Raw genomic sequence first — 118,305 nt, forward strand, 5'->3', positions numbered from 1 at the left:
AAAATCCCAGGTAAAGCAATAACAATCCATCAGAAAAGTTACACCAGATGTAAATATGTGCTGGCCAGGCTACAATGTTCTCTGTCTGTTTTAGTACTTTACCTGTGCTTTTGTGGCCTATACTTCAAACCTTTTTACTTGAATAACTCCTTTTCCTTGTTTTTCTATCAAGCCCCTTGGTTGCAGTTTACTCCTATATACTTTCCTTGTATTTTCCATACCTCTCTGTTCCATCTCGACTCCTATATCTCCTTTAAATCAGCTCAAATGTCCGCTCTCTCCCCCAGTGCCTCGCCAGTGTTCGGAAAGCGAGTTTGCCTGCACCAATGGACGCTGTATCGCCGGCCGCTGGAAATGCGATGGAGATCACGACTGCTCAGACGGATCAGACGAAGTAATGCATCTCTTTTCTATTTTCCGCTTGGCTGGGCTTTCACTTTGGCTGTAGATTTGTGGAGCTAAAGGAGGTAGTGCTGTCACGATTTTAATAAAAGTTTGATACTAAGGAATAGACTTGATACTCAATACCGATTCCGATACAATAATGACAACAAAAAACTTTACTCAGTAGAATGATTTTCAACATTAAATCGCAGTACTTTCTTTTCTATTCCCATGTGGTCTGTGTAATCGTCAGTAGTCTAGGTAGGTTCCATAGTGGTCCATGGATGTATACTAGTCTATGTGCTCTTATACTTGTTCTTATATAGCTCAAGATCATTCTAAATTCAGGAAAGGTTAATTCTGTCATGTGAATTTGACATTTTTAATATCAATACCTGCTCAAATTAGTATCTGATTTTCAGTACTTTTGACAACTATAAAAGGAGTACCGTACCAGCCAAAAAAATGCCTAATGAAGAAGAAAAAAAACATATATAAGTCATACAGGACTATAAGTCACACTTTTTGGGGGAAATTTCAAGGCAAGTTCTAGTAATAACAATAGAGCAGAGAACATAAGACTGTCACATATGAACAGTTCTTCAGATAAACTATAACATAAACAACAGAACAGAACAAGTTTACCGAACTCTCCATCTCACTCCAAATCACTAAATTCTTCATCCTCGGTGTCACTTCTGAGCAACTCGGCCTCGACCTCCGGAGGTAAACAGAGCGCCGCTTCCTCTTCTGTGTAGCTGTCGTCAGACTCAGCATCAGTTCCAGTTAGAATTATTCGGGCCTTTCTGAATCCCAACAGGATGGTTTCGTTGTCACTGAAGTCCAGATTTTGTCCATTCATCCAGTGACTTCAGGAAAGTTTCATGGTGCATCCTCCCGGTGTCACAAGTTTCTCACTCACTCCAAACTTTCTTTCTGCTGCTCGATTACCGTTTTCAGCTAGAGATTTCACGACTTGCAGCTTCAGTTAATAAATTTGTTTAAATTTAGAATTTTCAGAAGTAATGGTGTGATCGACTGACATGATACAGACAGGACAGAGGCTCTTTCTGCAGGAGACATGTGCAGTAGAGTGAAGTGACAGTGGTACAGGAGGAACAGGAGCAGCAGATACTGACACACAAGACTAGACCCTCTCACCGCTTCAATGTGAAAATTGTAATATTTAAGTCCCACCGGAGTATAAGTTGCAGGAAACACCCAAACCATGAAAAAAAAGTGTGAGTTATAGTCCAAAAAATATTGTATTTCTTTATCTTTTTTTCTTTCTGCAGAACGGTTGTGATCTGAAGTGTGACAGTGATCAGTTCCAGTGTAAGAGTGGACACTGTATTCCCGTTCGCTGGAGATGTGACGCTGATCCGGACTGTCTGGACGGGAGCGACGAGCAGCAGTGTGACAGCGGAGGTCAGGAAAATTCTTTTGTTACTGATACTTTGTGGTTACATCATCATGCTGGGAGGCTATATATGTATGTCTACGGAGGACTGTTCAGCAGTTACCATGGTGTCACAATGCACATGTTAGCAAAAAAGCTCCAAAAAACACTTCATTAGAGTGCAGCTTCAGTTCAGCTTTATCTGGGTAAAATAAATAATAATAAAAAATATCATTTATAGGAGCTTTCATGCCTTAAACATTTAATGAATTCATCAAAACAAAAATTCATTGATCAGTAAAATAATTGTTAGTTACAGTCTAATCACAAAGTTTTATTTTAATGTGATCCAAAGTTATTCCTGTCTTACCTTCTGCATTTAGAGCATCCTTATTACTCAGCACAGTGAGACTTTCTGATTATTGGAGAGTAAGCAGACAGCTGCTTATACAATATATCTAAATAACTGCCTACTTGCAATGCAAAGAATAAAAACTCCAAAATACTGTGAAGACCACAGTAAGAAATGTGAAGATGATCACATAACAGCTCTTCTAAAATACTGCATAAGCCTCTCGACTTTCTCTTTCTGTCTGTAGTGGATCGACACTGCCCCCAGGATGAGTTCCAGTGCAACAACACCCTGTGCAAACCTCTGGGCTGGAGGTGTGACGGAGAGGACGACTGTGGAGACAACTCTGACGAGGACCCAGAGCAGTGTGGTAAGAGTCACTCTGTAATCATTATCATTTAGAAAATCTGCAGGTAATCTTATATCTTTATAATAAACACATGTTTATATCTACTGTTCTTTTGCCCCCTCAGTGAGGTTCCAGTGCCCGCCCACACGTCAGTTCCGTTGTCATAATGACCGTGTGTGTCTGCCTGTGTCCAAACGCTGTGATGGAGTCAACAACTGTGGAGACAACAGCGACGAACTCAACTGCTGTAAGTTACACACTCCAAATAAAGCTCCTACTTTTCTCCACATACACACAGATTCTCTTAAATAATACCACATCTCCTCTCTGCCCCCACTCTCCTCTGTTTGACCTTCTCCCTGCCCCTTCTCCTCTCTCTGCCCCTCTCTTCTCTCTGTCTGACCTCCTCTCTGCCCCCTCTCCTCTCTCTGCCCCCTCTCTTCTCTCTGTTTGATCTTCTCTCTGTCTCTGTCCTCTCTCTGCTCCTGCGCAGTGCCTCCCTCTCCTCCCGTCTGCCATAAGGATGAGTTCCAGTGCTCGACTGGCCGCTGCATCAGCGTGAACCTGCGCTGTAACTATTTCAACGACTGTGAGGACTACGGCTCAGACGAACTCAACTGTAACAAGAAAGGTCTGCTTATCTAAAAAGGGCATTCATATAATTCTAGTTATTTTTAAGAAATGCCAAACTGTGCTTCACTGTGCAGTTAAAACACATACATAATATTTTGATAGTGTACTATCAAAACACTGCTGTTCTTCTTTTTTTGAATTCATGATTCAAGTAACATAGATAACTCAACTTTTTGCAGTCTTTTATTTGTTGGCACTTTCATTGCACTTCTAAAGAGTTTAATAAAATCTCACATTATTAAAATATAAACCTGCCTCTAAGCCAATATATTACAGAAACAAAGTCATGATTTATTTGTATATGCAATATGAAAAATTAACAAAAGGTCATTCTTCTAATGTCATGTCATGTATGATTAAAACAACAAGTCACATGCCTTAGCGCAGTCTGTTACCTGCTTAAGCACAAACTACATTCATCTGCTGCTGTGAGCTGGCTCCACATCTTCTCATTGTTCTCTTTTACACACAAGTCCTAGAAGAACATATTTACTACAACACTGTCAGTTACTACGACACTCTGAGTCTAGAACAAGAACAAGGCTGATGGGACATACACATGGTACAAAAGGTGATTGAAGGCAGTGTGTGGTGCACATGTAGAAGCTGGTATGAAGGACTGACACAATGCACAAGGCCCTTACATGAAGAGTCCATGAGGAGCTCAGGTCCAGAGGCAGGCCCCAGGACACAGGCAGGGCTGCCGGGCATGTGCAGGTCTGATCACCAGGTCTCGGAGGACCTCCACAGTCCCAAACACAGGGAACACTCTCTCAGAGAAGTTGTGGCTGAATGTGTAGAGGTGCGAGCGCTTGTCAACGTCATAGAAGGACAGCTGGCCCTGGTCATAGTCCAGGAACAGACCCAAGGTGCGAGGGGCCAGGCTGCGGGGCAGAGCTGTGGGGGGCACAGTGAGAGCCTTCAGCTCAGAGCCCCTCTCCAGACGCAAAGTGAAGAACCCTGTATGTGTGTTCAGAGCTCGATAACCCCGCCTCACCGCAGACTCACAGGCCACGCCCACACGCCAGTCCCTGTCCCCCACCTCCACCTCCCAGTAGTGAGTGCCTGAGGTATAACCCTCCTGGGCCACAGCGCACCACCAACCTGTGAAGCGCTGTGGGCAGCAGGGCATATCCCTCTGCTGGGCCCCCCGCTCTGGGACACAGCGCATCTTCGTGTTTCCCTCTGACAGGAGCAGATCTGCGTGGGCTGAGTCTGGGTCCAGGAACACCTCCTCTGAGGGAAGGAGCAGTAACATCAGATATTACTCAACACAGCTCTTAATGTTTATCACTTTAATTACATACCTGCCCTCTCACACATCCAGTTCCACACTGTGCAAAAAGTAAGTAAGAGATGAGAGAAAATAGCACATTTCAGAAGGTCCAGTGTGACATGATGAATTTGTACAGCATAGAGACTTTCAGAGACTTACCGCCATGAGGGACATAGCGCAGTGCATCTGAAATACAGCAGTTACCAGAATGTCAACACACACTGCACTTTTATGAGCTGATGTGAGAAGTGCACTCACCCACAGAGCGCCTGCTCTGGGTCCTCTGCAGCCACAGCTTAGGCACGTCCCCCTGCACACACAGCCCTGTCACACACACTTGTACATTCACATTAACAGTACACATGAGCTGGAAAAGCAGACCTTGATGGGAGCGTGTCCATTGATCACAGCCAGGAGGACCAGCTCCATGGCGGGCAGTAGTGTGGGCAGACGTCCTCTCTTCCACTGGAACTCCAGGTCGTCCAACATCATCAGCACAGGCTCCCCAGGCCACACTGAGGGCTGGAGGAGCACAACAATCTATCACTAAACAACACAGTAGCAGCTTAGCAACACAGTCCTGAAAATCAGGCTGTTCATTGTTTCGTGGCCTCTTCAGTTCTGACTGGAAACTGGTGAGTCACTGCCTTAAATCTGTCTGAACGGGGAAGCTAACTACACCAAGACTATTGAGACTGAGACTAAACACAAACTGTAAACTACCAGGTGGGTTAGATTGAGTGAAATTAGCTCGTCTCTTCAGATAGGTATCGGTCTTGACCAGAACTGAACTTGGATGAGTGGAGAATCACTCTAAAACTTTTGTCTAGTTGACAGAATTGAATTTTGTTTTACTATGGAACCTACCTGGACAACTGGGGAATTACACAGACATTCTGAGAGTAATGTGTGTCATATCTAATCTCCTCATTAATGTAAGAACTGTGTCAGCCGTAAGAGTGACTGCTGGTCACTGGGTCACAGGCGTGTATACATAGAGCTTCACCTCAGGGCTGCTCCTGATCTGCCTGCTCCAGTCCAGGATGATTCTGCGGTGTGCCCCCATGTCCCCCTCTCCTCCAGACTCCAGCATGCACAGCAGCTGCTCCCTCCAGTCCCTCTTCTCTGGACGCTCACACTCAGACCTGCTCCTGGGCTGCACACACATATGCACACAGTATGAGAAACGCAAGGAGCCTATGTGTGACGTGTCCTACCGTAGAAGCTCTACCTGGACATGCTTCTCCAGCTCAGAGGACCACTCCACCATGATGAAGTCCCGACAGACAGTGGGCGCCCACAAGTCCTCGCCCGTCCAAATGTGACTCAGCACGTTCGATCTCTGCACCAAACACATGCAAACGTTACCCCACAACAATTGGCAGAATTAATACCATACCATTTCACAAAATACTATATCCTATTGTTTTGCTTTTTTTTTTTTTTTTTTTTTTTTTACATTTATAACATTTAGAATTTAGTTTGAGAGTATTTAAAACTATGTCACTTTTCTGGTGGATGTTCTGCCATGTGCTTGTCTCTATAGAAATGCTTTGCCTGTAATGTTCCGTAGTACACTATTAAATGTCTCCATAACAAACAAACAAACAAACACCTGTAACTGAATAAATGCAAGATAGATCAGTTTAGTGCCATACTGTGGAACATTCCAGGCAACATCTTTATGAAGACAAGCAGGCAGCGGACCCACTACTGACACAATACTAACATTTTAAACTTGATTTTCATACGAAGAATTAGGAATGTAACAATATGCAAATCTCATGGTACGATATTATCAGGATATGCATCTCACGGTACGATATTTACTGCAATATATTTGAGAAGCTAATATAATTGTAGATGGGACACTTTTTTGCTTTTTTTCCTCTTCATGTTGTCTGCACTGAAATGAATCATGGGATATGTAGTTCCCCATCTTCAAAAGCTGTTGCTATTAAAAAACCATGCATTTGAGCAAAGGCACTTGTAATTTGATATATTGTGACAGCCCACGATATTATTGTGAGACATTTGACGATACAATATCCCGATATTTCGGTTATTGTTACATCCCTACTAAGAATAGACTTGATACTCAGTAAAAGCACTCTTTATTTGGACAATAGAATGTGATTTTCAACATTAAATCATAGTATTTTCTTCTGTATACTCATGTGGCCTTATATCATGGGTGTATACTAGTCTATGTGCTCTTATACTGGTTCTGATAGAGCTTAAGATCATTCTAAAGACATTCAGAAAACGTTCATTTCTGTCCTATTTCTGTCCCGTGAATGTGACTTTTTTAGTATCGATACCAGCTCAAATGAGTATCTAGAATTGATACTAGTTTTAGTATCGATTAGTATCCAATTTCAGGTACTTTTGAAAAACCTAGGACCCACCAGATAGCTTTACATCTAAGACGAAATGGCAAAAAATAAGACCAGTACTTGTTCTTGGAGTAGTATTTTACTTTCTGGGAGCAATTTTCTATAGATGAGAAAATTTACCTGGCAAATTTTGTTGAGCTCTCGAGCCAACTCCATAATGAACAACTGACTTTCCAACAGCGGCTCCTTCTTATCAAGCTTCACTTTCTTGCGTGACTCCTGCAGCCAAAAAAATACAATCATCACTGACCAAAACCTGACCGGTCTCCATAGCAACCTTGATCCCATACTGATACCTTAAGTCGGATTTTCAGCTTTTTGGCCGGCTCTATTAGAAAATGCAGGCATTCCCTTATCATGTCGACTGCTGGAGGTTGAAACGAAAGCCTGTGGTGCAGAAAACAATCGCCTTAGCAACTTGGCACTAGTTCAGTCACAAGCTAGCACAAATTTTATGAGAAAGCTCTGCACTTTTAAGCACACCCAAGCATTCCCAAACCCAGGGGAGTCATTACGATCCACCTTGATAGCTTGGGGTTGTAGAAGCGATCTAGAGTGACAAGATGCGCAGTAAGTTTTCCTCTCCAAACATGTGTGGGTTGATGGGAATTAGACAGTATTCCGAGGAGATCTGAGGCAGCAGCAGTGGTGGGCTGCTCTAGTGTTGAATCAGCAGTGCTCGGTGCCAGTTAGATGCACTTGGAGAGATGTACGGATCTTTTTGAAAGCCGTGCCAAGTCTCTGCCTGCTACTGACACTGCTGTTGCAAGGGCTATTTGTTTAAAGGGCCTTGATCTATTTGATTTGAAGTTATTCTTGTCAAGATAAATGCTCTTTACATCTTGCACTGCATGATAAGATGAAAATAGACAAAATTATATTCTATTCATTCAACATAGCATTTGATATGGTATTAACTGATACAGAAACTGCACACAGGGCACTTTTTTGTCCAATCAGGTGCACAAGGAATCATGGGGAATTAACTGCCTGACACGATCCCACACAGTTGATTCTGGTACAGGCCCTTTAGTAGGCTATTTGAGTCTGTATCATGACACAGAAACAACCATCATGCAGTTGGTTTCTTACAGTTCTCCAATCTCTGCTACTATTTGTTTTTATGTACAGGGTGATCAGACATCCCTATTTACCCGGGACAGTCCCAGTTTTGAGCCCTGTGTCCCCTGTTCCAGTAGATTTGTCCAAAATTACAGATTTGTCAGAGTTTTATAAAAGAAATGTCCTAGGTGTCCCTATTCTTGACCAATATGATACCTGGCAACAGTAAAGAGAGGCATAAATTGTCACTTGTTTAGGTAAAATACAGAAAGACTGCTTAAAATGACCAAAACACAAAGAAAATGTGACAATACTGGCTCACGTTAGTCCTGAATGTCATGAATGGGCTGAGTGCAGAACAATTTTCCTTAATTACACACTCATTTTGCAGTTTTATTATTACGAGCCACTCCAAACTAAGGGTGTCCCAGTTTTTGATCTTGAAAATCTGCTCACCCCATTTCATGTCTTAAAATTGCACCATGACAAAAAATTGTGTCTAGGAACAATGTGCCTGATTTTAAGAAAATGCTGTGAATACATAAAAATCCAGTCTCTTTTTTCTTATTTAACAACTTTTACCATACAATGCATGATGTAAAGTTGACAAGAACACATCAAATTAAGTACAGGTCCCTTTGTTGGGGGAATTAAACTAGAAAAAAAAAAATACAGTGATATCTGAGTAACCCTTGTTTATGATTAGTGAGGGTGTGCATGACATGTGAAAAAGAGAAAGGGAACATACAGCTTTAGACTTAAACTTGTTAGATAATTAACTAGATACACTACCTTACTAGCAAGATCAGTAGCATCTTCATAGAAACTTCACTTTATTGGATGTGTTCATTGATAATGTCTTTATGCTGTGATTTTAAACTAGCTAGGCTGAATTTTTACTGATTTAACGCGTGGCAACAGAATAAAAAGACAAGAAGTCGTGTGTGCTTGTAAGATTAGACAGAAAATCCTAGATTAGCGTGGGCGCCATTGGTGGTAAACTGTTCCCAGGTAGGTGGTGACTATTTTGGGACTAGCAGACCAAGCAGCCATTTATGTCATCGTGAAAACAAACTGCAAGAACACAATGCAGGCTACACTTGTAATGGTTGACACTTTTAGGTTGAACAGGCTAAATACTGCAACAATTATTTTTGCTAAACTCGGAGAAGACTGGAAAAAAGACCGCCATTCCCCCCTGCACACGCACATTTATAGAATACCCTAATGACGTACAGGTGGATGACAACGTTTGATTGACGGTCTAGTAGTTTATGTCATGCAAAAAAAAATTAATAAATAGAAAATAGCATTACCTTGAAAAACGATGTTATTCGAGCAGAAATAACTCCAATCTTGATTTACTTAAAAAAAAATCTGTTATTATTTTTACAGCTTCGGTTTCGCGCCACGCTCTTCTTTGATGCGCCGCTCCTACAAACAAACTGCAGCACGAGAGGCAGGGCGCGCGCTCTTATCCACAGCCTCGCGCCTCATAAAGACACAACAACAGCGAGTTACCGCGAGAGGACGCCATAGCTCCTCTGGATTAAAGATGGAGCTGGTGTTTTATGGTGACAGGTTTTTGGACTGCTTTCTTAATGCAGCAAAGTGTAAACATCAGCCCTTATTTAGGCCTCCTTTTAAAAAATGCATTTCAACAGTACGTTATTAGTCTTTATCAATATCATTAGCCGGGTTTGGACTCCTGCAATGGACATCTAGTTTACAGAGAGAAGCAGGGTAAGGTTTTTTGACTATTTACCCAGGACAGTCCCAGGTTTGAGCCCTGTGTCCCCTATTCAAAACCAGTGATTTGTAACAGTTTTATACAAGAAAGCTCCCAGGTAACCCTATTTTGGACCAATTTGATCTAAACCAGGACTATATCAGGTCTATTTCAAGTCTAAACCAGGTCTGAACTAGGGCTATAATAGAACTATATCAGATTTATTTCAGGTGTAAACCTGGTTTAAACCAGGACTATATCAGTTCTATTTCAGGTCTAAACCAGGTCTGAACTAGAGCTATAATAGAACTATATCAGATCTATTTCAGGTGTAAACCTGGTTTAAACCAGGACTATATCAGGTCTATTTCAGGTCTAAACCAGGTCTGAACTAGAGCTATAATAGAACTATATCAGATCTATTTCAGGTGTAAACCTGGTTTAAACCAGGACTATATCAGGTCTATTTCAGGCCTAAACCAGGTCTGAACTAGAGCTATAATAGAACTATATCAGATCTATTTCAGGTGTAAACCTGGTTTAAACCAGGACTATATCAGTTCTATTTCAGGTCTAAACCAGGTGTAAACTAGGGCTAAACCAGGACTAAACAAGTTCTATTTCAGGTCTAAACCAGGATTAAACTTGGGCTAAAATAGGACCATTTCTAAACCAAAGGAGCATAAATTGCATTTGTTTAGCCAAAATACAGACTGTGCTTCTGTATTTTGTCTCAGATTATACACTGACCGACACACTTTTTCAAAAATGTTTTATAACCAACCCAAAATTCCCAGTTTTTAATTTTGAAAATCTAGTCACCCTAGTCAGGAGATGTTATTTGCATGAAAAAAATACATAATAAGCTAAAAGCTTATACATAGAATTACTTAGCCTAGCTGTATTCCTTCTTAGTGAGTGGAGACACCTGTCCCCTGAAAATCATTTTAGTTATGCGTTTACATTTTCTCCATGCCCCATAGTTCTACATTCAACGTGTCCCTCTTTTTTTTATTTTTTATTTTTTAGCTAAGGTGTTCACCCTAGATAACCTTTAAAATTTCAAGCGTTACCCACGTGACATCTTTGATTTTCAACCAGCGTGACGGGAACACTCCAAACTGAGTGAACTAATCCACGTAGATATTTAATGAAGACTAATTTTGAGTATCTTTTTTTTTTGTTAGTGTTTTAGTTGCTGTTGTTGTTGTTCTTTAAAGTTATTTTGTTGACAGTTTAATAACATCAAACTAAACGACTGAAAAAAAAAAAAGATTCAAAAACACAGCATTACATAACCTCCATGAACACACCCTGAGCCTGTTCCAACACCTGCCTTTAGAGGTCGCCCCCACTCATCTCGAGCCGCTCCTTGCATGCCCCTGTAGATTTCTATATTATCTGCTGCTGTCAGTGAGTCACCGGCACAGGGCAGACTCGCACCAATACATACTGTGCAAATTATAACGCCATCATGACGCTGTGGACAGTGCGCACGGCTGTTTGACCGTTCCGCTGCCGTAGTCCGTGCGTCCAGCTGCTGTGAGGGGAAACGTGCGTCGGTATGGTTGTGGGGGGAGGAAGCAGCTGATCCACCGTGTTCACCGCTGTGCACCGCTGTTCTATATGTCACCTGAACTGGGGCTTTTCTGAGGAACAACAACATGGCCCCCAAAGACCCTCTCCTTGGTACTCTGAAAGGTAACACTACATCATCTTTTCTATCACATACTTGCAGGTATTTCTGAAGTGCAGTGTCTTATTTGTTTGCATGTTCCAGTGTGTGTGTTGAACCTCCAGTCGAATGGGCAGACCGTGACAGACAGCAGCCCGCACCTGTCCTCCTGCTGTGAGCTGCTGGAGCTGGTCCTGAGGAAAGGGCTCCAACGTGAGTAGGCCTACTGAAGGGTGGATCTAGGCTAATCTAGGGAAATGGTGTAATGCATGCACCAGTGATAAGAATGAAAGGACAGTGCCACTGTATGAGCCAAAGTGTGTGTTCACTAATACCAGTAGCCCGAGAATATTTTTTCTAGACTTATGCTTTGTTAATTACACCTGCAACGTACATTTGTAAATAAAATACCACATTTAAATTCAAAGCTTGTTGTTAGTTATAATCAGGACTGTATTGTTCGTAACAGTAGGTAGGCTACAAGACCTAGGCCTGTCAAAATATCACATTTGAATATAGGAATATTGATACTTAAAATGCTGCAATAATTTTGAAACTACTGTGCTTAATTACCATCTGTAATGAGTTTTTGAAGTTACTTATTCAAACCCCTACATCTAAAATGTGATAGTATTAAACAGCAAAAATGTCCCTACCAGTCCAGAGGTAAGGTAAACATGGTAAATATTGAGCTGGTTAAAATATGGTTCGATCTATCATTTAGGCTATAGAATGATAAGTTGATAGTATTACTGTGACAGGTCTAACTAGACAAATTATAATTTTTGGCTGGATAATTAAATGTATAATTTAAGGCAAAATACAGAAGGCTAGAATTTGTAGTTATGAGCTGACTTCAGGATATTTACATATGACAAACAAAAAAACACTCTCCCCTGTAGATCTCAATCTGTTTGTTCGTTTTCAGAACCAGTTCTCAGTCTGGTCCAGCGGGACTACTGGCAGTGCCTGGAGCAGATCCCACTGCATGACACCTGTGGCAGGTGGGGTTCTGCACCCAGTATCAACCATGCTCTGAGCTAACCAGAGCATCAATGATCTCTCCTCATGTGTTTGTGTGTGTGTTTGTGTGTGCAGGTTGTCTGCTGTGTCCCTGGCTGTGGAGCAGACCAGAGCCTGTAAGAAGCTGCTGTCCGCTCAGGGCAGAGGGCGCTACCTCCTCAGGCTAGCACTGAGCCGCAAGATACTGCCACAGTTTATCAACCACCTGCTGCACACGCCCAGAATACTCGAGGTCAGACACTCTCCCTTTGTTATACTCTTTGTACTATACTCAGTCAGCTATGACTGGACAGTTCATCACATTTGAATGGCGTTCCACATTCAGTCATCTCTGGTCAATGATCAGCTTGCCTTTTTTTACTGGAGAGTTCCACAGCCAATCCTCTGTCAGTAAGAGCATGAGGTCTGGAGCAGATGCAAGATTCTGGCAAAAGAATATAGACTTAGTGAAAGACTATAATAAGAACTGCACACAAGGCCTATCATGATATACTGACTCATTCATTCATTCATTAAATGCCAGATAGAACAATACTCTTTGGGGGTCAATATTTATCATGGGCACATTTTCTTTGTACTAGTGGGATTTAAAAAAAATATATTATTTTTCTGTACTATGATACTGTAGAGGGTTGAAGAAATAACTTCTATGACTCATCACAGACACAATCTAACTACATTTAGAATAGATTTTTTAATATTATTGTTTAGCTTTTATATTTTCTTCAGCAACATTTAAAATGTGTTATCATGACAGATCTACTGCACACCTCATGATCTGAAACTTGTTTTGCTTTGCAGTGGTACTGTCCCACACTCTCTATTATCAGGAATGAGGAATTCTTAGGTGAGTGTTCTTATCTTAATGTATTGCCCTGCTCTGTAAAGACAATATAAGCCCATATACTCAGTGTCTTGCTCTCCTCCAGAACCATTCATGTCCCTGCTGTTGGTCCTTTCACACATGGACTACAAATTGGATATGGAGGTGGGTGCTAGTCACAGAACGGCATTAGTTTGAGTCCTTCCTTAAAGGCCCTATATTACACAAAATTGACTCTTGTGAGCTTTAATCCATGTTATAATGTTGTTTCATTCAGATGTGTTTGAGTAATCCTTGTTTATTAGTCTGTCTGCATCTCCAAACCTCAAAATGCTCTGTTCCTCCTGTGATGTCATGAAGCAGTAGTTAAGTTAACCACTTCTTTCTACCCTTTATTTTAGTAGAGACTGGCAACACCAGAGCTGGAATAATCATTCTTCTAGTGAAGGAAATGTAGTTTTAACACACAGTGGAGCACTTCCTGTATTATTACATGACATCACAAGGTGGAACAGCGTGATATCAGTTTGAACAAAGAACTCAGCCTGAATATGCAGATGAGGAAACAACATTATAACATAGATCAGAAAATAGCATAATATGGACCCTTCAAAGATAATGATAATAAGCACATTGTGTTATGTTTTCAATAACAGAATTGCAGTTTTCTGGATGAGAGCTGGCTCCTACCTGTAAGAAACACAATTATATTATTTTATCATACATCAACCTCCATTTACTAAAAATAAGCATATGTAGAATCCTTTCATCATTTTGATTTTGATATTTACTCACATCAAACACGTATAGTCTACATTTGCAAGTACATCAAAACATATTTCTATTACATGCAATTTAGACTTATTACATTTGATTTTGACATAGTAATTCACAAACTACAAGATAATGCTAGTCTCTAATAGCAAGTATCAAAAAATAGCAAAAATAAGGTTTACATTTACAAATTTTGTTAACCAATGTTTGTTTTGCAGGTGTCTGAAATATATGAGGTTGTTCCATGTCGAGAGCTTGGGCTGGTCTTAAGGTGTGTATGCTCTACACACTTACTACTTACTATTACTCAGTAACTCATGTGATTGTCCAATCCACATGAATTTCAAGTTACTGCCAAGGGGTGTACCAGTAAAACACTCTTGGAAAGCTATTACATAGACTGTAAAATATTTAGGAAAAAGAACAGATACAGCATTCACATTGGAATGTGCTCATTTCCTCTCAGTATTCCTGTATTTATCAGGAGTGGAAGGTAACGAAGTACAGATGATACAATACTATCACTCAATAATACAATAATTCTATATCTATCTACTTGTCACCATGGAAATGTAATTGCTTTGCCTAGAATGTTTTGTAGTGTAGATCAGACCTATCTATCATGAAAGAGACAAGCAGGCTACAACATGATAGCTCAGATCTGTGGAGAGTCGCAACAGAAACACCTGTAATGAATAAATGCTAGACAGATATATTTAATGTCATACCATGGAATATTCCAGGCAAAGCAAGAACATTTCGATGGAGGTAAGTAAGTAGCGTACCCTCCACCAGAAAAGTTGAGCAGTGCACCTTTAAGTAGAATGTTTAGGTACTGTACTTTACTTAAGTACATTTTACAGTGGAAACTTTTTACTTTTACTTCACTACATTTGAGAGCGAATATCTATACTTTATTTTAGACCAGATATATATACTTTATTTAAGAGCAGATATCTATATGTTTTTTGAGTTCAAGGTTCAGCTTTGAGCAAACAAAGATGAATGCACAAAATTCATGAGAAAAAATAAGAAATTGATTTGTATTGCTACTGTTAACCAAAGTCTGTATTTTTTATCAGTAAAACTACTTTTTAACAAATTAACAACACTTGAAATACATTAAATATTTTTACTTTTTACTCTTAAAGTACATAAACAGGTACTTAAACACTAAATACTTTTTTCATGTGATAGTTTTACCTTTATTTGAGTAACTTTTTACCTCTGTATCTGTATTTTTACTTAAGTAACAACATTGAGTACTTCATCCACCACTGGTATTCATTATGGCTTCCCAAACTTTTTGGGCCCCAAAATAATCATGCAACTGACCAAGGACTCCCACTACAAAATAAAATTGAAAAAAAAAGTTTAATTGAATGGGGTTTTTAGTATTTATCTGAAAAAATATTGTATTAAAGATATTAAAAATCTACCTAAAAATGAAAGACTCATTACAGTTTCATACATTATTCAATCATTAACAATCTGCTCCTTCGACCACCACTAGTGACTTGAACTGTGTCGGTGTCTTGCCGAAAGACACAGCAATCGACTACCCCCGTGTCAATAGATGAGAGGCCTGTAGACTTGTAGTATGTTTCTATCACAGTTGTAGAGCAGTTGTGTTGTGTGTGTGTGTGTCAGGTACCTGCACGGGCGCGTGTTTGTGCTGGAGCTGAGCCCGGGCAGTCAGGCCTATGTGGACAAATTCATCTGTCCAGGAGACATCATCGACGAGATCAACGGCACGTCACTGAGGAACTCCAAGAACGGACAGGTGCACATCTTGGAAATGCCAGTGTGTTAGCCTAGAGACACCACCTGCTTGTCTCCATGGGGTTACTGTTTAGCCTGAAATGTTCCAGGGTTTGGCATTAAACTCATGTACATTCATACATGAGGACAAACCAGTGGGCGAGTTTTTATTAGGCAAGGCAAGGCAAGTTTATTTGTATAGCACAATTCGTACACAAAGTAATTCAAAGTGCTTTACAGAATAAGAAATACATTAACATCATAATAAAAACAAATCAAAACATAAATAATCATGAAGATTAAAATTAAAAAAAGAGAGACATAAATTGGAGAGAAGAGTGCGGAATGAAAACCTTTTAGTTATATGCACAGTTAAACAGAAATGTTTTGAGTCTGGATTTAAACAGCGTCACAGAAGAGCCTGTCTCACATCTTCAGGAAGACTGTTCCAGGTTTTAGCTGCATGAACCTGAAACGCTGACTCCCCTTGTTTAGTCGTGACTCTGGGCACCAGCAGGAGGCCGGTCCCTGAGCTCCTCAGAGTGTGAGATGGTTCATATGACACTAACATGTCACAGATGTACTTTGGTGCTCGGCCATGGAGAGACTTGTACACAAGTAGAGCTGCTTTAAAGTCTATTCTCTGAGGCACAGGAAGCCAGTGCAGAGACCTGAGCACAGGACTTATGTGCTCGTACTTCCTAGTTCGAGTAAGGACCCGAGCTGCAGCGTTCTGGATGTTCTGCAGCGTCTCACAGCTCGTTTGGAGAGACCAGTGAGCAGACCATTACAGTATCTAACCTACTGGAGACAAATGCATGGATAAGTTTCTCCAAGTCTGATTTAGACAGTAAACCTTTGATTTTTGCTATGTTTTTTAGATGGTAAAAGGCTGCAGATGTTATTGATTTGATGTTATTATTACTCATTATAAGCTCATTAGTTATTACTTATTTGTGATTCTAAAGCAATAGTATGTAACAGGCTTGCATCTCCACAAATCCAACTCTAAGATGCTTCCATGAAAATGTTGTCATTTTGGCTATAATATTCACCAGTATAGTACAAACCGTATCTATCTCCATGAAGAATGTTCTGAAATATAGTTTTAACTTTCTGTTTTCATGAAATCATACAGGTGACATGCCACACCCCCTGAAAGTGAAAGTATTAGTGTATGTTGAAAATCTTCTATTGCTATTATTGAACTCTACTTTTATGGGAGGAAAATTTACAAAAAACTTATAATATTAAAGGGGCACTATGTAACTTTTTGGTTGAGGGTCTGTCACCTGCTCGTTTCTACGGATATGTCATTGCTTTGCCTTGAATGTTCCACAGTACACAACCTTACAATTATTCAGTCACAGGTGGTTTTACAGCTCAAAAATACTTTGAAATAAAGGGATACCGGCTGTGAGCAGGATCGCCTCTCCACAGATCTGACCTGTAACTGTCTGGTTTGGTCTCCATGAAGATATAACGGTTTAATGTCACACTGTGAAGCATTCCAGACAAAACAATAACAGCTCCATAGAAATAAGCATTTGACGGATCCTCCACCAGAAAAGTTACACAATGGACCTTTAAAACGTACTATACTGTACGCTAGTTACTAGGGATGTAACAATAACCGAAATGTCATGATATCATATTGTCAAAAGGCTCACAATAATATCATGGGCTGTCACAATATATCAAATTACAAGTTCCTTTGCTTAAATGCATGGTTTTATAGAAGCAACAGCTTATAAACATAGGGAACTACATATCCAATGATTCATTTCAGTGCAGACAACATGAAGAAATATGTTTTTTACTTGAATTCTTGGGATTATGATGGAAATAATTCACACCAAAATCTTCTGTTTTTAATTTTAAAAACGAAAAAGTTTCCTATCTACAATTATATTTGCCTCTTCAAAATATCGCAATATATATCGTACCGTGAGATGCATATCATGATAATGTCGGATCAAGAGATTTGGATATCGTATATTGTAAAACATTTTCCACATACCACATACTAATCAATTAATGACTGATTACTTTTCTTATCAAAAACAAATTAAAAGGACATTTTATATGTCCTAAACCTGAATCAGCCTTTTAATGATCACCTCTGAACATAAAACAGAGTCCAGTTTCTTCCACCAAAGTCTGAACCGCATGCTCTTACTGCAGTCACTGATGAGTGGAAATGACAGAACATTACAATCTGATTAATTGCGCAGGACTAATTAACACTATGCCCACTGTTTGGCGTGCAGGCCGGTGTGGTGCTGTCTCGTTTGAAAGGCGTCCCTCTGTCCATCCGGGTGGTGCGCTGGCAGCAGGAGGACGGGACAGTGTACCGACCTCTCATTAAACTCCTGAGGGCTCTGAGGACAGACAACCCTGGTCTACAGCTCACCCCGGCCCCCTCACACCTCTCAGCCCACAGCAAGGAGCAGAGAGCCTCCTCATCATCATCACAATGCTTCAAAGATGGAAGGTATAGAAAATGTCTACCTCACTATATACTTTGTGTATTATCAAAATATTTAGAGGGCAGGGGCAAATATTACTTTATAAGTGCAGACTGAGTGAAGACACCAAACTGGAAATCCGCAAATAATATTAGGGCTGGATGATAGTAACAAAATTAAAATGTAAATTAAAAAAATTTAAACTTTCAGTATTAATTTTCTGAACATGAACCTCAGAAACACAATATCAATTGCTGTTTAAAACCAGAAATAGACAGAAAATCTCATGAGACAAAAGATCACACTAGTAGAATGGAAACAAAACTATGAAATCAAATAAATAAAAAATTGTGAGGCCAAAATTGAGAACTGAATCGTGAAATGTATATATTAGAAACTATGTTAAAATCTCGTCTTGTTCTCGTGAACCCAGTCTTCTCGTCTTGTGTCTCGGCCCATTGCTATTGACCATTAGAAATGACTCAAACTTGATCTTGATTTAAATTGAATTAATTGTACAACAGCCCTGATTAAAATCTAATTTTTTTTTTAATTCTCCCAAAATCATAATAAATTTTTGTACTTTTGGTATAAAAAACTGTGCTAAAATGTCGCTTAAGTCTTGGTTGAGGTGTAAATGTCCTATAGAAAGTGAATAGGCTGTCAAATAATTTTTATTTATTTATTTGTTTGTTTCATTCATAAAGTATAAAAATACATTAACAGTGTCCTAACATTAAACATACAAGAAATGGATGAAAATGAGCAGAAAGAAGAGTCATCTTATGTCATCTGCCTCCCCTTCCCTTTTCCAGACAATACAGTCCCTGACAAAAGTCTTGTCGCTTATCCATTTTGTAGAAACAAAAGCTTATAACATGACTTTAAATTAATCGATTGGTTTTAGAAATGTCTCATATGAAAGCTAAAACCCTCCCAAATTATGCTCAATATACTAAAATAAATTAGCTTCACTGAAGAAAGATTGATCATTTAAAGAACACAGAAAGGTCAGATTTTGGCAAGACAAAAGTTTTGTCGCCTACAGAAAACTGAACAAATAATTTACTTCAAATACAAAAATATGTTGCATAACATCAGTGAATTAAGTAGTGGTGCTGTGAGATCCATATTTAATATCTTGTATGACTTCCATGAGCTTGAAGGACGCATCCATGCGGTTCGACAATGATTCATACAATTAGTTGATGAAGTCATCAGGAATAGCAAAGAAAGCGTCTTACATGCCTCCCAGAGTTCATCAAGATTCTTTGGTTTTGCCTTCCATGCTTCCTCTTTCATTCTACCCCAGACATGCTCAATGACGTTCATGTCTGGTGACTGGGCTGGCCAGTCCTTGAGCACCTTGATCTTCTTCACCTTGAGAAACTTTGATGTAGAGATAGAAGTATACGATGGAGCACCATCCTGCTGCAAAATTTGACCCCTTTTATGGTTGGGAATGTAAGAGGTAGCTAATACTTCTTGATATTTTAGGCTATTGATATTGCCTTCCACCCTGCAAATGTCTCACACACCCCCATACTGGATGTAACCCCAGGCCATGATTTTTCCACCACCAAACTTAACTGTTTTCTGGGTGAATCTTGGATCCATGCGGGCTCCAGTAGGTCTCCTGCAATATTTGCGGCGGCTGTGATGTAATTCAACCGAGGATTCATCTGAGAAATCCACCTTCTGCCACTTTTCCAGTGTCCATCCTTTTAGCAGGCTGTGGGCCTTGGCAAATGTCACATGGTTTTTTAATTGCCTTTTGTTTAGTGCTGGTTTCTGTGCACTGATTTGACCATGGAGGCCATCTCGAGACAGAATTCTACAAACTGTTCTGGTTGACACAGGGATTTGAGGTGACCAGGCCTGGTGGAGTCTGCTGCAGTGGAAAAGGGGCCTTGGATTTTTGAATCAACAAACGGTCCTCCCGAGCAGTTGTCTTGCGGGGTCTGCCGGACCTGGGCTTGTCAAAAACATCTCCAGTCATTTCAGATCTTTTTCTTATTCTTTGTACTTGACGCTGAGACACATTGAAGGTGTCAGCCACCTCAGCAGTGGATCTGGTCTTCAGCCTCTTGATAATTAACGCTTTGGTCTCAGGGTGGATCTTAGGCATGTTGTCAGAGGTCAAGTTGCAGTTGATGTGAAGGTCTGGTGTGCTGGGGTTCTTTTTATACACTCCCACTAATTGATTGATCAGTAACTGATCACAGGTGAAGCTGTAATCTAGGATTGGGTGCATCATATGACAAGGCGACAAGACTTTTGTCTTGCCAAAATCTGACCTTTCTGTGTTCATTAAATGATCAATCTTTCTTTAGTGAAGCAAATTTATTTTAGTATATTGAGCATAATTTGGGAGGGTTTTAGCTTTCATATGAGACATTTCTAAAACCAATCAATTAATTAAAAGTCAGGTTATAAGCTTTTGTTTCTACAAAATGGATAAGCGACAAGACTTTTGTCAGGGACTGTAGACTCTATTTACGCTTACATCACAAACCAGGACGTTTAGCAGCCGCAATGGAACTACAACATTTCAAATCAATAAATTTCATTTTAATTACAAATATTAATCAATTGCAAACAGAAATCTTCACTTTTATAAAACAAATTATAAAATTAACCACATAAATGCCCAGTTTTCTATTCTTAATCTTGTGGCTCAAATTCTTGTTAACTGGTATGACTGAATAATACAATATTTAGATCAGGGGTGCTCACACTTTTTCAGCATGTTACAAAATGACCAAGTCATAAAGATCTACCTAATACAAAGTCAAGCAAACTGTACTGAAACACTCTGTGCCCCTTTTTTGGACCCTCACCCACAGTCTGAGAACCCCTTCTTTAAGAGAACTTCCTCTGACACTTTACACAAAACTGTGAAAAAAGTGAAGGAAATAGGTAAGATTTTTAAACCTGTTCTTTAAAGTTCCAAACTGGAGTTGCATTCTTTTCTGGTTTTGCAGTGACATTTACCAGCCTCTGCACATTTACCAAACCAAACGCACATCGTGACAAACACAGATGCATTTGTGCACTTTTGTTAGGCAAACTTCAGCCAAATGTGGCAGTAGGTCTGTTCTGTAGATCTGCTCTATGCTGTAGACCTGCTTTGTGCCAACACTGGAACACAAATTTAGACTCGTTTTTGCTTTTCGTTTGGTCTTGTTCATCTAATCAGCCGCACTGTGGAAGGGGCTTGTGTTCGCTGTACGCAGGAAGGAGCGAGAGCATGAAAAGGCGAGGGGCGGCGTGCTGACGTGAGGCAGATGGACAGGTAGAATGTTTAGGAAGTTGAACCTGTTCTGTGGTGCACGCTGGTACACGAGGGCACACGCTGTTGCAGACGAGCCGTGCATAGGGAGCGTGTGTATTTGTGATGTGCCGTAGAGTCTCCGCGGGTTTCAAATGAGCGCACAGGCTGCACTGGGACGCCCCACATGCTCCTGCACCCTGCTACAAGTTTATTGCCAACAGCAGCGGCCGTAATGAAATATGATTGCACTTGTTGAGTGTCAGACCTCGAGTGAGAGACAAGACCGAGTCCAGACGCGAGTCCGAGACGAGACACGGCGATCTACCCACATGACCTTGGCGATCGACTGGTAGATCGCGATCGACGTATTGAGCACCCCTGATTTAGATGCTATAGAAGGGTGACCAGATTTAAAAAAAAAAAAAAAAAAAAAAAAAAACTGCTTTGGTGATTTTTAAGCAGGTTTTCTGTATTTTACCTAATCAAATAACAATGTATTTTTTTTGTATAAAACTGGGACAAATCACTGGTTTTGAATAAATCTGCTGGGACAGGGGACAAAGGGCCCAAAACATCTGGATGTCTGGTTACCCTATGCTATTGTGAAATATGTTTTGTGGCAGTGTATCTGTGACATACATTGAACATATCAGTAGTTTATGATTCATTCTGACCTTGATTTTAACTACATTCCAAAATGTTATTGCATCACATGAACCCATTTTGACCTGTAAAATTCTTCTTTAGGATTGTTTACATTGTGCAGTACCTGGGCAAAGCTAACATAGGAATGGTAAATATAATTAGGCTATAATTACAATACTTAGAATAACATATCCCTTTTTGAATTTAACTTTTTATTATTATTGCAATGTGATCTGTTTACATAGTTCGGAGGCAAAGAGGTGTTGCAGCACGCTATTCCGCAGGTTTTACACAAGAACCTGCCGAGCAAGGTAGTGAAAACAACAAATATTAGCTATTAGCAATTTCAAATGTATGGTAAAGCTAATTCTAATTAATATTTGCATACTACAGGAAGTGCTACTGGATCTGAAGGAAACGCATTTGACATGTACAGACAAAAACACTAAAACAGTAAGTATGGGTTGGGAACTGAGGGTTATCTTATGATGCTCTTGCAAACCTGGGTTATGTTTTTATCACATCCTATAGGAGGAGTTTGAGCATCACTATCCAGAGATTTCCTGTGTGGGGAGATACAGCAAACCAGATTACACGACTTTTGCCTTCTGTGTGGCGTAAGTATAAAAAATTGTCATGGTATTGCATGCTATAAAGGTCATATATTATAGAAAATAGATTCTTGTGAGCTTCATGTCATGTTAGAATGTTGTTACCTCATCAAAAACAGACCTAGAGTTGCCTTTTGTTTCATTCACATGTTTGAGTAACCCTTTATTATTAGTCTGTCTGCATATCCAAAGCTCTAAATGCTCTGTTCCACCTTGTGTTGTGAAGTTAACAGCTCCTTTTACCTTTTGTGCAGTAGAAATGTGCAATTCCAGGGCTGAAATAATTTTGCTTCCTGGTTTGAAATTGAGATCACACCATAGACTGTATACACAGGGTGTCCCAAAAGATTTGAAATAATTACCTCCGCCAAGGAGGTTATGTTTTTGCCGGCGTTTGTCTGCTTGTTTGTTTGTTTGTTTGTTTGTCTGTTAGCAACATAACTCAAAAAGTTATGGACCGATTTTGATGAAATTTTCAGGATTTTTTGGAAATGTGAAAAGGAAGAACTGATTTCATTTTGGGGGTGATCCGGAAGAAATCCTGGATTCTGGATCACTTTGAAATTTTAGTTAACATTGTGGTAAATGGGGCCAAAACTTTTGTTTCTCAATATCTCGGTTAATTATTGACCAAACCCCATGAAATTTGACTCAGGGATGGACAATGGGATCCTCTTTCATATTCCAAATTGAAAGATACGAGATATATATTTATGGAAAACACAATTAATATGAGGGGGACTGTAGTCCTTGGCGGAGGTCTGCGCTCTCTGAGTGCTTTTCTAAATTTAAAAGCAATCATCTTGAAAACCACCAAGTCTTATATTATATGATTATTATGGGACTTTGTTTGCCAGTTGTTGAAGTTTTTCCAAATGTTGCACTGAAGCTGCACAGTCTTGGGTGACTGTGTGCGAGCAGAATCCAAGACGCAAAATGACTTCTCTTTGGCAACAGCTCAACCTGAAAACAGAACAAAAATAAAACATTAAATATAAAATCTTGATCTGTTTCTATACATTGTGTTTTAGGTTATTTCAACAAGAATTGCCAAAATTATTGGCCTGCGAAATGGTGTCAAATTTTTTGGGACACCCTGCATATTAATAGACAGTAAACCCGCTAGCTGCCACATTTAAAATAGGATGTTCGCAGGCGGGCACTCCTGACCCGGGCTCTCATTGACTTACATTGGAATATTGTGCCCCCTCTCTATGTCACTGCTGCTGTGAGCCCCGTCATTTTGGCCTTAATATGCTTGTATTAAGCCGCTCATCCTGGTGTTTTTATTTTGCAGTTTTGTCTGAAACCGTTGGCATCACAAATTTCATTTGAGGGGCACCAAATACTTTGGGTGACATCACACTCATTTAGTCCACTTCTTTATACAGTCTATCCATCACACTATAGAATTCCATAACTGTTACCTAGCAAAACTCCTCTAATGTACAAGGAAATATTATCTGACAAAAACAAATATATGATAACACCTTTATTTTGTTGCAATCATGTTTAAAATATTAGAAGAAAAAAAAGTTCTTACATGTAAATTGTTTCGAACTTTTGGACACAGTTCTCCCCAGTGAGATGTCAACATATTTTTCCACTTTTCTTTGAATTCTGAATTCTTTCTTCAAATTGCTTCTTGATTGCTGTAAAACTATAATTTATATTCACAATAGTTTTAATCCCACCAAATTAAGTCAAAATTAGAGAATAATAAAAATATGTCATCTGCACTTTAAACTTTTGACAATGAAAAGACTCCTACCACCTTGCCTATGTGTGCATGTGTGTGTTCAGTTTTGTGTTGAATACTGAATATCTGATGTAATTTCTAACATACTGTTCAAGATCAAATCAGAGTACTGTATTCTGAATACTTAGAATACTTTCACATTAGTGCTGCAAGGATGAATTGATGCAATTAGCAAATCACAAAGGCTACAGTTTTTGATGTAGACCTACAATAATTTCCTCCATAAAGAACAAAATCTCCTGTTTTATAAAATATATATAAAAAAAGTGCTAACCTTGTAGTTTAGATCTGTACAAACATATTTAATCTTTTTGTCAAATTTTCTCATAAAAAGTACAATAGATGAGTCTTCTGAACGTGTTTAAAATGTGAACTTTGAACAGAATCCTATTATTAAAACATAAATTGCAACTGTAACCACAATCGCAGTAGACCTACTTGTCAAATAGAAACAACGCATTAAGATATTTTTCTCAAATCGTTCAGCCCTATTTCACATCGAGTTAGCTGCATTGTAACAGCTTAATGTTTGTTTCACTGTTTACTGAAGGAAAAAAAACACAAGAGCTGGATTTTCTGTTTTTCTTCCTAACACAGAGTGCATTTTGAAACCTAAATTGCGTGATATATTCCAGAAATTTTAGGAAAGTCATAGTATTCTGAAGAGTAACTATACTGGAAAACACTTGCTCAAAATGTATACTCTGAATAGGGTGGTCAAAAGTACTGAAAATTAGATAAACCTTCTAATCAATACTAAAACTAATATCAAAACTAGATATTTGAAGAAAATAATATATTGTGAATTGTGAAAAAACACATCAACAGAACAAAATTTGTATTTGTGTAGTATGAGTTTGAGCAGTAGCAATAATTATTAGCCCTCATGGTACTATGTTATGCTGAAAATTACATTATATTGCTAAAACACAGCATTTGTAATCTTCATTGAGATAAACATAATTTATATCAAGTCAGTTCCTTAGTGTTGAAATAGAATTTGAAATTTGAATGTCATGACCACATTAATTCTGAATACATTACAATTTTTCTTGTGCTTAAGTCTAATGCTTAAGTTAAGAGTTGTTGCACAGCTCTTAACTTTTTAAATCTTGTTTAACATTTGATCCAGAGCTCTCTATAGTGGATGCACAACCACAAGAGCTCATCTTCTAAGAGGTCCCTATAACAAGTTCATTATTAGAATTATACACACAGCGTGATCATGAACAGAACTATGTGGTGTAAACACAATGGAACAGTGAGCAGGGCTTTGGTCACTTTAACACCTCCAAGCATGTGTGATGTCAGAGTAGCTCTAGTACACGATTGGCTGAAGCAGGTGTCCTCTTAACGTGATTGGCTCTTTCCACAGAGACTCCCCAGAAACCCCTCACTCCACTGGGTTCTGCTGCGTGGTGCTCAAGGCAAGCTCCATCAAAGAGTGTGAAGACATAGTCTGCCGTATAGGTAGGTCACATTATGAAAATTAATATTAGCATCGCTCCAGTTGTGTGCTCATTTGTGTGTCTGTGTTACAGCTACTGGCTTTAAGCACACTGAATGGTTTGTATAACATTACTGTATTTTAAATGGTGTAAATAAATGTTATTAAAAAAAAAATAATAAATTAAAAAAAAAAAAATAAAATGCATTGAAGTTTAACAACACACAAAAGCTTTCTACTGAAGACCTTTAATAGAAAGACATGTGACAACATTTCATAAATAGTATTAAATGTAGCTGCCAAAATTTGTGTTGGAAACATGTAAAAAGCAGTCCAGAAAAGATCAGTAGGGGTCACTCATGCTCAGTCACTGAATGCAGGGCACCGCTTGAGAGCCTGTAACCCAGACAATGCAATGAGATCTTGTGAGAGGACATGCTGGCATCAGGAGACAGACCCCATGGAAGATGAGAATTTTGCTTCAATGTCTTAACAGCCATCAGCGCAAGGACAGGTAGCCCCTGGCTACTTTAAGTGGGAGGTGAAGTGATGGGATGACCCACGGTGAAATAGGTACAGAAATTCCTACTGCACAACACTTCCAACTAGCTTTTTTACTCAAACTTGTGGAATGGCTGATGTAGTATCAATCTAAAATTACATTACAAAAGTCAACTTATAAAAAAATACCCAAAAAAATAATGTCCACAAAAATGGTTAAGTACGATAAATATGGTAATTTGTGTGGGTGTTGTCACTAGCCCCTTAGGCCCTCTCGCCCCTTATCCTGCGGGCCAGCTGGATGTCTTTGGGCATGATGGTCACCCTCTTGGCGTGGATGGCGCACAGGTTGGTGTCCTCAAACAGACCCACCAGATAAGCCTCACTGGCCTCCTGTTGACATAAGAAAACATGTTTGATACAACTCCTCCATCTTAAAAAAAGTTACTAGTCTTCTATATGAACATTGACATACCTGAAGAGCACCAATGGCTGCGCTCTGGAAGCGCAGGTCGGTCTTGAAGTCCTGGGCGATCTCCCTGACCAGGCGCTGGAAGGGCAACTTGCGGATGAGCAGCTCAGTGGACTTCTGGTAACGACGGATTTCTCTCAGAGCCACAGTTCCTGGCCTGGAAAATATATACAAGACGCAGGCTTATTAAGCAAAAGTTTTAAAAACAAAAAAGAAAAGCCATGTGGCACATTAATGTAATGCAGCATGCAAACTCACCTGTAACGATGTGGCTTCTTCACTCCGCCAGTGGATGGCGCACTCTTCCTGGCTGCCTTGGTAGCGAGCTGCTTCCTTGGCGCCTTACCTCCAGTGGATTTACGGGCGGTCTGCTTGGTACGGGCCATTTTACACTTTCTGGAAAAGAGGGCAAAAATTAATATAACCAGTATAGAAAAGATCCGGGCTTGCACGCAGCGCCTTGGTAGAGTTCCATTGCGGCTGCTAAGTTAGCCCATAGGTTAGCCTAGTCTAGCCCGGTCCGTCTGACACGGCTCCCCTCCCCCAGCCCTGCGCGCTCTATGGGAGGCGTCTGGCTCGCTCCGGTGCGCCTTTTTTCCGTCGGAGTTGGAGCCAAACATACTTAAACACAAAGCGAAACCAGATCACAGGAGTTACGAGTCTTATGAGTAACAATATCACATGTGAGCAGCTCTCCGTAAGACCACTGCGCCGCCACAGCGCGTGATAACACGCACACCGTCGATATGGAGCAGGCGGTATTATTGTAGGCCACAACAAGCCTCTGCTGCTTCTCGCCTTCGCCATTTTTAATCGGTTCACCCCCAAGCGACATTGCCTCGACTCAAACACACGAGATTGTAAACAAAAACACACCCCACTACTCTAGATTTTTAAAAATTGAGTCTTTAGCGTAATCCGAAGTTAACGGATGTAAAAATATGTCAAAGTGGCTTTGTTTGAGTTTAATGAGCGAGAAACCTACAACGAAAAGATCTTCTATTGTCCAGTTTAGCCGGTTTAAAGCGACACCAATTCTGTCACATCGGGCAAAATGACCAACATGTAATCCTATAGAGTTAAAAGTAAGACTCAAAATGAAGATAAAACATTTGCGAGAATAAATTATTTACCTTTAGGACACAAGGTAGAGGAGAGAAAACGCGACGGCGGAAGGAGGACGAACGTATTGCGTGAGGAGAGCTATGGCTCCGTATTTATCCACTCCACTGACGTCATTCTCACCCCTCAATGGTCATTTTTCTTGAATGACATATGTTTTAGCCAATAGGATCTCGCAAACCAATTAAAGAAAAAATTTGAATGTTTGAAGACGTTGATTTTATGTGTAATACTTTAAAATACGTTATTTTAATAGATCTATGGTAATACGCTGTGGGATATGATATGTAGCATTGTAACAGTACCGCTTTTGGCACACGCAGTGTATTAATGAAGTACGAATGTTAAAATGTTGTAACAAACTCCACAGTTCCGTATGGTCCCATGCTCACTACGTCCTCATGTCTAAGCATAACATTGAATTTCAATTTTATATCTTTAAAATTAACGATGGGTTTTAATTTCATGTGCGTGTTATTTTGTGCGTATTATGTTTCTTCCTCAATAAAAAACAACTGATGCAACACAAATGCTTCAAAAATTCATTTTATTATTTTAATTTATTTACTTTATTTGTTGGTTTTATTTATTACAAATGCCTTAAACTATATTTGAAATTTGGAGAGAGAAAAAAAAAATCAAATCATCAAAAAATTAGTTTCTGTTAGAAATGAGTATGTGATATTTTTCCCATTTCCGTTATTTGTAGTATAGTAGTATTAGTAGTATTTAGGACTGTAATGTGAATTTTCCCCTGTCCGTTTGACCTACAATAAAATCGATGATAAATTCTACAATAAGCGTAGAACTATAATAAAACGTTTTTATTATAGATCCATGGTTTGAAGTTAAAGGAAAAAATAAAAAAGCACTTCCTCCCGTTCTGCGCATGCCCACATCGTAGTAGAATGCGGATTGCAAAGCTAACAAGAATAGCTAGCTACCAAGCTAAAAACAAGGTTATAGTGGTTCCACTTTAAACACAGAAAATGTCCAAAACACACACACAGCCCTCATCGTCTTCGGCAGCAACGACCACCGGAGGAGCGTCCACCTCCTCCTCGCCTTCGCCCGCCGGGGGCTCGACATCTCCCGCCACCGTGTTGAACGTACAGCCCGAGAAACCTCAACATTACACGTATGTAGCCTGTTAGCTGCCTAGGCTAGCGAAACGTACACAATCTCACGTGTGCTCCGATTTACCGTTTGATCGTTATCTTTGGGTCTCAAAATAGTGTGTGCGAATCTGAGATATTATCTACAAAGCGACTGAAGTGTGCTAATGTGGCTGGGGATGTAAACAATGCACTGATCGGGGATAAAGAGGCCTACGGTACCACTGCAAGACATTCCTTTATATCTACCTAAACAAAGGCATAGTTACTCTTTTATCTTGTTCATAATATTAATAAGTGCAAAGTTATGAATAAGTTTGCAGTGAAGTGGCTGCGTTTTGTGCTCTCTGTGTCTGTAAAAAAGCATGTAAAACACTACATAGCTGCACTGTTGTTTACTTTTGGCAGAGGTCGATAAAAGCACATAACAGAGCAGTAAACATTACAATATGAGTAGTATTTGTCAAGTTCGACATTCTTATTCATAGTTAAGTGACAAAACGAGCAGATATAATAGTAGGGTTGAACCATGATTTGCTATGTATGTTTTACTAACGTGATTCTGGTCAAAGTTTAGAATTAGACTTAGACTTAGACAAACTTTACTGTCCACAAGGGAAATTATTTGGATACAATAGTTCACATATCACAATATAATGTAATAACAAAGAGAAAAAATATAAATGGTAATAATAAATTCTAAATAAGTAGCAAAAAAGATAGCAAGAGACAGGTGTCAAAATAATTATAATAAATAAATAAACATAATTATATAAATATATATGTTAGGGCTGTGCAATTAATTGAATTTAGATCGCGATTTCAATTTGTGTGTCAAACGATCTCCAAACTGCTGAAAGCTGAAACTTTTTATTTTGGGAATTTTTTTATATGAATAAGTATATTTATTTTATTTTTTAAATATAGAGACTGTATAACAGTTGGATATATAGATACATTTATGTTTTTCTATGCTTTATTCCATATTCAAAGTATATTTTATTCATTTTATGTTTTATACTTCTCAAAACTGCTCTAAGGTACAGATTTGCAACCTATATATATTTTCAGTTTGAAAGTTTTGCGTAAATTATCAGTAACAAAGTGGGGGGGGGGTTTGAGCGAGATATGCTGAATAAATGCATTATGTAACTAAAAAATATATCGTTTGAATAATCATGATTTCAATATTGACCAAAATAATCATGATAATGTTTTTTTTTAGACTATAGAGCAACCTTAGTATATGTACATTTTAAAAGCGTTCAGAAGAACTAAATCCCATTACAGAACATGTTTGCACAGATTTAAACTACTGGGTTAGTTTTATATGCAGAATAACAAGTCATATTTTGTTTCTTCTGGAGGAAATTGTGGGACTTGAAAACTTGCAGCATTTGTGATTTGCCACTTCAAGTAATTCAAATCCATCGATGATTCCTGCTGCCCTGGATAATTGTATTGTTTTGTTTTGCAGATATCTAAAGGAGTTCCGGACGGAGCAGTGCCCTCTGTTTGTCCAACACAAGTGTACACAGCATAGGCCCTTCTCCTGTTTCCACTGGCACTTTCTGAACCAGAGGAGGAGAAGACCTATGAGGAGGAGAGATGGAACCTTCAACTACAGCCCAGATGTATACTGTACCAAATATGACGAGGGCTCCGGCACTTGTCCAGATGGAGATGAGTGAGTGGAGGAGTGCTGTTTTACCATCATTAATGTGCTGTCTTTTCTGATATACATATATATATACACTAACAGGAACACTAGGGTTGGGGAAAGGAGTCAAAGTAAAAGTAAGACCATATAGAACAATAACAAATTAGTAATGAATGTTTGCAATATTGACAAAAATCATTAGACCAATATTTTTTTTTCTCCCGGTGACAGTAATTGTAGTATACTAAAGCATGCAAATGTCGAATGGGCTATGAAATTTACCACACTTCAAGTTTGTTTTATTTTTAATCCCTCCTGCTGCCTTTAAAATGTATTGTTAGGACCGTATACAGAATATATTACTAATATATTCTAATTTTGCAGAGATCCAACACTGACTTCAATATGATCTGTTTTTTATATCGCTTCCACTTTTAGGTTGCAAAAGTCACATTACACCAATTAGTTTTAGTTATTGTCAGGGTTGCCATATTTTCAGAGAGCAGCAAACGATTAAGTGTTGAATCAAAGCCCAAAACAAGGAAGCCCAAGATACAGGACTAGTTCCTTTATCTTTATCTTGTATGTCGCTGCTGAGTGAAACGGAACTGAAAATAAAAAGCAAAATTTGCAAGTAACTTTCCAGAAAAAGAATCCCAAAGTTACTTCAAAGTATGCAGTTCAGTACTCCGTGCCCAGACTAGCTCATTTAAGTAGAATTAGAAACTTAATTTATATAAGTGTAAAATTGCCTCCATTTTCTGTCACAAGTTTCATTTTAGTAAAATAGTTAAACTAATATTTTAGCAGAAAATGCATACGTTTTCTTTAATTGTATAATACTGGGTAGCATAAAGAGTTGTGTTTTTACAGTGCTTTAGTTTATTTCCATTTTAACACATGTAGATCTAGAGAGAAGGATATTCATGATCGACTTAGAATGTGTCCACTGTGTGTGACCACTGTAGCAGACAGGACACACCTCTGCTAACGACTCTTAGAGTCCTGTGTGAATAGAGTGTGATGGCTCCTCTATGTGGACATTAGCACATGAACAAAGTGGGACTAGACTTTGCGGGACTTTTTGGAAAGAGCCATTTGAGATGTAAACAGTTCTTTTCCAGCATGTTAAAACTGAAGGGGCAGTCCTTCTGATCTACTGGTGTGTGCTAGTGAAGTAGAGATATTTAGCATATTAATGTCACTGGTACAGGGCTGCTTGAGATGTGATAACTTTAAGGAAACGTACAGTGTCATGTTAAAGTGGACATACTATAAAAAAAATTGTCCTGAATTTGAGGCTTGAGTGCTCCAAAAATGATTGTTTTCACCTATTCCCTATCCCTACCCACTCATCTCTACATTTTTCAACAGTACAAACAAGTAAATGTCGACAGCTTGCTACAGTGTAATGCCCTGAAGTAAATGTATTTGCTTCTGTTTTTCATCTTAGGTCAATATACATTTTTTTTAAACCGTGTCAATATTTCCTTTTAGTTCAATAGCACATGCAGACACACCAAGAGGACAAGTTTTATGAATGATGACTGAACTTAGGTAATATTCAAAACTAAGAATAAAATTAAGGATAAAATCTATGTAACATGTTTTTAAATGAATGATTTTAAGGTAAAATATTGTTAATTATTCACTGCATTTAGGACACCAGTCAAAGGTCCAGACACATCCTCTCATTCAAAATGTTTTTTACTGATTTTTACTTCTGTCTACATTTGATATGCACACAGAAGGCGTCAAATATATGAAGCAAGATATATGGAATTATGTAGCAAAGAATTCAACATTTTTTCTTCAAAGCAAGGGGTGGCTACGCTGAGGATCTGAATATAATTTTATTTTTTAAATAGTAATTAAATTAACTTTGTTCTTTTGCTACATAATTCCATACATCTCGTTTCATATATTTGATGTCTTCTGTATGTTTTGTATTGGTACATATCAGTAGTAGGTTCAATTATCATATTGCAAAGGCTGTAATTATAAAGGTCATTTTATGAGGAAAAATTTAAACTTTTAAGTCTAGGTCTTTCTCTGAAGTTTATGGAATTCCTGTGGTTAATTTCTCAATCTTCACCAACAGGTCAATGAAACATATTTTACAATGACTCCGTCTCTTACCATTTTCCTACATGTGAGTATTGCCTTCATATCTGTCTCTCTGTCAGATGCCCGTTCCTTCATCGGACAGCAGGAGACACAGAACGCCGGTACCACCTGCGCTATTACAAAACAGGCTCATGTATTCACGAGACGGACTCCAAGGGCCACTGCAGCAAGAACGGCTCCCACTGCGCCTTTGCCCACGGCTCACATGACCTACGCAGCCCTGTTTACGACATCAGGTACACACATGTATAACAGCCATCCAATCATGATGACATTCGAAAAGCTATGGGGATGTAGTGGTGGATCAAGTACACTATGTTGTTAAGTAAAAGTAAAGATACAGGAAGCTAAAAATACATACATTAAAGTATCACATGAAAAAATGTATAATACTAAAGTACTCATGTTTCACACACACAGAATTAAGCATCTTGATAAAGAATTCTAGATTTCTGCTTGTTTAGGGGATAAGTACAAGTCTGGTTTGGTCCTGGCCTTTTTCTAAAATAACTCCTTAGTAGTCCCAAACCGTAAAGAAACCTTCTTTTTACTTTTCAGTTCCATTAAAAAAAATATATTCTTAAATGTAATGTAGTCAAAGTAAAAAGTATGCACTTCAGAATGTACTTAAGTAAAGTATAACTACCTAAAAATATTAAATCCAGTACTTTCACTAAGTTGTTTGTGTTGTAGTTTTGAAGACCCAGCCCAGCTTGTGCAGTCCTTTGAACTCTCAATAAACTTTGAAAAAGAAGCTACTTTTTGTACTATTGACTGCTAGAGTATTTCCTGATGTTGGAAAGAAGAATATTAACTGTTTGCTGTTTCCTACCTTTACTGAAGAAAATAAGAATAATTCCTTGAAATACACTTAGACTTAGACAGACTTTATATGATTGGACACAGTAGTTGACATATCACAATATATTACAAAAACAAAGAAAACAACTTTTATTCACACAGATTTAAAGGTGCATTATGTAACTTTTCTGGTGGAGGGTCTGCTGCCTGCTCATCTCCATGGAGATGCTGTTGATTTTTCCTGGAATGTTATTTTCATACCTTGAAAAACGTGTATACTGTGGAGCAGCCTCTCCATAGATCTGACTTGTAATTTAGCCTACAAGTGTCCCCTGCTTGTCTCAACAGAGATAGATGTGTAAAAAAATGGGGGGAAATAGTCATTGTTATCAGGCCACTGTATATAACAGTTGTAACAGTCATTGTTGTGTATTCCATCAGGGAGCTGCAGGTGATCGAGTCTCAGGGGGGCTCCGGGACGACAGAGGGGGCAGGAGGAGGAGGAGGAGGAGGAGGAGGGGACGGCCAGTCAGGACAAGCAGCCAGCACAGCCCTTATAGAGAAGATACTGAGTGAAGAACCACGCTGGCAAGGTAACCGCTTAGAGGTCTGCAGCAGCAATCACGACTGCATTCAGTACAAAATGTCATATACTGTGTTGTATGATAGTTTGTCTATTATGTGACATTAGAATCAAAATGAAACTTTCTTGATGTTGCTATGGGATTGCTGAGTGATGATGTCACTTCCGGGTCCAACCAGCAACTTCACAGCTGACTTCTAGCTTTGCTTTTGTTTCTTATACATTAAACAAGAGACATTGACCATGTTTACATGATGTTTTTTAATTCCAAATTAAATGTTGTGACTTAAATAGTTTGAAATTAGAATATTCTCCTTGAGTTTACATGGAAATAATAATTCCAAATTGAGTTTTACATGGAAAACGCTTTAAATTGCCTAAATTGCCAGTTTAAAACTGCTCAACGTCTGGGGGTCGGGAAGGGTTCTGATTGGACAGGAGCGCACAAACATATTCATATTTACATCTACTGGAAGAAAACACACACTTCAGCTGCTACCGGCTTTTTGTCATCTTGGTTTGTCATTACGCCACGGACATGAACATGATACAAAGTTTTTTCGCAGCCTTTTCGATGATAATTAAGCAGTAGGTCGAGAATTCCATAATCACGCTATGGATCGCGTCAAAAGGATGACCCAACAAGTATGCGCTGAACGACCAGAGTTATTTTTAAGAGAATAAATGTTTACATGATCAAGGAAAAAAATGAATTCAACTTTAAAATCAGTATAAATCACCCACTTACTTCAAAATTAAGTTTAATTCCGAGTAATCATTTTATCATGAAAACGTGGCAAATTACCTTTCAAAGGTGTTAGTTTAAACATAAATTCTATGCATGTGCGTATGTTAATAATGTAATAATTATCTAGCATTTTCTTTCTGCCTTTTAAATTCTTAGTATTTGAATTTTTGGAACATTTTATGATATAAATGAATGGATGAGTATAATGAACAGCCTTAGCAGAACAATAAGCTACAGCAAGTTCTCTATTTCAGTTTATTGATTTATTTTTTAAACTATAGATTTTCTTATGCACTTTTGTACCATTTCTCATTACAGATAACAACTACGTCCTGTCCCACTACAAAACCGAACTGTGTAAGAAACCTCCTCGCCTCTGTCGCCAAGGTTACGCCTGCCCCTATTACCACAACAGCAAAGACCGAAGACGCAGCCCACACAAGCACAAATACAGGTGACTTATGAGGATGATAAGATGTTGACATGTTGACATATCATGTGTGTGTATGAAAAGTTACACATTATGGCTTTATTTTTGCTGCTCAGAGCACTGCCATGTCCGTCAGTGAAGCAGAGCGAGGAGTGGGGGGATCCCAGTAAATGTGAGGGGGCCGAGGGCTGTCAGTACTGCCACACCCGCACCGAGCAGCAGTTTCACCCAGAGGTTTGTCCAACTCCTCCTGACCACACAGGGCCAAACGAGCAGAAGACACAAGATACATTTAAAACTTCAATGAGAAGACTGCTGTGCAACCACTATATTTACATGCACTGATAATTCATATTATTTGAGTATATATTAGTATTTAGTCATATTAAGTCATTTGTATATCACTGATGGGAGGTATATAAAAAAAAAATTAAATAATCTAAATGGTTGGTTTGGAGTTATAGATCCTATATTAGCAATTCCAGGTTCAGTTGATCCAAATGATTCTGGTGTAGGTGTATGGAGTTTAAAAACACCTGCAACTCAGCTTAAATATGCAGGGTTTGTGTGTTAAACATGTGTGCGTGAAACAAAACACAACTCAAACAACATTATAACAGAGATCAGAAAATAGTATAATATGGGATATTTAAGCTAAATTACAACCTACATTATATTGTCTATAGTAAAAATTACTACGAGCAGCTACAAAAAGAGACAATTAAAAATAAAACAAGCTTGCAGTTAAGGGTGTAAGTGATATTGTTGTGTTTTTTCAGAACAACAGAAACACTATTTTTGTGTAATCATTGGACTTCAAACCAGACTACAAATGTTATTGAATTTGATAGATGATATTGAAGTTATTATTTTGGGGAAATATCAAGTTATATTGCCCGCTCCCATCGATGCTTGCAGCTGATGTCATCAACATTCCCTGGGGCATGACGCTAACTTGAAGCACAGCTGTATCTTAGGCTTGACTCTAATTTGAGCTTTATTTTAACACAATCTGACCTTCCCTAGACCTTAGTTAATAAACACTTAAATCTCGACCATGAACGTATGATCACTGACTCCTGAAAATTTACTGCTTAAATCCATTTTGTATTTTTCCTTGAGTTTTCAAATGATCTTAAAACTTATTTGGCTGTCTTTGCTAATGTGTGTATTCTGTCCCCATGGTTACTGGTTAACATTCCACCTAATACACATACATGAAGAACACCCCTGTGTGATATCACTTCAAAGTATCAGTTGTACATAAATACATATACATTCTTTGTAATAGTTAAGATACAGACAAGTTTTATGGAATAATTTGTAAGGTAAGGCAAAAATCCTATGTTATGTGTGTAATGACTGTAACCTATGTTCTTGTAGATCTACAAATCCACAAAGTGTAATGACATGCAGCAGTCTGGCAGCTGCCCCAGAGGACCCTTCTGTGCCTTTGCCCATGTAGAAAGTAAGTCAAAGTCCTCTGGAATTGTATAAGTAAGAAAAAGCCTCCTCTCACATGGTCGCAGATTTTCAGAGCGCAACAAGCCTTTGAGAAAAGCTCAATACAAGCGACCCGAGCCCTAGTTCAACGTTATGTGCATCTCATTTGCTGTAGTTTATCTGTGACACACATCGTATTAGCATATTTGGAAGAAGATAAATATCTAATTGCAATTAGTAATCTGCAAAATACTTGACAGACATAAATGCTTTGGAAACATGATTCAATTTGGAAATTTGTGAGCTTCAAGATTATTAACAATGTGCCTCCTCCATCACTCTAAAGGTTTGTCACATTATCACCTGAATATATGACCACAACTGCAAGGTCCACCTGCAGCGGCCAGTGCAGCACCTAAAAGAAAAACAGCTCTAGGCCAAACGGCATTCTCTTTCCAAACTAGAACAGAAAGGAACAAATTACCAGCACATATGAAACTATGTAAAGACTAAAAAAGTTTAGTGCTGAATTAAGAACATAATTTTTTAACAATGCAGAATTACCAACATTAACAACTCAATGATACCTGATTAAGGGCACACAGGGATCAGGGTGGGAATGGGATAGAGCAATTTAATGCTAGTGTTTTTTTTTTTTACTTTTTGTATATAGATTGTCTCAAGGACTGCAGATGGAAATTAGAGTCTCATACAATGCATCTCTTCAGTGTTTTTAGTTATTTTTTTGATTAATGTCTTGTACATGGTCCCTGTCAGATAAACTAAACAAAAAATAATAATCTGACAAGCATTGTGATTAAATTTGCAATTTATGTTTTAATAATAGGATTCTGTTCAAAGTTCACATTTTCTCTAACCCCTTCTGCCGTCCCTGCAGAGCCTTTGGGCCCGGAAGACTCTCCAGCCTCCTGCCCCACACCCGGCTCTCCCCCTGCGCCTCGACCCCCGGACCCCCTGCCCTCCCTGGAGCCACCGTCCAGCCCCGGGGGACTCAGCGCTGGGCTCGGGTCCGCAATGGACCACTTCTCCCCCGCCATGGGTTCCTTGCTCCCGGAGCAGGGGCTTCTGGGTAGCGTAGTGTCGCTGTGTGAGGAGGTGGGCGGGGCTGATGTGCTATCTCCGTGGGCAGGGGAAGGCGGCTACGGAAGGGCACCTGGGTTTGAGAGGGAAGATCAGGTGAGTGCTAGAAACAGAATGAGTGAATGTTTAAAGTGCATATGACAGGTTAGTATACCAATTTCACTACAACATAGTAATAATCATTGGATTTAAGATTGTACTCAAAAACTCACCTAGTTTTTTGTGACAGTTCAGTATTTTGGCATAGGGCCTAATTTCCTAGTGAGTCAGAGTGTTGGAGACGTGTGGAGACACTTTTTAAAATATTCCACCCAGTCCTTGTATTTGCAGAGTTCTCTGGTGCTAGACTAGTGCATATCAATGGTCATAGTTCTCCTGCCACTAAAAACAGTCTTACCCACTCCACAAAACACCCAAAACAAATCTATTATTACACCAGAGTGTCCATGTAAATGTCTGTGTTGATAAAATAATGTTTGAAATAAAACTAACTTTGCATTGCCTGACTCCTCACATGTTGAGGGACTATTTTCTCATATATCAGTCTGCCGCTGCTAAGTTTTCTGTCAGGAAGTATGACTTGCTGCATAAATGAACTCAGCACTACTTCCTGTTATTCTGTACTTCTTCTCAACAGTTTTTTTTTTTTTTCCACAAACTGTCACTTACCAGATGTAAAACTACACTAAATATTGAATACTATCCCACCAAACTTGAAAACTTGTCATATGCACTTTAAATGTACGTTGTGTAACTTTTCGGGTGGAGAGTCCATCAAATGCTTTTCACCATGGAGAAGTTATTGTGTCATCTGGAATGTTTCACAGTAGGGCCAAACCAGACCAACTCACAGGCAGAATTTCTAGGTATTTTTGAGGAAAAAAAAATCCCCTGTAATTGAATAAATGTAAGGTAGAGCTGTTTAATGTCATACTGTGGAACATTCCGGGCAGAGCAATGACATATCCATAGAAACAGCAGGTGATGGGCCTCCAACCAAAAAGTCCCATAGTGCACTTTTAACTGTGGTTGCACATTTGTGGTTCCAGGCCAAGCAGAGGGGCTTTGCTCTGGAGCGCAGCAGAGACATGGCCTCAGGGCAGAGCAAACAGGTGACTCCTATCGGTTTACCTTTATTAGAAGTTATTATTTTATGTACTTTGTTTATGAAGTTTACAACAAAACATCATCCAGTGCATACAATTAAATAAGCATGGCTGAAGTTGAGGAGCTTGAAAAGGATTAGACAACAAAAATAGTAACAGTTTCAACAATTTCAACGTAATTGGGTAAAATTTCTCTTGCCCCAGTAAAGATGTTACTGCAGGATCTCCGAGGGTCAAAATGAGATGCATCTGCCTACATCTAATTATAAACCGTTTTTTATCTTCTGTGAACCAAGAATTAAGGCAGATGTGCTGTTAGCATTGCCATGACGTCAAAACTCCGCTCTGATTTTGGAAAAAGCACTTTATAAACTCATCACAGTGAATAATTAGGATGCTGAGAATGCAATAGGAAAGTAGAAAATAACTTTAGACTACTGCAAACTGTTTGTGTCTTTTTCACCTCTTTAAAAATTGCTATTAAGTACTGCGCATTTAAGACACAAGTTTAAATAAATAAAAATGTACTCAGTTTTTATTCTACTTTTACTGTATAAAGACAAAATCCCCTTCAAGTTTTTTTGAAATCAATCAATTATATCTGTAAAGGTGTATCTGTACTTTACTTATGTACATTTAACCGTGGATACATTTTACTTTTACTTCATCCAACTGTACTTTCCACTCCACTACATTTTAAATCTGGACTGAAAAGTACTTTTTACTTTTCAGTCCAGTCCAATGGTTTGAGACTGGCTGAAATGGCTGAGACTTATTTGTAGCACATTTTATTTAAGTTAACTATATGATTTGGAGCAAATTAATCATTAAGAAATCAGTTGAATAACTTAAAATCAGCTGAATTCTTCAATGTTCAGAAATCTCTGCAAGATACTTTTACTTTTTACTCATAAAGTACATTTTTAAACAGGTACTTCAATCATTCAAAAGTATAAGGTAAAGTTGGATTATGAACACATGTGCTCATATTGTAACGTGTGGCCTGTTGTTCAGGACCTGTTGGTGTTTTTACCCGTTGGTAGCCCCCTCAGTCTCTCCTCCAGTATTCCATCCAGTCTGGCAGCCACACCGCCCAGCCCTGCTCCCCTGGGACCCCCTGGACCCTCCTTCTCCTCTGGGATGAATGCCAACGCCCTGCCCTTCTACCCCACCAGCGAGACTGTCGAGTCTGTAGTTGGTAAGGGCTGTCCTGTTTTCTAGCACCATTTTAAACATACACCACATGCTCGTCTCTATGAGGATGCTATTATTTTTGCCTGGTATGTTCCACAGTATGACGCATTAACTCTTTCCCCCATGAAGACGACATTTGACGACCCCCCCTGTTCCCTTAATGACGACTTTTGACACCTCTGTATCGCTGTATCACTAAAGACGTGATTTGATGACCTTTAGAAATGGCTCGGTTTTTCACATTTAAACAGAGACTGCGATAGGTAGGGGCCACTACAACCCACACTAGGCTGACCATTAGGATTCAAGGATATGTTTTCGCCGATTTTTTTCCGAAGTTAATCGAAATAGTGACGATTGTAGCTTCCGGAAAAAACACAACACGAAACACGTGCAATGGAAAGATCGCGGCGCTGCGGCGCACAGTTTTAGAAATAATGAGGAGCGGACGTATTTTATGGATAAGTTTAGAGAAAATGACTTTTATAGATTTCAAAGTGATGATGAGGGTGATTATAAAGTGGAAAACAGCGATAGTGACGGACTTACAGAGAGTGAATCTTACGAAGATGAGAATGCAGCTGATGCATCTGTATGGAGTCCTGCGATATCCAAACAAACTATCCGGGCTTTATACTCGATTATGAACCAAAATTGCCCTGAAATCACTCGTGGAAGTCTGTTTTCTTTTATGCAAGTATGCTCTATGTGAGCCCTAGTAACATATGTATGGGTTGTTCCTAGTAGGCGTCCAGGGGGGAAAGAGTTAAACATATCTGTCTCCATGGATACTAGCAGGCGGCATCTCAGGGACAACTTACAGGTCTCTTGTATGAGGAAGCGATCCCACTCACAGTAAAAAATGGTATTTCTGAGCCATAACAAAGGGGGTTTCAGAATGATCTCATAGGAACTCACTGTTTATGTCCATGGAGACAAGTGAGTGAATTTTCAGTACAAAGTTACACATCAGATCTGTGGAGAGGCGACCCCACTTACAGTAAGAATGCATGTTTATGAAGGTGATTTTGAGAAATAGAAAAAAATATTCTTGGGCTTCAGATTGATGGCAAATTAGGACTGTTCCAGTAGCAACTCACTATTTATGTCCATAGAGATGAGTGAGTTTCTTTTTAGTACAAAGTTACACTTTAGATCCGTGGAGAGGTGACCCCACTCACATTAATAAAATGCATATTTATCAAGGTATTTCTGAGCAATAAAAAAGGAGGTTTCACAATGATCCATAGGAACTCATTGTTTATGTCCATGGAGACGAGTGAGTGACTTTTCAGTGCAAAGTTACACGTAAGATCTGTGAACAGGTGACCTCACTTACAGTAAGAATACATGTTTATGAAGGTAATTTAATAGAAAAAGAAAAAAAAATTAAACAAAATATTATATCTTTTGAAAAAGTGGTTAAAAGTCCTCAAACTGTCAAATAGAACAATGTAAGAGAGATACATTTGATTTCATACTGTGGAACATTACTGACAAAGCAATAAGTTGTCTATGTGACGAGCAGGTGGCGTACTCTGCACCAGAAAAGTTACATAGTGCATCTTTAATAGCGTTTAAATGAAAGGTTAAATGGTTGTTATGTTGTGCAGAATCCGCCTTGGATGATTTAGACCTGAATGATTTTGGTGTATCAGCGCTGGAGAGGAGTTTAGAGAGCAGTGTGGGGGTCATGCTCGGTAATATTTTGTCATTTTTCTACACATTTTACAGTTCCACCTGTTCAATTCTGACATATTTGTTTTTATGTTTTGCTCCAGGAGGTAGCCAGCTCCAGAGTTCAGCTCCCGTCAATATTCCAGGCTCCTTTAGTAGCTCTGCCCCCTTTGGGTCGCCCTCACCTTCGCCACCAATCAGGGCACACGCTTCACCGTTCTTATCATCACATTTATCTAATCCTGGCCAATCTGATAGCCCGTTTCTAGGACCGTCTCATAGCTCTTTAGGTTTGTAAATTCATTTTCTAAAACTATTGTCTATAAACCATAGCTGTTCTGAATTATATCTGTGCTGTCTTTTGTAATTTAGTATTATTTGTGTACAAACTGAAGTAACTTGTCACTAAAATAACTAGCCAAAAAAGAAAACTTACTTTAATGGATGGTGGGAATTAGCAAATGGTAAAATCTGCAATTATGGCATACAATATTTATTTGGTGGGCTCTGATTGATGGTTCTGATTTGGTGGGCTCTGATCCTTTGCTTCTGCTCTCTGCAGGTTTGAATGGTATGAGTAGCAATATTTGGGAACATTTCCCGTCCGGGCAGGGCTCTCCTGGGACCCCTCCGACACTCCTGCCCTCGGCCCCGTGTCCTGAGACTGTGAGACTCAAACAGGAGCTGGACGAAGCCCACCGAGCGCTCAAGCAGTGGGGCCACAGCTGGAGGCACACGGCTCAGGTGTGTAAAGTGGATGAGAGTGTCACATGACACTAGAGGGAAGGTGACATCAAGTATATTAGAGTGGGGATGAAATGAGGAACAAACATCAGATCCACAAGAGCTAAAGCTTTCAGTGTTAGATCAGCAACGTGGTGTAAAGTTTAGATAGAGATTAATGTGGGTTAATGGGTTAATGGTTTGGGTTAGTTAGGTTAGGCAAGTAGTAATTATTTTAAAATGAAACCAAAGCATGTCAGTGTAATGCCCCCCAAAACATGGCACCCCAGCATGAGTGAATGTGTGTGTGAATGTTTGTTGTATAAGGGTTTAAATGTTTAAGCTAAATGATATGAATATGTATTAGAAAAGCAGCAGCTCTGGGTATAAAGAAAACAAACTGAATGTAGTAGCAGCGTGTGCCTGGTTGTGTTGATGGATGTATGAATCCCAAACAAAGTCTCTGTGAAAAGTAACCACGTTTCTGTGTGTGTGTTCTTAGTCGTGGGCAGCCATGAAGGCTGAGGCAGAGGAGTCCAGGGCCCATGCGGCACGGTTAGCCATGGAAGCAGAGAGAGCCAAACAGGCAGAGGAGGAGGCACAGAGACAGGCCTCTCTCCTCCAGGAGGCCCTGGAGAGCCTGCGCAGAGGAGAGAACCCTCATCTAGAGGTGCACCAGCTGCAGCTGCTGCACAGGCTGCCCCTGGAGTCTGTGCTGAGCCTGCAGGCCCAGCTCTGCAGCTGCCTACATGCTGTGGAACAGGTAAACACTCGCTCTGCTTACAAACTGGTCTCCACTAAACATGTAAAACTGCTCTTATGGGCCTTTAGTTCAGAGCCCATTTCAGTGGAAGAAAACAGTAAACACCAACATTTAATCAATAGCAATGAATAATTGTCAGTAAAAACAAAATGTTCATATTCTCATGGTTGTTAATTAGAGGACAGGTTTTCCTTATGTAATCTTCTCATGTGTCATCATCAGTTACTTGGTGTTTTCACTATGAACATGAGTAGCACGGCCATGTATCATCCTGATGATCACTCTGATCATTTGCCGTGAGACTGCAGGCATTAGTAGTTCTATCAGGTCATTGGAAGTGTTTAACCTGTCTCTATGTGTGCCCCTGTGTGTTGTGTGTGTGTCAGGTGGTGTACCGTAAGCAGCGTCAGTGCTGTGTGTCCTGTGGGGAGCCGGGCTCTCAGTCTCTGCCCTGTGGACATGGACTGCAGTGTGAGAGCTGTTCCTCCTCCACAGAGTGCCCCATGTGCCCCGAACACAACCAGGAGCAGAAGCAGCAGCAGCAGCCCCCTCAGCCCCTCTCCTGACCCCCCCATACACACCCCACCCGACCACCTCCACATGATCCACACCAGCCACGCAGCTCTTTTTATAACCACCTTTTTACTCACCACACTGGGCCGTGGCTGCCAGGTCAACTGCAAAGTCCAATGTACACTTTTACATCTTAGCTTCTTTCGAATTCCCAGTGTTACTCTTGGAACAGCACAACATTTGACTGTGCATTGTTCTTAACCAGCGACACTGTTTGTATCAACTTGTCATCATTTAAACAAATCTTAATATCTATTCCACTGATATTTCAACAGTGACTCTATCTAATCTTAAAGGGCCATTGCTACAGGATAATGTCTGCTTAGGTTTAGGTCATTCATAGTGAAGGTTATGAGTCCAATATAGTTCTCTACAGACTGCATTATGGGAGCATCTTGATAAAATAACATGATGGTATCAAAATGGTTTTGTCCATAAAAACGTTCATATATATTCTCCTGAATACAGACAATAGCTGTCCATAATGTGGTCTGTGTGTAATAACAAATAACCAAATAATACAACTAATTGCACTGATTTTGTAAAGAAACAATAATGCTTGTAGAGAATGGTTTTAGCATTAATAATGAGGTGAAAATAAGAACAGAAGGTTAAAGTTATGTGTGTGAATTCATGCAGACTATATTGTTCTAATGCTACAGCCAAAGGGGGCCCTCCTACCAGACACCTGGTAGCACTTTTGTGGACTTACATGTTTAATTTCATTTTTATATTACTTAGTTTAGTCTAAATGAAAAATAATGTGTTACAATAACATATTTAAATGTAGTATTTGTTTTGTAATACAACAGACGGCCTCTGTTAATACACTCAGGTTTTCTCAAGAAGAAAGCATGTTAACACAATCAAGGCAAATGTACTCAAACTTGTGTAGTCTTTGAAATTACCTTTTTTACTTTACAATTTTCATATACATTTAAAATACACTTTGTTTTTCTGGCTCTTGTTTTCAATGAATATGTGACAGTTTAATCTGCCAAATCTTGACATTTGTAGTAATCTTTGACATTTCACTTTGTGTCAAAAGTAGGCTAATATATATTATATATATATAACTCTCCATAGTCCCGTGCTGTCATACTTATCTGTTGCACTGAATAGAGAAGCATCAGTCAGGACACAGCGGCAGATGTCAAAGTGTTTCATGATCACTGTGATGTAACTTCAAACTGTCCACCACACTTCATCATCACCAGTGTTTGCCTCTGAGTGGAGTTCCTTTGTTTTTGGTACAGACCAGTCAAATAAATGGTATATTTTTGGAGGAACACGTGTTGGTTTTCTATCAGGGTTGGTTATTTTCTTGGGACTGTTTCTCTCTTAAACGGCGCTTCTTCACAAACATCTGGGCCTCACGTTCTCCTTTCCTGGTCTCCAGCAGCTTCAGAATGTTGTCCTCTAAATATCAATAACATATGTCTGCAGTCAGTCTGTGATTGAGAACTTGGTGTACCACAAAGGTCAGTGCTGGGATCAACACTTTCCTTAAAAATAATCCACCATTATATATTTCTTACAACCTCTATTAAACATGCTGATAAAAAATGTATTTTATATATATAATTATGTATCATATAATTATAATCTAAAATACAAAATGAAATGAGTTCGGAAATCATGACCCTTTACCAAAAGTCAATCATTTTAATACAATTTCTAAAGCAAAGTAATAAAGTTTCTATAGCAGCCTTGTCACTATTTAAATTGCATCAAAATTGGAACTACTGCAGATGGACAGAACAATATGTAACTGCAATCTACTGTGACCATTTGATGGCATTAAAACACAGCAAATTAAAGGTACTGTCCAATTAGTCTTTTTCACATTACAGTCCCTGACAAAAGTCTTGTCGCTTATCCATTTTGTAGAAACAAAAGCTTATAACCTGACTTTAAATTAATCGATTGGTTTTAGAAATGTCTCATATGAAAGCTAAAACCCTCCCAAATTATGCTCAATATACTAAAATAAATTTGCTTCACTGAAGAAAGATTGATCATTTAATGAACACAGAAAGGTCAGATTTTGGCAAGACAAAAGTTTTGTCGCCTACAGAAAATTTAACAAATAATTTACTTCAAATACAAAAATATGTTGCATAACGTCAGTGAATTAAGTAGTGGTGCTGTGAGATCCATATTTAATATTTTGTATGACTTCCATGAGCTTGAAGGACGCATCCATGCGGTTCGACAATGATTCATACAATTTGTTGATGAAGTCATCAGGAATAGCAAAGAAAGCGTCTTACAGCCTCCCAGAGTTCATCAAGATTCTTTGGTTTTGCCTTCCATGCTTCCTCTTTCATTCTACCCCAGACATGCTCAATGATGTTCATGTCTGGTGACTGGGCTGGCCAGTCCTGGAGCACCTTGATCTTCTTCGCCTTGAGAAACTTTGATGTAGAGATAGAAGTATGCGATGGAGCACCATCCTGCTGCAAAATTTGACCCCTTTTATGGTTGGGAATGTAAGAGGTAGCCAATACTTCTTGATATTTTAGGCTATTGATATTGCCTTCCACCCTGCAAATGTGTCGTGAACCCCAGACCAGGTGATGTAATTCAACCGAGGATTCATATGAGAAATCCACCTTCCGCCACTTTTCCAGTGTCCATCCTTTTAGCAGGCTGTGGGCCTTGGCAAATGCCACACGGTTTTTTAATTGCCTTTTGTTTAGTGCTGGTTTCTGTGCACTGATTCGACCATGGAGGCCATTTCGAGACAGAATTCTACAAACTGTTCAGGTTGACACAGGGACTTGAGGTGACCAGGCCTGGTGGAGCTCTGCTGCAGTGGAAAAGGGGCCTTGGATTTTCAAATCAACAAACGGTCCTCCCGAGCAGCTGTCTTGCGGGTTCTGCCGGACCTGGGCTTGTCAAAAACATCTCGAGTCATTTCAGATCTTTTTCTTATTCTTTGTACTTGACGCTGAGACACATTGAAGGTGTCACCACCTCAGCAGTGGATCTGGTCTTCAGCCTCTTGATAATTAACGCTTTGGTCTCAGGGTGGATCTTAGGCATGTTGTCAGAGGTCAAGTTGCAGTTGAGGTGAAGGTCTGGTGTGCTGGGGTTCTTTTTATACACGCCCACTAATTGATTGATCAGTAACTGATCACAGGTGAGGCTGTAATCTAGGATGGGTGCATCATATGACAAGGAGACAAGACTTTTGTCTTGCCAAAATCTGACCTTTCTGTGTTCATTAAATGATCAATCTTTCTTCAGTGAAGCAAATTTATTTTAGTATATTGAGCATAATTTGGGAGGTTTTTAGCTTTCATATGAGACATTTCTAAAACCAATCGATTCATTTAAAATCAGGTTATAACCTTTTGTTTCTACAAAATTGATAAGTGACAAGACTTTTGTCAGGGACTGTATAATGACTATCACAAGAGCTGGTGAATTGAAGTTGGACTATTCAGTTTTCTAATCATCTTACCATTAGGTTTAGGGTGCATCAGCGACAGTCGTATCTGCGCAGGCTCGGCATCTGGTTGAAAATTTTCACTATCCTCGTTGTCCTCTTTTGCCCTGGGCACGTTTGGGATATTCTTAAGACCCAGGAACGCCTCTCCTTCAAAGTCATCTGTCCTTAAAGTGTCATGGTCCAGAACCGTCACCACCAAACATGCTCCTGGAGATCTGCACTGCTCCAGAGAAATCATACTGGCAAAATACAGAGGTTCAAACACTATAGGAGGAAGTGACTAATGTGATTTAAATCTACAGGCTACTTACAAGTCAAACACTTCTTCAAACAAAGGGTTAAGGTCACAGCTCTTGATCTGTGTACAGCGAGGTTCAACTTCAGGGAAAATATGGTTGGGCTCCAGGCACAGCTGAACATATGGGTCGCTGAAACCTGTCAAATACAATGTTCAGGTTGTATCTTTTTTTTTGCTTTTTGCAAAATGGTTTTAAGATTTTGATTTTCCCCCCAAAGTATATAGGAAAACAATCTTGTTTAATCAGTCTGTTTATAGATCCTTTATAGATATTAAAGGGGACACACAAAAGGTGTGTAGTAATTCTGCATTTGAGGCTTGAGTGCTCAGAATAGTTCTTTGCACTTATCTCCTATCTCCGCCCACTGCTGTTTACCACTTATTCTTAAAAAAGAAATATACTGGGACATGCACTAAGGCTTAAAATATGATGAAAAGCCATTTATCAAAAATTAAAACACCCTAAATCTGTTGCTTATTACAATGAAGAGGTAGAAACAGCAAAGAATCTGTTGTGCAGTTTTGAGCAGGAAGTGAAACAAAATAAAAATCTACATATGTGATATGAAAATTATTTTTGTAGAATAAATTGAAGTAAGTACGTCGAGGCTAGACTCACAGAAGGTCAGAGGGGCCAATGGCACAGACTGGCAGCCTCTCTTCAGTCAGTCTGTCCCACAGACTTTATAAAGAAGTGGACTAAGTGAATGTGAGTAAGTGATGTCACCACAGTGTTCAGCGATGCTAGTGGTTACTGGAGTCAGGCGCTATATTATGAATGGGCAAAATAGCAAAATAAAAACCCCAGGATCATGTAGAGCAGGTTAATATGAACATTTTAAAACCAAAATGACGAGGTTCACAGCAGCAATTACAGAGAGAGGCCAAGAGAACGTTCTATTTGTAACACGGCGGCTAGCGCATTAGCTATGTCCATTTATAATAGTCCATGGTCTGTCCCAGGGCAGCTGTGGCTACAATAGTAACTTACCACCACCGAATGTGCAGTGAATGAATAATGCTGGGAATTATGAAGCGACTTAGAGCGTTATATAAAAACGCTATATAAGAGTAATGCATTATTATTAGTCTGGCTATGTTTCCATTGTAGGGAGTATTATAACATAGGCCAAGACAACAAGGACAGAGTGTGGAGAAGGAACAGATCAGAAATGCAATTCTCTATCAGAGCTACTTCCAGTCTGGAGTAGTTTCTTCACTGTTAGCTAGTCACAGTTTTGTATGAGAATCTTCTCTATCTATTACAGGACTACTGTCTTTGACCTTCTGAACGTTTTTCATTATACTGTGTGTGATCTCACCATTGGAGTCCATGGGTAACAGATTGACAGCATTCAACACCTCCACTCTAAGCTTCTGTTCTGATCTGTTGTAGGACACGCGGAGCGTGACAGCTCCGTACTTCTCTCCACGGAAAACATTCTGTCAAAAACAACCAGCACGATTAACAACATCACATGATGTTATCAAAGTACCACAGGGGGACACGGTACCTGATCTGTTAGCTTCTTGTCAAAGAATTTCTCTATGAGCTGGAAGCTGCTCAGAGAGTTGTGTGTTAGGTGAGCTTTGAGCATCTGTGGAGAGAGCAAAACATGTTAAGTAAAGACAAAAAAACTCAAGAAAAAAGTTAAGCAAGTAAGACTAAAATGGTTTGAAAATGGATACATATATATAATATAATGCTTTATTTTAACACTACGCTGCTCTCTTATCCAATTTGTAGTAAAACAGGGCTATGGATGAGTTTGTAATGAATTTAAAGTATGTAATTTGGTGAAAAAAAAATCTCCCCAAAATATAGGTTCACTTGTTTGGCCATTGGTTTTGCAGCATTCTAAACATTGCCATAGGTCACGAAAAAAACTGTATCAGTCAATCTCTACAGGAAACTCCATTTACCAAAATTATTGTTTAAGAACAGGGAAAACTAAATAGCATTTAAAATTCTTACTTTGTACTCGACAGAATGTAAGGTGCTGAGTGGGAGCCCATTTCCCTCGGCGTGAAAGCACTGCTCCAGACACTACACATGAGACAGAGTGGGGTCAGTCTGCTGTCTCAGTGGGTTTTAGAGGTTAGGGTTAGTTTAGGGTAAGGTGAGGCCAGTCCTGGTGAGTACCTGCAGTGTGTAGGAGAGCCTCTGGCAGTACACCATCAGACCCTCCTGGTGCTGCGTCTGAGTGGCCACTTGGTACAAGATCGTCACAGAGTTGTTCCACAGTGGGGTTAGAAGACTAAAGAGCAATACAGCTGTCAACACCTCAACAGGTTCTTTTCAAATATTATTTTAAAGCCGCACTATGTCACTATTCTTGTGGGAGGTTTGGCACCTGCTTGTCTCCATGGAGAAATTATGGCATTCTTACAGTGTGGGATATCTATATTCAGTTTACTTCATTACAAAAATACCTATAAAAACATCCACACAGATCTGACTTTTAACCTGGCGACATGAGGAGGGCTGAGGGCAGCTCAGCTTTCCAGTTATGTCTGCACACAACAGTATTCACTCCAGCAATGACTGGACTGGAGGAAATCCTGAGGTTGATGGGTGAATTCTTAACTCACTGTCTACTACCACAACAGTCCTCTGTTATAACACCATACACCCACATACCTTAATGTATAAACTCTATGGGTTTACCTGTTAAAGTTTTCTTGGACCAGGTTTTCATTCATATACTGCAGTTCTTTCTCCAGGTAGCGCATCAGTGGAGCAGCCACCTTCAAACACACAGTGGTTACTATCAGTTGTCCCATTATATGTGATATATATACTGTATATGTGATAGACATGAGACACAGTGTGCACCTACATCCTCTGTGGACTTGGAGGGGAACCTTTTCCTTGTGCTCATGCTCCGGACATGGGTCTCAATGTCTGTGTTCAACTGTCCAACCATAGCACAAGATTAAAGCACAGATGGCATAAAACAGACTTAACATTAGACTGGCCCATGAGTCATACCCTCTTGCCCAGCGTGTGCAGAGCAGAGCGGATCTCTTTGTTCAGGATGTCCTGTGCCTGCTGGAGCTGTGAGTGCAGAGTGTTATGGAACTGTCTCTCTCCGATCACGTGCTGAGTGCGCTCCTTTAGCCCCACCCAGTTGAGCTGAGAGGGCAGGCGCGTCAGGACCGAGCGCAGGTACTCCAGGTCGTTCACCACCACACACAGCTGACACACAGGGAGGACAGGAGACAAAATCAACTCACAAATCTGATACTCAGATATTTAGTGATACCAAGCTAGTAATGTATCAAACTGCCCGTATATCGCTCTGAATGTTTTGCTTCTTTTGTTGTTTTTAAACAAAATTCTAGCTGCACAACCATTTTCTTTCTTATTAGCAGAAAGGGAAGTTCCTCTGGCATCATATTCCACAATATGGAATAAAACGTATCTATCTTCAGAATGTTTTGAAGTATGTTTTTAACTTTCTATTTCCTTGGAATCATGCAGGTGACATGCTACAAAGTTAAATACTGTGCTTTTAAGTGCATATGACAAGTTCAACTGCACATTTCTTTAAAACATAGTTCACACTATTATATAAATATATAAAATCCTGCCTAGTTTTCCCTAGTTTGATCATTTTGGTGAAGTTTATAATTTTACCTCCTGACTGGACACAGGCAGCAGATATGACATATGTAGAGGTAATTTCATAACTGACAGGCAAAGCAAAGGCAAAGGCAAGGCAAAACTAAGAGGCAAAGCACAACATTTACACAAGAGATATGATTTCATGACTAAAATTAATGTCATTACTTTATTTTGATAAATTAATGTTTAAATTGTCATAAAAATGTGTTCCTTCTTTGCAAATTGTGTCTGAATTTTGGATGGAAGACAAGAAAAGTCTGTGTATTGAAGGCATAGGTAGAGGGATTCTGTTTTGGCCACCAAACATAAAAGGAAAAAACGAGCAGATGTTTGTGTGAATTCTCACCATGTTGATAGCACTGCCATACTCAGAGTTTTCTGTCAGCACTCTCACGCGTTCCTTCAGGATCTTGCAGTAGTTGACCACAATCTTACACACATCCTAAAAATGCAGAGTACATATCATCCTCCTGTAGACTTTATGATCTCTCTGTTTCTTGTACCTCAGTGAGTTTGACCATGAGCATGAAGGCCTCCTCTGGGTCAGGCCAGCTCAGCTGCTCCCACAGCTGACAGATGGGCTGGACACAGGACACCAGGTCCACTGCAGACGAGCTGTGTTTGATGGGCACCGCTCCAGACTGGAGGGGCTGCAGCTATAGGACCATAAATATGACCATTAGAAAAAAACAGAGAGTGACATTTGTGGAACAAATAAATTACTCAAAGAGCTATACATTCAGTCTTGACAGTCTTGAAGTAAAAGTGTAAAGCAGTTCAAATACTACACCATATTAAAGTATTTTACATTTTTTAATGGAGAGAGCGACTGTTTTGGCATTTGCAACATTTTCTTTCTTTTCATTTCTTTATTTTTTGGTATTATTAGGTGTATATGCACAAGTACAAATCAATACTGGTCACTTAAACTTATTTTGAGGGTTGTGTACTCATTTCTACCCAGTCTATACTCAGTCTATACTCAGTTTGTAAGAGTATTGTTACTTCAAAAGTATATTATTTTGGTAAAAAACATGGTTTAAGTAAATGTAACTGAACTAATTACAGTACAAATAAATGTGAATATAGAAATCAGAATAAGGCAAATGTGATAATGACCTGGTCGACCTGCACGGCCCTCTCCACTCTGTCCTGTGTGGTGCTGAAGGCCTGGTGCAGCCAGTAGGGCAGAGCCTCCCTGAACTCCTCATGGAAGTTTGTCAGCTCCAGAACACCCCTATAACACACCAACAACACATCACATGAAATGCTGTTCAAAACATTGCATTTAAAAGCTTCTATATTTCGCACAACTGACTTACATGAGCTGTAAGCTATGTTACAATACCTTCTCAAAAACACTGGAGCTGTGTTTTGTTGCTTTCTCACAAGTTTAAGTAATCCTGGATTGTGTCTGCATCCCCAACATTATGATGCCATGAAGTGGTATTTTAAAGTTAACGGCCATTTTTTTCTTAGTTGAACTTAATTGAACCCATTTACTCCTCAATACACTAAAATCGTCTAACGTTGTTGCTTTAATTTTTGAATATTTATGTTTTACTTTTTGTATGGTTGCGATTGTCAATGGAAAGCCTCTAAATCTGCTAGTTCACCAAGGAGTGAAGCTGTTCATGTACGTTTGGATGAGGAAACAACATTATCACATACAGTGGAGGAAATAAGCATTTGATGCCTAGTTTTCTCACTGACAAAGAAATGCCATTTTAATGGTAGGTTTATTTTAACAATGAGATATAGAATATCAAAAAGAAAATATATTAATTGATTTCTGTATAAAAGACACCTGTATACAGAATTAGTCAATCCATCAGACTCCAAACTGTCCAACATGGGAAAGACCAAAGAGCCGTCAAAGGACGTCAGGGACAAGGCTGTAGACCAGAACAAGGCTGGAACGGGCTACAAAACCATAAGCAAGAAGCTCGTGTTAAGGAGACAACTGTTGGTGCAATTGTTCGAAAATTTTAGAAATACAAAATTAGCATCAAATGACCTCAGTCTGGGGCTCCACACAAGATCTCACCTCGTGGGGTTTCAATGATCATGAGAACAGTGAGAAATCAGCCTAGAACTATACAGGAGGAGCTAGACAATGATCTCAAGGCAGCTGGGACTACAGTCACTAAGAAAACCATTGTTAACACATTATGCCACAATGGATTCAAATCCTGCAGCACTCGCAAGGTCGCCCTGCTTAAGATGGCACATATGCAGAAGTTTGCCAATGAACACCTGAATGATTTAGAGAGGGATTGGGAGAAGGTGCAAAATCCAACTACGAAACTTTAATGATTTAGAGATGATCTGCAAAGAAGATTGGACCAAAATTCCTGGTCATCAGCTACAAGAAAAGTATGACCTCTGTGCTGCAAACAAGGGTTTCGACATCAAGTCTTTTTTGGCTTGAGGGTTTAAATACTGTACTTATTTCACTCAATAAAATGCAAATCAGTTTAGATATTTTCTTTAAAGTTATTTTCTGGATTTCCTTTTTTGATGTTCTATCACTCAATGTTAAAATAAGCCTACCATTAAAGTGATACACTGTTTATTTCTTTGTCAGTGTGTGTGTCTACAAAATCAGCAAGGGATCAAATACAGACTTCTCCACTGTACATAAAAAATAATGCAATATAGACCGTGCACTATAGAAACTATTGTATGGCTAAGCAGGTTAATATTTGTTGTGTATGCTTCAGTGTGTGTACAGAGAAGATGGTCAAGCACATGAACATGAACATGAACATGAACATGAACAGCACGGGGGCTAGCATAGCACCACTCACCTTTTCTGTAGGAAGGCCTTGTCTTTGTGGATCTTCTGCAGGCTCAGGTACACTGGGAACAGGTTCTTGGCTAGAGGCTGCTCCATCTGACCTTCCATCACAGACATGGTCTCTCTCACCTCCTTGGCCAACTGCCACACAGAAAACAAGTGGAAGAAGAGACAAAGATGAGAAATAGGAATAGGATTAAAAACGCTCGGATGAGGTGTGTGTCAGCCTCTTCTGTGGAGTGAAACAGAATGAAATGATGACATAGCTACTACTGGTAGACAGATGCTTCATGCTGTCTGTGTGGAGACATGAAGAAGATAATGCTCATCTTTTTAAAGTGAAAATGAAGTTAGCAAAGACATAATTTACTGTGTATAATATATTTGTCTGAAATAATTTGTCCCAAACTACAGCACTTGTGTATACAAATGTACAACTAAAAGTGTGATTACAAAATACAAACTTTATTTAGATGTCAAAGCCTTTGAATTTTTCTTGGCAATCCAGAATGACCTAGTAGTTAAGTAGTTGAGTAGTGTAGTTAAGTACTGTACTGTACTGTAAATGTTATGTATCTGTACTTTATAAGTAAAGTAAATTCCATTGTTTCTCTTGAATAAAATTCAACAAAAATCTTTATCAAAATCACTACATTTGAAGCTTCATAAGACCTCAAAGTCTGCACAAAATGCTTTTACTTTAACTTTAATACTTTTACTTCACAGATTTTTTCATGTGATATTTTTACTTTTACTTGAGTATTTTTTTGCTCTGGTATCTGTTCTTTTACATTTTAAGTACATTTTTTGAGCCAGAACCAAACATGGTTGTTGAAAAAGATTTGTTTATTACAGTGACACATGTGAAAAGAAGGAGCTCACTGGTCACCATCATTTTGAAAAACCTCACCTCAGATGAACAGACTTTAGTGCTTGGCTCACTGATTCTGCAGTCTCCTGTATTAATTCTTCCTTTCTTTTTTCTTATAAGCATCCATATTTATTTTGATATATAGATAAACCATGTGCGTCCCTGACTGGCTAATATACCTGTCAGTCCCACTCATCTGAAGTCTAGGAGATTCATCAGTGACCAAACTCACTTCTTCATAAAGTATTGAAGAAATGTGTATTCTGGATCCCAGGCAACTTTTAATAGTTTGTTTTGCACAAATTTAAAGGAGCATTTTGTAACTTTTTCTGGTGGAGGGTGCATCAAATGCTTTTCTTCCTGGAGATGCTTTGTCTGAAATGTTTCACAGTATGGCATTAAACCTTTCTTTCTTCATGGACACCAAACCAGGCCAAGTTACTAGCCAAATTTGTGGAGAAGCAGCACCGCTCACAGTCAGAATGCCTGTTTCTGTAAGTATTTTTAATCAGTAAAACAACCTGTAATTGAATACATGTAAGGAAGATGTGTTTTACCTCACTGTATTGTGGAACACTCGAAGCAGAACAATGACATATCCAAAGAAACAAGAACATGATAAACCTCAACCAAAAAGTTACATAGTGAACCTTTAACACAAATGTAGGCTACATGAAAAGAACAGAAGAACATAGCTCCTCACCAGTGAATCAAACTTCCGGTAAACCACAGTGAACACGTCCACTTGTACAGCACTGCAATGATAAAAAAGGTCATATTCACAATAAACTTCAACATTTAGTGGTTTTGTGACTTCAAACGGACACACCAGCATTGAGGGTCAAACAGCCTGACCTGTTTTTACCTGGCAAAAACTCGATTGTACACATCTTTGTTGTGCTTTATGTCCTCCTGCACCTCATTGATCAGCCTGGAGAGGGCGCTCACGATCTCGGACAGTTCCTGGGAACGCACAATGCAAAGATCAGTGTTTGTCAGTTGTTCTTACAGTGAGCTAGCCTATAGCCGACCAATGATGATATTCATTTTTATGCGTGATGAAAATTCTGTTCTACCTTTTACCAAAGGAAAACATGTTTTCCAATTCTGGTAATGTTTTTACAAAGCCAATAGATTAAATAGCCTACAACATTTTTATTTAAATATTAAATTCCCTTTTTTCTGTGATAAATGAAAATGCTGTTCTACATTTAACATTTTTTCTCAATAGTGGCAATGTTTTTAAAAAGCCCAACAATGGATTACATAAGTTTTTTCAAAGATTAAATTTTTTCTGTGACAAAATTGTTGGGCATTTTTTTGAAGAAGGGGGTGGGTTTTCGAATGTGATTGGGCGGAAATCACTAAGCCCAGTCTGGCAACACTGGCAAAGATTAACAAAAAGACAGCAGCTGCAGATAAGATGTGGTTAACTTTACACGCTCAGAAAATTCTTTTGGACATAGTAATGATATTGCAACATATCTGGACAATAAGTAAAACTAATTCAGCCGTGAACAGTGTATAGTAAACTCCTCTGCTATCAACAGAAGGTGTAACTGTAAAGAGGGCTAAAAACAATAGCTGCTAGCGTCAATAGCATTTAGAGCTCTGAAGGAGAAGTTTTGACAAGGAAACTATAAAAAAAAATATATTACACAAACTTGACTCTTGTGAAATTTAAGCTGTTATAGTGTGGTTACGTCCTCAAAAACATACCTGGTTATGTTGTGTTTTGTTTCATTCACACAAGATTGAGTAATCCTTTATTATTAGTCTGTTAATATGGGCCCATATTACAGGATTCTTACCTTGGTCATTGGCTGGTGTAGACCCTTTTTAACCAAGAACCAGTCCTCTGTTCCACTCTGGTGGAAAAGAAAATAAATTGCTGGTTAATAAGCATTAAATGTAACATGTAAAAAAATATGTTATTACTGTGGTTACTGACCTGAACAGCATCAATCACTTCCTCTTGTAGCTCAAACTGTGCCGGGTTTAGCTTCTGGAATGCCTGAGTCTTACAGATTTGCACCAAGATTCTGAAAAATAAATAAAATAGTTGAAACAAATGAGGGGAAAAAATATATAGTTTCTCCATACATATAGAATAATCCTGTGTCTGAATATAATGGGTAGTCATTGATAGTAAAAGATTTTTTTTTGTAGTTTTCCTAGCAGTCTCCCATCACAGTAGTGACCAGGTCCAATCCTGTTTAGAGTTCAGGCACCCCCAGTGTCCATGTTTGAAAAAGTATTGGTAGGTTTCAAATGATATCACAACACTCACACACTCACACTTTTATACAAATGGGAGGCAGAAAAATAAAATGTTGTTAAAATATATATTTTGTTTAAATATAACAAGTTCTTGGTTGTATTCACCAGCTGAAATGATCAGGTTCATCATTTATATAGATTATTGTAAAATACAATGTAATGAACTGGGAAATCTGTGTCCTGTCCCCCATGTGATGGAGATGAGAAAATGACATAATGACACCACATTCTAGCCTCTGAAAACCACTAATATAAAATATTGGCAAAAAATGTGTGAAAGCAAAGTCAGTTAATTGTTTTTGGTATATGATGTCACATATGCCTACACCTTTATGACTCTAAACCCACACAATCCATTTACACTCATAGATGCTGTGGGTGCTGGGGGGCTACACCACCAACGCACCATGCGCCCAGGTCTCATAGTGATTCATTTTGCTCTGTGCATGCATACAATCAGACGTACTCTCACTCTGTCTCACTCCTCTCTTTCTCTCTCCCTCATTGCAGGCCTGTAAGTCATTTCAATCTTTAGTGCAACTAGTGGGAGAACAGAAAAGGTGTTGCCCACCCTCCAGGGTGCAATGATTAATGTAACAATACAGACAACTTCACACAGAGTAAACCAAAAGGTGAAAAAACAAACATCTCTTATTGACCCTCCCCATTGTATGTGACTGTGTGTACCTGAGCAGTGTGTGCAGTTTGGGGGTGGAGCTGGGTGTAGGGTGAAAGATGTCTCTGTACTTGGACACCAGACACAGGCCGTACTGGAGGAAGCCATGGAGGGAGTCCCCCAGCTCCTGTTTCTGAATGACACATAGACACATATAATACAGCCTTAAATCACAGGAGTGTAGAATTACAGACTGTTTGACAGGGTGTAGATAGGATGAATGAATATTACTCTTAATTTGGGTAATGTTAACAGTGCATGAAATGACATGCCAATGACAAGATAAACATTCTCACTCGAATAGTGAAATTTTGTAGCCAGGCTGATGACACCTAGTGCCTCCGCTAAATTTCATTTCTCTTCAGCAACTAGATCAGGAATCAAAATACAATAGACAGTTCGCAAAAACCCTGGAAGTGCAAGTCAGGGCACCAGCCAATCAGCGAAGGGCCATATATTCAGTTTGTCGACGACTCCCGAGATCGAGGATTTAAAGCCGGAATAAAGAGAATGTTTGGTGAATTTTATCAAGGGGAAAGACGTTATTACCCATCTTTTTAGGAGATTTGGGAAAAGCTTAATATGCCAGTTAGCCCCATTAGCAGCACATCATCTGGATGATTTCAGTCCTGAAATTGCTAATCGGTATTGATCAAAAGGTAAAAGGAGCTGTTTATTTGAAAACTACCATTTCCTGACATCACAAGGTGGAACAGAGCATTTTGAGCTGGAGACAGACTACTAATAAAGGATTACTCAAACATGTGTAAATGAAATAAAACACAACTCCAAGTCTGGTTTTGAGGAGGTAACAGCATTCTTCTGTGGCCTAAAGCTCACAAGAGTCAATTTTGTGTAATATAGGACCTTTAAATGTTCTCATTTGTCAGTAATTCTCTATAAGAGCTACATAAAGATAAAGAGTGTTGTTTAGCAGCAGACCTGTTGGTAGGGCAGCTCCTGCTGGTGCCAGTGGTACTCGATGCTGGTGAGCTGCTGCAATAGAACAGAGGAGTCCACCTCTAAACTCTGGTACAGTTTACTGTAGGCCACCCACTTCCTGTCACACACACACACACGTCCACTGTCACTAGTAACATTGAACATTGTGTCTGTAGAGAAATGATTTAACATATCATTCAACCAGTGCTGGGACAAACTGAGACCTTTCTTCAGATTTAGATTTTTGGATAAATTTTGGATGACTGGATGATGAGTACCTAGCTCATCTAACATGTTTAATTAGACTGACTTTTGATTGGGGATAAAGAGGAGTACAGGGAGCACTAGGGGTACACAAGAGCACTTGCCAGGAGTCACTTGGAAAGTAAAAGCACCACTGTTTAGTCAAAATAAATATGCAAACAAAGTTTTTACATGAAAAAACTTTGTTTAGTCTAAATACATTTGCAAACAGAGTTTTTACATGAACAGGTTTGGCCCTTGGCTCAGCTAATAGTATTCTATTTGGCCCATCAATTTAGGCAGCCCTGATCAACACACTGTACAATATATCAAAAGATATATTTTTTTTAATTATTTTGAGAATTTTATTGCCAGATCTGTATTTTTGTGTCATACATGTTTCAGTTGCCTTCCTCAGATTCATCGTGTGACACGTCTGAGGAAGTGCAGCCAAAACATGTCAAGGTATGACACAAATACAGGTCTATAAGTCAGAAAGAGTCTTCTTGTATTTATTAAAACATGAAGACCTAATGGAAGTAATCATATTATGTATTTGTATTTTTAACATAACTATCAAAAATTGTTAAAAGATCTGCTAGAATTAGAAAGAACAGAAACCTGCAGTGTAATCATCATTCATCATTTAAACTTTTGTGTTTAACTTTACATTCCATTGCTATTTTTTTGTGCCATTAAGACATTTACAGGGGAGGCGGTTCCTCATTTGGTAAACTGCTTGTCCTCTGATCTGAAGGTTACCAGTTCGAATCCCACTCAACATAAACATCACTGGGCAAGTGGTCATATCCACTCATCCATAGGTTGGCAGTGTGATTCCAGTTCTCACAGATAATGATGTGCCCTTGAGCAAAATACTTATCCCTCCTTGCCTCTAGTGTCTGTTTATACTATGGTGGACGATGGTGGAAAAGTGCTTCATAAAAATGTGATATGTGATGTAATGTAATGTAATGTGATAAATGCTAATCATTCCTGTCTAGTGCAATCATTGCCCACCTCAACTCATCACACATCCCAACAACACCTAATCCTGCTTTATTGCATAATTCTTCCTTTGCGAGCACCAGCAGTAGTATGTGTCTTACGCCAAATCTTGCAGAAAAGGTGACAGGTCATTCTGCGTGGCATACTGCTCCAGAAGAACCTGGGCCTCTCCGCACAGCTCTCCTTTCCACGGAGCAGAACTCTGATGGAGGCAAGAGACAATCACTATTCAAATATTTCATTCTCTCACAACCAACTCCAAACTTGCTAGCAGCAGTTAGTATGTAGAGTACCTGCTGCTTGGAGATGTAGGCCTGGACAAACTGCTGCAGTATCCCACAATAGTTAATGTAAGCGCTGCGCCCGGCACTCAGAGTCCCGTCTCTCTGCCACACAAAATAGGATGTGAAGGTGGATTCACACAAGTGCTAAATCCTCTTTTTGTTCTCATTACTGCCTATGATTTTAAAAACAAAAGTTAGGCTACATTTATAATTTGAAGATGTGAGCCAGGCCTCTACTCTGACAGTGTTTAACAGTCCTATATTATGCAAAATTGACTACTGTGAGCATTAAAGGTGCACAGTGTAACTTTTCTGGTGGTTGTCTTAGGAGATGTTGCTGCTTTGCTTGAATGTTTCACAGAAGGGCTTTAAACTGATCTAGCAAATCTGGCGATGTCACTATCTGTGGACAAGTGAACCAACTTACAGTAATAATACAAGTTTTTACTCTTTTTTTTTGGCAATAACAAGACCAGTAATCAAATAAATGCAAGATTTGTAAGTTTAATGTTGAAATGTGAAACATTCCAATCAACGCACACTCTCAGAAAAGTTACACAGTGTCCCTTCAAGCCATTATAATCTTCCTACCTCATCAAAAACATTGTTTGAGTTGTGTTTTGTTTCATTTACACATGTTTATTATTAGTCTGTCTACATCTCCAATACACTCAAAATGCTCTGTTCCACCTTGTGATGTCATGTAGTGGTAGTTTTCAAGTTAACAGCTCCTTTTACCTTTAATTCATTAGAGATTGGCAATTCCAGGGCTGAAATCATCCAAATGGTTTCATTGAAGGTGTACAGAGTTTAAAAACACAGTGGAGCACTTCCTGTATTACCACGTGACATCACAAGGTGAAACAGAGTGTTCTATGTTTGAGAAAAGAACTCCACATAAATATGCAGGGTTTGTGTGTTAAATGTGTGTGACTGAAACAAAACACAACTCCAGGTCTGCTTTTGATCAGTAAAGAGCGTAATATGAACCCTTTAAATCTATGCTCAAAACAGTTCTGTTTAGATGTGCATATGAAATCAATTTTATTCTGCACTTATTCTCTTTTAAAGGTTTAAATTTTACATTTTACATTGATTTCCTTTGTCTGTAGTGTGGCTTTAATGTAGTTCCCATTCTATAAAACACTTTGAATTTCTCTGTGTATAAATTGTGCTATACAAATAAACTTACCTTACTTTACCTTGCTTTGCCTATTCTTCTCACAGTGAATAATGGTGCATTCACATTTGCACATTCGCCACATTAAAACTGGGACTAAACTGGGACTAAACATGAAACTAACCCTGACCTGGACTAAATTCTGATTAGAACAGGATTAACCCAAGTCCACATCAGGACGTAAAGGAGCTTCATTTAGGACAAAATAACAAGTGACAAAAGCTTTATGTTGACAATAAGAAATTACTTGAACAACCGCTTCTTCAGGTATGATTTAGCTTGTCTCATTTGTGTTTGTCCTTTGAAAATACCTGATTTATTGCATCATTGAATGTTTTGTCCTTCAAATGACCTCAAATTAAAATTCAAATGTTATATCTAGTTTTACAGTTTCTTTAACTAATTTCTAAGACCACTATTTTGCACTTTATTACATTACCATTAAACATTATTTTAAAGTAACAGTAGTCTTACTCTTAATACTTTTTCACTTCTAAAGGCCCCATATTACAATATTTTCTGATGTATGTTATATTGTTGTTTCTTCATCACAAACAGACCAGGAGTTGTGTTTTGTTTCATCCACACATGTTTAATACACAAACCCTGCAAACTTAGGATGAGTTCTTCTCTCAAACAGAAAACACTCTGTCCCACCTTGTGATGTCATGTGGCAATACGTGAAGTGCTCCACTGTGTTTTTAAATTCCATACACCATCACTAGAAACACTTGGATAAGGACTGATAATGAGCCCTGGAATTGCCAGTCTCTACTGAACAAAGGTAAAAGATAGCTGTCAACTTTGAAACTACCACTTCATGACATCACAAGGTGCATCAGCACACTCTGAGCTTTGGAGCACAGACTAATAATAAAGGGTTTCTCAAACATGTGTGAATGAAACAAAACACAATTCCAGGTGTTTTCTGATGAGGTAACAATATTTTAACCAGGCTTAAAGCTCACAAGAGTCAATTTTGCAAAATATAGGACCTTCAAGTAATTTCTTGCACCATTACATTGTACCTGAGTAATTTTGAAGACAATTTTTACAGTTTCAGCTTCCCCTACTACCCCACTTCAGCCTTCTTTCTTACTGATTTGTGGATGAACTTCAGATTGAGGTGGCACTGTCCACGATCAGGGTATGTCTCAGTTCTGGGCTCCAAGTTGTACCAGCAGTCTTCTGTACAATGGAGATCCTACAAACACACAAAATATATTTGTTAGAGGAGGATTCTTGCTAAGGCTGGAGTAAGCTTAGAGATATGAAATGCTACCTGTAGCTTCAGACTAATTCTTCCCAAAAAGTCATCAGTTCCTTTCTCCTTTTTGGCATCCTTGATCATCCTTGAAGTAAATAAATCAGATATATATTAAGTGTTTTTTCTGTATTGAGTATCAAGTCTATTCTATATATTTGATTTATATATACAAAACTGGGGCTGTATTACCTTCTTAAGCTGTCAAGGGTTTTAATCTCTTCCAATTTTTGACTGAGTGACACCTCTTCGTCCTTATCCCTGGAATAGCATTTGAACACACTTAACAATTTTGACTAAACAAAAACAATTCATCCCAATTTATGCATATCTCCTGTTTTTAACTCCTTACCACATTTCTAGGTGGAAATTTGCACCGGCCATGTCAGCAAATTCCCTGAAATGAACAATAAAAAATACAGCTCATTTCATTAGAACAGTCTACATGTAACTTACAGGCCATTCAAAGTACTGGCAGCATAAGTACTAAGTAACTTCTTCTATTACTGCAACAACAACTGCTGTCTTTCATATCATACTTCCACTTCTACTACTACAGCTTCTAATATTGTCACTGCTAGTACTGCTCCTGTTATGCTATGTACAAACTGCTACTGCTATTACTATTTTTATAGATTTTTACTACAACTGCTTTAACTACTACTACTAGTATTAATATTACTTTTAATAGACTACTAGACTACTTCTCTGCACTGTTATTGTGCATACTACTACTACTACAACTACAAATGTTACTACAACTGCATAACTACTACCATATACTCTAACTACTACATTTAAAGATGGTGATGCGACTACTTCTCCAGCTACTACTACAATCTATTGCTTATCCTCCATTTACCGCTAATGCTGTTACTGTTAATGCTGTTACTGTTAAAACTTTTACTACTACTACTATTACTGTAGCTATTACTTCTCCATAAACTACTACTGCTACAACTACAGCAGCTATTAATATTCTCAGTACTACCACTCCTACTACTACTGCTGTTACTTCCACTATTTTTACTACAGCTTCTTTGCGACTATACTATATTTATACTATATTTAATGATGATAATATTACTACATCTACTGCCAATCCTCCCATCACTAACTATTGCAAATAATAACTGTTTTTACTACTACTTCTACTAGTACTACTTCTACTACTACTACTTCTCTGCAGAAACTACTACTGTGTATATTAGTAAACTACTGATACAATTACAGCTGCTGTTAACATTCTCACTCTCTACTCCCACTCCTACTACTACTGCTGTTACTGCCACTACTTTTACTACAATTTCATTGCTACTATACTATAACTAACTGTACAAGATGAGATTGCTTGTACTTCTCTGCTGCTGCTACTACTACTACTACTACTACTACTACTACATTTACTGCCAATCCTCACATCACTAACATACTAACTATATAATTATTATTCCTACTACTACTACTACTTCTGTTCTGGTAGATCTCACATGATGAAGGTCTGGTTCCAGATGGGGTTGAGGGTTTGCTTCTTGATGTCAGTCTGGTAGATACCGTCCAGATTTGCATTCTTCACCACAGATTTGCAGGGTTTGGACTTGGCCTGAGTACTGCGTCTCTGCTCCTCGTCCACCATGACGGTCAGCAGACAGTACGGGTCACTGAAACCTGGGTGGATTTTTCACAGTAATAGTTCAAATGTAAGTTATTTTTCACGCTACAAAAAAAAGTAAACTATTTATCACATTAAAGATCCTGTATAACGCAAAATTGACTTGTGTCTTGACTTTAATGCATACTATAATGTTGTTACCTCAACAAAAACATACCTGGAGTTGTGTTTTGTTTCATTCACACATGTTTGAGTAATCATTTATGTTAACCTCCTCTGTCTACATCTCCAAAGCTTAAAATGTGCTGTTCCACCTTGTGATGTCATGAAGCAGTAGTTTTATAGCTACCTTTTACAATTTTTTTCAGTAGAAATTGGCAATTCCAGAGCTGAAATTATCCAAATGATTCTAGTGAAGGTGCATGGAGTTTTAAAATACAAGCACTCCCTGTATTACCACATGACATCACAGGGTAGAACTAAGTGTTTTCTGTCTTAGAGAACTTAGCCTAAATATGCCTTAGCCTAAACTACTTTATAACATTGATTAGAAAATAACGTAAAATGAGCCCTTTACTACATTCTTTACGCTCAACTTGTCCCCACTCACTCCTCTTATAGGTCAGTCCTCTGAGTGACAGGTGGATTTAACCAATCACAGTGAACTCTCAACTCTTAGAAGCGAGTTTTAGAATCCTAATAATAATAATGCATTGGATTTATATAGAGGCTTTCAAGACACCTAAAACACTTTGCATTATTCATGACTGACAAAAGCGAGGCTGGTAACCTGCGCCATCACTCCTCTAACCTCAACCAACATCCACTCACACACCAGTACTAGCTAATGTCTTGCCTAAGGACACAACAGATTACATTAGAGCCACTATTGTCCCATTGTGTCTAGGAAAAACCTTTGATATATGTTTTTACCATGGTCTCACAAATCTCTACTGAAGTTTATTTCCTTGATGCTTTGCCCTTTATAATGGTTTATAATGGGGTGGGCCATATCGATTTGATCATGGTTGATGTACAGTAGTTAGTATGTTTAAATATGCCTTTAAGAGGTAATTGCAGCTCTTGAGATATTGTATTTCACTTTGATTGGTTAAATGTGCCTGTCAGTCACTCAAAACATAATAGTGAAGGATATAATGCTAAATGTATAATGCTAAATTAAACAAAAAAGTACTGAATCACAATGTGACAGCTATAACTAAGAAAGGACTTACCACTGACATCTTTACCCAGAATTCCTTTGGCTTCTTTAATAGTAGCCATCAGGCAGTAAACTGGAGACTGTGGAAATTCATATTCAAGAAACTAGATGAAGTCATACATCAACAAAAGCTGTCACCAATACAAACGCTGCTGGCTCTGTCACCTCAGTGTCCTGAACCTTCTGCAGGAGGCTGCTGTGCTCAGCATCTGTCATAGTGAAAGCCTGTGGAGGAGGGGTACATGAGCTGTGAGTGTACCCGTCAGAAGGGTGCCCTGTGGGGGAACTGTGAGGCGCGCTTTGCTCACCTCCTGGATATATTGCTGCAGCTGAGCCTGGGAGTACACCTCAGGACTGGACGCCTTCCCCAGTTGGTGAGCTATGGTGTACAGGAGCTCTTTGTACAGGGGCTTCAGCTGCAAAACAACTACAGAGTTTTATTAAAGGTGCACTATTATACTTTTCTGGTGAGGGGTCTATGAAATAAAGGGGCTCATTGGTCACTCATTATTTACAAACAAAGTTATATTACCACCTCAGATGAGCAGAGTTTAGGTTTAACTAATTGATTCTACAGAAATTTACGATGTTTTTGCCATATTTATTTTGTTATGGGCAGAGGATGCATGTCCCTGATTGCCTAATCCTACTGGTAGGCTCCCATCAGCTCAAATTTAAACCATGAGCAGTTTAAAAAGTATTGATGTCAGATGAATCTGCACCTCAAACTCTTTGTGCCTCCGGGCTTTCTCCTCTGGGTTCTCATCTTCTTTGATGTCCTACAAGACAAGTGAACGTGTTTACAATGTGGAAGCAGTCACAGGATTCAGATACACTGAACACATGTTAAGAGCAACTCACTCTTCTGTCCCGCTTCCTGGTCAAACCTAATTTGCGTACATGACCGGGGGAAGACTGGAAATACGAAAAAAGACATTTATATAATCGTCAATCATGAGTCTATAAAAAATGACAAAATATCAATATGTAAAATCTAATCAATGTATATGTCTGTATTGTAAAACTGTATTAAGTAACTATGTTGAATAATTATACAATTATTATTAGGATTTTCTTTAATTACTGATTGAAAACTAAAGTTAATATAGTCACAAAATCACAAGGACAAAAATGATAAGCTAATGACCAGAAGTTAAAATAAATAAGTGAAATAAATATTTTTTTTTAAATAAATGAAATAAATAAATAAGAAAAATAAATAAAAAAGAAATAAATAAGTGTTGCTTAAGGCTACATAGTAGAACATTCCAGGTAAAGCAATGACATCTCCATGGAGACACAGATGTGGCAAGCATTCAAGTAATTTCTAACAAAGAAATACTTTCTTTAATGTTATGTATCTGTGGTCTCATCAGTGTTGTGCAAGTTCACACTTTTCACGAACTAGTTCAAAGTTTAGTTCACACATGTTCAAAGTGAACAGTTCACGTTCATAGTTCACAATTTTAATTTAGAACTAGCTCAAAGTTCAGTTCATTATATTTTTAGGTGAGAAATGTAAATGAAAGGCTGCACTTATTTTAAGTTTACAACAACTTTACAAGATATTAACCATAAGCACTATAGAGCCACATTAGCCCGTTTGAGATTATAATGTGTTTAATTCATCTTTGCCACATTTGTTTACGTTTTATAGAAACTAAACTTAAAACCGCATGGCTAATTTGCATAAATTGTAAACACTGGAAAAAAGCAGCTTTTTCCTTGTGCCCTAATGCATCAGCTTCTGTTGGACTAAAGGACAAGACTATATGTGTTCTTTCTGTGACAGAGGGATGTCACTGCAACTTTTGGGCGTGTAATTTGAAGAATGCATGGAAAGTGAATGAGGGCGGCTTCACTGCAGGCACGAGATGCGCTAGGAGCAGCGCGTCCTGCACGCGTAGATTTCAGAAAACAGGATCCATCCATCCTTTTTTTTTTTTTTTGACGCTCTTCGTGAACATAGGCATGTATCCCCGTCAAAATACGTAGAGACCATGGATCTATTGTAGTATTTGTGCGTTTACCAATTTGAACAAATTCACATTCAAGTTCTTGATTTACAAATGTGTTACGTTCAGTTCAGAGTTCACTGAAAAATGAACGTGTTCAATGAATGCGTTCTTTTGAACTCGTTCATGCACAACACTGGGTCTCACACTAGTTGAGATGCAGATCAAGATCATTCTAAAACTATTCAGGAAATGTCCAATTTTGAATGGTTTCATATTGTTTCATATTACTATGTTTTCTAATTTATGTTATAATGCTGTTTCCTCATCACAAACATAACTCAAGTTGCGTTTTGTTTCATTAATACCTAAAACACACAAACCCTGCATTCTGTTCCACCTTATGATGATGGTGCAAGAAGTGCCCCACCATACACTTCAGTAGAATCATTTCAATAATTCAAGCCCTGGAATTTCCAATCTCTACTTAACTATAGGCTAAAAGTAGATGTTAACTTGAAAAATAATGCTTCATGACATCACAAGGCAGAACAGAGCATTTCAAGCTTTGGAGACATGGACAGAAACTAATAATAATAAAGAGTTACTCAAACATGTGTGAATGAAACAAAACACAACCCCAGGTCTGTGTTTGAGGAGGTAATAGAGACAATTTTGTGTAATATAGGACCTTTAAACTATGCACTATGTAACTTTTCTAGTGTCTGCCACCAGCTTGTCACCTTGGAAATCAATAGCCCACCCGCAGTAAGAAGCTATCCAACTATTTTTGAACAAAATCCAGGCAAAGCGACACGTCCATGGGAAAAATGAGGAACAGGACCCACCAACGTAAAAGTTAGATACAACACCTAGTTTGAGTGCTTTTTCGTATAGAATAGTATCTGTCTATTTATACTTTTGGCAACCCTAATGTGTGGTCACAACGAAATAAGAAAATACAAGTGATTAAAATAAACACACAGCACATGCAACATTCAGTGGTTAAAATATGCAGTTAGTTTCTATATCGTACCTGTCTATGTCGTCCAGCATTAGGGCCCTATTAAAATGAAAGCACAGTTATAAATATAAGAACCTTGCAGAGGTGGGTAGAGTAGCCAGAAACTATACTCAAGTAAAACTAGCACTAAAAAAGTACAAATCAGTGGTCTATGGAATTACCCAAGTAAGAGTAATTTAAAGAGTAACTGTCTGGACTAGGGATGCACAGATCCGATACTGGTATTGTATATCGGTGGTGATACTGAGAACAAATGCTGATTTGGATATCAGTTTACAAATATGGCTTCTGCTGATATCCTGATTGGGCAAATAAATTGATGTAATAAGACTATTTATTGGTCACAAATGTTTTAATAACACAAAGTTATTCTGTAGTGGTTTGAGAGATAAATACGATATCAACTGATACAAGTGCAGAGACTGAAAACAGCATTTATTTCCTTAAAACAAAAAGAAAAAAAAGACAGAAGTGATCCAAATCTTCTTTTCTTTTTTGTTTTTGGAAATAAATGCTCTCTCTGCACTTGTATCGGTAGACATTGGATTAGCGATAGTACTGGAATTGTTTACGGAAGAAACTCAAATGTTCAAATCATTTCATATTGTCAAAATAAAGCTTTTATCACTTGTACACTTACTCACAGTGGGAAGAGGAACCAAAACATTTACTAAAGCAAAAGTACTGTTAGAAAAGTACTTTGGAAAGTACCATTTCTTTAAAAAGTTACTCAAGTAACTGAACAACCCATCTCTGAAACCTCCTTTACATGGCTGAACCACAATAGCACAACTATTTATGATCCAACACATTTTTCCTTGTCATTCGATGTGTTTTAAGCCTTAACATTGTACATATCACATCATTTTGCTGGCTTATTAGAACTTAACACATAACTTATTAAAGCATATTAAAGAAACAACGTGTAACTTTCTGGAGATGTCATCTGCATGATTCCCTGGAAACAGTAAAACCCTATTTCAGAATTTTTTTCATTATGACAGATATGTTTTATGCTACACTGTGGAATATTATAGCTAATGAAACATTTCCATGGAAACATACAGGTGGAGGGGTCAGGTTTGTGGAGATGCAAGCCCACTCACAGTAAGGGTGCTGTTTTTCTATGTTTGCAGCCCAGTAAAACAAAACTGAAAATGGAAAAACATGATATTATTTGAGTCTATTTTTTGGCCTAAACAGTTACGTGGTTTGGCTTTAAGTATTACTGATACTGTTGATCACTGATAAGGCACACATCTTAGCAACTTCCTCTATTGCTGATAATGAAACATTTCTCACATTACTCCATCTCAAGTGGATAATAAATAAATAAAGTAAAATAAAATAAAAATAATGCAAAAACACAGGAAGCACTGTTCCCATATAGTAAAATTCTATTGAAATCCTCTCCATTGAAAACAGACTTACCAGAGACTCACAATATAAGCTCAGTCATACACCACATGCTACATCCAAAATAATTATGACTCAATGTCATGGCAACTAAAATAGTCTTTTTGAACATTGTCGGCCTATTTCCTCTACACATCTGTTGGGCAATTCTTAACATTTAAAAGCTTCCTTGTTTAAACAGAATTTCTAATGAATACTAGTAAGCTGGAAGCAGAGATGGGTATTCATTACGTGAGAACAATTGTACTCAAGTAATTTTATTTCAGACATTCAAGACAATACTCGAGACTAAAAAGTATTTGGGAAAACTACTACCTAAGTAACTTAAACTGATTTGATTTTAATATAATAGACTTACACAAAATCTAGTATTTTCAAAGGATAGGCACAAAAATTAGAAATACTAAATCATATCTGAAGGAGTGATGAAAGAAACACAAATGTTCAAACCATTTTATATTGTTCCTTCTATAAAAAATATTCCTCAAGTAAGAATAGAAGTATGCTGCTAGAAGAGTAAAATTTCTTTAAAAAGTTACTAAAGTACTGAGTAAATGTATGTAGTACTGTCTTGAAGTACAATATGCAGTTACAAAGAACAGTTTTGAATGTGGTTTGTAGATACCTGTTGTGGGGCTTGGAGTCTGGTGCGTCCCGGGTTTGGCGATGCTGCCATGAGAGCTTCCAGTGTGCAGTACACAGGGAAGCAGAGTGCAGTGTTTGAGTGTGACAGCAGCAGTACAAGCCGGAAGTGCTCATTTCCTGTACAAGGTGCCACCTCCAGCAACAGCAACTTCGAACTATTCTCGGTGCATCTGTACGTCCCATCACCCATTCTGGCTTCACTGTAAAATATAGCATCCATAATAAGTTAGGTTAACTCAAGATTACAAATGCACAGGTGAAGATGACAAGTTATAATGATACTGACTTAAAGTAGCAACATGATAACATAGGAAGTTTGACCAAATTGGCCAAGTTCCTTTCTAAATTGGGTAATAATGTAATATGTAAGATATATAAAATCTTAAGTTCACTTAAATCAATATTACAAATTGTTTTAAATAAAACTGCAGCCATAGTTATGCTAGCATTTACTGTTTGCATTATATTGAATTTAAAATAAAGAATGTATTATAATCAATGTTCAGTCAAAGGACTCTGTTGTGTAATATTGGCAACACAAGATTATGGGTAAATGAAGATTACAATGATACTGACTTAAAATGGCAACATGATAACGTAGGAAGTTAGATAAAACGGGATGATTTCATAGATGTTGCTAATTTGAGTTTAGGCTCAATATTTAAAATGGCTGTAGTTATATTAGCATTTACAAGTGAAATATTCAGTCAGTTACTTTCACTATTATACAGATTACTTTCAGAAGGTTGCATCACCTACTATAGACGAATTAAGAATTCAGGCTACACTATTTGTCACCACTTGAGGATAGTCAAAAATTTTTAGGTTAGTATTTATTTAGTCTCTATTGAATTACAAATTGGTTTTGATTTTAGGGCCTCAGAGGAAATCATAATGACTACATAATAAAATATTTAATAGTTACTTTTAAAACATAATGTCTTAATAATCATAATAATAATGTCACTAGAGCTAGGTTAGAAATCCTAATGCAAATGTGTAGTAGTATAATCAGCTTGTGTAAGAGTCAACAATGGCCACCTGTGTTTGCTGTAATGTATTTGTATTTACACTGTGTACCTATGATTATGAGCCCTGCCTTCAAATACATCCATAAAAAGGTATATTTACTTTGTATAAAGCACAGTACATACACTATACCTGGTAGTTTATGTTGGGCTAAAATACTTGTCTATAAAAGAATTTTTCAAGATAAATTATTTATTATAATAGATTATCTTGAGCCAAAAGTGGTGCAGTAGGTTCAGTGTTTTCCCACCAACCAGAGGGTAGACGTGACAGTGTCTGTATATAGAAGTGGACTAACAGAGTGTGACGTCACCCATAGCGTTCGGCTCCAGTCAAATGAAGTTCACTGATGCTAGCAGTTATGGGGCAAATTTGGAGCCGAGTTCCATATTAGGAATAGGAACTGATTAACAGAGAAAATAGCAAAATAGAAAAACAGGCTCACACAGATCAGGTTAATACAAACGTTTTAAAACCAAAATGAGGAGAATGACAGCAGCAGTTACGGAGAGAGGGGCGATGATTTTTCAATACAAAGTTAACTAGAGCCGGCAGAGTCGATGGAGCCGGAAGCGAGCCCATGCTCACTTTCTTTTTGGAACGCGGTGGTTAAAGTACAGCGCTAAAGTCACATATGGGTACTGAGCAGAACCCCAAAACTGCAGTAGTAGCAGCAGTAGTAGTAGTAGTACTGTGTGTGACTTCAAAATATCCAGAAGTGGTGAACCTGTGTGAAATGATAAAAACAGATGTTAGTATACTAGTAATTAAAACAGGAAACTGTGCTGTGCCTCTGTGGTCACATGTGGAGATATAGGTCTGCTGTTTTCGGGCAGGGCAAACAAATATGTGGAACAAGGACTGCCAAACAAAACACGATATTTGCATCACTTTGCATCATTCCCATATGGCTGTAACGTCACGTCGGTCAATATTACAACGAGGCTTATCAAATAAATAAAAATAAAAATAAAAAATACAAAATGTCAGAATAATAACATGGCAAGCCTAATTTGGCCATTTAAATAACTGTAATATAACAGTAACATACAGAAAACAAGTATTAAAACTGTATGCATTGGTATTTGGGACTACATTCTGACGACCCCTTACTTTCTGCGGAAGGGTGAAATTCAAGACGAAATTTACGGGCATTTAGAGTTATAATTTGACAGTAAAATTGCATTGTATCTGAACTAAAAGTCGTATCAACATGATGCACATTATTTCTAATTATCCCCTGTACAGTGCTGGTTAAGAAGGATTATTTTACCGAAAATATCCATCTGTCCCATTTCACGTAAGAAGTCTCCGCGAGTGATGATTTGTCGAGAGCGTCATTACGTAACATTGGAGGCGTGTGCGTGATACGGAAGAGCAGGTGCATTTCATTCACAGCGTAAACATTACAAGCATCGCATCGCTGCCCAATCTGTCACAGGCTGCGTTCGTGCTGATCGTACCTTTTCCAGCTGCGGAGAATTGTCAGATCATCTGCATTTGGACTGGTTTTAAGGCGGTGAAGGGCTGTCGACATGACTTTAAACCAGAACCACTCGGAATCTGGTGGTGTAATCATCAACAATAGCGAAAGGTACCGTTAGCTTGCTTCACTACTAGTAACGTTAGCCATGTTTGAGGGTGTTTAAACTACGACATTCAAGAAACAAACACAGATTAAACAGAATAATAGTAGCCATCATTGTACCGTATACAGACTATTTCATCTATTTAACCGGTTGGTTGGTTAGTTAGTTATTGCTGATAGACATTTAATATTGCTTTGATTATTTGTAGAATGGATTTATTTATTTATTTATTTATTTATTTATTTATTTGATTGGGACAGAGCATGTTAATGAACAAACATGACAACATGAATGTAAACACACCGGATTGTAGCCTAAGGCTAATTTCCATCCGTTGTCCCAAGGGCTGGGGTCACAGGGGGCCAGATTGCCTTATTGCCTTGAGCCTAGTTTGCCTATTTTGTAGCATTTTAAATGAAGATACCTAAAAAGATGTGAACAAAAGTTAAATCTAAAGTCTCTCCTTTCCATATTACATAAAGTTAGTTATTGTTACATTATATTTACAGAACTACAGTCGAATTTCTTTCCAAATGTAATGCCTTAATCTTTAATGTAATGCCAGTTATCTTCATTAGTCCACAATTATCCAGACAATTTCAAAATAAATCAAAAATTAATTACTAATTTGTGGTATTCTTAACATGCACTGTTGTCATTGAATAGCATCTTATCATTAGCCGACATACACCCAGTTGCAAACACATACATACATTTAACATTCAAAGCAGCTAACATTCTGCTTTTATTACGCAAACTTGGTCTAATGAAACTGAGAATTGCTGCCAGATCTTTCTAGAACCCACCGGATTGTTTGGGTAAAGCCATCAGAGCCTGTCGCTACATTTAATCCTGTTACTGCACTCATGTTTACTGTCAGCATGTGAAAGCTCATGTCTGGAAAAGGGGCAGTTGCACAAGTATGATGTCATCCTGTGGCTCAAGTTATGAAAGTAGAAACCCCCCTTTGGCCTAATCATGTGCATCAAAACTTCTGTTATTTTGAAAGGGTGTTCTGAACAAAATTACAAGAATGACAAGTTACTACAGGTACAATAAGTTATACCCATAGTCAAAACATAACAGCAATTTTAGTTGTTAAATTTCAGTTTCAATTTCTTTTTTGACAGATAAAGATTTATTTACCCCTGGAGATCTCAGTAAAACAAAATAAAAAAAAATTAAAAAACAACAACAATGGTAATATGAATATAAATAATTATAATTAAAGTAGTTGCTAAAGTTGTAAGTTATTCATTATCATTAAATAAATATATAAATCATGAAGATATTTCATTCATTACAATTCTGCTGTGACTTCAAATATGATAAAAGGGCATGGCTAACTACCAGTATTTACAACATTTTACTTCTTAGGTAATTGATTCTTAAGTAATATAATATCATAGTTTGTTTTGTTTTGCTTTGTTTTTTACCGTTTGAGCCTTTGATGTCTCATGAAATTATTATGGTGGGAAGATTCAGTTTATTGAAATATAACTAAATAACTACCATATACAATTTTGATAACAATATCAAATCTTATCAGTTTTTACAATAGCCATATAATAATAACTACAACCTTCTGATTTTGCCTGTTCCAGTGTGTTGATGAACCATGACAACGTGGAGCTGGCCTTCTCTGATGCCGACAGTTTGCCCGAAGCCTTCAAAAAAAGCAAGAAAGGCAGCATCTACCTGACCCCGTACAGGGTGAGATGCCTCATGCTTTATTCAGAGAGTCTAGTGTGCAGAGTGTAAAGCCCAGGGTATCACTGTCCACAGGCCCATATAAAGCACACTAATCTGAGTCATTATGAGAGGGAGAAAGTGAGTAGTGGAAAATGTGGAGAATAAAGAGGATTCTTGAATCTGCAAATTATGAATAATAATATTAATAAATAATAAGAAGAATATCTTTGTTAACGGTGATTACAAGAATAGGGAGATTTTGTTTGTTGTTTGATATTTCCATCATGGAAGACAGTATTAGTATGTATAATGACAAAAACATTGAACAGGATGGCCAAGCTGTTTATGTTACAATTTGATCTTTTGGTTCTCAAGACAATTAGCCAACCAGAAAGCAGAATGTGTCTCCATATAGTGAGAATGAGAAAAACATCAGCCTATGTAACAAAGCATGAGGGAATCCTGTAATTCCCAGTTCTCAACAAATCTTTACAGTGAACTTTATCGTCAACGCCCTGTTGCGCTTAATTCGTATTAATTGTACTCTCTTCTGTTACAGGTGATCTTTGTGGCTAAAGGCAAAGATGCACTGCGCTCCTTCATGATGCCCTTCTATCTGATGAAGGGCTGTGAGATTAAACAGCCCGTCCTGGGAGCCAATTACATTAAAGGCACTGTTAGTGCCGAGCCTGGAGGTGAGAGCATGTACTCACAACAGAACATTTACCAAAACTAAACCCACATACAGTATCCTGAATGTGATCATTATTTATATGGGATTATATACTTACATTTCCTGTATCTTAAATTCCTTTCAATTGACAGCTAAGAATTGGGTTAAAAAATACAATCAAGGTGTGAAGCTATGGTCAGCATTTCATTTTGGTTATATATGCTGACAGAGAAGATGTTGAACTTTGTGCCAGTTTTTATTTAATTTGCAAAGGTCCAGGCATTGCAGAGAAATAAACCAGGTCAACAAATCTGCAGTCTGACATTTCATCAGCAAATCCCACCACAGAATTCTGACCTGTCCTCCAGATATTTTTTTTTACTATGGAAATTCTAGAGTGTTGTAATGTCACATGAATGCAGCCTAGTACACATTACATGTCATCAACATTTCCTGGGAGGTGAAGCTAACTGGAGGCTCTGCTCTGTCTTAAAATCTGTTACTCAAGTTAGATTTTAATCTGACCTTTGTCACAATCTGACTCATTTAAAAACTGATTTAGCTGAAACTACAGCAGGAAAGCTGTTTTTAAGTTTGCTTCTCTCACCTTTCTTGTTGAAAATCAAACACCTAAACAGGACCATGAACATTTGTATTGATCACAGGCTCCTGAAAATGTGCTGCTGAAATCCATTTTAAATTTTTTCTTGAGTTTTCAGACAATCTAAAATTAGGCTGTTAATTGTGTCATTGTGTGTTGTGTCATCATGATAACTGCTGCAACATGAAAACTTCCGCCACAGACATACAAGGCAAGGGAAATTTATTTGTTCAGCACTATTCGTGCACTAAGTAATTCAAAGTACTACATGCAGTACCCCTCCAGTGTGATGTCAATGCAATGTTTGTACTGTACACTTTACATATGCATAAACTCTTCTGTTCTTTTGACAGGTGGATGGGAGGGCAGTGCTACGTTCAAGATGGTGTTTCTGGCTGGAGGGGCCATAGAGTTTGGACAGTACATGTTGCAGGTGGCCGCTCAAGGTAATACTAACTAGAACCAAACTAAAATAAATTATTAGACACAGTTTTGACTGAAATAGCATTTTAGTGAATGATGACCGTTTAAAACACCCAAAGTACCCTTGGGTAGTTCTAAGACCTTATACAATATTAAAAGGCACATTACTACAGCCACAACTAAAGTAAAATGACCTTTCAGACCTTCTTGTCCTCATTGCTGAACTAAACTGGATTGTAATTAATTTTTAAAGTTATTATTTATTTTATAATGCAGATGAGAAGTTAGACTACACACTAAAACACCATTAGCATTATGAAAAAACATTTTTTTTTCTACCATGTCAGCTAAACAAAACATGTCTGAAGAGATTTGGATTTCATCAATGTTCAGTATCTTGGTGATCTGTCCTGGGCCCTTTTAGAACCCTCTTTACAATTAGCTGTAAGATTCTGTGCAATGCTCCGCAAAAGGTCTTTGTCACCAATGCTACCACATTAACATGTGTTTCAGTGTAGGGGGTAGGGGTAATTCACCGCTACTTCCTGTATTTTTGTATTTTCTTCTCTATTTTTTTTTCCTCTATCTGCCACTTAACTGATGTAAAACTATACACATACTGGCCACACGAGTACTATCCCACCAAACCAAGTCATAAATAGAAAAACATTAAAACCTGTCATATGCCCTCATTATAATACCAGCTGCAGCATTTGTGAATAAAAGGATCATTTCCATGTTGTTGTATTTGTTCTTCTAGCCTCTATAGGTCAGCCTGTGACTGCTGGCTTTGGCGGCTGTCCCTACATGGCTAACGGGGCATACGCATACCCCCCACCTCCGACCAATGCCATGTATGCTGCAGCCGGAGCACCCCCGGGATACGCCTACCCCAACACACCCCAAGCTGGTAAGCATTGTATTATATCAAAATTACTGTTTTGAAGAAATACATAGTTAGAATAGCAAGTCTATCAGCTGTATGAAATAACAAACCTCAAAACTGGAAAAAAATCACAGACAATGTTCAGTTAAATAAACTTTTATTTTTTGTCATTTTGTCAAAATGTGATTCACTATTTCTCCATTTAATGCAGCTGTCTTCTTAAACACAGACAGTTTTTCCCCACCCATTTTCAAGTCAAGATGATGACTTAAATTACCTTAAAAGGCAATGGAAAAAGTCTATGAATAGTGATAACACTGAAATTGTGATCTTGCTCCAAGAAAATCATGATATACTGTACATTATTTTGCCAAATAAGTAAGTGATTTTTTTTGTTGGTTATTATGTTGTAAATTATCCCAACATATTTGCTATCTTATCAAACAGTTAGGCCATATTGGTTTATGCATAACATAATGATGCATACATTGTACTTTCAAATATTTGTGTTCTAGGAGGTTTCTACCCCAGTCCACCTGCGTTTGATGGAGCTGCTGGCTACATGCCCCCTCCCCCTCCATACTCTGCTCCTCTGGGTCAGCAGCCCCCCCACAACCCAGACCTGCCCATGTCCGCCGCAGGTCAGTCCCATACCCCCTCTGCCCCCCCGCCTCCTGTGCCCCCTCTGCCCCCAATACAATACCAATACAACCAGTACAATAAAGAAGAAATGAGAAGCAGTCTGTGTTTGCTTAGGGCAATGATTTTGTAATGTTTTATCTTTATGTAATAGTAAAATTTTATGGCAGTTTCTATAGGGCATTGTAACTCATAAACTTTCATAAATTGGCAGTGAACAATGCTCATCATAGGTTTTCATTTAAAGAAAAGGTATTATGCTGCAAAACGGACACCTTTATAATAAAAATAGGACCACTGACTTCCTGTAACAAACTGAAATTTGATTAGTTTCACCTTTTCACATTTGCGTTTTTACCAGCAGAGGATTTCAAACAAACTTCTTAATAGCTTCTTAATGGCGTATATACATTTATTTAATATGTGAATTAGTGCATCAATTGACTATAACTAAATCTTTCCCATTATGTTATTGGCTTTTGATGTTCCACCATACACAATTAGGATTATGCAACCTAAGACTAAACAAGATGACAACCAGAACTGGTTGTCTAACTAGTCTGAACTAGTAAGATATATCTGTCCACATTGGGAAGGTACACTTCCCAGTCTTGCTATAAGGAGGTAATTTGTTAGCTTTAAAATAATATTGAAATTGTTGTTTTGAAGAAGAATATATACAAAATTAGGATAATAGATAAACGGAAAAATCTGAAAAAAACACCCATATCCCATGTATAACCTTGAGCTGATAAGATTGTATGGTCATCTGTAGCTCTGAAGTGCATTTAGAGTGTAAGCACTGACTGGTCCCCTGTGTGTTTAAGCAGAGGCCAAAGCTGCAGAGGCTGCAGCTAGTGCCACCTACACTCTGCCCCCCACACATGTGTACCTGCCAGAGGTAAGATCACCCCCTTCTCACTCAAGGACTGAATGTGTCTGCACACTTTTTTTTAATATTTACTATTATGTAGCCAAACTATAGCATATTTTTAAAAAAAAATCATAAATACCTGTATTAAAGATATAGTATGTCACTTTTTTGGTCAAAATATAGACTAAAATAAAAGCATGTTTTTTCCATAATGAATGTGTTTAGTGCACTGACAAACATAGAAAAACATGTGTCCTAACTGTGAGTGTTGCATCTCAACAAACCTGACTCTAGAGTTTCCATGGAAATGTTGTTCATTTAACTATGATATTCCACAGTATAAAACTTATCTATTTCTGTGGAGAATTAAGTATGGTTTTAACTTACCATTTCCATGGGATCATGCAGATGATTTTCCACCTCCAGAAGGTTTCATACTATCAATTTAATTTATATTTGTTGTGGGCATGAATCATCTAACATCTTTTTTTTGGCACTTTCACTTTTGATTTGAACAAACAGTGGTTTGAACTGATTTCTCTGTATAATTAAATTTCTGACTGAGGTTCTATGCTTGCTAATTATTTTTTTAAATAAAGAAATAACTTAAGATTTAATACATTTCAGCAGAATGATAAATAAAAGTGCCATATTCTCTCTCTCCTAGGACAAACCACCTCCTTATTCTCCCCCAGAAGACAAGAAGAACCAGTAAATTTGCTCTTCCCTTCATCTCTTCTAGACTGAAGCATTCCTAATTAGTTTTTCTATAATTTATCACCACCCGAGATAAGTATTTTGATTTGGAATTTTTTTTTTCTTTTTTTTTTTTTCTTTTCTATTTTAATTCCATTCTTATTTCAACGTAACCAAACGCTATTCTTGCTTCCTTACAACCACAACTTATAAAAATGTGAACTTTGGTAGCTAAAAAATGAAGCATTGTTAGCCAAAGTAACTAAAAACTCAATAGTGTGGCTTGGACGGAAACGAGCTCACATGCTAGCTTTAGCTCTGCTTGGAAACTGCAAAATTTTCTAAACTTGGTTATGCTAACGCTGGCTAAAAGCAGTATTTTATTTTGTATTATTTGTGTATAGGCTACGCACTTGAAGATATGCTATATTTTGGAGAATTTTGAAGTACAATTTTGTAAAGAAACGTTTGTAAGATTAGTTAAGAGTATTTTGCCCTAATAAAGATTGAAAAGGAGGGAATGATGCTAGCACGGATTAGCTTTGTAACATAATGTCATTTTTTTTTCAGCTTTTGCATCAGTTAGAGTCTTCTAGAAATCACACAGTCAAACTAAATAAACTTTTTTTTTTTTCAAAATCACCCAATTTTGTTGTTGGTCTACTGTGAAATCTCAATCTATGGCTAATTCTCAGCAGTTGCTATGCATTGGAATTGCTCTGTTATGGCTCTGTGTAAAATAATAATAACTAATGTATTTTTTATTTATTTGAAAAGTCTATACAATTATTAGCATGGTTATTAAACTACTGTGATGTACTGTATGTGTGCAATGGATTTTAATAAACAGCCTAACTTCACTCTTTGCTTTTTTTGGCCCTATCTCACAATAGAGAAAATTTATATATTAAAAAAATCATAGTCCAGAATCCAAGTTTGTGTTTTATCATTTTAATGTCCCTCAAAAAATGTCTTTCATACAATTTGTGCAAAGTTTTTAAATAATACAAACTTGGCATTGCCCATTGGCCATATTTGCAAATAATAACATTGACAAAATACATTTAATACATACACAGCAGAGGTGACAAAATAAATTCTAGTAAGAGAGGTGTCCATTATTAAACAGTTTCAGATGTAACACTACAACAGTTTCACAACACTCAGGCTTTTCAGTAACACCATTAAAAAATTCAGTTCATAGCAAAAAAAAATTTAACAATTGTTTCTCAAAATTAGAAATATTTTTTACTGTTGAAATACATTTTTAAATGGGTAGCCTACTTCACTACTTAAGTGGACTTTTTATACTATACTTTTACTTGAATCATTTTTAACCCCTGCTGTATTTGTACTTTTGCTTAAGTAAAAAAAAAAAAAAGAGACTTGGTTTGGATCAAATTGGTCAAAAAATAGGGACACCTGGGGCATTTCTTATAAAACCGAGACAAATCACTGATTTTATATAAATCTGCTGGGACAGGGGACACAAGGCTCAAAACTGGGACTGTCCTGAGTCAACAGGGACATCTGGTCATCCTATGCTTATAGGGAATTGTAAGTACAGACTACCACTATACTTGTACAGCATCTGAGCACTGGGTAGTTATGTTTGGGGAAATGTGAAAATATGAAGTACTTTATCCAAAAACAACGATGAATGGTCTTGACTCTTGTACTCTGGGCTCAGTGTATCCGCTAAGGGCAGGAACAGAAGTCAAACAGTCAAAGACATAGCACCAGTTTTATGGACATTTCACTGATTCCAGAAATCAATCCTCCAAACGCGAGTGTCTTTTTCAAATGATAAGTGCAAAGAAAATTTAAAAAAGGCTATAATACAACATATTAAGATCTGCAAAGGCTGAGTTACATGAGTTAGGATGACTTGAATTCAGAATAGTCATGTGGATTTAAGTAGCCCAAGTAATTAACTTAATATTTATTGCAACAGAAATCAAGATTGTGACATTAGTAGATTGTGATTCACTGGTTACATTTGTACATCTGTTCTTCTATTGACTAAGTCCTGAGTGATTGACAGGTGGATGTAACCAACCATGCAGAGTGAAATGTGAACTCTCAGAAGCCGCTATTGTCTTAGTTACCTCCTCAGGGCAATATAAAATTGATAATGTACAGTAACTTGAATAAAAATTTAAATGGTAATACTTTCTGGTTATAATTTTATTTTTGTTATATTTCCAGCAAAATGATCTGCCCATGGAGTAAATTTTTTGGTTACACTGCACTTTAATTAGCCTTAATAAAGCAAAATTTGACTTCTAACCCTAGCCCCTTAATTAAGAAATTACTAAGACTGAATCTTTATTTATTAACTATTTGCTCATTATGAATTAAGTCTTTGCTCATGCTTTATTAAGACTGTAAATAGTGTAATTATTATGAAGTGTTACCATCGTGTCTCGAGCCAGAACCAAAAAGATCGTCCAATCAGATTTGTTTATTTTAGTGACGCATGTGAAATGAAGGAGATCATTGGTCACCTCACATTTACCAATAAAATTACATATCTCTCACTTAATTTCTACATGATATGGTATTTTATTTCACTGTTTTGCCCGTTAATAAATTCCTATTCCTAATATGGAACTCGGCTTCAAATTCATACCTATAACTGCTAGGCTTGTGAGCTTCATTTGACTGGAGACGAACATTATGGGTGACCTTGCACTAAAAGGAAAAAAATATCACAGGGGACCATAAACTGTATAAAGTCTATGGTCCCTTGTGATATTTTTAACTTTTTTTCCTCTTAAGCAGCCGTATTTTTTTTGTACATTATGCATTATGGACAGATGATGTGGCCTTATTGGCTAATCCACCTGTAAAATACATCCATCTAAGGTCAGGGAGATTAACCAATGACTCACATCTAAAGTATTGGAGAGGTGTGTATTCTGGATCCCAGGCAAGCTTGAACAAACAATATTGAAACAAAATATTCTTAAGTCAGTTCATGTTAACTCATGTCGATTTCCCATGTTTAAAAAAGCCAAGAGTCAGACATGTCCTCTGTGCTACTGCTCTGGCCTCATGTCCCGGGGGGGCAGAGGCTGACGCTGACTCCCTCCCCGATCCAGCAGGCGGGGTACAGCGGGTGTGTGAAGGCGCAGTGGAAGGCGTGCAGGCGGCTCTGGTCTGGCCCATAGAAGGTGAGGGTGCCCGCATCGCAGTCCAGGAGCACCCCGATGCGGCAGTGCGGGGGAGGGGGTCCACTCACGGGTTCCTGTCGCCCCCCGTGGCAGGCGCTCAGCTGCCTCTCGTCCAGCTGCAGGCTCCAGGACAGGTCGTTCATACCCACCATGCAGCGCTTACCTTTCTCTTTCCTTGGGATGGACTCGTACGTCACCTGGGGCAAAAAGCACAAGCACAAAGTTAAATTCAAATACTTCAAATACACCAATGCCAAATAATATTTGGGGGAATTTTACATCACTATATTATATATATATATATATGTATATGTATATATATATATATATATATATATATATATATATATATATATATATATATATATATATACCTAGAACTGTCAAAGTGGAGTAACAGAGGAGTAGAAGAGAAATCAAATATCTAAGAGAGCAGTTTATACATTCAACATAGAGGTCAACTGATTTTACTTGTGGGATCTGCCAACTGAAATGAGAGACTCATGATGCAGACTGATGAAAGAGAGGATGCCAACCTGCCCCATCAGCTTCTCCGACCACCACTAACACTCACACACACACCACTTTCATACTAGGCAATGTGGGTGAAGTGTGAAGACTAACAACAGTTTTGCCATTGCTGCCTCACTGTAGCACCTGGTATTCCCCACAGTCTCCCATTCAAGTACCAACCAGGCCCAGCCTTGCTTAGCTTCTGTGTTCTGATGAGATCAGGTTTTGACAGGTCAGTATGGCCAGAATTAATTATAGATATTGAACAGGTCTAGGTTAGAGCCCGACCGATATATCGGCTGGCCGATATTATCGGCCAACATGGGCACCTAGAGACATATCGGCTATCGGCCGATATGCTTGCTGATATGGGCCGATATTTCACGTGGGCATGTTATATCTCGTTATAAAGCTTAGACTCTCTACATTATGTTCATTTAATCCAATTTACAGACAGATAAATGTCCTAATATGTGGCTCCGCATCAGTATTTATCTACGGTGTAATTTGTCTGTGTCCGTACTGTCCCTGAACACACCACCAGAGTGACGTCACTTCACTCGCGTGTGTTTGTTTACACCCGCAGTGGTGCGCAACACTGAGATTATATTCTTTTTCGGACAATCGGTTTGAGTCTGGATTAAAAGGACATTTATTAGTGCAGATTTGTGATGTGAGGAGGAGCCTGTGTGAGCGGTGAGTGTTGGAAATACATCGACTTTGAAGCTAGTTTAGGTTTTGTTAGCGATTAGCTGCTGTAGCTCCCACACATAAACAGGCTGTTTTCTATTGGTCTATTGTAAAGTGACTATATTGGCCGTATATTTGTTACTGGACCAGTATTGATATGTAAATGAGCTGTGAATAGACGTGTGAATGATCCACATTTATGCATATAATTAATTACCGCGGTGCGCACGTTTTTACGGCTAAAGGCTAATAGCGATACTTTACTAGCTAGGAGTTATGGGTCGGTCGCGATCGAAGCGGCTCTTAGATCCGGCTCTTTGAAGCGAACAACGGGAGCATGTTTCTTATTGGGAGCCGTGTTTTCTCTTTTTCTCACTTTTTCTCTTCATGCCGCATGTAGACCCGTAGTTTGACAGCAGCAGCGTCTGAAAACGAAACTTTCAGAAATCTGCGTGTGCATAGGATAAAAAAAGTGCATATTTGGCTGCAGTTCAGCATAAAATGAATAAACCAGGACTAATCTTGGGCTCCAGTGCAGGAGAAAGATAGAAACCGAGTCTCGACACTCAGTCCTGGTTCAGTTCTGGTTTAGTCCTGCTTGCAACAAAACAATCTCAAGAGTCGCTTGGGAGCCGAAAGAGCCAGCTGCTTTAGTGAGCCGAGCCGGTTCTCCAAAAAACAAAACAAAACTGGAATACCCATCACTAGCAGTGACAGTAACAGTAGCTAGAATGTGATGCAAAAATGCCATTAGGCCAATCTACTGTATGTAAATATGATGTAAAGGGTCAAAATAACAATAAATGTTGCCTAAATAAACCCAATTTAGAATTCACTAGAGCCAAACCTAAGTTTTTTAATCAATTCAAGATTTACAGTGAATTTTTACATCACTAAATATATTGACGATTATATCGGCTATCGGCAGCCCCAACTCCCATTATATCGGTTTCATATCGGCCACAACAAAATCCATATCGGTCGGGCTCTAGTCTAGGTACAGCAGGGCTTCCAGGTTAAAGTAGTCAGTCACTTAGTGCTTTTTCACAATATCAGCGAGCGGAGATGCCGGACTTTTGCGCCAATTTTCTACAATTAAATTTCACATATTGTGTCTTGTTTTTACAAGTTGAGACCATAGACTGTCTGTGGTTGAGACTACAAATTCTACATGCTCTCCCTTTAAAGGTGGATTGTGTAACTTTTCTGGTTGAGGGTTCCTTCGTGGAGATGTTTTTGCTTTTTGTTTGGAATGTTTCACTGTATGGTATTATACATTTCTATCTTCATGGAGACCAAATCAGACCAAGTTACAGGTCAGATCTGTGCAGAGGCAACACCACTCATGGTTAGAATGCTTGTTCTACTTTGTATTTTTGAGCTATAAAACCATCAGTAATTTAATAAATGTAAGGTAGAGCTGTTTAAGGTCATACTGTGGAACATTCCAGGCAGAGCAATGACATATCCATAGAAACAAGCAGGTGACAGACCCCCAAACAAAAAGTTACACAGTGAACCTTTAAACTTGATGCTCTTAACTGTGTAACTAGCTACTAACTGACAAAGGCTCTAACATGTCTCACCCCGACATATGCCCAAGGTTTGGACACCTCCAATTCCCAGTAGTGCATTCCCTGGCTGAAGCCCTGGCAGCACAGGACCTGCCAGGTGTGATCGAAGCGCGCCTTGTCTTCCGGGACCTCCCGCGGGCCCGAGCTCAGGTGCTCTGCCCGGGTGTTCCCATGAGACAGGGACAGGTGACCGTTAGCTGTGCGGGGATCAAAGGTCAGGGAGCAGCGGTCTGAAAAAACAAGAAGGAGATTGTAATAAGTTGTGTGAAATGAGTTGCTCTTGGTTTCTATATGATATCACTTGTTTCTATATGACTACTATATCCAAGTATTTGAATGTATTAAAATGGTGTGGATGAAACATTATAGGTATTTTTGAACTATCAAAATATTCTTCATCTTATTATGAAGTGTTAAATACTAGTACACTACAACACTAGCCCCATTCCTGAGTTTCATCTTCCTGTTACATTACACGGCAACATTTTGAGGACCATTCAAAAGATAGGATATTTATATATTAATAAGTTTGAACAAGTCATTCATATAAATACTTTCCATAGTCACATGTTTCTAATGTACACAAAGACATTTGAAACAGCATGTGTTACTCACGGCTATCGAGTCCCTCCCTGAGCCCCGGAGCAAAGGGTGCTGCTGGACTAGGGACCACAGCCAGGACAGGCCTCTTGTCCTGCGGAGAGGCTGACACACACAGATGCACAGTTTTAGATTTCAGTGTGTTGAGGGACATTACATCCTTTTCCTTAGAATCAAGAGTTTCACTATGCGCCTGTTTAAATAACCCTGTAACTCACCTTGCTTGTCATGGCCCAGTGCCGTGCCCACAGCTCGCTCCAGATCCTCATGTAACAGTTTGGAGACCTTGGACAGCACTTCGGTCACTCCGCTCAGACGCTCCTGTAGACTGGGACTGACCTCTGTGCAGATGTGCTGGTACTCCGGCACTGTCACCAGCATGGATTTCTGTTAGAGCATCATAAGGGTTATGAGCTTTGGGGTGGAGCTGTGTTGTACTGTATATGACAGGGATATTTGACTGGGGATGAGAAGTATTGACAAAAATGTATATTGTGTAATTATTATTTTTCTAAACTGATAATGGATTAACAAAGAACGATTACAGTATGTGCCTACTAACCTATCCAAACAGCTTTTGGATTTTTTTTTTTTTTTTAAATAAAACTCATAATTCATAATTAGTGTAGTCAAAACAAACTGAAATACAGATACCAAAGCAGTACCAATAATGATCATACAAATATTCACACAAAAGCTCACCTTTTCTGAGTAGAACTCCATCGTAATATAAAAATACAATTACGTTGAACATTAAATATTAATTCTCTTGTCTAAAAAGTGTTTTTTATTATCAATATAGTATAAAAATTGGTGTCAAGCGTCAAGTCATCCTTTTACAGATGTATGTAGCACAAGTCACCTCCCATAGTAAGGATCTATACACAAAACAGCAACAGGGGGTCCACACCATACAGTTCAAGACTAAAGCCCAGAGCAGTGCACACCAGTCCACCTGTCACCCATATGAAGCCAGCGGAAGGCATGTCTCTGTTAGCAGTGTTTGTGTGTGTGAGCAGCATTGGCCCTCGAAGGACACAGCTCTATCTCACAGGAGAAGAAACAGAATGTCTTTGTCAGCGAAGCACTGCAGCACTACAGCACTATAGCCCATCATGGTGGAGGATAACACTATTCAATGGGAAAAATAATCCTCCCACTTTTACAGAATTTACTGTTGGCTGACTGGCTGCTCAGGTGTGTTTTGGATTTTGCTTCCAGCGGGATGCAATAGATGGTGGATGGAGGACTGGTGCATCTTGGATTTTAGCCATACTCTGCACCAAAAATTTGATAAAGGCTAACCTTGATTAGCTCCGTATCCGGCAGCTCTCTCAGCGCACTAACTTGCTCCTTATTTTCTTTGAGCTTTCGTGCACGTTCCTCCAGCTCAGACAGCCTCTCCTGGGCCTCTGTGATGGTGCTCTGCCTCTGCTCTTCCAGGAAGTGCTCCGTCACCTCTTGCTTCTCCGCCAGGCTCTTCAGAAGGCTCTGGAACTTGGCATTCACCCATTTGGACGTTTGCTGCAGGGTGACCTAAGAGCAGAGAGTGATGGTTTACTTTACAGGAGTGACAAATGGTTCTATCATATATTGAACAATAAGTTGATATAGTCATTCTTGTCACCTACATCTGCCTGGCTGATGTTCTCAGAAAGGTTCAGGAAGCTTCTCTCTGTTTCTTCGATGAGTCTCTCTATTTCTTTCTCTTTCCCCTGGAGAATCAGCTGAGACACAAACACAGAAGTATGAAGTTAGTAGGACGAGTAGCATACCAAGTGAGGTGACAGAAAAGCTGTTTTAAAGTAACTGAACTTGAACTGAGAGCACAAGTGACCTCACTGATCAATGACGTTGCATCCAATCCAGTAAACTGGTGGTTCTCCATCCATACCACCTAAGAAAATATTTGGATTTCCGAGTACACAGTCCAGATCTAAACCTGGATCATGTAGTTTTATAAATAATATCACCCAAAGGAAGACAAAAACATTAAATGATTTGTCTCTAAATAAAGCAATAAATAAATATATAAATATAAATAAATAAATACTTGCACTGCAGATGGCACTATGTACTGCCAAAGGTACATGTACCGATCCTGCTTTTTAGTGCCGATATCGTTATCAATACCTTGACTACCAGTATCTACTGATAACCGATATTATTAAACAATCCCAGTGTAGAGAGGGAAAAAGCACACTTATTTCCTTACAACATAGTTAACTTATTACACAAAAGATCCAGTTGTGTTATGTAACTGTTATTTATTTATCCTTTACATCACGAATGAATAGCTTTGTATGAATAAAAGCCCAACCATGAACCGATACCTGATTCAGCAAAGTATCAGGCACCGATATCTGACACCAGTATCAGTATCGGTGCGTCCCTAGAACGCGCACCAGTTTGAGAAGCAATAGGCCATGCATCAGTACAGATAATAGGATATGATAACTAAAGGTACTGAAAGGTGGGTCAGTGTTTTATATGTAAACTATACAGAAACCTCATAGAGAGTAAATGAATACCAGCAAATGCAGTCAAAAGAAGAGAAATGAGAAATAGAACTTGGATTGAATTGTACTTTGCACATGAAGGCTCTTACAGTGCTACACACTATCCATTATCCTTTCACTCTCCACACTTGATGGGTACACTGCTTGTACTGGCAGACACCACAGCTGCTCTAATGCCATCTTTATTCACCACCAACCACATAACATAAACTGTTTTTTACACTGTTATGATGGTGCAGTGCCAAGAACATGATAATTTTTATTCATTTATATCTATTTGAAATCTGTATGATTGCATTGCACATTACGAATTTGCTGTTGAATTGTAGTGTCACATACTTGTATATTGCTAACGTTTCTATATGTATCTGGTCTATACCTGGATTCAAAATGGTCCTTAAACTAAGTGACTGATGTAGAAACCCTTGCTTCCCAGTCCCATTACCTCTTGGTTGTGCCGCTCTTCGTCCAGCATACTCTTGTCGTGGCTGTCACACTGTTTCACCGCGCACTCATAACAAACGGTCATCTTCTCCTGGTTACAGAACAGCACCAGAGGCTTCCCGTGTCTATGGCACAGCTCCACATCTCCGCCCTCCTCTCCCCCCGCCGCCCGTCCTTCCACACCGGACCTCCCCGAGCTGCCCGCCCCCTCTATCAGCTCACATAAGTCCACATTTTTGCGCAGCGTGGGCTTGGTGTGGTACTCCTCTTTGCACATGGGGCAGTAGTAGCTGGTTCCGGAGTCCCAGTGAGATTTGATGCAGGAGTGGCAGAAGTTGTGTCCACAGGGGATGGTGCAGGGGTCTTTATAACGCTCCAAGCAGATGGCACAGATCATTTTATGGTTTTGGGACTCCATTTTGAAGAACGAGCTGAAAGAAGAATGAAAGAAAAAGACACGTGGTTATACTAAGTTTAGACAAACTTTAGTTCCATCAAAAAGATACAGTCAATTATAGCAATAACAAATGCTAGCTCAAAGAAGAAAGTCTTTAGGTTAGAGTTCCACTGGTATGGGTTTTTGGCCAATATGATTATTTAGAATCCAGAGAAACCAATCAACGATAAATTCTGCCAATATTTTTGCTGCTTAAAGAGCCTAATCAAGAGAAAAAATGCAAATATCGGCCTGGTATATCAGCCAACCGAAATATCACCCCATCTCTACTTCCAAGACCCATATTACGCTATTTCCGGATCTATGTGTCTAATAATATTGATTCCTCATCACAAACATACCTGGAGTTATGTTTTGTTTCATTGTTTCATTCACACATGTTTAATACACAAACCCTGCATACTGAGGCAGAGTTCTTCGCTCACACAGAAAGTACATTACATCATCTTGTGAAATACTGGATATATACATAAAAAGACAACTTCAAAAAGTTACAAAAAAAAGAAAAAAGAACAGAAACTTGCAAGGCATAAATGCATGATACTTCTGAGGTTAATTACAGTTCACTTACTTATTGTGCAACATCTGAACATCTGACTGCTGCCTCTACCATAATTTTTTATAATTTCTCCAAATTATGAAATTTACATTGATTAAAAACTCACCAACAGCCCTTTTTTTCTTTTTTTTTTATACCACAAATCAGTATGTGAGCTGTAGTTATCTTTTGTGCAGTTATCTTTTCGAATTGAAGTGTTCAGGGAAGTAAGTTGGTGATCTAAAAAAGTGTGTCAGTGATTAGTCAGTGATTACCATATATATATATATATATATATATATATATATATATATATTTTATTAGTCAGCTAGTAAAAAAATAATAATAATAATATATATTTTTATTTTTTATTGAGACTGATTAAAAGATTTTCAACCTAGCAAAAGAATATGGTGAGTGAAGACTTCAGGATAGAGAATATTTACAAATGTTAACCTTATGTAACAGATAATACTCCCTACATCTGTACAACAACTCACCCTGATGTAACAGATAATACACTCACCCTGATGTAACAGATAATACTCCCTACAACTGTACAACAACTCACCCTGATGTAACAGATAATACTCCCTACAACTGTACAACAACTCACCCTTATGTAACAGATAATACTCCCTACAACTGTACAACAGCTCACCCTTACGTAACAGATAATCCTATGTCATCATATCATATCATCATATCATTGTTGCACTGTTTTCCTATGACAGTGTTTCCCAAACTTTTTTTCTGAGGACCCATATTTTAAAAGTCCCAGACTTCGCGACCCAAGTCAATAAAAATTATTAGTAAATTACAAAACAAAAGTGGATCTGACCAATATTGAATATTAATAAGGATATTTTATTGTTGATTGAGTGATCGTGTCTCTGTGAACAATTAGTATTACTCAAGTTATAAATAATGAAAAACAGTCATTGAACCAGCAATAAAAGGTCTCCAGAAGTCGCCTATTTGGACATTAAATGTAGCCCTGCAATATACAAGGCTACATTAAATGTAGCCTTGTATATTGCAGACCAACATGCAGATCGTGACAAGGCAACCCAAAAAAAATCTCTTGCGACCCACCTGGGGGTCGTGACCCAGTTTTTGGGAAACACTGTCCTATGACCTCTTGTATATAACTGAGATTTAAAATTGTATTACTTATTTTCCTGTTTCATTTTGACTTGTACATATACATTTATATAATTATGTCTACCTGTCTCTTACTATCTTTTTGCTACTTATTTATTAATTTATTATTACCATTTATATTGTTTACTCTTTATTATATAATATTGTGATGTGTGAGCTATTGTGTCCAAGTAATTTCCCTTGTGGATCACTCAAGTTTGTCAAAATCTAAATCTAAGGGTGTTATTGATTTAAAAAAATGTGTTTATTGTCATGTATTTGATATTTGTTTTCTCAAAATTCTAGCAAGGGTAAAAAGGTGTGCCTCCTAGTAATATGTTTATTACAGGGCCTAATAATCATAAAATCAAATACATAATGATATTGTAATAAATGAATAATAGAATAGAATATTGGCAATCGTGCTCAAAATGGCACCAAATAATAGGAAACTAAAACCCATGAATAGTGAAAAGAAGAAGGATCGAAACTTAAAACCCAGTAACAAAGAGATCATTACATGAGCCACAATATAATAACAAAGCGATGACAGAGCTAGCAGTTAGCATGGCTGTCAGAGATACAATCGGCTCACGTTAGCAGGCACAGATCTGTCACTGCATTAGATTCTACTGGAGCCGTTTCCTGTATATTCGCACATACGGAAGATTTACAGTAAATAAATAGATTAAAACAATAGTTACCATTAGAATCGGGCGGTGCAGCACATTAAATCAGACTCAAACAGGAGGAGATTGAATTTCGGTATCGGAATCTAGCGTCTCACGTGACGTCACCAAAAAAAAATAAAATAATGACGCGTTCACGGACTCTCTTCGATAAATTATACTATTTTTTAACGTTCCCAGTTCAAAGTTAAAAACATATATAAGACAAAAAGAAACATAAAAACTAAAAAGTTTTTTTCTTTTTAACTTTCTTTTCATTTGGTATAATAAAAGCAATATTACGTGTGCTGCATCCGCTATTATTATTAAAAACAAACAAACAAACAAACAAAAATTTTACAGTTTTAAACTTGTAAATGTGCAAAAGCAAATGACGAAAAAAGGACAAGTGCAATGTAAAAAAAATCTGCAGCATTATGTTCCAAACAAAAGGAACTAATAAAATCAATAGATAAAAGAACAATAATCAAATCAATGAACAAAAATAATAACATCACTAAATAAAGGCAGTACTAAAAAAAAAAAAAAAAAAAAAAGAATGAATGAATAAATAAATAAAAAATAAATAAATGACTAACATCAAATCAGAACAGGCATAAAATATTTAGAATCGTTTATTATAACCAGAAGGGGTAATTTATTTCAGTAATTTCATTTGACAATAAAAATATACTTTTACCCTTTTTGGTCGTCCGTGCGACCCGTACTGCTCTATAGGAAAAGAGCAAGATGGCGGTGCGCAGGGTGTGCACGTCTGCCTGGAGGACCGGGACAGAAATAGGGCTCAATAATGCAAGAACACTGACCACAACCGGTAAATATGAATCATTTAAAGTGATTTCTTGTGCTCGTGTAAGAACACATAGTTTGTGTTGTTTGTTGTATTAATACTGGGGCGATTTTGAGTCACGCATGGGGAACATGTAGAGATATACTGTAAATAAGATGACATTAAAACTTGATTGGCATTTACAATCAGTTACAATGATTTTGAATGATTAAGCGTTCGTCTACTGAATATTACATTTATGTATGCAGTTTATGGTCTGTGGTTTAGATTCTAGAAAGATACACCCAGCAGCTTGCCCTTGAGACTTGAATGAGGTCCTCTCCTTAAGGTCGGGTCTATACTAATTATATGCGATGTCTAGTCTCTGTTCTGTTTTGCAGCTGGTTAAGCTTGTATTAAGAGCAATTACATTTATATTTTCACTACAGCATTCATTAAAGGTATTTACAAGCTTACTGAGACGTTTAAACTGAGCTAATCACTTCAGTACTTCAGAGCACACTCTTAAAGGGGCTATACTACCCTGTTTTCTGATATGTTCTAATGTTGTTTCCTCGTCAAAAACATAGCCGAAATTGTGTTTTGTTTCAGAGACACATGCTTAGGCTGAGTTCTTCTCAAACTGAAAACACCCCATACACCTTTACTACTAAAATCATTTGGATGATTTCACCTGAAAATGCCAATCTCTACTGAACTAAAACTAAAACTAAAAGATAGCTGTTAACTGGAAAACTACCACTACATGACATCACAAGGTGGAACAGAGCACTTTGAGCTGTGGAGATGTAAACAGACTAATAATTAAGTGTTAGTCAAACCTGCATGAATGAGGTAAAATATAACTCCAGATCTGTTTTAGAAGAGGTAACACCATTATAACATGGCTTAAAGCTCACAAGAGTCCATTTTGCATAATGTAGAACCTTTAAATATCTTGAATTACCAGATTAAGATTACTTACAAGTAGAGCTATAATGAAGCTAGAATGGCCAGTCTTTGTACATGCCCAGTCTGACAGCACCAGGTGCACTTTAGAAATGGTCATATCTTCAACCTGTAGTTGTAGACTAGATAATCACTGTGTGTCCTGTGCTCACCTTCAGACATGCATCCATTGTAAAAATGGCTGTGTGTGATCTTACCAGGAATTTGCAATATCCATGTATTCTCTCAATCATTGTATTAGAGTTGTCAAAATCAGTAATACTAATCGAAACTAGATACTCATTTGAGCAGGTATAGCTTTAGAATGATCCATGTATCAGAACACATAGACTAGTATACACCAATGGACCACTATGGAACCTACCTGGACGTTGACTTCTATTTTCTAAATGGCCATACTAACTTGTCGAAACCTGATCTCATCAGATCTCAAAAACTCAGCAGCGCTGGACCTGGGTAGTACTTGGATGGGAGACCACTTGGAAAATCAGTTGCCACAGGGGGGCGCCAGTCGCAAAAACTGTCATTGTGTCCCTAGGCAAGGCACTTCACCCACATTGCCTAGTATGAAAGTGGTGTGTCTGTGAGTGATGGTGGTCGCAGGGGCCAATGGGGCAGATTGGCAGCTGTGCTTCTGTCAGTCTTCCCCAGGGCAGCTGTGTCTACAATAGTAGCTTACCACCACCGGGTGTGGATTGAATGATTACTGACTGGCATATATCTGTGAAAAGTGCTATATAAATAAATACTTAAATTGTATATTTGTTTTTTTATTATCTTTGCAGTACCAGAATCAGTATTGAATATTGAGTCTATTCGTCCGTGGTGTTGAATTCGAGTTAGAAAATTAAAATTTTAGTAGACCAACTATTTGTCTGCTGCCCCCCTCAGCCGGTCTGTGGGTGCGTCGTGCCCCTGCTCCTGGACCTCTACCAAACGAAGACATCAATGTGAAGAACCTGGAGTCTCTGGAGAAATATCGCTGTTACAAGCGCTACTTCAGACAGGCTCAGGAGGCCCACAACAAGCCAGTGTGGTGGCAAACGTACAGGAAGTATGTGGACCGGTCCGATCCAGACCATGGTATGTATCCATGTACATCTATAGACATGGCTGTGTAATGAACAATTAGAGGAAAAATATCTGGAATAATTTTTTTTGTCTACAATTATTACATTTTTAAATTACATAAGTTTAAATGAAGGAAACATGTGCTGATGTCAGTATGCCTGACCTTTTTTCCATTCATTCATATACTGCATTTTTCAAAATTAACATTCCATATAGAACTTGTTTTTTTTTCCGATAAAGGCCATTAAACCTTGCAATTAATCGTGATTTTTTTATTTTTGACCCTATAAGTCTGAAAAACTTCAGGTTAATCATGTCCTTGCAGGTGCAGAGCAGGTGGACATCGGCTTCCCGTTTAACCAGCCAAACAGAATCAAACAGGTGAAAGAGAGGAAGCAACTGATGAAGGCAAACAAGAAGAATGTGGAGCTGGAGAGAGCGGCTCGACTGCGCACACGTAAGTCTGACCTGTACTGTGTCCCCTCCAATGCTGGTACTCAAAGTGCCACATATAACAGGAGGCCGAAACCCATGAATAAGGTTCCACAGCTAACTAACTAATATAACTTGGCATTAAATGTATCTTCTCTGTTTTGTTTTGTTGTTTTGCTAAAAATACAATGAAAAATATGCACTACTATGTGCAGGGTTGCCTCTCCACAGAGCTGACCTGTAACTTGGCCTGGTAGCATCCCCTGCTTGTTTTCCATGGGGATGTAAAAATTTAATTCTCCATGGCACCTTTATGTATTTGTCAGGGTTTTACGTTTTTCTTTACTTGATTTGGAGCATTAGTGTCTGTGGTAAATATGTATTATAGTTTTACATCAGTGGTGGTGGTGTGAGGAAAAAGTTGAGAAAAAAAGAAAAGTGCAAAAATACCTCTACCTATGTCATCACTACTGAGAAAACTTTCCAAAATCCAGGAACTATTTACACACAATAAATGCATTTTTTGTCAGTTTAAACCTTCATTTAACTAAATAAAGGTGTTGTCATTTATTTGTATTGGTCTAATCATAACACTGTATAATTTAAGGCTGCCACAAACTACAGAAGAATTTGCCCCATTTTTCATGCGACTTGCTTCTCTTCAAGTTCAGGGAATCGTGACTCGACTTTGTGTTTTGAAGCTGTTGCGCTCCTTGTGTGTGTGTGTGTGTGTGACTCTGAGCTAATCATAACCACCAAACATCAGCAATGCTACAGCAACAGACAATAAAACAGAGCATCAGGGGCAGAGGAGTGACGGACACAGAGGCGCAAAATACAAACTCAGGAAATGGCGAAAGTAATGAGAAGATTTCATTACTCACCTCTCATAAAGTTGTAAATTTAAAGTGCAGCATGTCATCCACATTGTCTACAGAAATTGTCCTCCACAAATAAAGACACCCAGTCCACAAAACTGCACTGTGAATTCAATTTGAAGTGTTCTGTAAAAGTAAAAAAGCGAGAGCAGCTCCTTTCATGTGTCTGTTTACATCGACCTTTAGTTTTGTTATGGAATTACTTTTATGTATGTCACATCTCTTGCCTGTGTTCAACCAGGAAGTAAAATTATTTTACTTAACTTTTTACAACTTATGAAGTGACACCATAGATTCCAATTTGAGAATTTTCATTTATTCTTATTATTTATTAGGACTTTTTTATTGTAAGTTTCAAAAAAATACTATTAGAACAATTATGTAATATCTTTAGTCTAATCTCATGTATAATAATGTTAATTATGTTTATTGAAAAGTGCAGTCTGATCTTTCATATGCATTTTAAATTGTAATGTTTATCCAAATATAATAATCCCAATTTGTCATCTTCTTCCACTGACAGTGAAGATTCCGCTGGAGTGCGTGCAGCAGGTGTGGGAGCACACAAGCGGGCCCTTCCACATCAGGAGACTGGCCGAACACTACGCTGTTTACAAAGACCTGTTCCCCAATGCTTTCTTCTTACCCATAATCCCTCTCAGAGTGCTCTACGGGCAAGACAGCAGCGTGCATTATGGGAACAAGCTCACCCCTACAGAGGTAAGAATAAGGATATTAGGGTTTAAATGTGGAATCACTGGAGTAACTGTTGTTATATTTTTCTGTAGGCAGAGTCAGCCCCTCAGGTCAGCTTTGAGGCAGAGGAAGGAACGCTGTGGACACTGCTGCTCACATGTCCAGGTCAGGAAACTTTAGCCTACATTTTGGGCAGTATGTTAAAAGATGATATAAATACAATAGTAAGACCTCTCTGAAGAAACTGACCTGGCTTATGGTTAAGAAGAAAAGGAAATGTATGTAGCCTGCGCCCTTACAGTTTTACAAGGTTATACTACTCACACAGTTAAGATCAATATATTTTTGCAAAAAACGTTTTACCAATTTAGCCATTTTTTTGTTTAAAATTGCACTTACTGGTTCCTGGTTCCTGTTTACTTTGTATCAGGAGACACATGTTAATGGAATATAAAATCTAAATCTTACGGTACATACAGTTCCTTTTAATATCTGTGTCATAAACAGTTTTTTCAGGTGGATAGGCCCAGTAATTAGATCATCTCTGTCCACATAAATTAGCTAGCTAAGAAATTATATTGGTACTATAGTCATGAAAAGTAACAATAATATTCCATAGGACAGGATTGTACAGCGATGACAAAAAGAGTTTAATTTTCACAAAAACTGCACCTTGAGTTTTATCGAAATTTCATTCTAGAATGTGAACCCAACCACACATTAGATTTTAGGATTAAACCCTGAACTAAAGCAGGACTAGCAGGGGTCCAAACTGAGTCAACACCAGTGATGCTCTTAACTTTTTTTTTTTCCCCAGATGAGCACTTACTGGACGGGGAGGCTGAATATGTGCACTGGATGGTGTAAGTGTCACGCAGACATTTTATATTTTTGTAATCACTTTATTAGTTGGAGCAGTAGGTTGAATATTGTTTTGATTGATTTGTTGGGTCAGATTACGTCTGGCCTAAAATGGATTTCAGCCATTTTATTTTATGAGTGGTATTTATCATGTGGACAGAAAACTGTATACACACTAATATCATGGGTACCTTTTGTTTTGTGGGTGGTCCAAAGTCCAAAGTGGTCCAAAGTTCTTCCTCACTTACTTTATGCATTCTGAGCATCCTAATTATTCACCATGATAAGTATATAAGCACTTCACAGCTCCACACAACTCCAGGTATTGTAACATAGATCAGAAAATAGTGTAATATGGGCCCTTTATAGTTAAGCAAGTAGTGACTGTGCCCAAGGCCCCCACAAAGATACTCAGCGTGTGTGTGTGTGTGTAGAGGGAACATTCCAGCCGGAGCGGTGCAGTCCGGGGACGAGCTGTGTCACTACCTGCCCCCCTTCCCCCCCAGAGGCACGGGTTTTCACCGCTACATTTACGTCCTCTTCAAACAGAACGGACCCATCGACTTTAGGGAGGATGCACGCCCGTCGCCATGGTAAAATGATCACTATTTAAAGAGCTTTGTATCATTCACAAATGTTTACCACACAAAGCCTGTGTGGTCTAAACCGGGACTGAACCGGGACTGAAACGGGACTAAACTGGGACTAAAACTAAGACCCTTACCTTAACCTAAGGTTTAAACCAGGTCTATCCCAGGACTAAACCTCTGTCTGATTGCTGGTCTGGTCAGGACTCTTGTTGTTTTATTTTAAATAATAGCCCTGTACCTGTTTTTTCCCATGTGTCCGAGCAAAATCTGTCTTACTCCAGTACAGATATAATACCTATATAATACCTCTCTGTCCCTTTCCCCAGTCATTCTCTGGAGGAGCGCACCTTTAAAACAGTGGATTGGTACAGAAAGCACCAGGATCACATGACCCCTGCGGGCCTGGCCTTCTTCCAGAGCCAGTGGGATGCATCGGTCACACACACCTTCCACCACATTCTCAGTGAGTACTGCTGCGCTCTCTCCTCCGCTGAGGAGATACACGAGGGCATTATCACACTGGGTTCAGTCGATTGTAGGGCTTTGCCATATGATCAAAAAGTTACATTTTCTATTCTTCATATTGACTGATTACAATTTTTGTTAATATTTGTTTAGTTTGTAATAAAAATGTAAATTTCTTGACATACTTTTAATCAATGAAATTTTAACACAAAACATTACACAGTTTATTTTTTCAAGTCTGAAATCCACATTTTTGCTGATGGGACTGGCTGTAGGCCTGTCCATTAAAAAGATACAAGCTGACCATTGCACTGTACTGCACTGCACTGTGTAGGGTATTTTTAACTGTATATATCAGGGGTGTCCAAACTTTTTTCTTCAAGGGCCGTATATCAAAACCCAGATGAAACACAGGGCCAATTAAGAGTCATAAACTGGTGGTCAAAACAATGAACAATTCAAATCTGTGCTTTTAAAACTGGTTAGAATGAGCCATGAGACCTTTACTCATGCTTAGATACTGAGTACAACACAGTAATTATTTGATATTGACTTTATCAAGGTAGATTTTTAACTTTTGACCCCCAGGCCACAGTTTTGGCATGCGTGGTATACATGTACAGATATATGTATAGATAAAGTGAACCATGTGTTGTGTGTGCAGACATGAAGGAGCCTGTGTTCGAGTTCATCCGCCCCCTAGTGTACCACCCGCCTCAGGTTAAGTTCCCCCACAGAAAGCCCTTGCGCTACCTGGACCGCTACAGGGACGGACAGCCACACACCTATGGCATCTACTGACCCTCTGATGACCATCTACGAACTGTTATAATCTACCACTGTATCAGCCATATTTGTGTCGAATAAACATGAGACTTTTGCTACATGACTGGAGTTATTTTTGCAAATGTTGATGCTTATCATTAGATGAGTTGAGTAAAAATATGATCTGGTTAGTGCCAACTGCTAGTCTGAACAGATTTTATTGCTTCAACTGAAATGATTCACAGTGTGGCATTAAACATCATGGTGTGTTGGACACAAGCAGGTGATGCCATTGGGCAGAGTTACAGGTCAGATCTGCGGAATGGTGCCCCTACTGCTTATATGGGCTTGTTTAACTCTTGCGGGTAAAAATGACAAGATATTTTATTGGAAGTGCCTTTCGTTTAAACTGTGACGGCCTTTTTGGGGCTTAAAAACGCAAAAATCTGAAACCACCCTCCAGAGTGGGAAAATTGAATACACTCCACCGTAGGGTTTCTGGCTACACTGCCCAAGATGCAAAGCTCTGGTCACTGTATATACCCAGATTTCCTCCGTGTAAACGCGGAATAAAAAGTGAAGACGAGACATCACTTTTGCATCTTCTATTCAAACCGTCATCATATAAACGTAGGCAAAGAATGCATGTTTTTCAGGTGATTATGAGCATTAAAAAATAAAAAAACACCTGTATTGAGTAAATGCTAAATGGAAGTTTAATGCAGTTACACAGTGCACCTTTAAATACACATTTGCCTCTAATATGTGTTTAAAATCAAATGGATAGGCCAAAGACATGCTATAAAGTCTATGAAAAATGGTTAATAATGAATATATTTTTTATAAATAAGTTCCAAAATTCCACCAATAATGTACCTTTTTTTGCACAAAATATGATCTACCATCACTTTTCTAGTGTAGGCTAAATGAGGGGTGAACGCATACATTTTTAACAGTGGCCATCTTGTCTCAAACTTCCAAGAGGTAACTCCAAGTTTGAACTATTAGCTATTATTATCGAAAAGTGCTACATGATAAATTACCCCAGTCACATCTGTCTGCCAGTAGTTATCATTCCAAATTTTGCATCAATAGAATACATGAATTATCAGAAAATTATCAGAAGTGCTTTTTTTTTAATGCAAGTTGTTGGTGCCAGATTTTATGAACAATAATAACCAAGTATCTTTTCAGAGTTTTATGTTTTCTGTGCACTGTCTTTGTTTTAAGTAACAGACGTAAACATATCTTTAGGGCGCGCCCTATTCAGGTGTCAATCAAAGGAAGCTGATTCCTATTGGCTCTCACTCCTCGGTGGGCGTGGTTTAGATTCGCGGGATAATTGCGCAGGTGAGCAGAAACACATGGACGCACCCTGTTAGCCAATTAGGACACTTGTGGACGTGTCCGCTTTCTCTCAGCCAATCAGAAGCCCCCGCACCTGTCCTTTAAAGTGACGCTCATGGACGTCAGGTGTGACACTTGGAGTTAACTGTTGCATGTGGCTCTACTGACTGGATGGTTCTCTCAGACACCAGCGAAATGGGGCCAGTGGGGGTTTGGTGTTGCTTTCTGCTCAGTTTTGGAACATCCACAGGTAAATCCATTAAAAAAAACAACAACATAAAATTAAATCCTGAAACTATGAAACTGATGTATTTTATTTAATAGTTGGCAAAGAGCAGGTATGGAACTGGCATGATGGCCCTAAAGGTGTGGTATTGCTATTATAATGTAGGCTAATATGGTTAAGAAATGTTGGATTATTCACGTGGTAATGTGATTTGCGATGTTGTTTTAGAACTTCATGTGTCTGAGCTGAAGAATGTAGTTAAGGTGCTTGAGTCCCTGGTCGCCAAGGTGGAGTCCAAAGTTAAAGAGGGTGAGTGAATGCAGCACACACCTTTTTAGGCCTGTGTTTAACTTCTCTTTTAAATTGCACTACAACATTTCTGGTGCGGAGGTAATCACCCACCTGTATGTTTCCACAGTACAGCATTAAAGGGCCTATATTGTGCCACATTGACTCTTGAGATTTTAGTCACATTAGAATGTTGTTGCTGCCAAAAAACATACCTGGAGTGATGTCATGAAGCAGTAGTTTTTAAGCTGACTACTACCATTTTACCTTCTGGTTTGTGGAGCTGGGCAGTTCCAGAGCTGAGATCAAAATGATTGTAGTGATGGTGTATGGAGACTAAAAACTCAGTGGAGCACTTCCTGTATTACGTGACATCACAATGTGGATTATAATGACATGGATCAGAAAATAGCATTGAGCACTGCATGGGTGGTTTTGGTGGGATAGTACTTTTAAAATTGATACATACTGACCATCAGTTAAGGGGTAGTTTGTGGAGAAAAATGCAGAATTTAGTGATAGTCTTACAACAGAACCCCTTTACCTACATCAATAAAATTTGAACTTTTCTGGCAGTTTTAAACCTTTAACAAAACATGTGTCACAGCAACCACAAGGGTAACAAGTTTTGGAATGTCATATCTGCTGCCTTTCTCTGACCAGGAAGTAAAATGACAAACTTTGCTAAAATAGATGAAGAAAATGAGCCTTTTTTTTTTTTTTTCTTGAGCAAAATCTTAAAACCAAAATTTAAAAGTTCCATTAATGGAATATTTCAATAACATTGCCAACCTTAACTTGACTTTGTGCTAAAACAGGTGTGGTGGAAGTGCTGCCAGAAAGTGTTCCTCACCACGTCTTATCCAACGACACTGCACATGCTGTGGATGTAGGGAATCTCAAAAACGTGGTATCTGCCATGAACTTCTACAGTGTAGAAATGGGTTTATAAGCAATCTAACTTCCACTTGCAGTTCCTTGACCAGTGAATCTCAAACACATTTTAAAAATTGTATTATAAAATGGTAATTGACTATTGAATCATTGAGTCCATCACATTTAACAAGTGACAGTGGTGGAGAAATTGCCATTCTGTGTATAAAATTAAAATGTACCCAGCTGTTCTGAGGCAGAACAGATGTGGCTTTTTTTTTTTTAAATAAACCTAGCCCCTCATCAGTGGTCTTGTCAGGCAATGAAGCTGAATTAACTGCCTTTTTCTGGTTACAGACCGATCCTGTCGCTCATGATGATGGTCAGAACAACACCTTGAATGACTCTGGGAGCCACGAAAACACAACCCTGAATGACTCTGGGATGGTCAATGTAACGTCAACCGTTGCAGATGACTGGAGTGTCAAACACCTTGTGGTGTCGAAGTGGGAAAATGGTACCCTCAGTGACTGGACCAACAGCACACAAAATGATGCTGGACCAGTAAATGAAACACTCGCTGATTGGACTCACACTTTAATCAATGCCACAAAATAAATGCAGTTTATGTCCAACGGCACATAGTGACAACCCCGATATTGCCCCCCATGCAAACGTAAGTTAATGATGAGCCAAGCAGCAACCACACTTGCAGTGAACACGCAAAGTGCAAAAAGCACAGACGAGCCGTGTCCTTAAGAGCGAGCCAGTCAGGATGGAAGATTCACTGACCAGAGACCAGCAGGTCATTGGTGGAATGCAGCAGTTTTTTTGTTTCAAAGATGTGATGCATAAAGCCTTCCTGAGTCTGTCTTAAATAAAAAATTTTAACTTAGTTGTTGCTGAACTTGTACTGTTTGGTTACTATGAAGAGTTGGTCACTTGTTTAACAGGGAAACTATACTTGAATCTAAGTTATGTTAAGTTAGCTATGTTAAGTTGGATTACTGACTTGGTTGTGTATTCACTAACATGACTTTGTATTATGATTTTTTTTTTTTTTTGAGTCATTTTACTTGTCAAGTAGAAGTGTACTATATCTACTTAATTGTAGCAAGCTGCATTTTCATATTTTTGAAAAACAACTCTGCAGTTAAAATAAAACGGCAAATGTGTACACTGTGAAGGCCTGTTCTGGAAAAGCTTTTAAAAACTAGAAAAGCACTCAGCGCAGACCTCCGCCAAGGACTACCCCATTTTTTTATATAAATTGCGATTAAAATCAGTCTTCCGGATCAGCCTTTGGAATATGAAAGAGGATCCCATTGTCCATCCCTGAGTCAAATTTCATGGGGTTTGGTCAATAATTAACCGAGATATTGAGAAACAAAATTTTTGGCCCCATTTACCACAATGTTAACTAAAATTTCAAAGTGATCCAGAATCCAGGATTTCTTCCGAATCACCCCCAAAATGAAATCAGTTCTTCCTTTTCACATTTCCAACAAATCCTGAAAATTTCATCAAAATCGGTCCATAACTTTTTGAGTTATGTTGCTAACAGACAAACGCCGGCAAAAACATAACCTCCTTGGCGGAGGTAACTAGGTTTGTCACCACCTAATCTAGTCTGCTCAGGTCCCGTTTGAGTGAAAATGGTAAAGAGGACTGTAGGATTGTGAAATCAGTACGTAGTATGTCTCTGTTCTAAATGAGTTGACCAAGAAGACAGACAATGAGAAAACATTCTGCTTTATGTGTAGTTTGTCAGTAGGGAACACTGTTTCCTGAGATATTTTACATGTCCAACTCACTGGGTGAGGCCCGCGAACCAAGTTACAGCTCAGATCTGTGAATAGCCAACCCCACTCACAATAATGTAAGTGGAATGCATGTTTACCAAGACACTTTGAACAATAAAACTACCCCTTATGAAATACTATATACATCGCCATTAAGGCTCCATCACTTCTCAAAGTGGTGCTGGGCCTCAGAGATTCTCTATACATCAAATACATACACATGAGTTTGAAATCAACTTTAGCCTACAAGCAGTGAATCTAAACTTACTACTTATAGGGTCATTCCACGCCAAATCTCCAAATGCCCCTGCCCGAGCATCTTAGATTTGACTGAAAAAATTCTAGGAGTTTCACACACTTTCCAGCAGGGAAATCAGTTTTTTTAGTTTAAGCTGTGTGTCAAATATTCATATATACATTTTCAAAAATTCATTTTGCAAAAATAAGGCAGAACACCATCACAAATGTTGGATATGTTAACAGACGTCGAGTGTCTACAACAGTCCATTTTATGTTGGTGGGTGCTCTCATTTTTTTGGTATAACATGGTAAAGATGGAACCAAATGTATTTTTGCCATTTTTAACACTTAATATCTTGTACAGCGTTCATCACAGAGGGTCAGTTTTAAAATACAAATGTGGGAAGCGTGTGTGGGAAGGTGTATGTTCAAAAGTAAAACCTGTCTTTGAAATTGCACTTTCCACAGTCCTTCAAAGATGCCCTCATATTTCAAGAGAATTTTCCAGCAAATTCAAGTAGTTTTATTGTTCAAGAGTGTCTTGGTAAACATGCATTCCACTTACATTATTGTGAGTGGGGTTGGCTATTCACAGATCTGAGCTGTAACTTGGTTCGCGGGCCTCACCCAGTGAGTTGGACATGTAAAATATCTCAGGAAACAGTGTTCCCTACTGACAAACTACACATAAAGCAGAATGTTTTCTCATTGTCTGTCTTCTTGGTCAACTCATTTAGAACAGACATACGTACTGATTTCACAATCCTACAGTCCTCTTTACCATTTTCACTCAAACGGGACCTGAGCAGACTAGATTAGGTGGTGACAAACCTAGTTACCTCCGCCAAGGAGGTTATGTTTTTGCCGGCGTTTGTCTGTTAGCAACATAACTCAAAAAGTTATGGACCGATTTTGATGAAATTTTCAGGATTTGTTGGAAATGTGAAAAGGAAGAACTGATTTCATTTTGGGGGTGATCCGGAAGAAATCCTGGATTCTGGATCACTTTGAAATTTTAGTTAACATTGTGGTAAATGGGGCCAAAAATTTTGTTTCGCAATATCTCGGTTAATTATTGACCAAACCCCATGAAATTTGACTCAGGGATGGACAATGGGATCCTCTTTCATATTCCAAAGGCTGATCCGGATCTGATCCAGGAGACTGATTTTAATCGCAATTTATATAAAAAAATGGGGGTAGTCCTTGGCGGAGGTCTGCGCTCTGAGTGCTTTTCTAGTTTTTAAAGCTTTTCCAGAACAGGCTTTCACAGTGTACACATTTGCGTTTTATTTTAACTGCAGAGTTGTTTTTCAAAAATATGAAAATGCAGCTTGCTACAATTAAGTAGATATAGTACACTTCTACTTGACAAGTAAAATGACTCAAAAAAAAATAAATCATAATACGAAGTCATGTTAGTGAATACACAACCAAGTCAGTAATCCAACTTAACATTTAGATTCAAGTATAGTTTCCCTGTTAAACAAGTGACCAACTCTTCATAGTAACCAAACAGTACAAGTTCAGCAACAACTAAGTTAAAATTTTTTATTTAAGACAGACTCAGGAAGGCTTTATGCATCACATCTTTGAAACAAAAAACTGCTGCATTCCACCAAAAACCTGCTGGTCTCTGGTCAGTGAATCTTCCATCCTGACTGGCTCGCTCTTAAGGACACGGCTCGTCTGTGCCGTTTGCACTTTGCGTGTTCACTGCAAGTGTGGTTGCTGCTTGGTTTGCATGGGGGGCATTCACTATGTGCCGTTGGACATAAACTGCATTTATTTTGTGGCATTGATTAAAGTGTGAGTCCAATCAGCGAGTGTTTCATTTACTGGTCCAGCATCATTTTGTGTGCTGTTGGTCCAGTCACTGAGGGTACCATTTTCCCACTTCGACACCACAAGGTGTTTGACACTCCAGTCATCTGCAACGGTTGACGTTACATTGACCATCCCAGAGTCATTCAGGGTTGTGTTTTCGTGGCTCCCAGAGTCATTCAAGGTGTTGTTCTGACCATCATCATGAGCAACAGGATCGGTCTGTAACCAGAAAAAGGCAGTTAATTCAGCTTCATTGCCTGACAAGACCACTGATGAGGGGCTAGGTTTATTTAAAAAAAAAAAGCCACATCTGTTCTGCCTCAGAACAGCTGGGTACATTTTAATTTTATACACAGAATGGCAATTTCTCCACCACTGTCACTTGTTAAATGTGATTGACTCAATGATTCAATAGTCAATTACCATTTTATAATACAATTTTTAAAATGTGTGTGAGATTCACTGGTCAAGGAACTGCAAGTGGAAGTTAGCTTGCTTATAAACCCATTTCTACACTGTAGAAGTTCAAGTCAGATACCAAGTTTTTGGGATTCCCCACATCCACAGCATGTGCAGAGTCGTTGAAGACTGGGTGAGGAACACTTTCTGGCAGCACTTCCACCACACCGCTTTCCAGTTGAACTGAAATTAGACATTTAACACAAAGTCAAGTTAAGGTTGGCAATGTTATTCAAATATTTCATTAATGGAACTTTTAATTTTGGTTTAAAAGATTGGTCAAGAAAACTGGCCCATTTTCTTCATCATTTCAGTCAAGTTTGTCATTTTACTTCAATGCCCAGTGCCATTTTCTGATCCATGTCATTATAAGCCACATTGTGATGTCACGTGGCAATACAGGAAGTGCTCCACACACCATCACTACAATCAATGAATACAATTGATCATCTCAGCTCTGGAAATGCCCAGCTCTATGAACCAGAAGGTAAAAATGGCTTCATGACATCACAAGGTGGAACAGCATTTTGAGCTTTGGAGATGTAGACGCACTAATGAGGAGCATGTGGAAATTAAACTAAACTCCAGGTATGTTTTGGTGGCAACAACATTCTAATGTGACTAAAAGCTCAAAAGAGCCAATGTGGCACAATATAGGACCTTTAATGCTGTACTGTGGAAACATGCAGGTGGGTGATTACCTCCACACCAGAAATGTTGTAGTGCACTTTAAAAGAAGTTACACATAGGCCTAAAAAGGTGTGTACTGCATTGACTCACCCACTTTAACTTCAGGGTCCACCTTGGCAACCAGGTGCAGCTTAACTACATTTTTCACCTTAGACAGATGAACTCCTAAAACATTGCAAATCACATTACCACACCAATAATCCACTTCTTAAATATATTGCCTACATTATAGCAATACTGTACCTTTAGGGACACTCACAAGTCCGCCCCAGCTCTCTACCTGCACTTTGCCAACTATTTAACAAAATTAATCAGTTTTCACAGTTTTTAGGGTTTAATTTTATACTGAAAAAAAAAAAAAAAAAAAATGGATTTACCTGTCAATGTTCCAACACTGAGTAGAAAGCAACACCAAACCCACACTGGTCCCATTTCGCCGGTGTCCAAGAGAACCGTCCAGTCTGTAGAGCCACACGCAATAGTTAGCTCCAAGTGTCACACCTGACGTCCATGAGCGTAAGGACACTTTAAAAGACAGGTGCGGGGGCTTCTGATTGGCTGAGAGAAAGCGGACACGTCCACAAGTGTCCTAATTGGCTAATAGGGTGCGTCCGTGCGTTTCTGCTCACCTGCGCAATTATCCGGCGGCTCTAAACCACGCCCACCGAGGAGTGAGCGCTAGTGATGGGTCATTTGAAGCCGAGGAACCGAGGCTTGTACCGAGTAAAAGGGGGCGTGTCGAGTGAAGCCCCGATTCAAGGCTTGCGTCAGATTGCCAAAACCACGTGACCGGCATAAAGCGCACTTCCCACCGGTCACGTGACTGGTTTAGTTCATGTGTCACTTTTGAAAATAAAAGCGCGTAGTACCTCGCGGCTCAAATCTATAAATCAAGTTAATATAAATTTCATATGGAGAAATAGGCCTCATTATATGTAGTGATGGGCAGATGAAGCTTCATGAAGCATTGAAGCCTTTCATCCAATTGGTTCACTCTGGTGCAAAGCTTCCTGAAGCTTCATTTGCTCTAGTAGGACATCTACTGGATGCAAAAAATATCAGTTGACATGAATTTGAAGTGAGTTGCATTTTGCAGAAAGCCTGTGAATAAAACTGTCAGCAAAGTAAAGAAGTATGCAAAACATGTATATTGTAGTGATGTATACTGTGTGTGTATATATATATAAATATATATAAATATAAATACTTTTATATATATATATACTGGCAGTATGGAAAATTATTATTTGGAAATTATGAAAAAGCTAATGATCATTTACAGTGAGGTGAGGGTGGTTGGGGTTGGAGTATGGACATTGATTGTGCTTTTGTAACGTTGGGTGATTATGGTTCAGGGACACATCATTGGTTTTTATTTAAAAACAACAGTTTCTCCACTGTGGCAGGTTTCAGGCGATTTCTTTTTTTTGACAATATTTCTCCTGCTTTCAAAAACACCCGCTCACAGGGCACAGATGAGGCAGGCGTACACAAGAATGCCACTGCTAATTTATATAAATGGGAATAGACATATTTCTGTCTCTCCCAGTATTGAAGGGGGTCCTCCAGCCTTCCAATATTTGGCTCCATCATGTACCGTTGGACCTCAATATTTGCGTCTGCTATTACATTTTGTGTTTGTGTCTGCCTGACTCTGTCATCCAGGCGACGCCACAGGTTGTTACCTAAGAAATAAGAATTGTTTTTTTGTGAGTTTAAACTGTCTCCAAACTTCCAAACTCTCACTGATCGCAACTCTCCATCAAACACCCACATTTTGAATGAAGACTGAGCAGTTTATATCGCTGTCAAAACTCGCGGCAAAACCCGAACCACTTCCTGAATCAGTCACGTGGTACAGCCGGGTAGCGAGGCTTCGGACGTCATCATTTTCAGCTCCTCCCCTAAATGAATCAAGCCTCGATAAGCGCTTCGCGGAAACGCCCCCTCCCTACTCGGCACACGCCTCGAAGACTCGACACGGAACATCACATCACTAATTATATGAAGAAAAGTCATCTAGTGAAAGAAACAAGTGAAGATGGCCTAAATGTAATTGATTTAGAATGCCTCAATGCAACCCTAAAAATGAATTGGCTCAAATCTTGGATTAAGCAAATTCCTTATGGTACTGTATCCCTAAGTTTATTTTTAACAAATTGGGTGGACTAAACTTTCTATATGTTTGTGACTTTGACATCAATAAGCTTCCTGTGTCTTTATCAGAGTTCCATAAGCAAATTTTACTGTACTGGAAAATGTTGTATGTTCATCACTATTCTCCACACTCCACAATAATATGGAATAACCGATATATTGTACATCGTAACAAATCACTGTTTTACAAAGACTGGTTTGAAAGAAGTATTTGGTCAATAGCACACTTAATGGATGAAAGTGGCAATTTACTAAATTACAACCAATTCTGTGCAAAACATGATTTTAATCCCTCATATTTGGACTTCATACGTTTATGTAATGCACTCCCTAAAAAATTTCTTTATCTCTCAAGAAACATTTTGGCAAACCAAATTATACACCCACATATACCTGCCTTATCAGTACAAGGAGTGTCAATAACAGACAGCAAATGCAATAATTACTTCATTAGAAAAGTTCTAACAGGGAAAATGTTCCCTGGGTTGCAAAATAAAAATGATATTCATTATAAATTTGATAAAGAAGCAACAACAAAACTGAGAACAATGTATTTGGCCTTTCCTGTTGCTCCTAAAGTAAAGGAAACACATTACAAAATCATGAATAACATATACCCATCCAAAGAATTACTTCAATTGCTCTTTAAAATTCAAGAAAATACTTGCACTTTATGTGAAAAGGAGATTGAAAGCACCTATCATCTTTTTTTCTTCTGTGCTACAATCCAACCCTTTTGGTCTGAAATGCAACACTGGATGAATTCCATATTTCGTTCTTTACCAGTCTTGTTAAACAGAGATGTTATCATTTTTGGTGTACTACTACAAAATAAAAAAGAAAAACTCTGTGTAAACTTAATATTATGTCTTGCCAAATTTTACATCCACAAATGTAAAATTCAGAAATGTCCCCCTAACTTTGCTTGTTTTAAAAATGAACTCAGATTATATATAAAAGCTCTGAAATATATGAATGGACCTAAACATCAAAAAGTGTATTCCCACATGTGTGAAATTCCCCTGGACTTTATGAACTCAGGCTGAATGAACTCTACTTCCCTTGCTATTATCCTTTTCTCTTCCTAAATGCACTTTTTTTTGTATTGTATTGTATTGTATTTTTTCTATATAATATGTTGTGTTTATGTTCCCTCATCCCAACATATAACTGCTGACGACACACAGCCATGTTTGTTGTATCAAGTTTATGCACCCAGTTGTGTGTAATAAAAAAAAAAAAAAGTAGTACCTCGAGGCACCTCGTGGGTGTCGTAGATTGGTTGTAGTTTGAGAGAGAGTCAGTGTCAGTGATAAGTGCTAGAAAAAAGTTAAGGTTTTGTATTTGAGGTTTGTATTTGAGGTTTGTAATCTAAATTTGTATTTGAGATTTGAATTCAGGTTTAGTTAGGCCTAATTTAGCTAAACTAGGCTAGTTAGAATGGCACCCAAAACACAAAAAAGAAAAACCTCCACAGTGTGGGAACACTTTGAAATGGCTGCACCAAACAAGGTTATCTGAAATTATCATTATTATCTTTTGAACATTGCCTCTCAAAAACGCCTATCATTTTTTCTTTGAGTTCAAATAAGCCCCAAATATGTAAAATGTACCACTTAACTTTTTAATTACATATAACATAACTAGAATATTACAATGAATATGTTGAAATTTTATTTCAAGCATTGTACTTCCTTGTCTTAAGGTTAGATGCAAAATCTGTGACAGAGAGCTTGTGCATAATGGCAACACCGCAATGCTCAGACATTATAGAGCATTACATGTTCCTGCAGAACCTGAAAATGCTCCAGGGAACAATGAAGGTATCTACATTTATCTTTTCTCATAATTCTGTATGTATCATGTTTTGTGACATTTTAAATTACTTGCATTATTATTACTTTCATCAGAAATCACACAAGCAAAAATGGATGAAGCAGTTGCCAACCTTGTAATTAAAGATATGCAGCCATTTAATATTGTGGAGGGTGAGGGCTTCATGGAGCTTATGCTGCTGGTGGCCCCAAACTATGTGCTTCCCACTAAAAAAGTGTGTGCTCTGTATATTTGTTGGATGTATTGTGTTTAAACTGAAGTGTATTTGCATCTCTTTCAGGCCTTAAAGAAAATGGTGGATGAAAAGTACGAAAAAGAAAAGGAAAAGGCTAAGGTGGAGGTGGAAAAGTGTCAGCTGTAAGCCTGACGGCTGACATGTGGACCTCTGTCAACATGGATGCCTATTTGGCTATTACATGTCAATTTATTGATAGAGATGACAAAATGGGCTCAGTGTTGCACTTCCAACAGGCTCACACTGCTGAAAATTTGGCTCAAGCAATGGCCAAGCAGACTGAGGAGTGACAATTAAGGAGCAAAGTAAAATGCAGTGTCACTGATGCTGCTGCTAATATGACTGCCTGTGTAAGAAACTTACAAATCAGGCGTTCATCATGCATTGCCCACACCCTTAATTTGCTTGTCAGAAAATATTTTGAAGAAATAACTGACTGATATCTGATATTCACCTTAAAGCCAGAAAATTGGTCACCTACTTCAGAAGCAGCACAACAGCTGAAGAAAAACCAAATGCAAATTCAAATGGACAGACAACCACTAAAGCTGCTCATCGAGGTAGAAACAAACTGGAACAGCACATATCTCATGTTAGAGCGGCTATCCAACCTGAGGGAGCCTGTGGCAGTAGCCCTGGCAGCACTGAAAACTGATATTAGCCCACTGTTGTCTCAAGAATTGGAGTCCATAGAGAACTGCCTGCCTGTCTTGTCTCCATTTTACAAAGCAACAGAGGAACTTTCAGAAGAGAAAAGGGTGTCTGTATCAAAGGTCATTCCTATGCTTAAAATGTTGCATCATATGGTTTCACAACAGTCAACGGGTATAAATTTATTTTAAATTAATTTTAATAATTTAATCAAAATGCTGCATCTTACTGTTTCTCAACGGTCGACAGGCATAAACAATGCAGTCGCTCAGCAGCTGTCTGAAAATCTACTTGGACGCTTAAGGGAAACTGGCCAACCATGAGACATCAAGCATCATGACACTGTCGACATTGTTGGATCCGCGTTTCAAAACTCTGGGATTCATCAGCTCAAACAAAGCACAAGAGGCTAATAAAAGACTGAAAGCGGAATGTGCACTTTTGATTGATAGAAAAACAAAGAGCCACAGCTGCTCATCCACAACCAGAAGAACCTACCACCAGCAACTCAGGTATTTATATGATTTATACTGTATCCCCCATATGTGTGTCTGTAATACATGTCCTTTTCTTTTCTTTTTTCCAGGTGGCTTGTGGTCACTGTTGGACAAGTCGGTTGACGAAAGAAAGCGAGGGTCTAACGCAACAACAGATGAAGTGAATCGATATCTGTCAGAAATTAACATAAATCGCAATGAAGATCCATTGGTTTACTGGAATAACAACAAACATATGTATCCCAACCTGTATGAGATGGCACACTGGTTTCTGTGTGTACCTGCTTCCTCTGTTCCTTGTGAGGGGATTTTTTTCAAAAGCTGGCGATGTTGTCAGCAAAAAAAGAAGTCGACTGAAGCCTGACACCGTTAAGAAAATTCTGTTTTTAAATAAAAACCAGCCCCCCACCAGGTGTCCCTTCACAAGCACTGTATCCCCCTCACTTCTCACTTAAAAGCACATACTTACCTTCATCATAATCATCATAAACTTTCTACATATATATATATATATATATATATAGAGAGAGAGAGAGAGAGATTTATATAGATATACTGATTCTTCATCATCAGTCAGTTAATCATTTAAGACAAGACTTGATATATAAGTTACAATAAATGTTTCTTTGAGAATCCAGGAAAAAAACAAGAATCAATTAGCAAAAACTAGCAGCAAGCGAGCTGAATCATGTTGAATATTGTTAAAAGAGGCATTTTCATTTATAGTTTGCTTCCGTCATGCGATCATTTTCCGCATGGAAGCGTTGTTTTGAGTAGGCTTACTCTACTCTCCCACATAGTATGTAGTGATCAAATGAGTGAAAGTTATTGTAGTAACTTCTAATTGCGCTGCTGAGCATTCCAGTGAGTGACGTGAGTGTTTACAGAGAAGAAGCAAGGCTCCATTTACCGCTGTGTTGAATATTGGTCTGCTTATTGAGTCATGTTAGAGCACACAATAAAATTCTATATCCTACAACAATTCATGACGCTTCTCCAGTGTCAGTAAAATGTTATAAATATATCACAACAGGACCTTAAGATTTGTTTATACCGTATCTTAATGACATGATAAAGACAACTATAGGCTACGTCGTGATGAAATAACGCAGTACAGAAGATTGGGAAATCTATATATGTTTAGGTAATCAATGGAAAATGAATATCATCAACTTTATCACATAATTATCTATAGGATGAAATTACATTAATAAGCTAAAACACGTAACCTGTGAATGTGAGGCCTCGCTTTTGTGAAGATGACGTCATTGGTTCATTTACTGTGTTACGTGCACATGCACACTTCACAGGCTACTACTTTTTTTTATTCACTTTATTCTAACTTTCACATGCTAAACGAAACTTTTTTATTTATAGAGCATTTTGGTTTTACTACCAGAACGTGGTCGTGTAACCTACGTATATTCTTGTATTAGTTTTTTTCACTGAGCATGATGTAAGGCAAGGCAAGGCAAGTTTATTTGTATAGCACAATTCGTACACAAAGTAATTCAAAGTGCTTTACAGAATAAGAAATACATTAAAATCATAATAAAAACAAATCAAAACATAAATAATCATGAAGATTAAAATTAAAAAAAAGAGAGACATAAATTGGAGAGAAGAGCGCGGAATGAAAACCTTTCAGTTATATGCACAGTTAAACAGAAATGTTTTGAGCCTGGATTTAAACAGCGTCACAGAAGAGTCTGTCTCACATGTTCAGGAAGACTGTTCCAGGTTTTAGCTGCATGAACCTGAAACGCTGACTCCCCTTGTTTAGTCCTGACTCTGGGCACCAGCAGGAGGCCGGTCCCTGAGGTCCTCAGAGTGCGAGATGGTTCATATGACACTAACATGTCACAGATGTACTTTGGTGCTCGGCCATGGAGAGACTTGTACACAAGCAGAGCTGCTTTAAAGTCTATTCTCTGAGGCACAGGAAGCCAGTGCAGAGACCTGAGCACAGGACTTATGTGCTCGTACTTCCTAGTTCGAGTAAGGACCCGAGCTGCAGCATTCTGGATGTTCTGCAGCATCTCACAGCTCGTTTGGAGAGACCAGTGAGCAGACCATTACAGTATCTAACCTACTGGAGACAAATGCATGGATAAGTTTCTCCAAGTCTGATTTAGACAGTAAACCTTTGATTTTTGCTATGTTTTTTAGATGGTAAAAGGCTGCAGATGTTATTGATTTTATGTGACTGTTAAAGTTCAAGTCTGAGTCCATTATTACCCCTAGATTTCTTGCCTGATTTGAAGGTTTTAGAGCGAGAGACTGGAGGTGACTGCTGACACTGTCCCTTTGTTTCTGTGGACCAAACACTATGATTTCAGTCTTGTCAGAGTTTAGCTGGAGAAAGTTGTTTTGCATCCACACACTGATCTGTTGGATGCAGTGACCAAGTGACTCCACTGGTCCATAGTCTCCTGCTGCCAGAGAGACGTAGATCTGAGTGTCATCTGCATAATTGTGGTACGACACGTTATTGCTGCTTATTAACTGGCCTAATGGCAGCATGTAGAGATTGAACAACAGGGGGCCCAGGATTGACCCCTGAGGCACCCCACAGGTCAGGGCCATGTCATCTGAGACACAGTTTCCAATTTCAACAAAAATACTTCCTGTCTTCTAGATAGGACTTGAACCAGTTTAGTACAGTACCAGAAATGCCCACCCAGTCCTCTAGTCTCTGTAAGAGGATCCCATGATCGACAGTGTCAAAAGCAGCACTCAGATCTAACAGGATCAAGACTGAGACTTTGCCTGCATCAGTGTTCAGGCGGATGTCATTTGTCACCTTGATAAGAGCAGTCTCAGTGCTGTGGTGGGCTCTAAAACCTGACTGGAAAACATCAAAGGAGTTGTTCATTTGGAGAAAGTTCGTAAGCTGTTGGTAAACAGCTTTTTCAAGGACTTTGCCAAAAAAACGGCAGATTTGAGATGGGTCGGAAATTGTTCAGTACTGTGGCATCAAGACTGCTCTTCTTTAGGAGAGGCTTAATGACCGCAGTTTTCAACGCATTTGGGAATGTTCCAGATTGAAGTGACATGTTAACTATGTGAGTGAGTGGTGAAAGTAAACTGTTGAGGACGGACTTTAGAAATCTAGTGGGTAACATGTCCAGGCAGCAAGCAAGTAGATGAACTCAGACTGGTAACGATCTCTAAAACAGTTTTGTCAGTTACAGGTGCAAAGTGATTCAGCTCTAAGTGTCTCTGTGGCTGCATGCTTGTTATTTTGTGTTGTGGAATTGATGGCATTTTTGATGCCCTGAACTTTGTCATTAAAGAAAACTGCAAACTCATTACATTTAGATGTGGAAATTAGTTCTAGTGGCAGTGGAGCTGGAGGGTTTGTTAATCTGTTCACTGTTGCAAACAGGACACGAGAGTTGTTACTGCAATTACCAATAATGTCCGAAAAAATACTTCTCTCTTGTTTTACTCAAAGTGTAGTTGTACATATGCATTGTTCCTCTGTAAATCTCATAATGAACCTGGAGGTTTGACTTGCGCCATTTCCGCTCAGCCTTCCGGCACTCCCTTTTCTGTGCCCTGACTGAGTCATCATTCCTCCACGGAGCTTTTTGCCTATCTTTAACCACTTTAACCTTTATCGGAGCGATGGCATCCAGAACATTCAAAACACTCAAAGTCACAGAGTTCAACACATCATCAACATTAGAACATGAGGCAATTTCAAAATGTATCATTTCCATGAACAGTGCACCTGTGTTATCATTTATGTGTCTCCTTCGAACAACTGTAGGAGCAGCCGGTGGTTTGGGAATAACAGACAGGTCAAAGAAGACACAGAAATGATCAGACAGAGCAACATCAACCACAATGACATTTGAAATATTTACACCCTTTGTAATGAGCAGGTCCAGAGTGTGCCCTCTGTTGTGAGTGGGCTCACTGACATGCTGAGTCAGTCAGTTCAACATTCTTTCCGCTCAAAAATTATATTTGTGCTATTTAAGCAAATTTCATGGATCATGCCACTGCTGAAGTGGTTCAGAGAGTCGATCAGAAGAAGCAAGATAGGCACTAGGACAGTTTACAGTCGTGTTGATTGTCGGTCTGTCTGTCTGTCTGTCTGTGAGGTGTTTGTGTGTTTGTGGATAGTGCTTAAAATAAATACTTGATGAAGAAGAAGATTAGAGAAAATTGAGCATCTTTTTTATTTGATAAATGCAACCACTGAGTGTGATGTTTTAAATGAAACATGATTCGTTTTGGTTTCTCTTTTTACATGTGTTACAAGTTTTTGTCCACAAGATGGTGTACTTGAACATATTGCATCACTTGGCGAGGCATTGACTCCTGTACCGGTACAATTGCCTGAAAGCCTCAGATGGTTCATGGTGCTTCATTTGGCCATCACTAGTCGTGATGTTACGAGATGTTCCGAGACTTCGTAGTATGTGTCGAGTAATGAACGGGGTGTTTCTGCGGAGCGCGTATCGACGCTTACTTCATTTGGGGGAGGAGCCAAACGTGATGACGACCGAAGCCTCGCTGCTCGGCTCTACCACGTGACTGCTTCAGGAAGTGGTTCAGATTTGACTGTGAGCTGTTACAGCTTTATAGACCCTGAGGCTCCATCCAAAATGTGGGTGTCTGAAGGAGAGGTGCGGTCAGTTGAGAGTTTGGATAGCGTTTACATAGTTTGGTGATATTTTGAAGAGAGTTTGGAGAGTTTTGGAAGAGAGATTTAGGAGAGTAGGATAGATGATAGGATGGAACCAGCGAGGAAGAGAAGTTTTTCCCCTGTGTGGGAACACTTTGATCTGATATCTCCTAACCACACCGGCATCTTCTGTGCCTTGTGAAAGGGTCTTCTCCAAGGCCAGAGAAAGAAATCGTTCAAAACTAAAAACAATTGAGAAACTCTTGTTTCTGACTGTCCTCTGCCTGATTATGCCTTTGCCATTTTCAGAAAAACAGCTTAACCTGCCATATTATATTAATATTTTGGGAAAATGTACACACACAGAATGCATACAAAATTGATTACACACATATGTGTTAATATATGTACAGAAATTATTTGGTCATAAATTTTTTGTAATTCATAGTCATGCATCTCACATGATGTGGTTCAGATACAGCTGCCTGTGATTATACACTTGGCCACTAAATTAACCGTTTCTCGAACCAATTGGCTCAAGTGGTTCAATGCCTCATGAGGCTTCATCTCACCATCATTAGGTGCGCCCTATTCAGGTGTCAATCAAAGGAAGCTGATTGCTATTGGCTCTCACTCCTCGGTGGGCGTGGTTTAGAGCCGCCGGATAATTGCGCAGGTGAGCAGAAATGCACGGACGCACCCTATTAGCCAATTAGGACACTTGTGGACGTGTCCGCTTTCTCTCAGCCAATCAGAAGCCCCCGCACCTGTCTTTTAAAGTGTCCTTACGCTCATGGACGTCAGGTGTGACAC

General features: G+C 38.6%; 8 protein-coding genes and 1 long non-coding RNA gene across 16 annotated transcripts; 5 read left to right on the forward strand and 4 right to left on the reverse strand.

Annotated features, from left to right (window-relative positions):
• Positions 1-3,661: 3,661 nt before the first annotated feature.
• Positions 3,662-9,297, reverse strand: LOC129407885 (erythroid membrane-associated protein-like). The gene is made up of 10 exons (XM_055150429.1): positions 9,168-9,297; positions 7,086-7,176; positions 6,910-7,008; positions 5,625-5,735; positions 5,400-5,549; positions 4,775-4,915; positions 4,652-4,703; positions 4,553-4,579; positions 4,425-4,451; positions 3,662-4,353 (listed from the first exon to the last, which is right to left on the reverse strand). Exons 2-10 carry the CDS (start codon positions 7,146-7,148, stop codon positions 3,782-3,784), a joined length of 1,242 nt encoding a protein of 413 aa, XP_055006404.1. The 5' UTR covers positions 7,149-7,176; positions 9,168-9,297; the 3' UTR covers positions 3,662-3,781.
• Positions 9,298-11,418: 2,121 nt separating this feature from the next.
• LOC129407800 (uncharacterized) lies at positions 11,419-12,491 on the forward strand. The gene is made up of 3 exons (XR_008631717.1): positions 11,419-11,468; positions 12,184-12,259; positions 12,354-12,491. It is a non-coding gene; the product is annotated as an uncharacterized LOC129407800 (long non-coding RNA).
• Positions 12,492-13,102: 611 nt separating this feature from the next.
• Positions 13,103-25,969, forward strand: si:ch211-250n8.1 (uncharacterized). Its single transcript, XM_020919240.2, has 12 exons — positions 13,103-13,125; positions 13,208-13,266; positions 13,758-13,793; positions 14,094-14,146; positions 15,526-15,658; positions 17,907-18,130; positions 22,126-22,171; positions 22,269-22,334; positions 22,417-22,476; positions 22,555-22,640; positions 25,769-25,863; positions 25,935-25,969. The coding sequence occupies exons 2-12, from the start codon at positions 13,216-13,218 to the stop codon at positions 25,967-25,969; spliced, it is 885 nt and encodes a 294-aa protein (XP_020774899.2). The 5' UTR covers positions 13,103-13,125; positions 13,208-13,215.
• Positions 25,970-26,072: 103 nt separating this feature from the next.
• Positions 26,073-28,076, reverse strand: LOC110155194 (histone H3.3A). The gene is made up of 4 exons (XM_020919253.2): positions 27,947-28,076; positions 27,072-27,209; positions 26,817-26,970; positions 26,073-26,734 (listed from the first exon to the last, which is right to left on the reverse strand). The coding sequence occupies exons 2-4, from the start codon at positions 27,197-27,199 to the stop codon at positions 26,606-26,608; spliced, it is 411 nt and encodes a 136-aa protein (XP_020774912.1). The 5' UTR covers positions 27,200-27,209; positions 27,947-28,076; the 3' UTR covers positions 26,073-26,605.
• Positions 28,077-28,833: 757 nt separating this feature from the next.
• Positions 28,834-45,268, forward strand: unk (unk zinc finger). Its single transcript, XM_020919212.2, has 15 exons — positions 28,834-29,073; positions 30,528-30,737; positions 32,897-33,073; positions 34,080-34,231; positions 35,288-35,423; positions 35,516-35,633; positions 36,783-36,867; positions 37,741-38,039; positions 38,993-39,055; positions 40,064-40,247; positions 41,857-41,943; positions 42,025-42,210; positions 42,483-42,664; positions 43,146-43,406; positions 43,793-45,268. Exons 1-15 carry the CDS (start codon positions 28,925-28,927, stop codon positions 43,970-43,972), a joined length of 2,469 nt encoding a protein of 822 aa, XP_020774871.2. The 5' UTR covers positions 28,834-28,924; the 3' UTR covers positions 43,973-45,268.
• unc13d (unc-13 homolog D (C. elegans)) lies at positions 44,867-75,058 on the reverse strand. 7 transcript variants are annotated; one of them, XM_055150304.1, is made up of 36 exons: positions 74,209-74,245; positions 72,402-72,540; positions 70,765-70,984; positions 68,736-68,762; positions 66,606-66,659; positions 66,467-66,523; positions 66,053-66,160; positions 65,910-65,969; positions 65,758-65,824; positions 64,401-64,578; positions 63,263-63,307; positions 63,103-63,171; positions 62,929-62,998; positions 62,746-62,850; positions 60,476-60,568; positions 60,284-60,384; positions 58,932-59,049; positions 58,001-58,122; positions 56,985-57,075; positions 56,845-56,901; positions 55,899-55,996; positions 55,737-55,788; positions 54,173-54,303; positions 52,482-52,599; positions 51,866-52,018; positions 51,709-51,804; positions 50,727-50,933; positions 50,575-50,649; positions 50,403-50,482; positions 49,878-49,992; positions 49,710-49,781; positions 49,249-49,332; positions 49,057-49,177; positions 47,748-47,871; positions 47,449-47,675; positions 44,867-45,398 (listed from the first exon to the last, which is right to left on the reverse strand). In XM_055150304.1, the coding sequence occupies exons 1-36, from the start codon at positions 74,228-74,230 to the stop codon at positions 45,286-45,288; spliced, it is 3,669 nt and encodes a 1,222-aa protein (XP_055006279.1). In that variant the 5' UTR covers positions 74,231-74,245; the 3' UTR covers positions 44,867-45,285. The 7 variants fall into 7 exon arrangements, with proteins under 7 accessions (XP_055006279.1, XP_055006278.1, XP_055006282.1 ...); XM_055150303.1 differs by lacking the exon at positions 74,209-74,245 and adding an exon at positions 73,087-73,123; XM_055150307.1 differs by lacking the exons at positions 72,402-72,540; positions 74,209-74,245 and adding an exon at positions 74,985-75,058.
• On the forward strand, positions 73,207-80,746 carry wbp2 (WW domain binding protein 2). 2 transcript variants are annotated; one of them, XM_055150309.1, is made up of 8 exons: positions 73,207-73,407; positions 75,007-75,115; positions 75,654-75,789; positions 76,722-76,814; positions 77,552-77,701; positions 78,193-78,318; positions 79,144-79,217; positions 79,858-80,746. In XM_055150309.1, exons 1-8 carry the CDS (start codon positions 73,349-73,351, stop codon positions 79,903-79,905), a joined length of 795 nt encoding a protein of 264 aa, XP_055006284.1. In that variant the 5' UTR covers positions 73,207-73,348; the 3' UTR covers positions 79,906-80,746. The 2 variants fall into 2 exon arrangements, with proteins under 2 accessions (XP_055006284.1, XP_055006285.1); XM_055150310.1 differs by having other exon boundaries at positions 73,208-73,407; positions 79,147-79,217.
• Positions 80,747-80,821: 75 nt separating this feature from the next.
• On the reverse strand, positions 80,822-92,355 carry trim65 (tripartite motif containing 65). The gene is made up of 8 exons (XM_020919232.2): positions 92,245-92,355; positions 89,404-89,833; positions 88,071-88,166; positions 87,745-87,975; positions 86,658-86,826; positions 86,455-86,544; positions 85,852-86,069; positions 80,822-83,259 (listed from the first exon to the last, which is right to left on the reverse strand). Exons 2-8 carry the CDS (start codon positions 89,818-89,820, stop codon positions 82,942-82,944), a joined length of 1,539 nt encoding a protein of 512 aa, XP_020774891.1. The 5' UTR covers positions 89,821-89,833; positions 92,245-92,355; the 3' UTR covers positions 80,822-82,941.
• Positions 92,356-92,934: 579 nt separating this feature from the next.
• On the forward strand, positions 92,935-99,846 carry mrpl38 (mitochondrial ribosomal protein L38). The gene is made up of 9 exons (XM_020919228.2): positions 92,935-93,043; positions 94,859-95,050; positions 95,364-95,495; positions 96,872-97,068; positions 97,137-97,209; positions 97,862-97,907; positions 98,340-98,498; positions 98,822-98,958; positions 99,625-99,846. The coding sequence occupies exons 1-9, from the start codon at positions 92,959-92,961 to the stop codon at positions 99,759-99,761; spliced, it is 1,158 nt and encodes a 385-aa protein (XP_020774887.1). The 5' UTR covers positions 92,935-92,958; the 3' UTR covers positions 99,762-99,846.
• The last annotated feature ends 18,459 nt before the right edge of the window (positions 99,847-118,305 follow it).

The sequence above is a fragment of the Boleophthalmus pectinirostris genome, unplaced genomic scaffold (genome assembly GCF_026225935.1).
Source record: "Boleophthalmus pectinirostris isolate CB_2022bp ecotype Guang Dong unplaced genomic scaffold, ASM2622593v1 HiC_scaffold_14, whole genome shotgun sequence".
Taxonomy (NCBI): domain Eukaryota; kingdom Metazoa; phylum Chordata; class Actinopteri; order Gobiiformes; family Gobiidae; genus Boleophthalmus; species Boleophthalmus pectinirostris.

Bases quoted from the DNA above. Each gene is read 5' to 3' on its own strand.
- LOC129407885 (XM_055150429.1), bottom strand. From the start codon at position 7,148: ATGATAAGGGAATGCCTGCATTTTCTAATAGAGCCGGCCAAAAAGCTG. The intron at 5,736-6,909 runs GTAAATTTTCTC...TGTTTGGTGCAG, and splicing joins AGCTCAACAAAATTTGCCAG to AGATCGAACGTGCTGAGTCA. The intron at 5,550-5,624 runs GTAGAGCTTCTA...ATGTGTGTGCAG, and splicing joins AGCTGGAGAAGCATGTCCAG to CCCAGGAGCAGGTCTGAGTG.
- si:ch211-250n8.1 (XM_020919240.2), top strand. From the start codon at position 13,216: ATGTCCCTGCTGTTGGTCCTTTCACACATGGACTACAAATTGGATATG. The intron at 14,147-15,525 runs GTGTGTATGCTC...TGTGTGTGTCAG, and splicing joins GAGCTTGGGCTGGTCTTAAG to GTACCTGCACGGGCGCGTGT. The intron at 22,477-22,554 runs GTAAGTATGGGT...CACATCCTATAG, and splicing joins CAGACAAAAACACTAAAACA to GAGGAGTTTGAGCATCACTA.
- LOC110155194 (XM_020919253.2), bottom strand. From the start codon at position 27,199: ATGGCCCGTACCAAGCAGACCGCCCGTAAATCCACTGGAGGTAAGGCG. The intron at 26,971-27,071 runs GTGAGTTTGCAT...TATATTTTCCAG, and splicing joins AAGAAGCCACATCGTTACAG to GCCAGGAACTGTGGCTCTGA. The intron at 26,735-26,816 runs GTATGTCAATGT...TTATGTCAACAG, and splicing joins CAGCCATTGGTGCTCTTCAG to GAGGCCAGTGAGGCTTATCT.
- unk (XM_020919212.2), top strand. From the start codon at position 28,925: ATGTCCAAAACACACACACAGCCCTCATCGTCTTCGGCAGCAACGACC. The intron at 30,738-32,896 runs GTGAGTGGAGGA...TCTCTCTGTCAG, and splicing joins ACTTGTCCAGATGGAGATGA to ATGCCCGTTCCTTCATCGGA. The intron at 40,248-41,856 runs GTAAGGGCTGTC...TATGTTGTGCAG, and splicing joins GACTGTCGAGTCTGTAGTTG to AATCCGCCTTGGATGATTTA.
- wbp2 (XM_055150309.1), top strand. From the start codon at position 73,349: ATGACTTTAAACCAGAACCACTCGGAATCTGGTGGTGTAATCATCAAC. The intron at 73,408-75,006 runs GTACCGTTAGCT...TGCCTGTTCCAG, and splicing joins ATCATCAACAATAGCGAAAG to TGTGTTGATGAACCATGACA. The intron at 75,116-75,653 runs GTGAGATGCCTC...CTTCTGTTACAG, and splicing joins TCTACCTGACCCCGTACAGG to GTGATCTTTGTGGCTAAAGG.
- unc13d (XM_055150304.1), bottom strand. From the start codon at position 74,230: ATGGCTTTACCCAAACAATCCG. The intron at 65,970-66,052 runs GTGAGCAAAGCG...CCTCCTCCACAG, and splicing joins TGCAGCAATATATCCAGGAG to GCTTTCACTATGACAGATGC. The intron at 62,851-62,928 runs GTAGCATTTCAT...GTGTGTTTGTAG, and splicing joins GAATTAGTCTGAAGCTACAG to GATCTCCATTGTACAGAAGA.
- trim65 (XM_020919232.2), bottom strand. From the start codon at position 89,820: ATGGAGTCCCAAAACCATAAAATGATCTGTGCCATCTGCTTGGAGCGT. The intron at 87,976-88,070 runs GTAGGTGACAAG...CTCTGCTCTTAG, and splicing joins AGAACATCAGCCAGGCAGAT to GTCACCCTGCAGCAAACGTC. The intron at 86,070-86,454 runs GTGAGTAACACA...TTGTTTTTTCAG, and splicing joins CAGGGAGGGACTCGATAGCC to ACCGCTGCTCCCTGACCTTT.
- mrpl38 (XM_020919228.2), top strand. From the start codon at position 92,959: ATGGCGGTGCGCAGGGTGTGCACGTCTGCCTGGAGGACCGGGACAGAA. The intron at 97,908-98,339 runs GTAAGTGTCACG...GTGTGTGTGTAG, and splicing joins GAATATGTGCACTGGATGGT to AGGGAACATTCCAGCCGGAG. The intron at 98,499-98,821 runs GTAAAATGATCA...CCCTTTCCCCAG, and splicing joins GATGCACGCCCGTCGCCATG to TCATTCTCTGGAGGAGCGCA.